Genomic DNA, 109,965 nt, shown 5'->3' with positions numbered 1-109,965 from the left:
GCAATTGGATTCTATGGCGTTGAAGTCCCTTTTCTCTCCAAACCCTGCCCTCCTCAGGTTCCGCCCCCAAAATCTCCAGGTATTTCCCAACCCGGAGCTGGCAACCTAGTTACCGGAGAAAGAGAACATTGGGCACTTATCCCTTTGTGTGCAAAGAAGCACTTTCCCGGTGCTTTTTGGAAAGGAAACCCCCTGATAATCCAGTGCTACCCATTGTCCCATGGCAAACATTGAATTTCCTTATCTAAATTTGGACAGATTTAACTGATTCTTGCTACATGACCTGTATCCAAGCCCCACAGCTGCCATAAAGAATATTAACACCTGCCTCTGTCTTGGGAAGAACAAAAAGGATCCAGTGTAGCTTATCGATTGGACTATCTTACATAAGTGAGTTTGAGTTCCATCAAGCAGAAAGGAAGCTCAGCTAAATTCTCAGCAATATATAAATTCGATGCACTTCCGCGCATGCCGAATAATGCACTTTCAATCCGGTTTCAATGCACTTTGAAGCTGGATTTTACTGTGCAGAACGGCAAAATCAACTTGCAAACTGTCATTAATAAAATAAATAAAAATAACTAGAAGAAAATGTTCTGAAACAGCAGGAAAGAAAGTATCCATGTCTTTTTCCATTTCCATTTCCCCAGAGCACTACCTGAGGATACCTGCAGTAAAATATGGAAATGGTCATTCTAGAAAGTACTTTTTAAAAATACAAAACAAATTCAACCCTTTGCATAGACATTGGCATGCAGTCTGGTGGGAAGACATTTTTATCCATGGCAATGCAAGTACTACCTCAAATATGCCAGCAAATACTTGCAAATACTTACTATTTCGAAAGATGCTGCCTTGGAGTAAGCAAGGGTTCTCCCAGCATACGTCTGCAGTGTCACTAAATCTTACTTGTGTCCCCCTATAAATATTCTGCCCTTATCAGAAATCATTAATTAGGTAAAGATTGAAATAAGGGTAGAGTTTAATAAGGGCAGATAAGCTGGAATGTCTTTTTAATTTCCGAATTTGTCAGGCAAACATCCTCAGAATGATCCTGAGCATACTGAGAGTGATTGATTTTCTACAAATGTCACTGCTATCTTTTCTCCCATGTGCAATTACCATGTTTGATAGGCATTCAATAAATATTTTTGTTTGCTTAAGTTTTATTTGCCAGGACAAACATGTGTGTGTCTTGACATTTGGAAGTTTGTTCAGAATAATGGGTATATGATAGAGGTTATAATGCAATCACTGATTGTTTTCAAATACCTTCCTTCCTCTTCTAGATTGCCTACCGCCATCTGGCCAGTTTGGCTTGACCTGAAGCAGGAGAAGTCCTAATCACCTGTACAATGTAGAGAAGAAGATGCCCTCAAACTCATCCTGGATACCCACTCCCCCCTAAAACTTACAAGATACATTTTGAAAGCCTGCCACAAGTTGTGTCTGGAACACTTGGAGAGAGAACTCACATTTTCAGAGAGAGAAAGGCAGAATCCCTTTCCCATGAGCTGGGTAGGTTGAACATTCTTGGCAAAGGACTTTCACTGATCCACACTGTATTTGTAGTAGTGGTTATATCATCCTTCCCTGATCTGGAAACAAGAGTGTACAGAAAACACCACTGCTTTGTTCCTGTGGAGTTGGATCCAGACTAAATTTTCATAGAATCATAGAGTTGGAAGGGGCCATACAGGCCATCTAGTCCAACCCCCTGCTTAATGCAGGATCAGCATGGAGCATCCCTGACAAGTGTTAGTCCAGCCTCTGCTTAAAGACTGCCAGTGAGGGGGAGCTCACCACCGCCCTAGTTAGCCGATTCCATTGTCGAACAACTCTTAACTGTAAAAAAGTTTTCCCTAATATGCAGCTGGTACCTTTCCTCCTGCAATTTAAACCCGTTATTGTGAGTTCTATCCTCTGCTATCAACAGGAACAGCTCCCTGCCCTCCTCTAAGTGGCAGCGTTTCAAATACTTCAAGAGAGCAATCATGTCCCCCCTCAACCTCCTCTTCTCCAGACTAAACATTCCCAACTCCCTCAGCCATTCCTCATAGGGCTTGGTCTCCAGGCCTCTGATCATCCTTGTCGCTCTCCTCTGCACCCCCTTGATTCTATCCACATCCTTTTTGAAGTGAGGTCTCCAGAGCTGCACACAGTACTCCAGGTGTGGCCTGATCAATGCAGTGTACAGTGGAACTATGACATCTTGCCATTTGGATGTTATATGCCTCTGTTGATGCACCCCAAGATTGCATTAGCTTTTTTTGTCGCTGCATCACACTAGCTGCTCATATTTAACTTACAGTCCACCTATACTCTAAGATCTTGTGTACACACAGTGCTACCCAGAAGTGTATCCCCCATCCAGTATGTGCACTTCTCATTTCTGTTACCCAGATGTAGAACTCGGCACTTATCCTTGTTGAATTGCATCCTGTTCACATCCGCCCACTTTTCCAGTGTGCTCATATCTCGTTGAATTCTACATCTTCTGGTGCGTTCGCTTTTCTGTCAGCAAACTGAAACTTTCTACCCCCTACCCCCAGTTCCATAGCAGCCCAGCACTGATCTCCACAAAATGTTGCTCCTGAGGCCCTTGAGAAGTGACATGAGGGGGGTCTGCAGTGGGAAGGGGGAATCAATGGAAACTGCCAGTTCAGTCTGGATCCAACCCATGATTTCCCCTTGTGTGTGGTCGTAGGAAGGTGTGCTACTTGTGTGTGTGTGTGAATCCGTGTGTTTACCTGTGAGCTGGGGGACGAGAAAGTGAAGTTTGCAAATGGGTGGCACAGTCTGAGAAACACTGCCTTAAAGCTTCGCTCACCCAAGAAACTCGACAATCTGGCCTCTATCTACACTACAAAATTAAACTCACTTCAAACTGATAATTCACAGTGGGTAGCCGTGTTAGTCTGTCTGCAGTAGTAGAAAAGGGCAAGAGTCCAGTAGCACCTTAAAGACTAACAAGAATATTTTCTGGTAGGGTATACCTACTTCTGGTAGGGTATACCACTTCTCACTTCAAACTGGTTTAACTGTCAAGGCTTCAGTGGAAAAACTCTGGGGTTTGTCATTTTGTGAGGGCACTGACCATTCTTTGTTAGAAGCCAAACTATAGTCCAGAGAGTCAGTAATGATGAAATGTAGACAGATTTGATAATTGGAGAAACCTTAGAAAGGCAAGTAATTTTCATCCTGACCAACCTCTCACTGTTCTGAAATGTTCCAACTAGTTCTGCCTCTAATCATACCGTGTTAGAATGGCAGAAGCTGTCCTGCTAGTGTTTTTTGAAGCTCTGGTTCTTATTAGCCTTTAAATGTGCACTAACTTTTAGCTCTATTATCCGAAAAGGCTCATTTTGCTTGTAATAAAAGCTGGAAATAAATCTGGGCAGAAAGCTGGAAATCAATTAATGTCTCTGGTAGTAATGAAATTAGTTGAAACTCCTGCTCACTTGGAAGTATGTTAGAAAAGACAGCTATTGAAAAACTCGTTATATTCTCCAACACATTTGCTTCAGGGATTATATCAGGGGAAAGAATATAAGGAGGGGTATTTGCAGATGAAAACCAGTGGGCAGGGAAAGGTTTAATCCCCCTCCCCCCCCGCTTCTCCACCTTAAAGTCCTCTTCTCTCAAAGCCGTTCAGTGACATGTACAGGTTAGGGAAGCCAGTCTCCAGGTGGGGCCTGGATATCCCCTGGAATTACAGCTCATCTCCAGACTACAGAGATCGGTTCCCCTGGATAAACTGTTTTGGACGGTGGACTCTATAGCTTTGTACCCCACTGAGGTCCTTGTCCTCCCCAGGTTCCACCCCCAAATCTCCAGGAGTTTCCCAACCTGGATCTGGCAAGCCTACCCCCACCCCCATAGGCAGCCAGTGGCCAGGGGGGGACCTGGCAACCCTAGTACAGGTGTTTAATATGTAGTTAGTCCATGAGCGTCTAGCATGATTTGTTTTACATGTTAACACAGAATAAAATGCAGAAGTAAAACCAAAAGGACAATGCAGCCAGTGCAGATTTTCAGACCAACTAAAACTGAAGGTGATTTAGGCCTTAGCAAAGCTAAATTGCTTGCTACAAGGCAAACATCGGGCTCCTAATATTGTATTTGTCCCCTAGTGCTAATATAGGAGCAGGGCCCATTTGCAGGAGAGAAATGATGAGCAGGTGATCATGTTGAATCCTTTCCCCTCCCACCAATTCTTCCCAGCAAATGCCCTTAAAGCCACTGTTGCCCACTTTCCCTAACCGATATTCAAAGCCTTTTCCACACAAATGGTTTACAATTTTTCATGCCACCAAAAGCTTCATTTTATTTTTTCATTTCCACACGTTTTCTTCTGTTTAGTGCTCAAGTTTCCCCACCCCACATTGTTTTCCCAAGCATTTTTACCCCAATGAATTTTTTTAATCCATTTCCAAGCCAGCTTTCCTTGAGCGTGCAAACTTCTTGAAACGGTATTTATTTCCCCACCCCATCAAACACCCTTCCCTTCTTCACGCCCACAGTTTTGCTCATCTTCCCTCTTTCCCCCTCCCTCCCCTCATTCCCTCCCCCCATTTTTTATTTTTTAAAGCCAAGATTAGCGATATAATGCTGGATCAAATGGACACATGAATGCTAAAATAATCCTCTTTTCAAGTTTGAATTAACCCCCTTTCCTCCTCGAAACACCTTTCAATGTCATTCATTTAAAAACTAAGACAGTGTGCAAGAAACAAGAGGAATGCAGGACAAAAGGAAATACAGTTATTTTTAAAAAATCAAATCATCTGCCAGATCTTTCACTACGATTGGGCAAATGTGTGTGCTTGTATGTGCCCCATTCTTGTTTGCTTCTGCGATTCTTTGCAATCTATGAGGCCTTCCTGGTAGATTACTCCCCACCAAGACCCTCAGCCTCTAAGTCTGCCTCTGTCCCCTTTACATTTCTCTGCTTGCTCTTGGAAATTGGAAAGGACCGATTTCAAAAGTGTCCATACATCTCCACAGCCTTAGAACGTGGGATTCTCGGCTAGCAATGCAATTTGAAAATAGGAAGGAGCAAAATGAATTAATGGGAGGACATTGTCAAGTGTGTGATGGCTCATTAGTTCGATAGTTTGATGGTGCCTGAGTGCAAAGCAAAGTGGATGGACACACTGGGCTTCTAGTTGGGGTTTTTTGGGGGAAGGGGGGGAAGTGCAGATGTGCTTAATGGTGGATTGTGCTTTACAGTACAAACTTTTCCAAATACACAAAATGGCAGATGAGACACATGTACCCAAGCGAAGTGACCTTCCCAGAATATTCCCAGAATTGCCTTGTTGGTACCCAGGGGCCAATCACAGTAGGTTACAATGCTCTCAGGTAATGAAAACGTGATTCTGTGGCTGGCAGCTTCAAACACAGGCTTTGCTGTCTCAAATCTGTTTTCCTATTTATTGGTGGTGTGCATCAGAGCTAGAACGCATGCACAGAAACAAACAAAACTAGGGGAAGTGGGGGGGAGCGTCCAGCACGATCATCCACAACGTCACGAATGACGTGACTCCCCCCCCCCCCGCAGAAAACATCCCTTTTGGGGGGGATAAGTGCAGACAAGATAAAACTGATTTAGAAGTGAACAGGAAAACAGAAACAACATTGTAAAGGGGGGCGTGCGGAGCTACTTTGAGGAATACGATTCCAAGCCTTGCAGATTGACCATGTGGAAAATCTGGAGTAAGCGATGCCTGTGGAAAAGGCCCAAGTCTGGAAGCAAGCTGTGCTGCAAGTGACCTCTGTATGATCCACCTCATACACCAGGGCCCACTTTCATGGAAGATTTTGATGCTCTCTTGCCGCGGATCAAAAAAAAAAGCGATTTAAATTTATTTTTCATGGGCGCGATTTAAATTCATGTTTTCATATCCCCGTCAATCCAGAAGTAGTTTTGGTTTTTCATGGGAACAAAGCAAGCAGTATTCTACAACGGTTTGGTCTCTCCCCTTCTGAAAAGCTCATGGTTGATGCCCACCCCCAACTCCGCCCCAACTCTGCCCAGTGGATTACCCAGTGCAGTTCACCTCTGTGTACACAGCCCCAGCCAAAAAAAAGCACCAGTCCCTCCAGTTTCTTTATATAACTTTTCTATTTACCATGCTCCCCATTCCCCACCCCCTTACTTGGCCATGCCCCCCCTTTCCCAGACTTTGACAGATGGCCATCATTGTGCCCACCCCCCATAGAGCTCCGGCCATCCATTGCCAGGAACTTCCATCCAGAGAGAGAAGGAAGACCCAGAGCAGACTGGCTGCCCCTCTTCAGAAGGGTGACGGGAGTTTTGGCTTGGATTTGCTGCTCTCAGGATGCCCACCCCCAACACACACACACACACACAGGATCACACCGGCAGGAGGGAGACCCAGAGCAGACTGGCTGCCCCTCTTCAGAAGGGTGACGGGAGTTTTGGCTTGGATTTGCCACTCTCAGGATGCTGTCAGGTCCCGGGCGGGGCTAGGAGGCTGGGTAGTCATGCGGTCCAAGGTTGAGTTAGTGGAGATCAAAACAGGAGTCCAAACCCGTCCAGAAGAGTAGTCAATCAAGCTGAGGGTCAGAGTGCCAGGAATGCAAGCCGGTCGGAGAGAGGGTCAGGAGCCGAAGTGGATGCGAAGCAGTCCGGAAACTGAATCGTTGCTTCCACGGAGGCACCTTTCAACAGCCTGGAATTATATGGCCCTCTGGTAACGTGCTCATTGCCCCATCAATTACCTAGCCTGGCTCCTCTCAGTATTCAGGGCTTTGTGTCCGTCTATACTCCCCGTGCCTGCTTGCGACGGGTAGCTAAGTCTTTGCTTAATCTTTCCCGAAGCCTATCTATCCGTGGGGGTGAATCTTCTATCCTTGCCGGCTGACTCTCCTCATCGTTAATCATGAGAGGAGTGGGAACTTCTGACTCCGACGGAGGCAAACTGCCAACTTCAGAGGAGACAGAGGGCTCTGCCTCTGTTACCAACTCAGCCGGGATCTGTGTCTGTTCAGTATCTACATCCCTGCTGCTCACGACAGATGCCCCCCAACACACACACACACAGGATCACACCAGCAGGAGGGAGACCCAGAGCAGACTGGCTGCCCCTCTTCAGAAGGGTGATGGGAGTTTTGGCTTGGATTTGCAGGAGGGAGGTCTGTCCTGCCTTGGAGGGAGGCTGTCCCCCGGGCTTGAAACTCTCCCAGCCAATCGCCGTTCACAGGAGAGGAGAAATTAGCCGACATGGGTGGGGACAATTGGTCCGAACCCAGGAATGTTTTTCATGGAGCGGGAAAAAAAATACGCGTAGCAACCACAGAGAACGGACCAACACAGGTTTGAGAAGACGCGGAGTTGATGCGGTTTTTCTGCTAAAACTCGAAGCATTCATGAAAAATCAAAAATTTGCAGTGGGGCAAAACAAAGGTGAAACCGTGCCAAACCTCCATGAAAAAATGACCCAGGATAGTTTATTTTCTCAAAATCATCATGGGAAAACTTCACCATTTAAATATCACAAGAGACTCCAGATTTTCTGAGGAAGGACTTAGGATGTTGGACTGCCTTCAATAACTTCAAATGCAGAAAACGTTCAGGCTGAAAAGCGGTGCTTATTTTGTACAAAGAAATGGTGCTGGTACTCATATATAAGGCTGCACTGATTTCCACCAATTCCCCCCTCAGGATTTGGGAGGGGCCTCCCAAAGGTGCCAGTACTCCATACCAGTGCGTACGACCTCAAAAAAAGAAGAAAAAAGAAAAAAGAAAAGAGGGTGGGAAGCGCTGGCTGAAAGTCTGCAACTTTTTCAAAATCTCTTTGAAGCACCCATGTGAAAAGTGCAAGGAAATTCATGATGATGGTGGATGGATGAATTAGTAGCCCCATGATGGCAGTAGAGACTAATAAAGGAGACTGAGCTTTTGACAGCTTGGAACAGCAGTTCTCAATCCATGAGGGTGGCCTTCCAAGTTGTCAGTGGAGCAGCAAGCATCTTTCTCACCTTTATTTTTTTGTTATGAGTCAACCCCACGCTACAGCATACAGGAATACAGGAAGCTGCCTTATTCTGAGTCAGCCCATTGGTCTAGGTTAGTATTGACTATTCTGATTGGCAGCTGCTCTCCAGGATCTGTAATCCAAAATACATCCCCCTAGACACTGCGCCTCGGGGAAAGGGGACCCCTGAGAACATCATGGGTGTGTGTGTCAAAGGATTGTCATTTGAGGTGGAAATGTCAAAAATTGCCCCTTTCTGTCTGCAGAAATTGTCTGTGAGATCCAAGACCAGGTTACTTTCTGTCCCACATGAAAGTGATTTCGTGTTAATGTTTGCCTATATATAAAAAAAGTCTGAGAGCTGCTTCTTATGTTGCCAGTTTCTATATGGAAGTCACAAAGGGTTTAGTACAAATTTTCCTGTAGACTGCCCACTGAATCTCTAGATTAACAAACCTAATGCTTTTCATAGGGATGGCTTCATTTAAACCAAAAAGATATGATGGACGGTCCAAGTGATATATAGCTAATCACAGCATTTGTTCAGTGGAATTTGTCTCAATCATTCCCAAGAAAAAAAGACTAACAGAGGACCACATAATAACCAACAGCTTAACTGTGGAGTACACACTTAACATGCAAAAGGCTGTGGGGTTCCATCACCACTAAAAGGGGTCACAGAAAGCAGAGATAGAAAGGTCTGAGGGCTTTAAAAAATGAAAGTTTAAAAAAGTTCTGTGAAGTTTTCTCTAAAATCAGGCAAATGGGGGCTCAGTTTGAGGAGGCAGTGAAACATACAGGGGCTGATCTGGGTACCTGTATATTTGTCCAAACAGGGCACAAAGCAGCTCTCTAGGGCCCTTTCAGGTTGGGAAAATGTTGCAGGGGGAAGGCACAGGAAAGTCTGCAGTCCCAATCCCACCTGGCATCCTGCATGCTTTATTTTTAGAGGAAAGAAACCACTGGGAGATCTGCATGGCACTCCCAATATCTCATCTGTTAGAACCTGAGAGACACTGCCAAGGTAAGTCCTAAGCTGGATGGACTAATGCTTTGAAATGGTATAAGGCATCTTCTTAAATTCGATTTAAGCATCCTTATATTCAGGATGTCTACATAACTGCTATGCAATGCAGTAATCTGTCACCTTGGTCTTATAGCCATCAACAGAAAACAAAAGTAAACCAGAACAGATTTGGAGACCCACAAGTGTTTTAAGAAAATTTCTTGCTACATCATGGAGGCATCGTTGCCTTTGGTAAAACAGGTTGCTTCCACGTGGAACTCTTGCTCTGCACTCCCCAGCTCTAATCTGGGCACTGTTCGAAATACGCATTGTAAACTAGGCCTTGCTTACAAGATATGGCAAGAAACGTGAAAGAATTCCTCTTTTCCCATTTGGAAAGCATTGGTGCGGGCTGGTGGGGGGGGGGGACATAACAAGCAAAAACGATAGCTGTGGCCACCAGTGGGCTGTCGGACTGGCAAAATAGAGGTCTGATAGGGTTGCCAACTCCAGGTTGGGAAATGCCTGGGGTTTTGGAGGTGGGGCCTGAGGAGACAGGGTTTGGGGAAGGGAGCTAGCTCAGCAGGGTTGCCAGGTCTGTCTTGGCAACCGGCAGGAGCTCTGCAGGGGCAGGGCTGAGGGCAGCGATGAGCATCCCGGGCATGATTACGTCACTTCCATATTGAAGCAGAACTGCCAGATTGTACTGGGGACACTCTAGCACTCCCTCCAACTCTATGATTTCCATAGAGTTTTTGGGGGAGAATGCCAGAGCATCCCCAATGCGATCTGGCGCTTCTGCGTCAATGCAGAAGTGATGTAATTGCACTGGGGATACTCTCTGCTGCCCCTCCCATCCGCTGGGCCTGCTTCCGCCCACCGACCAGTTGAGGGTCATCGGGCAACCCGGTGAATTGGTAGGCAATTGCCCTCCATTACCGGGAAGCTGGGAACCCAACATCTCAGCAGGATATAATGCCATAGAGTCCACCCTCTAAAGCATCTATTTTCTCCAGAGGAACTGATCTCTGTAGTCTGGAGATCAATGGTAGTTCTGGGACAGCTCCCCATGGGGACCCATAATGGCTTACCTAATTTTCCTCTCTTCCATTTTATCCTCACAACAACCCTGTAAGGTAGGTTCAGAAGACAGCATGTGACTGGCCCAAAGCCATCTAGCAGCTTCTAGCGCAGAGTACGGATTCAAACGTTTTGTGTCTTTACAACCCGGTTGCTGCATTCTCAGCTGCCTTGAGTCTGAGGAGATAAGCAGAATAGAAATGATTTAAAGGAATAAATAAATCCTGTGCCAATTACATTGGCTATAGGTGTGCCTCAGGACAAATGCAGCCCCAGAACAGCTTGGGTCCCTGATACTACGGGGACTTCCTCCCCCCCCCCCCCCATACAGACGGATTGCAGGAATAGCCTGTTGGAGAAATCCCCTCAGTGGGAATCTGCCCTAGTTTTAATGGCTGCCATGATGTGATGTGATGTCACCTGCTATGTCACAAGTGATGTCACATGCTATGATGTGATGTCACCCCATGGGTCAGTAATGACCCTGTGCTTGCACAGGGGACTACCTTTACTTTTATCGATTTTTAATTGTTGTGTATGGATTTTATTGTAAGCCACCTTGAGAATGTATTTTTAAACAGGGTTATTAATCTTCAAAAAATAAAGCAAATTCAGCACTATGAACAAAACCTGTCTTTCTCCTTTTTCTTTAAAGCACACCCAACTGGCCATTTCCTTCCTTTCTTGAATCACTCCACCTCCGTCCTTGGGCAAGAAAACATTAGAGAAAAATGCACAGGAGATTTTGCCTTGGGCTTTCTGCTCTCTAAATGCACATTTTCCCCATCCCAATTCTCAGAACTCTGCATTGGGGTTTAGTGCAGAGTTTGGAGAATTGGGGTGGGGAAAATGTGCATCTAGAGAGCGGCAAATCCAAGGCAAAACCTCCCGTGCATAATTAGCCATTGTTAGGCGTATGTTCAGCGACTGCTAGGATTACTCCTTTGGGAATACCATCGTGGGAAGGCAAATAATCTACAGTAAAGTCACATACCTACCCTACGGATAGAGCCACCCCACGCAATGAGAGTGTATTGAGGTCAGATGGTACTAGGAACTGCCTGGCTAAATCCATTCCCCATAAAAGTAAAATATCCTTTAATCGGCTTATAGAGTTGAAGGAGGATGGAAAATAATAATAATAAACCAAACTCCAGCAACACAGCAGGAGCCTGGCTTTGATTGATTCCCCCCCCCCTTAGGAGCAGATTGCTCTCATTTGGGGGGGGGGAGGTTCAGCAGCCGCACAAGAAAGAGCCCTAATTGGAATAAGGGAATTGGGGGATTTACCTTTTCAAATGTTCTTTTAGTGCAAAGGAGTGGCATTAATCTTTAGCACTTGATTTCTGGGTTAGGAGGCAAAACAACACAGGAGAATATATAGGAAGAATGCTTAGCATATGTGCCTAGTTAACAGGCAAAAAAACTTTTAAGGAAGAAGCACAACGGAAACTTTAAAAAAAAAGAGAGAGAGAATAGCAGGCTAGAAATCATCATTAGCAGTATGCAGGTTCATTCTTTACCTGCCCTCCATTCTAGATCTGAGTAGGTTTTAATTTTATACAGGACCATGTCAGAGTTTCTTAACCTCTTTTTCTTTCCAAAGGACCTTACATCAGTAAATCAGAAGCTCATCTATATCTTCCCTCTGCAGACGTTACATTGAAAACTTACTGTTACAAAAAATATTTTACAATGGGTAACTCTCCAGATGGAAAAAAAAAGTAATTTAGTATCCTAATTTTTATAAAGGGTTGCTTAGTACAACTGCATGAAAAGGAAAAGGAAATGAAAGAAACCATCTTCAGCATGGATTTGAAAGTAAGGTTTTGTTTCATGTTTGCTGAGAATGATTTCTGATTATTAACTGGAACTAGGGTTGCCAGCTCTGGGTTGGGAAATACCTGGAGATTTTGGGGGTGGAGCCTGAGGAGGGCGGGGTTTGGAGAGGGGCGGGACTTCAATGTCATAGAGTCCAGTTGCCAAAGCGGCCATTCTCTCCAGGGGAACTGATCTCTGTCGCCTGGAAATCAGTTGGAATAGCGGGAGATCTCCAGCCACCACCTGGAGGTTGGCAACCCTAACTGGAACACAAACTCTGAAATATTCCAGAGCTGATTCCAGCACCCTGACTCTACACTGATTTTGCCTCAATAGAAGAAAAATCTTCTACATGGTCAATATTTTTATGACATAAGCAAGTTACTGTGTGAATAACTTTATTGTAGAATGGTTGTTGACAGTATCCATATTTCTTCCACTATTAATATAAATAGCTCTTTCTCTAAAAGAGCAAATACTATTACATGTTTCCAGTGCTCAGTTGTGGTACTATAAGCAGATTCCTGAGCTGTGGAGATGGGGGAGGAGGAGGTGTTGCAGGCTTCTGGGGCTCTTTAAAAACTTTTTTATATATAAGGGAGGAGTACAGCATTTACCATTGTGCATGAAACCTGTAGACATCTGGGAGATACACAGTTAGTAAAAAGGTAACGGTAGTCCCCCTGTGCAAGCACCGGGTCATTCCTGACCCATGGGGTGACATCACATCTCGACGTTTACTTGGCAGACTAGGTTTATGGGGTGGTCTGCCTTCCCCAGTCATCTAAACGTTACCCCCAGCCAGGGCCGGATCAAGGGGGTGGGTGGGAACAGCTGCTCCAGGCAATGGGCAGAGAGTGGTGGCAGCAGTCAAATCAGGGGGTCTCTCACCATCTCCACAACCTGGCTGTCGAGGCCTGGAGGCCCCTTCACAGCTGAACCGAGAGCGCCACCACTGAGGCTCTGAGAGCACCCGCGTGTGGCTCTCCAAGCACCCATCAGCTTGCGTGCCATCCCCCCCTTTGAGACATCCCTTGCTCCACCTCCTTCTCTCACTCTAGCCCACCTGCTCTTTTTTTCACACTGAGAGGCTTCTGGGTATATTGTCACACTATTGGGTATATTGTCACACTGCTGTAATTTTGTGTTTTTATGTTTATTTGGCACGTTCAGCACAGATACTGTACATAGAGGCTAGAACAGGGCTACATACAAGTTGTTTACATTTATATTAATTTTGTGTATGTATTAAATTTATTATATATTATTCACAAAATTACTTGTATCAATGTTAGCCCGTGATTTCATGTTGATTCCTTGCCTTTTGGGTACCTTATTCTAGTTTTATAGCACTGGTTCCCTACCGGGGGTCCGTGGACCCCCAGGGGTCCGAGAGAACTAAATTAAGGTCCGCAAAACAAAGTTATAAAGTTCCCGGAATATAACCAGACCAAATCAAAAGATACCCAAAAGCTGATTCGCAATCCTTTTGGTATTGCTGTTGAAGAGGTTGCAGAAGAAATCCAGGAAGAGCTCATTGAATTCCAAAATGATAGGCACTGTAAGGATGCGTTTGAATCAGTTTCTCTTGAAGAGTTCTGGTGTAAAAAAGCAATTTCATATCCTACAGTTCGGGGATTCGCCTTGCGATATCTTATGCTCTTCTCCACAACTTATTTATGCGAACAAGGTTTTCTGCTTTGCTTATAATTAAGAACAAGACCAGAAATCGATTGGAAGCAAGTGATGATATTCGTGTAGCTCTGAGCAACAGTATTAGCCCCAGAATTGCCCAGCTTGTAAAAAGGATGCAAGCTCAAAAACCACATTGATTTACAATTAAAAGTTCTCTATTATAAAATATATATTCAAATATTTAATGTTTAACAGTTATGATTAAAGTTTATTTTCAAATTCTCTGAATTATTTTGAACTTTGGGATCCCTGCACCGAACAAAAAAGTCTTAGTGGTCCCTGGTCAAAAAAAGGTTGGGAACCACTGTTTTATAGGGTTAAGGTTTTTGGTTTTTGTTTCCCCCTTTTTGTCATTGCTATACAATACTAGCAGTCTTTTCCAGTCTTTTCACTGGAAAAGACAGTCATGCTAGGAAAAGTTGAGGGCAGCAGGAAAAGAGGAAGACCCAACAAGAGATGGATTGACTCAATAAAGGAAGCCACAGCCTTAAATTTGCAAGATCTGAGCAAGGCTGTCAAAGATAGGACATTTTGGAGGACTTTCATTCATAGGGTCACCATGAGTCGGAAGCGACTTGACGGCACTTAACACACACACATACAATACTAGAGGTCCCAGAAAGGGACCAGATGTTACAGGTGTTAGTTTTTGCAGTGGGATATTGACTTAAAGGAATAAAGGCTTGAGGGATTGTTGTGATGTGGATGGCAAACAGAGAATTCCAAATGGGTGGAATATACATCTGAGGAAAGAAAAAGATAGGCCATTTCTGCATGGGAGGCTTTGCCTTGGATTTGCCACTCTCTAGATGCACTCTAAGAGCCCCGTGGCGCAGAGTGGTAAGCTGCAGTACTGCAGTCCAAGCTCTGCTCACGACCCGAGTTCGATCTCGACAGAAGTTGGTTTCAGGTAGCCGGCTACAGGTTGACTCAGCCTTCCATCCTTCCGAGGTCGGTCAAATGAGTACCCAGCTTGCTGGGGGTAAAGGGAAGATGACTGGGGAAGGCACTGGCAACCACCCCATAAACAAAGTCTGCCTAGTAAACGTCGGGATGTGATGTCACCCCATGGGTCAGGAATGACCCGGTGCGTGCAAAGGGGTCCTTTACCTTTACTAGATGCACATTTCCCCCATCCAGATTCTCGAAACTCAAAAATAAGACCCCATGCAGAGTTTTGAGAATTTGGATGGGGGAAATGTGCATCTAGAGAGTGGCAAATCCAAGGCAAAACCTCCCGTGCAGAAATGGCCTAAGAAAACTTACAGAGAGTTAGGAAGAGCATAGAAAAAGAGAGAGAAGCCAGAGCTTCTGGGAATGAAGAAAGACTTTCTAACTGAAAAGTGTATGGAGTTTGGAATCCCTCATGAGGGAAAATCTGTGGAAATGCTGATTGTGTCTAATACAGCACCAGACATAGAGGTCAGTAAAGCAGGAACTTTAGCAAGTTCTGAAATATCTTCTACATCCCCAGAGTACACAGAGGTTGTAAAAGAGCAAAATAGATTAAGAGCTCTGGAATTAAAAGAGAAAATTAAAGTGGAAGCAGAGCAACTTAGACCTGAGGAAACAAGAATTAGAACCGAAGAAAATAAATTGGAGTTTGAGAGGAAGAAGCAGATCAAAATACAAGCAGAGAAACTTAGACTTGAGGCAGAGAAATTAAATTTTGAGAGGCATAAACTGAAATATGAAGATATGTGGTGAGAAAAACAGCTAGAACAAGACAGAGAGAGAGGTCATTTATTCATGGTCGCTTTAACCTCCTTTATTCCCTGTTTCAGCCAGGATCAAAGTAACCCAGGTTGGGGGAAACTATGCATTGGCTGGAATGATCAGGGACAAAACTGTGTGCTAATTGAGCCATGAATACAGAAAAGCAGTCTCCCAAGCTCAAATCAAGTCCCACCCCTTTAAATGCTGCTCTGTAATTGGCTGACTTCGCAGTGCTCCACGTGAGAGAAGATTTCCTTCCCCCCAGACCCAACTGCTGCATAAAAAAGCATTTTAAGAACAAAAAAACAAAGAACAGAGCAATCTGAAAGAAGGGGGGGGGAGAAATCCAAGCCTCGTTTTTAAAAAGCCTTTATTTTGCTCAGAAAGAGCTCTGAGGTAGCTGGAAGCTGGAAGCACTTGAATCCCTGCCTCTTTACGCAGTGCTTCGGGATTGGCTGTGAGAGAAGCCAATCTTTTGTGCTTCCCCTGGCTATCTGCATGCTGCCTTGAAGAGGGGTTTGGAAAAGGGTGGGGTGAAGCTCGATCTGAGAATGGAGTATGCTCGCTCTGTGACTCCTGCCAACCGCCAGGTACTAGCTGGAGATCTCCTGCTATTACAACTGATCTCCAGCCGATAGAGATCAGTTCAGGTGGAGAAAATGGCCACTTTGGCAATTGGAGTCTATGGCATTGAAGTCCCTCCCTTCCCCAAACCCCGCCCTCCTTAGGCTCCGCCCTAAAAACCTCCTGCCAGTGCTGAAGAGGGACCTGGCAACCCTACTCCGGAATGAGCCAGGATGAATGGTTTAATTCGGGCCAGAAGAGGAATGGGAAAATTGCGTTGAAACAGCGTTGAGCTTCCAAGGAATGAGGTAACGTGCATACTGAAAAATTTAATCCTGGCTGAAACAGAGAATAAAGGAGGGTAAAGCGACCATGCATAAACGATCAGAGTCTACCATGCCACTTGAAAATACAATAGAGGGAGAGGGTAATAATAGAGCTGAATTTCTGCAGGAGTTAAACTTTGATCCCAGCCTAGAGCCTCTCAGATAATGTAAAAGTGTAATTATTGTTATTCATTAACAATTCATAGAAGTCATAGAAGTCAATTCATAGAAGTCAACACAATTTATTCTATCATTTAAAAGAGTTGTTGATTCACTCACACACACATACACTCACACACACATACACATATATAAATGAAACGTGTGTATATAATATATGGGGGCATCATTTTGTACTTTTGCCCCCTTCAAAAAAATGTAGATCCAACTCATTTTACCGAACCTCGGAAGGATGGAAGGCTGAGTCAACCTTGAGCCGGCTAGCTGAAACCGACTTCTGTTGGGATCGAACTCAGGTCGTGAGCAGAGCTTGGGACTGCAGTACTGCAGCTTACCACTCTGCCACAGGGCTGTAAAATATCTGGATTTCCCATTTTCCTCTCATAACTAGTAGGCATAAAAAGCTGCTCACCTGGCTTAGAAGGGCCGTGGGTAAGTGGCAGAGCATCTGCTTTGCATACATAAAGTCCCAGGTTCAATCCCTGCCATCTCCAATTAAAAGGATCAGGTAGGAGGTGATGTGAAAAACCTCTATATGGAGAACCACTGCCAGTTTGAGTAGACAATACCGACCATGATGGACCAATGGTTTGGTTCAGTATAAGACAGCTTCATGTGTTCAGCAATGCTCGGCATCCTGCCAGTAATAGCCCTGTCTGAGTGAGCAGAGTTAGTCTCAGATGTGATGATGCAGACCCCAGATCTTATAGTGCTGGCGAACGTCAACATCCAAGCTGAGACCCCTTTGACTGGTCCGGCTCAGGACTTCCTTGGGACTGCCCCACATTGCACTGGTGACAACCTCATCAGAGTTGTATGGGTAGTTTCATGTTGATCTTCCTGACTGATGTTGACAGAGTACTAGGGGCTGTGACGGTCCCTTCTTGTAAATCACCTGCTGGCCCATCCTGGCTATTAAAATCATGCCAGGAGAAAGTGATACCTCCTTTGGGGTAGATCATCATCATCAAGTCTTTATTGCATTAGCAAAAGAAAAAAGAAAAAAAAGCCATAGCAACAATACAGAACAAAGTGGAAATTCCACCAAAACAAAATTAATAACATTAAAAAAAGTAACATAATTTAACATCGGTTAAAAAAATTAAACATTTCCCATAAAATATTAAAATACAAATACAAATTCATCATTAAAATACAATAGGAAGGAATGATCATACAACCCAGAGACAAGGTGGAGGTAGCTAGAGTCGGCTGTAGAATACGGCCTGACCATACGGAGCAGGAGCAACTCTGGCGTGCGGCTGGATGGCTATGCCCAGCTGGTGCAACAGACCATCCTGTGCCAACAGGTGGGCGAGTGCACCACCGGTTGGATGCCTGCCTCCTTGCCCGCGCCGGGGGGGGGTCGTCTGGGGCAGCTGCCTGCTTGGGGCTTGGTCAGCTAATTTTTAAGTTGATAATTTTGTATGGCCCTCAAATGATGTTATAAATATCCAAATTAGGGCTGTTGATTCGGTTCGGCCCGAACTGAAAACCAGCCGAATTTCCCCTGATTTGGTGGTTTTTAGTTCGGGATGAACCAAACTCAAAAATGGCGGGCAACCAGGGGGGCTGAATTCAGCGAGTTCAGGAGTTCACGAATAAATCCGGCAAATTCGGGGCGGCAGTAAGCAGCATAACCGTCAGTAAGCAGCATTCTCCTCCCCCGGCCAATCGATGGCCAAGCTGGGTCTTCTTCTGGCCAAACAGTCAGGATTGAGTACTGGAGGAATCAGCTGATGTGCGGCCAGGCCGGGGAGAGAGAGAGAGAGAGAGGGAAATCCTCGTGTGTGGGGGGGGTGCTTGTGCACATTCACTCCTTTCTGTGGCTGCAGGGGGCGTATTTTTTGGAGTAAAGACCCCAAACTTTTAGCAGAGATTCAGACAAACCTTCTTAAGAGACCACCCAAGTTTTGTAAACATTGGGTCAGGGGGTCCCGAGATATGGGCTACCCCCCTTTTTTCTTTCCATGGCTGCAGGGGGTGCATTTTTGGGGCTACAGACCCCAAACTTTCAGTGGAGCTTCAGATGAGCCTTCTTAAGATACCCCCCAAGTCTTGTAAACATTGGGTCAGGGGGTCTCGAGATATGGGCTCCACCCCTTTTACCTCCCCCCTTTTCCATTTCCGTGGCTGCAGGGGGCGCTTTTTTGGGGATACAGCCCCCAAACTTTCAGCATAGCTTCAGACAATCCTTCTTAACATACCACCCAAGCTTTGTAAAGATGGGTTCAGTGGGGGCAGAAATATCGGCTCCCCCCTTTTCTCTTTCCGTGGCTGCAGGGGGCGCATTTTTAGGGGTGCAGATCCCAAACTTTGAGCCGAGCTTCAGACAAGCCTTCTTAAGAGACCACCCAAGTTTTGTAAACATTGGGTCAGGGGGTCCCGATATATGGGCTTTCCCCTTTCCCCTTTTCCCTATTGGGATGAATGGGATCCTGTATGCATCTCCTCCAGAGCAAAACATCCCGTGCCTAAATGGAAACGTCTTGGATTACCCAGTCCTCCCCAGCCCCTCCTGATGGAACAGAAGACAGCCACAGTAAGACCCCTTTGGGGGCTTTAATCTATAATTTTTCTCCTGTGTGTGTGTGGGGAGGGAGCAGTTTCTGTGGGTGGGGGGGAAGCCAAAGGGGGCTTTTGCCGGTTCTGCCTGGGGGTGTGTTCCCCCTTGAGTCTCTCTCTCCCTGGTTTGAGGGGGGGGTTTCAGTTGTGTGTCTTCAGGTTTTCCCTAATTCATAAAAAACTTCTCAGCTGTTGGTCGGGGCTGGGAGCTTTGTGCGTGGGCCGCAAGCTCTGCTCAGAGATGCACGTTAAGGGTGGGGGGGACCCCTGTCGGGGCCCATATCTCAGCCCCCCCAACCCAATCTTTACAAAACTTGGGGGGTCTTTCAAGAAATGTCCTTTGAAGCTCTTCTGAAAGTTTGGGACCTCTACCCCCAAAAATGCCCCCCCAGAGCCGCGGAAAGGCGCGGTTGTGTTTTTAATGGCTTTATTCGGCCGAATTTTTTTCCCGAACTTTGAATTTCCGCCGAATTGCGCGGACCCGAAGCGGGGGAGTTCGGACTTCGGCATATGCCAAATCTAAACGGGCCGAATTCAGCCAAATCCGAACTATACCGAATTTTTTTTAATTCAACAGCCCTAATCCAAATGGCCCTTGGTGGAAAAAAGGTTCCCCACCCCTGAGCTAAGAGATTGGACAATGCCCAGATGGGCTACAATAAAGCTGCCAACTCATGAGGGGAAAAGTCTGGCGTGCTCTTAGGCCTTTAATGGTGGTTTGATCTGCAGAAAGTAGCAGATGGAGCTTTTCCTGGTGTGGAGATCAATGCTTGCTAATTTCCGCAGGGGACAGTTCAAGAGTTGGCAGGATGAGGCTACCACATGTTCCATTCAAAGGAGCTTTTGCATAGAATCCATATTGTATCTTCATCATCACCCTCTTCTACTAGGAAAGCATCTCCTGAGAACAGTGAATGGTGAGTTCAGACTGAGCCCACGACAGATATTAGAACGGGCACAAGGAATTTTCAGAACAAATTGTCTGTTCTGTTGGCTCAACACATTTAAGAATCTTACTTCCATCTTATGTGGTCTCCTGGATATCTATGTGTAGTTAACATAGTACAAGGACACAAGATCTGAACAGTGGAAGAACTGTTTTCACAGGCATGTACTGGGAAGAAACCCGAGTCCTGGAAGTGGTGAGGTTCAATCACCCTCTCTGACCATTATATCCTTTTTCCTATCGGTTCCAAAGCTGAAGGGCTGGGAATTTTTGAGGGGAACATGAGATACTTGCTGTGGAGAGTGTGTGCAAAAGACACTTGGTTGGCATTTGGGCTATTGGACAATGGAACAAATGAAAGAATGAAGGACAGAGAGCCTTTCCCAGAAGCACTTGTCAAATAGATGGCTGGCTCTGGGTAGAAGGCAAAAAGAGACTTGGGGTTTGTTTTTTGTTTGTTTTTTAAGGAAAAAGCAATACCCTGATCTCAGACAGCAGATCAGTGGTACTGGGAACAGCTATGCAGTGGTGAAGGGAGCTCTCTCTGAACCACTGAATTGTGACAATGAAAACCGCTACTAGCCAGTCTGTGTTTGACCTGATTCTGTTCTTGTTTCAAGTCCCTACGACCTTATCCAGTGACTGGTCACACTTACTTGACCTGTCCAGGGCTTAGTTTGACAACTCGTTCGTCTCTCTCCACACATGGCAGTCTAAAAAGACCGCTCAAGAGAGCATGTGGGGGAGGCCGAAATTATAAATGAGATAGACATCTCATCTGTCAAAGGATAAAAAGTCACCAGCACTTGAGACAATTTTAGAAAGGGATGCTTTTAACTGAAGTGACTCAACAATCTGGGGAAGATCATTTATTGAGTGAGTTCTAGTTTGCAGTCTTCCTGCCCTTTGTCTCCGTGTAATCCGCAGCAGCACAACAGAGCATCATGCACTGCTATGATTGCCTGTCCCCTTTCAGTTTATCTGAAAACGGTAAAAATCAGGGGCTTTGTGCTTGGGGAACAAGTTCGATCATACTTGACGTGTCACTATCTGACTGAAAGTCAGGTTAGGGAAACCCACATGTGAAGCCTTCAACACTGTAACATGGAGTTTGGCACTAAGTCTCTGGAAGCTGCTGTGTCTGTTGTGGGCTTGTATCTTGAAGTTTCTGTCAAGTGGCTGAGGGTGAACAGGCTAAAACTGAATCCACACAAGATAGGGATGATACTTGTTGGGAAGGCAGAAATCCTGATTGGGACTGATTTATTACCTTAGGTGAGGTTAATCTTTTCTTAGCAGATCAAGTGAAGAGTGGAGGCGTGCTGTTGGTCCCAGCCTTGCTTACGGAAAGGCAGGCAGGTATTGTTGCAAGGAGTGCCATTTTTCAAAGCTCATGTTAGCCCCCTAACTGGATTTTGCTTATTACCCAGCCATGTTGGTCCATGCTATCGTAACCCCCAGCTGCCTTGAGTCTCAGGAGAAAAGTGGGGTATAAATATTTCAAACCAGCAAATAAGTAAATAAATGTATGCTGTTGTAAGGATGGCCAACTGGTACTCCATGGATTGTATGTGGCCTAGGAAAAGATCATTTAAGCAGCCAGGAGGGGCAAGGGTCATACAAACAGGTGGCAGGTGTCAAACGTATAAGAATTCTATCCACATTCTCAGACTGGACAAGCTGAAAGGTATTCCACACAACTTGACAAACTGGCACCCTGGAACCATCCAATCCTGTCGCTGCTAATATAGAGTCCAAGTCAGGACAGATGCAAGAGATTTCTATCCACAAAGTTCTTAGCAAATGATCGCAGCAGGCTGCAGAGCAGTCTACCTCCTCCTGTAGGCCAAAGCCCAATAGGCTCCTGACCAAGCAAAAGAGTCCCTCAGGTCTACACTGTGCAAATGCAACAATGGCTGGGAAATATTTTCTTTCACTCTGCTGCCGCCTCCACCATGGAGTAGACTTTAAAAGGAGCTCTAGACCAGGGGTGTCAAACATACGGCCGGGGGCTGAATCTGGCCCCTTGAAAGCTCTTATCCGGCCCGCAAGCCAGCCAACGCAGCTCCCTCCCCCAGTCCCAAACTGGGCTGGTGAGCCTGCTGTGGGCTCACCAGCCGAGGTGGCCACCCACCACTCTCGATCTGGGATGGCAAGCTTACTGTGGGCTCGCCTGCTGAGGCAGCTATTCCTCCCCTCATTTGTTAAAAGGGCCCAATCTGGGCTGTTGAGGCATAACCCGGACCAACCAAGTGGCATTTATGACATAACCGGCCCTCTTAACAAATGAGTTCAATATCCCTGATCTAGACTGTGCCTTGTTGGATTTGTCCCTTGTCTTTCTCCACTGTTGCTGTAGCATTTTATCATCTGCAGCCCCTCATAAACCAAGCAGCTGCCTGAGCTCTTAGACCTGAGAGAGGCGCCTAGGAGTGATCATGTCAATGGCCTGGATCATTTCTTCATTCCTAGGGTTGCCAGGTGCTCGCTGGTGGCGGGCAGACCCCCGGCAATTTACCCCTCTGCCTGCTGGACCACCTGAGGGTCAGTAGGCAAACGTGCACGCATGCGTGCATACCGCGTGCGTCACTTCCGGTTTCGAACCGGACGTTCCGCCTCGCGAGGGGCCTTATACCCCTTAGTTTGAGTGGCAAAGGGCAGCTTTACCACTCAAACTAAGAGGTAAAGGCCCTTTGCGAGGCGCACTTCCGGTTCGAAACCGGAAGTGACGCGTGTGCGTCATCTCTCACACACGCACTTTCCAACAACAGCCTTCCGCCGGAGGAGAGAAGGGACCTGGCAACCCTATTCATTCCAGAGGTCAACCAAAGCATTGACAGAAGTGCTGACCATATCAGCTGGAAAATCCCTTAATGCCTTCTGAAAATCAGTCTGATCCATCAGACTATGGGGCAGATCATATTAATCTCCCACCCCTGGAAGTCCCTGTTAGGTTGCATGGCAAAATACTAGGGATGTTTCAGAAAAGTTTGTATTTATTTCAAAAGCATTTTCCTTTTTTGTTATACACATTAATACACATGTTCATTTTCAATTCTATTAGTTTCAATTGGAAACATTTTGTGCTGCCAACTATCTCGTTTTCCATCCAATTTGGACAGATTTTTCCAAAGATTATATACCTCATACAAGAAATCCTTGTTGACAAATGTCACACCAGTAGGAGAAAAGGAACACTTTTTAGGCAAATAAAGGCCAAAGAGAGAGAAAGAATGGTACAAACTGCATTCTTTCTCTTATTGTTATTCCTATTCATATTTGTTATCTTAATGAATGTAACAAGTGGGATTTTTTAAAATATTATTTTTAGCCTGTAAAATAATCTGGAGAACAGAATGGCTCCTGGGAAAAGTTATCCACATCTGATCTATAGGTTTGCAGCATAAGAATCCCATTTCTGTTGACATTCAGCTTTGCCTCACCATAAAGATGAAGATGGATAGAGATTAAACGCTTTGTAGTTAAAAGCTCGTCACTTCATTCTTTAATTAGGAAAGCTTAGAAATTGCTTTAAAACCCTTGGGGGGATGTTTGAATTTCAATCCAATGACAGCTCTCAAGCCAATGATATAATATACGAGAGTGGCAGGCTAGGATCCGGGAGACCCTGGTTCACAGCCCCACTTGGCCATGGATCCTTGCTGGGTCACGACAGGACAGTCACAGAATTGCATCCTAACCTACCTCAGAGGGGTTTTGTGAGGCTAAAATGGAGGAGAAGAGAGTAATGTCACAGCCCATTCCTGAGGCTGGGGGCCGAATCGCCTTAGGAGGCGGCGTGACCCCTATGCCGCCGTCTGTGCCACTTGCGCCGTGCACACTGGCATGGATGCCAGCATTAGGCCCATCTGGACCATGGTGGCAGCGCAGCCCTCAGACACCGGTGCAGCCCCCCCCCCCGCTAGTGTTCTCCTGGCGCAAGTCCCCGCACCAGCATCCTGGGAGACGTTACCGGTGCGCTCCGAGGAGCAGAGCTGCCTTTGGGCAGCTTCCAAACCCCTTTTGCCCTGGGAATGCCTCCCAGGATGCCGGTGGTCCTGTGACACCTTTTTTGGAGGCGCAGGCCCGCTTTCCCCTATGGGGGAAAAGCCTTTTTCACCCTCCGCGGTGGCAGGAAAGCCTCTGAGGAGGCTTCTCAGCTGTGTCGTCCTGGCCACCGCGGTTTATCCCTCCCCTCAGGAATCGGCTGTAAGTCACTTTGGGTCCCCATTGGGGGGGAAAGGTGAGGTATAAATAAAGTAAATCTTTATGAACCATTTCCTTACAGTATCGCCCTATTATCTGTGTAAACAAGCTCTCCTGAATAATTCAGTTTGGCGTAACTTGTGGAAAGGCAGGAGGAGCGGGAGCCTTCTGCTTGATGAGGTTAGGAGAGGATTCCCACTCTCCCGGCTTTCTGCAAACTATGTAAAACTGAATTATTCAGGAGGGCTTTTTTACACAGGTAAGAAGGCTGTACTGTATGGAAATGTTCAGAAAGATGCTTTGGTAAAAGGATAGGAATTGTAGACTATACTACTGTGTACTGTCTGTCACTGTAAGTATGTTCCTACTAGGTAATTTTTTCATTGCCTAACATGTCATGTTTAAATGCTTATGCTTTGTTTCAGCATTGTTTCAGGTCCATATCAGATTTCTGCTTGTTTTCAAATGTCTACAATCCAAATATTAATGCATTGTGTATTGGATGCCCCAGACACTGATCAGATTTATTTACACCGTGCAATCTGCTTTGAGTCTCAGTGAGAAAGGTGGAGTATAAAGAATGTAAATGAAACAAGCAAGATGTGTTTGGTGTTACTGTTATTGCGGGACTGTTGAATCCTAAATAGGAGAAAACTCTACTGTTTTCCTCAAAAATCATGAAATTAATTTTGGAATTATGAGATTCATCAAAAATGATGAGTGAAACAAGCATCTGATTTGGGGGCATTAATTTTCCTTAATTTTTAATCTTAATAATGAGAGCTAGAAAATTACTCTTTTTATAATATATGGAAATTTTTTACACAGGGTGTACAAAATAATCTGAGAGTTGTAAATTTTTCATCATTCATCTACCCATAGAGGATCAACACAATAGCAGTCAGCTAATATCCACGCTATTCTGCTATTCAGTTACAATATCAAATTCCATAGTGGGTTTTTTTTTCTCATCTAGCTTTCCCTTGCCCATCTGGTGATGTTTTGGCAATAAGCCAACAGACAGCTGTTCCTATTTATATTGAAATAATTTGCTTATTGGCAAGCTATAATTCAAGCGGTCATTGAACAACTGCATTCTAATTTTTTTTATATTTTGCTTTTAAACAATAATGCAGAGGAATTATCCTGTTTCCAGGGCCATTCTTGTATAAACAGATGCATGTTTCCTTTAGAAGCAGCGCTAAAGTAGTAAGTTCAGTGGTGTGTTGTGCTATGAAAACTAACCACCTGAGAATTCTGCATGACCGGATCCGTGAACTAAAAAGACAGATGACTCTTCTTGAGTTCGGGACAGGCTGATTCACCCTTTGTGGCCCGGCAGCACTGTGCTATTACAAGCTATTAACCCACTAATGTTTTGCTCACATACCTTCCTATGTTAGTCATTTGTGATACACAAAATCAGCTTACAAAGATTTCTCACCCCAATGGCAATTCTTACCTGCCACCCAATGTGCAGTGATTTACAAGCTTGCCCTACAGATAGGGTTGCCAATCTTCAGGTGGTGGCTGGAGATCTCCTGCTATTACAAGTGACCTCCAGGCGACAGAGATCAGTTCCCCTGGAGAAAATGGCCGCTTTGGCAATTGGACTTTAAGAACATAAGAACATAAGAAAAGCCCTGCTGGATCAGACCAAGGCCCATCAAGTCCATCAAGTCCAGCAGTCTGTTCACACAGTGGCCAACCAGGTGCCTCTAGGAAGCCACAAACAAGCGACTGCAGCAGCACCATCCTGCCTGTGTTCCACTGCACCCAAAAAAATAATAGGCATGCTCCTCTGATACTAGAGATAATAGGTATGCAGCATGACTAGTATCCATTCTAACTAACAGCCATGAATACCCCTCTCCTCCATGAATATGGCCAGCATAGAATTTGCCTTTTTTACAGCAGCCGCACACTGGGTTGACATCTTCATTGAGCTATCCACTACCACCCCAAGATCCCTTTCTTGGTCTGTCGCTGTCAGCACAGATCCCATCAGTGTATATGTGAAGTTGGGATTTTTTGCCCCAATATGCATAACTTTACACTTACTCACATTGAATCTCATTTGCCATTTTAATGCCCATTCTTCCAGTATGCAGAGATCCTTCTTGAGCTCTTCACAGTCCGATTTTGTTTTAACCACCCTAAATAATTTGGTGTCATCTGCAAACTTGGCTACTTCACTGTTTAACCCCAACTCCAGGTCATTGATGGAACAGGTTGAAAAGCACCAGTCCCAACACAGATCCCTGAGGCACCCCACTGCTCACATCTTGCCATTGTGAGAACTGACCCTTGATTCCTACTCTCTGCTTCCTATTTTTCAGCCAGGTCTCAATCCATAAGAGAACTTGTCCTCTTATCCCATGACTATGAAGTTTGCTTAGCAGTCTTTGGTGGGGGACTTTGTCAAAAGCTTTTTGGAAATCCAAATACACAATATCCACAGGCTCATTCCTGTCCACATGCTTATTGATGCTTTCAAAAAACTCTAATAGGTTAGTGAGACAGGACCTACCCTTACAGAAGCCATGTTGGGTTTTGCCCAGCAGACCTTGCCCTTCTATATGCTTGACAATTCTATCTTTAATAATGCTGTCCACTAATTTACCCGGAACAGACGTTAAGCTAACTTTCCTGTAATTTCCTGGGTCCCCCCGGAACCTTTTTTATAAATGGGTGTTACATTGGCCATTCTCCAGTCCTCTGGTACAGAGGCTGATCGAAGGGACATATTACATATCTTTGTTAGAAGTTCAGCAATTTCCCATTTGAGTTCTTGAAGAACTCTAGGATGAATACTGTCTGGTCCCTGTGACTTGTTAATTTGCAGTTTGTCTAGACGTTCTAGGACTTTCTGCCTTGTTACCACTATTTTCCTCATTTCCTCATTTTCCCCTCTCCAAAATCTCTGTTCAGGAGAAGGAATCTGCCCTGTATCTTCAACAGTGAAGACAGATGAGAAGAATTCGTTTAGTTTTTCAGCAATTGCTTTATCCTCCCTTAGAGTTCCTTTACTCCCATTGTCATCCAATGGTCCAACCGCTTCCCAAGCTGGTTTCCTACTCCTAATATACTTAAAGAATTTCTTATTGTTTGTTTTGATGTGTTTAGCAAAATGCCCCTCAAAATCTTTTTTTGCATCTCTGATTATCTGCTTGCATTTCCTTTGTGCAAGTTTGTGTTTGCTTCTGTTCGCCTCGTTTGGGCATACCTTCCAGTCTCTGAAGGAAGACTTTTTTTTTCTCTAATTGCTTCCTTCACCTTACCCGTTAGCCATGGTGGTGACCTCTTGGACTTATTACTACCTTTCCTGACCTGCAGTATACAAGCTAGCTGAGCCTCTAGTAATGTGGACTTGAGTAACCCCCAAGCCTTTTCAAGAGATTTAACCCTCTTAACCGTTCCTTGCAACTTCCTCTTTACCCGTTTTCTCATTTTAGAGAAGTTCCCTCTTTTAAAGTCAAAGGTAATTGTGTGAGATTTCCCAGTCACTTTCCCACTTACATATAAATTAAATTTGATGCCATTGTGATCACTATTGCCAACTGGCTCAACTACATCCACATCCCGCACTAAGTCACCGGCAGCACCACAGAGTATTAAATCCAGGATCGCCTCCCCTCTGGTTAGGTCTGTGACCAACTGTTCGAGGGCACAGTCATTTAGGATGTCTAAAATTTTTATCTCTTTGGCTTGACTGGAGCATACATTTATCCAATCAATATGAGGGAAGTTGAAGTCTCCCATTATTACTACTTTGTTACCTTTACATGCTTCCCTAATTTCATTCTGTATTGCATCCCTCCCCTCTCCTCCTCAGTCGTGACTCCCAAAATCTCCAGGTACTGTATTTCCCAATCCAGAGCTGGCAACCCTACCTGCAGGGAAAGAACATGGAACATTATAGCATCAATTATTTTATTAGCCACATTTGTATCCTACCACTACGCCAAGGGGCTCAAGGTGGCTTAGACAGAGTATTTAGAGTATTAGATGGAGCATTTTCCTTTTTAGCCTCTACAAAACCAACAACTCTGTTAGTCTAAGAGCTAGAGATTGGCCCAGGGTCAACCACTGAAATTCATGTCTGAATGATTGTAACCCAGGTCTCCCTAGGCCAGGGGCTTTCCCGCATTTTAAAACATGGGCTCTGGCCCTATACTGCTTTGGTTTATCCTCTGATTTCCACACACATTTTTGTGCCTACGTTTTCACCTTTTGGGGGGAGGTGTTTTCCCCCCAGCCCCCCCCCCCCCGTTCTTTTAAGACTATTTTTACCCCAATCTTTTTTCTGGAAGCCAATTCTGAGTCACCCTTTTCCTCATGCTAATATTTCTTTCGGTTTTCTTTGTCACACCCACTCCGCCTCCAACCCTCTTTTCAATGATTTTACTGCCCCCCTGCCATGAAGATGAGAGGCTTCATTTTCATTTTTTTTTAAATACAACCCTTATATTAATATAAGCATACACACAACAATTAGGTTTAGCAGGTTCTTTGAAGTCCCAGCTTTCATTAAAAAAAGAAGAAGTAAATCTCTACTTCTTTCCCTTGCCTTTTTCCTTATATCTCCATGAGGGAAGAAACTAGAGACTTACTTTAAAAAAAATGAAAGGTGGAAATTCAGAGAAACTGCTAAACCTATAATTACAATGGTATAGTGAAATAACAATATTTTAGTGGCAGTGGCCACTTCTCGTGCCAGAAAAAAGCGTCACAGTTTGAAAAGGTTATAGCACTTCAGATACAGGTCATAAACAGACCTTTTAGGCTTCCCCGTGCAGAGAAAAAGAGGCTTGGGGGGGACTCACATAGACCTTCCCCAATAGCCAGCTGCAAGGCCCACCCACAAGCATCCTTGTGTGTTTCAATGGAGCCCACTAGTCTTTCCCTTCATCCCTAAACATAGGTTCGCTTTAAAAAAAATGCAGCCATGATATCAATATATTGGGGGTTACCGCACTTTGTATTCCCAGCGATGTATCAAGAGTTTGGAAATGTTGTAGAAAACATCGTTTTAAAAGGGTTTTTGGATACCACGGCTTATAAATGGTTGGAAGACGTCTTCACAGCTAAAGGGGCCAAACAAAGTGTGAACAGTATTTTTTATAACTTTTTCAAACTCTTAATGCATCAGTGGGAATACATAGAAAGTACGAACAGTATTTTTTTTATAATGTTTTCAAACTCTTAATGCATCAGTGGGAATACATAGAAAGTACGAACAGTATTTTTTATAACATTTTCAAATTCTTAATACATCGCTGGGAATACAAGTGCGGTAACCCCTATTGATACAAGCACGTGCAAAAAGTTGTTTGGTTGTTTGTTTTTGCTGGTCAGTGACCGTATAAATAAATAATTGTTATTATCACGTGCAAAAAGAAACTCTAATTGAATCGAGGGAGCAAACAAATCCCACAATATTTGTCTATAAATATTTGATGTTAATAAATATGATATGCAGAATCTCAGGAATGAATGGAATAAGAAACTAGATTGTCCTGTTTTGTGTGTCCAGTCATTCGTTGTTTTTTTCTGGGAAGAAGTTATTACTCATCAATTTTGTATTAGAATGTTCATTGATTTTTGAAGATGGTTATGTACTTTTAAACTACCTACCCATCTCTTGGAGGCTAACCCAGAAAGCTCCCCAGAATGCGGAGGAGCTTCAGCATTTCTTGGGATGTGGGAATTATTACAGGCATTTCCCCCACCCACCCCAAATTTTTCTGCAGTGGCTTTTCCCCTGACCCAGCTGCTTTGGGGACAAACACCTTTCACATGAGATGCCGAAGCCCAACAGGCGTTCCAGCAGTTAAAGCTCTTGTTTACCACTGAGCCTGTTCTGGCACATCTCAGTTCCAGCCTGCCATTCATAATAGAAACAGACACCACTAATGTAACGGTGGGAGTGGTATTGTTGTAGCAATGCTCCCCTCGAGCATCGATGAGGCCCTGCCTGTCCCTCTAGGAAGCTCAGCTTTGCAGAATTATACTTCACCATCTGGGAGAAAGGGCTGCTAGCCATCAAAGCGACCTTCGAAACATGGCACCAAAACCCCATTCAAGTTTGAATGGACCACTGGAATATGGAGTACTTACAGACTGCACATAAGTTCAACCAGTGTCAGATTCGATGGTCATTGTTCTTTTCCTTTTTCAGCTTTAAGATAACATACATCCCCACCTCACAGAACTGGAGATCTCTTGGAAGCCTGAATACATAGGCTTGCCAGGCCCCGTAGCTCCACCGGCGGGAGCTTTGTGGGGACGAGGCTGAAGTGTGCGATGCACACGCACGCCTGTCGCGGCACGTGCGCACACCCCATGCAACGTGCCTATGTCACTTCCAGGTTTACCCAGAAGTGACGCGGACACTCTAGCGGTCTCAGCCGAAACTCTATGGTATCCATAGAGTTTTAGCCGAGGTTGCCAGCGCATCCGCGTCACTTCTGGGTAAACCCAAAAGTGCCGTGCGAGCTGCACTCAGCTGGTCAGCGGGCAGCCTGGTGGATCGGCGGGATATTACCCGCCACTACCAGGCACATGGCAACCCTATGAATACACCTGCCAGGCCCTGGACAAGACACGGATCACAAGTACACTAGAGAACTTTGCCGCCAATTGAGAAGGGATTGGAGTTGAGTCCATGTGCCCAACCTCCTCTAGCACTGCCACCACCACTACCCAGCAATCCAGGGCCCAGTGGCTGAGGTGGGGGATGCAGCTGTAAGGTTAGGGGTGGTGTCATGATCCCCTCCAACCAATTCATCAGACTCAGAGTCCTCTGAGGAAGAGCCCAAGGAGCCAAGGCCCCTAGCCAAGGATGACCAGGGAGAGCCTAACAGAGCTGAGGTGCCTGCTGTCAATGGTCCAGCAGCACCATAGGCTATCCAGCCTGAGCCTGCAAGGGTGGCCTCGCCACTGGACTCTGAAATAGTCCCCAGGCCTCTGCTGGGCAGGATGCAGACCCAGGCCCATAGTCCCCCAGGGGACACTCTCACTCTGCAGGAACGTCGACAGCCGAAGGCCTGGGCGGAGGTGGTCTACAGGAGGCGAAGTACTCGAACAGCTGTACGCAATCCCATCCCAGAGCCATGCGGTGAGAACAATAATTTGTCGCAGGATCCTGGCCAAAGCACAGTGCAGCCTCAGGAGCTCAAAGCCTGCCAGCAGGGTAGCTAAGCCTGATTGCTACCCTGCCTATTTAGATTTGGGAAAGCTGGATCAACCAGCCCACTAGGTGCATACCTGTGCTCCAGCTGATGGTCAGCATCTGTAGATGCTCCCAAGCCTTGCCATGTAGACCTGGGGGAACTGCCCCAGAGGAGACCTGACTGGGCCTGCTTGCAGAGTGCAGGGCATTATTTAAGGCATGTGTGGAAGAAAATAGTCTCCACAACTGTGCAAATTCAGAGGGAGGGCAGAAGTGCAAAAGAACTGTGCCCAAACCGATTCCAATGCTTGTGTGTCGACAGCCAAGAACATTAGGACTGAGGGTGTGGAAAAACCCCAGGTGTATTCCCTATGCTTTATTGGTTCCATATAAACCAGCCTTCAGTGCTCCTGTCTTTCACAAACAGACTCAGATGGGCTCCTGAGGGATTTATGATGGCAGGGCCAAACTTGATACGGTGGCAAGAAAGCCAGCATGGTATAGTGGTTAAGAGCGGCGGTTCGGAGCAGTGGACTCTGATCTGGGGAACCAGGTTTGATTCCCCGCTCCTCCACATGAGCGGCGGAGGCTAATCTGGTGAACCAGGTTGGTTTCCCCACTCCTCCACATGAAGCCAGCTGGGTGACCTTGGGCAGGTTACAGCTCTGTTAGAGCTCTTTCAGCCCCACCTACCTCACAGGGTGTCTGTTGTGGGGAGGGGAAGGGAAGGTGATTGTAAGCTGGTTTGAGTCTCCCTTAAGTGGTAGAGAAAGTCGGCATATAAAAACCAACTCTTCTTCTACTACTACTGTGTGGGGATCTCCCATGGTTTTTTTTTTTAAGGCTTAAAGGAGCTGTAGTGTGTATTCTTCACATAACTGACAAAGTATTAGAAAAGCTTAATCCTTTACTCTGCTCACCTCATTTCCCAATGCAAATCCAGTGCCACCCCAGTTATTTTCCCCTAAAGGGGACGCATGCAAGTGGGTATGTTTTCTTCTGTGAGGCAAAGAGCAAGGGATCAATTTGCATCAGGAAAATGGTGTATATGGGGGGGCAGCCTCCCTGAGTGCCATGGCTCCAATCTAGTGGGGGCCCTATGGCTGCTTTTAAGGCTAAAACAAACATGGGGGCTCAGTTCATGGATCTCCACCCATCACATCTAATATGGCCTTAAGAACTGAGTTTATCCTAACATTTATTTAGAAATTGGAAGGTTGAACGGATTTATGGGTCACCTAGGTAATGACTATCTCTCATATTCCTAGGCGTGATGGATAAAAACCAAGATTGCAGCGGCCACAGAGTTAACTATATTTAAGCCATCAATTTAAAAGGAAATTAGCATATTTATGACCTTTCATGCATGGCTGTTTCCCTCACTTCCCCTTCACTTCCCCACTTTTGATTATGCATGCTGTTTCCTACCTCAGAGGCCGCCTTCCTCTCCCCCTGTGTTTTCCATGCGTTTTCAAATTCGAGATAAAACAGGTCCCTGAAAACGTCGGCAAAACTCAGTGGGAGGGTGAGGCGACCTCTGAGGGGGGGGGACAGCAAGGGAAACAGCCATGCATCAAAGGCCTACGTCTGTTCTTGGTTGAGTCCTCTGTATTTGATGATTGCCCGTTGAGACAGCAAGACTTGCACTTTGTATCAACCAATAACACGCTGAACAATTGATATTGAATTTGGGAGAAAACAGAACAATCTTTTTGTTAAATGCATAGTACGAATGTAACACAATCAGCAAGTGGAACTTTTCCTTTCAGTTCCAGAAAATACTCCCATTGTTTCCCCTCATTCTTCAACAAATTAACCCCATACGTGTAAAAATTTTTAATGTAGGACATAATTTTGCCTCTCTGACAGCTGAATTTCACCTAAGAGCTTCTTGTGTGTTATTTACCTGAATGTCATGGTTTCGTTATGGGGCACACAGATTTCTGTTCAACTAGACATTTTAGTATGTATTTTATTTTACTTGTGTGCCTTGTCCTGACTCAAAAGACCAATGGTCAGGCTGTGTCTAGAGAAGGCAATGCTTTTACGTTGACAAAAGGCAGCTCCCAACAGGAGTTTTAAAAGAATTAGCTCACGCCTATTAGCTTTACACGTGCATCAGTTTTACTGCATAAATGTGTGTTCAGCAGACAAGCAATGGAAGTTGTTTCCAGTGTAGATTTTTTTGGGAGAACTGTAGTCATGCATGATTTAGCGTCCAGGAAAACTAGCTGATGGAAGACCATTCTTCACTGCTATGAGAAGACAGAGGACTTGGGATAGGGGACAACAGCCTATTCTACTTGTGCAGGGCGCTTTTCTTCTTCTATTGCTTCAGAATAGCTGTGGAAGGAGATCTGTATAGACCAACAAGAGTTTCAGGGTAAAAGCTTTAGAGAGTCAAAGCTGCCTTTGTTAGACACCAGTAGAAATGGAGATCTCTGAGTCCTTTAATCCTAGACGGAAGGTGGGAGGAATGTTGTAAAGAATGTTGTAAAAGATGCAAAGGTATAATGTATATTGTAATGAGCTTGCTTAGAGCAGAGGGGGAATGCTTGGGGGCAGAAAATTAGCATCGGTAAGACTCCTATGTCCCTATCAGGCCTCAGGGACATGGATCTGAACTTCTGAATTTTCAGCAATCTTGCACTGCAATTTTCCTTTGAAATTTCTTTGAGGAGGACTGCCACTCTTAGGTCAGCAATGGAATGACCTGGAAGATTAAAATGTTCTCCCACTGGTTTTTGAGTGTTGTGGTTCTTAATGTCAGATTTATGTCTGTTTGTTCTTTTACTTAGGGACTGACATGTTTGTCCAATGTAGAGAGGGGAAGAGCATTGCTGACGTTTGGCGGCATATGTAACTTCAGAAGATGAACAAGTGAATGAACCTGAGATGGAATGGCAGGTGTTGTTAGGTCTGGTTACTGTGTTGTCAGAGTGGATATGGGGACAGAGCTGTGGTCTTGGTTTGTTGCTGGCCCTGGTCCCAGAGTCCATGTCCATATTAAGAAGTGCATTATTGTGAGTGAGAAGTTGTTTAAGGTAAGGAGGCTGTCTGTGGGTAAGAAAAAGTTTGCCTCCCAATGCCTATGTGAGAGGAGGATCATTGTCCAGCATAGGTTGTGGGTCGATAACGATGTGTTGAATTGGCTTGAGCTGAGAGGAGGAAGAGGAGGAGAAGGAGAAGAAGAAGTTGGTTTTTATATGCCGACTTTCTCTACCACTTAAGGGAGACTCAAACCGGCTTACAATCACCTTCCCCACCCCGCAACAGACACCCTGTGAGGTAGGTGGGGCTGAGAGAGCGTGACTAGCCCAAGGTCACCCAGCTGGCTTCATGTGGAGGAGTGGGGAATCAGACCCAGTTCTCCAGATCAGACTCCACTGCTCCAAACCACTACTCTTAACCATTACCCCACGCTGGTTATATGTAACCAGAATTGTATTCTATTGCTGTTTCATTTGGGCCTATCTCGTAGCAGGTTATCCCTTGGTATCATTCTGGCTTTATTGATCTCTTTCCTTACTACATCAGGTGGGTATTGTAATTCCAAGAGTATGTTGTAGATGTGCAGGTGAGAATCTCCAACTGAATGATCAGAACGGATGCGACTGTAGTGTAGAGCTTGGCTGTAGACAATGGATTGTTTGGTATGTTTAGGATTGTGACTGGAAGCATGTAGATATATGTATGGCAATCAGTAGGTTTCCAGTATAAGGTGGTTTTAATACTTCCATTATGTATTTGTACAGTCTAGAAAGTTGATGGTGGGGTGGAAGTTGCTGAAAGAACACCTGTAGATTTAAGAAACAGATGCCCTCAGTGACTGTTGCTAGGCAACCAAATAGTATTGCCAGGCAGTACCAGTCTTGGTTTCTGTTAGTAAATGGCAGGGGGAGGGGACAGGGCCCTTCCCAGGGCTCTTTTGGCCTTTGAAGGAGGACTCATAGGGACTAGGTTCGGCAGCAACCACCAATGATACCACAAGACTTGCATGACTTACCCAGGCTCAGCCGTTTGCTACTGTTCAAAAACAGCCACTCCACGAAATCCAGTGTGGTGTAGTGGTTAGAGTTCCTAACTAGGATCTGGAATCGTCATTCTGCTGTGGAAACCCATGGGGTACCCTTGGGCCAGTTACACATTCTCAGCCTAATTTATCTCACAGGCAGGGCAAACTGGCCATTAAGAGCACCGGGACACCTCCCAGTGAACCAGTGGCCTCTCACCCACTGTGCAACCTAGGCCATCAGTTTCCCAAGTAGGGGCTGCCAGGAGAAGGGAAAGCTGAAGACAGGGAGAAGGTAAAAGGTTGGCTGGTGGATGTGAAGGATAGAAGGAGACAGGAAAAGGTAAGAGGTTATGGGGCTTTCAGGGAAGGCCAGAAAGAAATAGTGGGGGAGGGAAAAATGAGATGCCCCCTGCCTTGCAGGTTCCCTATATATATATGAACATAATACCCTATTCATATCATACCTAGGCTGAAGAGTTCAGGTTTTTCCAGCATAGAATTTAGGTTTCATTGTGCCTATCCTGTATACTTTAGAGCCAAGAATGGAAATGTCACAAAGCATACTTCTTCCATAGCTTTGCAATCCACTATAATCTCTCTCTCTGTACATATTTTTATATCCTGCTAAGTTTCCCTTTATATATCTAATGAAGTGGACTCTAGCCCATGAAAAAGTCAATAAATCTATTAAAGGAACAACCCTAATCTTTTTTACTGGAAAGACACACATGACTGAAACTGATATCTTCATTTAATCTTTCCTAAAAGTGGTCAACAATTTGTACATAATTTAATAATTGTACAGTTACAGATGGCGGAGGCAGTCCTTCAACTACTTTGGGCCTCAAAGTCAAAAACAGAACTTCATACTGAGCAGAAACAAATTGGGGACCAATATAATTGATATAGGATGTGCGTTGTATATTCATTTCAATGAGCCTGGGTTGCCAAATTCGGAACCAGCTGAAATTTCTGGGCCATCTTCAAAGGCAGCCCTACACACAACAAACTACAGTAGTCCAATCTAGATGTTACAAAGGCATGTGTAACTTTGGCTGGGTCCCACTACGTCTGTATGATATCATATAGAATGAAACTGCTGGTTACTCAGTAGCAATGGAAATCTTATGTTCGTGGTACTGAAGCTAGGATCGGGCACTGAATTTTGGCAAGACTTGCTTGCCTTAAAAGCCTATAGTGTTCCTAACTTTAGTTTGGTAAAGTTAATAACTTCATGCCTACTTCATTAAATATGTTTTGCAAATAATGTTTTTTTGGGGGAAATCCTTCAAGGTTATGTTCTATTGACATTGGGTGCGTTCATACAAACATTGTCTCCTATGATAACTTAGCAGCAAACAGAACAGTGACATGTCCTGATGCTTAGCGCTCAAAACATGATGACTGAAAGGCACACACATGGTTTAAACCAATTGCTTCTTTCTAAAGTGCATAGATAATAAAAGGGGGGATATAATCATAGATTCATTAAAAAAATACCCTCCCTGGTTCTTTATTATATTACACCCTTAATAGTTCTATATGGAAATTCTGAGGGAAATAAATATAAGTGGACAGAAAACTAGTGGAATGGGGAATCCGGAGAGAAATTACAATGTATTCTACTCATAGTCACTGCGTGCTTCAAATTGTGGCCCCATTTACCACTGAATGGGCTGCCTTCCAGCAATTATTAAATTGATCTGATGTAGTAATGCCATGGCACAGCTGACTAAATTGATTTTTTAAAAGGGAGCTGTTTACAGAGGACATTTTCCGCCCTCTTTAAAAAAAATGGAGATGAAACATGATTTACAGCACAATCCTAAGGAGAGTTACTCCAGTCCAAGCCCATTGAAATGAACGGGCTTAGACTGGAGTAACTTTTTTTTTAGGATTGCACCATTATTTTTAATCAGCTCTCTATGCCTGCAGTAAGGAAGAAACTGGTGGGGTGGGGTGGGGTGCTAACTGTATCCTTTCTTGGAAAACAGAGATAATAACATTTCAAGGGCCCCACAGAATCTTTACAATGGTATTAGCATCACCATATAGTATGGGAAAGGGGGAACAGAGAGACTGTGGATTTAGCCACTTTTGAATCAATTATCAACTGAGGGTGCCATAATATTGTCGAAGGCTTTCACGGTCAGAGTTCATTGGTTCTTGTAGGTTATCCGGGTTGTGTGACCGTGGTCTTGGTATTTTCTTTCCTGACGTTTCGCCAGCAGCTGTGGCAGGCATCTTCAGAGGAGTAACGCTGAAGGACAGGTGCCATCCTGGGCAAACATGCCTGGCTCTATTGAACATAGCGGGTCTTTACTTCTGAGTAAACATGGCTAGGAGTGGGGTTGTATTGTAAACGTTACACCCCTAGGCATAATTCACAGCGGGTAGCCGCGTTAGTCTGTCTCCAGTAGTAGAAAAGGGCAAGAGTCCAGTAGCACCTTAAAGACTATCAAGAATATTTTCTGGTAGGGTATCTGAAGAAGTGAGCTGTGGCTCACAAAAGCTCATACCCTACCAGGAAATATTCTTATTAGCCTTTAAGGTGCTACTGGACTCTTGCCCTTTTCTACCCCTAGGCATGATAGGGGCAGATGTCCTGTCGCAGGGGGTGGGGGGAATCACCCGGGAGCCTTTTCTGATTTATCAGTTTGCATTTGTGATGTAGAATGAATCCACACATCTTCTTCCCGCTTGATCTGCGGCCGGGAGCATAATGCTTCTCCAGCTGATTTGGCACGCCTTCCCTGCAAAGCGACCGCGGCACGCAACGCACTCTGCAGAAGCCGGTGACGTCACTCGTGACGCCACACAGCCGCCCCCACCCCAAAAGTTCAAACACATGGGGGTTTCCCCGGCGTTCTGCTGGGCGTGGCCATTGACGCCCGGGAGGTCCTGCCTGGGCTTTGCCGCTCTGCAGATGCACGTTTCCCCCAGTCTGAGTTCTCAGCACTCAACAATAAGACCCCGTGCACAGTTTTGAGAATCGGGATGGGGGGAAAACGTGCGTCTGGACAGCACCAAACCCCAGGCACAACCTCCCGTGCATAAGTGAAGCATCCGAGGATTTAGGAAAATTTAGGAAAGCCCCGCCCTACCCTCGCCGAGCCCTGCGGTTGCAAAGGCAGGCCGGGCTGTCCTCTCCCACGCTCCAGTCGGCTCATTCGAAGGAACTCGCTGGGGTGGGAGGGGAAGCGTCTTTGCCGAGTCTGCACCCCCCCCCTCATTTATCGTCTCGCCCCTCCCTCCAAATAGGGTTGCCAACCTCCAGGGACTAGCAAATACGAAACACAGCAACAATTGCAAGACGTAATAGTGTTATTAATAATATAATATAATAAATATAATAAATAATATAATAAACGTAACAGTGTTATTCCACTTTCATATACACTATTAGCGACACAAAACATATCTAATTCACTTTTCACATCGAACTATCTTAAGCAGAAGTCAAAAAGGGCAAGAGTCCAGTAGCACCTTCAAGACTATTTTCTGGTAGGGTATGAGCTTTCGTGAGCCACAGCTCACTTCTTCAGATACCTGAGCTGTGGCTCACAAAAGCTCATACCCTACCAGAAAATGTTTTTGTTAGTCTTGAAGGTGCTACTGGACTCTTGCCCTTTTTGACTACTGCAAACAGACTAACACGGCTGCCCACTGTGAATTATCTTAAGCAGAAAGTAACATAAATTCAGAGTCCATCAAGTCACAGGTTCAAAACTTGATGGACTCTGAATTTATGTTACTTTCTGCTTAAGATAGTTCGATGTGAAAAGTGAATTAGATATGTTTTGTGTTGCTAATAGTGTATATGAAAATTGAATAACACTATTACGTTTATTTAAGTCTTGCAATTGTTGCTGTGTTTCATATTTGCTAACTACTGTACAGCACGCTAACTCTTGTCTGCTAACCTCCAAGGGCTAGCAAATCAAAAACATGGGCACCCCCGTGCCTATACCAGGAGGTTTGGAAATTAGCACGGGGGAAATGGTACAAAGAAGCACATAGACGGGATACAAGGTAGCAAATATATCATAGGTGACAATGATAGAAAAGACAAAAACAAGTGTACAACATAGAACCTTAACTACTAAGTTGCTAAATATATACAAAGATACAAGGTAAGTATGAAGTAATATTTAGGTGTAAATCAGGAATCCTCTTCTGGATTTCAATGATAACCAGTTCCTTGAGGATATCCAATTGCAGGTATAAATCCAAGAAATGGGGGACGGCCGTTTCACATTCTTCAGCCCCATAACATGTCCTATATTTAGATATATTATTTTAAAATAGTACCAATATAGTTTAATTACCAACATCAGGTGATGTTAATCACTCAGCATCTTTGCCGAGTCTGCACCCCCTCATTTATCATCTCACCCCTCTCTCCAAATAGGGTTGCCAACCTCCAGGTGCTAGCTGGAGATCTCCTGCTATTAAAACTGATCTCTTGCCGATAGAGATCAGTTCACCTGGGGCATTTACGCATGGGAGGTTTTGCCTTGGATTTGCCGCTCTGCCCTGACCTGGATGGCCCAGGCTAGCCTGATCTCGTCAGATCTCAGAAGCTAAGCAGGGTCGGCCCTGGTTAGTATTTGGATGGGAGACCACCAAGGAAGTCCAGGGTTGCTGTCCAAATGAAGGCCCTGGCAAACCACCTGTTAGTCTCCTGCCATGAAAACCCCAAAAGGGGTCGCCATAAGTCGGCTGCGACTTGAAGGCACTTTACACACACACACAGATGCACATTTCCCCCACCCTAATTCCCAAAACTGTGCATGGGGACTTATTGTTGAGTTTTGAGGATCTGGATGGGGGAAATGCGCATCTAGAGAGCGGCAAACCCAAGGCAAAACTTCCCATGCATAAATGGCCCTGGAGAAGACGGCATTTGGGTTCTATGGCATTGAAGTCCCTCCCTTCCCCAAACCCCTCCCTCCTCAGACTCCGCCCCCAAAACCTCCCGCCGGTGGCGAAGAGGGACCTGGCAACCCTAATTGATTGTTGTCCAAACCCAAGTATCACAACTAATCCTGAAGCATGGCATCTGAGGTCTAATATTTATACATGCAGGCAAATGAGGCAAGAGAATGGACTGTAGCACTCAGACTTCAAGGTGGGGTTGCCAACCCCCAGGTACTAGCTGGAGATCTCCCGCTATTACAACTGATCTCCAGCCGGTAAGAGATCAGTTCACCTGGAGAAAACGGCCGCTTTGGCCATTGGGCTCTATGGCATTGAAGTCCCTCCCCTCCCCAAACCCCACCCTCCTCGGGCTCCGCCCCCAAGGAGGGACCTGGCAACCCTCCCTCCAAAACATCCCCCCCTCTCCGCAAGCCCGACACGTGGTGAGAGGTAGCCCCCGTTCAGGGCGCAGGGCGGGAGAGTAGAGAGACCCACTCGGAGTTCGCGGGTCGTCTGGGGAGCAGGGCCGGTGGGACCATTAGGCGAACCAGGCGGCTGTCTCGGGCGCAGACCTCAGAGGGGTGCAGAATTGGTCTGAGGGTAGAGATCTGTTTTAAACAGATTTGTTTCTTGAAAAAAAAATTCAACTGACGATTTATACTTTTTACATTTTAAGATAAGTACCACAACAGTGCTGTGGAACATAATTAATTATAATGTCTTATAAAAAGTTTCGTGCTTTTATTTTTCTGCAAGACATCTGTGTTTGAAAAGTGGTTTGCAATGGGGGGGGGACAAGTGGCTAGCCTTGCCTGTGTGTGTGTGTGTGTGTGTGTGTGTGTGTTATGTGCTGTCAAGTCGCTTCCGACTCATGGTGACCCTATGAATCAAAGCCCTCCAAAATGTCCTATCTTCAACAGCCTTGCTCAGATCTTGTGGCTTCCTTTATGGAGTCAATCCATCTCTTGTTGGGTCTTCCTCTTTTCCCGCTGCCCTCCACTTTTCCCAGCATGATTGTCTTTTCCAGTGACTCTTGCCTTCTCATAACGTGACCAAAGTAGGACAGCCTCCGTATAGTCATTTTCGCTTCTAGGGTCAGTTCAGGCTTGATTTGATCCGTAACCCACTGATTTGGTTTTTTGTTTTGTTTTTGGCCGTCCAGGGTATCCGTAACACTCTCCTCCAACACCCCGTTTCCAAGGAGTCTAGCCTTGCCTAGGGTGCAAAACACGACTGGCCCCGGCCCTGCTGGGAAGACATCTCCCCCCTCCCCGTCCTGAAGTGCCTTGGTTGTCTTATAGAGTCTAATGAAGACAACTAGGAGGAGGTTAAAAAGAGCAACAGTTCTTTATTTAGCCAAACACAGACCTGGGGGTGAAATAACCCACAAATAAGATGCAGAGTTACTCACCCCAGAAACAAAGGAAAGTCAGTATCATTTATGCATTCGCATGGGGCAGGCCCATGGCTGCTGACAAGCAGATTGATACACAAAAGCACCAATGCACATTAGGGATCTACTTCACTCTAATTAGCATAGCCATACATATTGGCCGAAGGCTGTCTCTAAGCAAGGTCTAGGTCTTGTGAACTTAGTAACTAGAAACCACATACCTAAAGATGAAGTAGTAGAAAAGGGCAAGAGTCCAGTAGCACCTTAAAGACTAACAAAAATATTTTCTGGCAGGGTATGAGCTTCCGTGAGCCACAGCTCACGTCTTCAGATACCAGGTATCTGAAGAAGTGAGCTGTGGCTCACGAAAGCTCATACCCTGCCAGAAAATATTTTTGTTAGTCTTTAAGGTGCTACTGGACTCTTGCCCTTTTCTACTACTGCAGACAGACTAACATGGCTACCCACTGTGAATTACCTAAAGATGAAGGTAATTCAGAGCTCTCTACTGGTGAAAGGCTGTACCAGGCACAGAGAGCATGATTTGTTGGCTCATGGCTCCCGGATGCCAACTTCCCCAAAGCTTCCATGTGTGCGCATATGAGTACACAGTATTTTATACCACCCCTTATATCTGGGCATTACCAAGCACAGAGAGCACGATTTGTTGGTTCATGGCTCCCGGATGCCAACTTCCCCAAAGCTTCCACGTGCGCGCATATGAGTACATAGTCTTTTATCCCAGCCCTTATATCTGGGCATTACCAAGCACAGAGAGCATGATTTGTTGGTTCATGGCTCCCGGATGCCAACTTCCCCAAAGCTTCCAAGTGCGCGCATATGAGTACATAGTCTTTTATCCCAGCCCTTATATCTGGGCATTACCAAGCACAGAGAGCACGATTTGTTGGTTCATGGCTCCCGGATGCCAACTTCCCCAAAGCGTGCGCGCAGATGAGTACATAGTCTTTTATACGATCCCTTACATCTGGGCATTACCAAGCACAGAGAGCACGATTTGTTGGTTCATGGCTCCCGGATGCCAACTTCCCCAAAGCTTCCACCTGCGCACATATGAGTACATAGTCTTTTATACCAGCCCTTATATCTGGGCATTACCAAGCACAGAGAGCACGATTTGTTGGTTCATGGCTCCCGGATGCCAACTTCCCCAAAGCTTCCAAGTGCGCGCATATGAGTACATAGTCTTTTATCCCAGCCCTTATATCTGGGCATTACCAAGCACAGAGAGCATGATTTGTTGGTTCATGGCTCCCGGATGCCAACTTCCCCAAAGCTTCCACGTGCGCGCATATGAGTACGGAGTCTTTTATACCAGCCCTTATATCTGGGCATTACCAAGCACAGAGAGCATGATTTGTTGGTTCATGGCTTCCATATGCCAACTTTCCTAAAGCGTGCGCGCATAGGAGTACATAGTCTTTTATACCATCCCTTATATCTGGGCATTACCAAGCACAGAGAGCACGATTTGTTGGTTCATGGCTCCTGGGTGCCAACTTCCCCAAAGCGTGCGCGCATATGATTACATAATATTTTATACCATCCCTTATATCTGGGCATTACCAAGCACAGAGAGCACGATTTGTCGGTTCATGGCTCCCGGATGCCAACTTCCCCCAAGCTTCCACGTGCGCGCATATGAGTACATAGTCTTTTATCCCAGCCCTTATATCTGGGCATTACCAAGCACAGAGAGCACGATTTGTTGGTTCATGGCTCCCGGATGCCAACTTCCCCAAAGCGTGCGCGCATATGAGTACATAGTCTTTTATACCAGCCCTTATATCTGGGCATTACCAAGCACAGAGAGCACGATTTGTTGGTTCATGGCTCCCGGATGCCAACTTCCCCAAAGCTTCCAAGTGCGCGCATATGAGTACATAGTCTTTTATCCCAGCCCTTATATCTGGGCATTACCAAGCACAGAGAGCATGATTTGTTGGTTCATGGCTCCCGGATGCCAACTTCCCCAAAGCTTCCACGTGCGCGCATATGAGTACGGAGACTTTTATACCAGCCCTTATATCTGGGCATTACCAAGCACAGAGAGCATGATTTGTTGGTTCATGGCTTCCATATGCCAACTTTCCTAAAGCGTGCGCGCATAGGAGTACATAGTCTTTTATACCATCCCTTATATCTGGGCATTACCAAGCACAGAGAGCACGATTTGTTGGTTCATGGCTCCCGGACGCCAATTTCCCCAAAGCGTCCACGTGCACGCATATGAGTACATAGTCTTTTATACCAGGCCTTATATCTGGGCACTACCAAGCACAGAGAGCATGATTTGTTGGTTCATGGCTCCCGGGTGCCAACTTCCCCAAAGCGTGCGCGCATATGAGTACACAGTATTTTATACCAGCCCTTATATCTGGGCATTACCAAGCACAGAGAGCATGATTTGTTGGTTCATGGCTCCCGGATGCCAACTTCCCTAAAGCGTGTGCGCATATGAGCACATAGTATTTTATACCAGCCCTTATATCTGGGCATTACCAAGCACAGAGAGCATGATTTGTTGGTTCATGGCTCCCGGGTGCCAACTTCCCCAAAGCGTGCGCGCATATGAGTACACAGTATTTTATACCAGCCCTTATATCTGGGCATTACCAAGCACAGAGAGCACGATTTGTCGGTTCATGGCTCCCGGATGCCAACTTCCCCAAAGCTTCCAAGTGCGCGCATATGAGTACATAGTCTTTTTTACCAGCCCTTATATCTGGGCATTACCAAGCACAGAGAGCACGATTTGTTGGTTCATGGCTCCCGGACGCCAACTTCCCCAAAGCGTCCACGTGCACGCATACGAGTACATAGTCTTTTATACCAGCCCTTATATCTGGGCATTACCAAGCACAGAGAGCACGATTTGTTGGTTCATGGCTCCCGGACGCCAACTTCCCCAAAGCGTCCATGTGCACGCATACGAGTACATAGTCTTTTATACCAGCCCTTATATCTGGGCATTACCAAGCACAGAAAGCATGATTTGTTGGTTCATGGCTCCCGGATGCCAACCTCCCCAAAGCTTCCACGTGCGCGCATATGAGTACGGAGTCTTTTATACCATCCCTTATATCTGGGCATTACCAAGCACAGAGAGCATGATTTGTTGGTTCATGGCTCCCGGATGCCAACTTCCCCAAAGCTTCCATGTGCGCGCATATGAGTACGGAGTTTTTTATACCATCCCTTACATCTGGGCATTACCAAGCACAGAGAGCACGATTTGTTGGTTCATGGCTTCCATATGCCAACTTCCCCAAAGCGTGCGCGCATAGGAGTACATAGTCTTTTATCCCAGCCCTTATATCTGGGCATTACCAAGCACAGAGAGCATGATTTGTTGGTTCATGGCTCCCGGATGCCAACTTCCCCAAAGCTTCCAAGTGCGCGCATATGAGTACATAGTCTTTTATCCCAGCCCTTATATCTGGGCATTACCAAGCACAGAGAGCATGATTTGTTGGTTCATGGCTCCCGGATGCCAACTTCCCCAAAGCTTCCATGTGCGCGCATATGAGTACGGAGTTTTTTATACCATCCCTTACATCTGGGCATTACCAAGCACAGAGAGCACGATTTGTTGGTTCATGGCTCCCGGACGCCAATTTCCCCAAAGCGTCCACGTGCACGCATATGAGTACATAGTCTTTTATACCAGCCCTTATATCTGGGCACCACCAAGCACAGAGAGCATGATTTGTTGGTTCATGGCTCCCGGGTGCCAACTTCCCCAAAGCGTGCGCGCATATGAGTACACAGTATTTTATACCAGCCCTTATATCTGGGCATTACCAAGCACAGAGAGCATGATTTGTTGGTTCATGGCTCCCGGATGCCAACTTCCCTAAAGCGTGTGCGCATATGAGCACATAGTATTTTATACCAGCCCTTATATCTGGGCATTACCAAGCACAGAGAGCATGATTTGTTGGTTCATGGCTCCCGGATGCCAACCTCCCCAAAGCTTCCACGTGCGCGCATATGAGTACGGAGTCTTTTATACCATCCCTTATATCTGGGCATTACCAAGCACAGAGAGCACGATTTGTCGGTTCATGGCTCCCGGATGCCAACTTCCCCCAAGCTTCCACGTGCGCGCGTAGGAGCCCAGAGTCTTTTATACCAACCCCTTCTCTCTGGGCGTTACAGTCCCCGCTCCAGCGCGCCGGAGCCCCAAAGCAGCCGGGACTGGGCTCCTCGCCGCGGATTGGCGCTCCGGCCCCGCCACGCGCCACGGCCGCGCCCCACCCCACCACCACCCCCCTCCTCCGGCGCGCGCCTTAAGCCGCCGGCTCCCTTCCTCCTGGCGGAGAGACCCAAAGTCCGCGCGGCCGGGCAACTTTGGCGCGCGGCGCCTGGGCGCAAAGCGGACGGCGCGCGCCAAGTGCAAGCCGCGCGCCCCGCCGCCGCCCCCTCCCTCCTCCGCCCTGGCCCCGGCATGGAGTGGGGCAGCCTGGGCCCGGCCTCCGGCTCCAGGGCGCGGTGACCCCCTGGGCTGGGCGGCGGCGAGCCCATGAAGCATGGGGGCCAACGGCACCCCCGGCGACCCCTCGCCCGCGCCGGGAGGGGCGCCGGCCCACAACTTCCCCGCCTTGGTCCTGGGCGTCTTCCTCATCCTCTTCATCGTCGGGGGCAACCTGCTGGTGTGCCTCAGCGTGTGCACGGAGAAAGCCCTGAAGACCACCACCAACTACTTCATCGTCAGCCTGGCCGTGGCCGACCTGCTCTTGGCCGTCCTGGTGTTGCCCCTCTATGTCTACTCGGAGGTAAAGAGCCCTCGCCCTCCTTTCCCTCCGACCTTGCCCTTCGGGGTTCTCCTCCTGGGCTTCCCGAGCCTTCTGGCCTCGCCAAGGGGCACCCCCTGCTCAGGTGAAGGGGGGCCACTATTTTAAGGCATTGTGCCTTCTTCCAGCAGGTGAGGTGACCAGCTCCAATGGGGGGGGGTTAGTACCTTGGGTAGACAGTGGTGTAGGGGCCGTGGCTCAGTGGCAGCGCACCCGCTTGGCATGCAGGAGGTCCCAGGTTCAATCCCGGCATCTCCAGTTAAAGGGACCAGGCAAGGAGGTGATGGGAAAGACCTCTGCCTGGGACCCTGGAGAGCTGCTGCCGGTCTGAGTCGACAATACTGACTTGGATGGACCGAGGGTCTGGTTCAGTATAAGGCAGCTTCATGTGTCCATGTGTGTAGAAGGCTGTGGGCGAAAACCCACGGTCGCTTGGCGTTCGATCCTGGCTGAATCCTGGCTGAAACGGAATAAAGGTGGCTAAAGCGACCAGGCGTTTTCGCCCTGTACTTCTGCAGTGTAGCGGGTCAGGGATTAAAAAGTGCATCAAAGAGCTGGATTATAGCAGCACTGCTTTCCGTGCATGCTGCGTTTGTTCATCTCAGTTTTTCGGAATGCCACCACCCTTGTAATTATTATTTGACGACGCCTCGTCTTTCTAGAGCCTTCTGTTTGTTTAGCTAGACTGAATGCTAACCCCTCTAGGATTGTGCAGGGCAGGATTCTGAATATGCCATACCCAGACAGGACCTGTCCTTGCTCTTCTGGCTCTTTAGCCCATGCCCTCTTGGAATGCTGCTTTTACGAGGAACTTCGATCACGTTATATCTCTCCCCTTTTAACATATAAGCCTAATGCCTCTGTCTCTGACGTAGTGCCTTTTTTATTAAATGACAGGGATCCCAAGGCTACGTTGTCAGTGGCAAGATTTGTTTCAGTCCTTATATCCCTCAAACATTAGATTTACGCTGCTCAAGATCAATGGATCAAGGAGCTTCTAAGGGATAAAGGAAAGGTAGCATGTCAGGGAGAGAAAAGCTGCGCCTGCCAAAATTCCTTCTTCTGCAGAGGTGTCTTAAAGGCAGGGCGGTGCCGGTCATTTTTGCGCCCTAGGCAAGGCTAACTACTTGTGCGCCCTCCCTCCCATTGCTAGCCAGCTTTCAAAAACAGATGTCTTGTAGAAAAAAATAAAAGCACAAAACTTTTTATAAGACGTTATAATTAATCATATTCCATAGCACTGTTGTGGTACTTAAAGTAAAAAATATAAATTCTCAGTTGCATTTTTTTTTTTTGCAAGAAACTAATCTGTTTAAAACTGTGCCCCTTGGGCCAGTTCTGCGCCCCTCTGAGGTGTGCGCCCTAGGCGACCGCTTAGTTCACCTGATGGTAGCACCGGCCCTGCTTAAAGATACAGGTGCCTTCTCTTGCAGCGAGTCTTCCTGCCAGAACACCCAAGTCCATGCCAAGATTGCTTTGCACGGGAGCTTTCCATTCAGCCTTAAGGGATCTTCTTGACTAGAAGCCCCGGTCTAGAAGCCCTGGCACTGTGAGCCCTGGCAGCCCTGTCTCAGTCTGTGCTGGGGCCTTGCTAGTTAAGAGGGCTGCTGTGGCTGTCCTGCCTCAGACTTTGAGAGGTACCCGGCGGAGAAAGGGTATCGTGGGAAGCTGCTGTATAGGTGCTGGAGGGAGGACGCAACTGTCAAAATCTTTCTGTATGCCTTTTTGCAAGAGCTTGATCCAGATAGGTAGGCAGAGGGCCAGCATAGACTGAGGTTGTGTGCCTGATGAACCACAGGATGCTCCTCCATGTCCCCCTGTTTTTCAGGCCAGCTCAGCTAAATAGATACCGTGGTATCCTTGTCCAGTTTTGTTTTAAAGTTTCTGCTAATATTTCCACCAGTGCCACTCCAGTGTATGGTCTAAAGACTTGAAAAGGGCAATATTGCAAAAGAAGAGGTAGCCAAGCCACCCTCAGTGTTGGCCTTAGACATACAAACAATCAACTTGATGGTAGCTATTGCAGTAAAGACAGAAAGAAGAACTACTGTAAACCACAGGTGTTATTCAAATAGGCAGGGAAACCACCTTTGTTTGTGAACTCAGTAGCACCTGTGTTGCATAGTGCTTCTGTGTGCCTTCACAGTTATCACTCTTATCTTACCCTTAAGTCCTCTTAGCATCAAATTGCCACCAAAAAACCCTCAGATGGTTTGTTTACTATTTGAATAGCACCTCTGATGAACGTCCTCTTTCCTTCCTTTACAGTAACATGTGCGTTGCAGTATAAATTATAGTTTTTATGGTACAGTTTTCTTCTGAGACATGGGGTAATCTGCCCCAAAGTGAGTTGGTTGCAGAAGAGAAGTGCTAGGCTGTCCTGGCTAATCATAAGTTTCTAATATTGAGCTGTTCAGCCATTATAGTGTGATCCCAAAAGCTTCAGGTCTCTGTGATCCTGAGGAACTGAACTGAATGGCTTAGAAATGAAATTAATAGCATATCAAACTTCAGCCTGAAGGAACATTATGGATATGCATGGTATAAATACTGTTCATAGAGTAACTGTTCACACCTAAACAGGTTTACTCAGAAGTAAATCCCACTGAGTTTTTAAGCAAGGAATGAAGCTTCCAATTTGCATGTGTTCCGGTGGTAGGTGGGTCACATGCAAAATGTTTGGATAGTCATAAGTTCAGATCAATGGGAATGCTGCTGATACTCATTGTACTAACTAGCAGGTCGATATGTGGAAGTAATCAAGGGTCTGGGAAAGAGAATTTCCAAATAAGCAGAAATGATTGAGAGTTCAGCTGTCTTTGGCAGACGAAACAAATATTGTATTGTCTGCTGTTGCATGTTTGGAAAACACTTTTTCCAGAGCCAACCATTAAATTTGAGGATTTCATTAACTTAATCGCAAAACATTCGAAGGGCATGTAGAACAGGCAGACTAGAAAATAAAATCTGCAAGCATGTCAAATTAGGAACCAATAGACATGTGGATGCTCTCCCTTAACGTATCTTATTTGTACAGGTCAGTGGGAATTTTGTCCAACATCTGTGAATGCTTGTAAACCAAAAAAACACTTTCAAAGCAGCAGTACCTGAGATCTAATTCAAAGTCATTTGAAGTTAATGGAAGTCTTGTGAGGCAGAGGTGTGAGAGGAGCTAAATGTGGAGTAGATTGAATGTCAGGAATATGTATTAGAATATAAATTAGAAACAGTGATGCGACACATACCTCACCCTATTATTATCCATTATCTTAGCAGGCTGTTATTAGATGAAAAAAGCACTTACGTTTCCAAGGGTACCTCTAATTTAAACAAGAAAATGAGCCCGTTGAGCTAAAACATCTTTCCCCGTCCATGTACAGGTGAATACAGCTGCCCTGTGATGTTTGCTCAGTGCTTGATCCCAAAATCAAAAAGATGCCGCAGGCTTCTCAGCAAACAGCTATATGTGTGTGCTCCAAATTACCGTACCTGGCATTTGTTTTGTTATGATCAGCTTCTTTGTTATGAGAAGGCAGGTCATTGAATTTTTGGGTGCTCTAGTTCTTTATAGCAGAAGAGGTGCTGAGACTGATTTCCAGAATTTCTCTACAGCAAGTAAAACCACCTCAGCATGATTTTTAGAATGTGTGCGTAACGGTTCATATATTCTTGTTTTTACTAGAGTGCAGATAACTTTTGTTTTAATCCGAATGGACTTATCTCTGGGCAATATACAGCATTTGTACATTTCAAATGCTGAAACAAATTGAGCCCAAAGACTATAGTGTAATGGCTAAGGGAGGGCACATAACCGACTCCTACATGCTGCTGTGCTACTGGCTGTTCACCTTAAGAAGGCAGTTCATTACTCCATCCCCTTGTTTTTCCATTTGTCAAATGAAATTAACAAGTTGTAGCTGTGAAAGTTGTAGCTGATAAAATAAGGACAAAACTAATATTTCAGAAGCTCTATAGTATCATTCAGCCAAGGTCCGAAAGACTTCAGAGTAGCAGCTGTGGGACAACTGCAAGAAAGTAGAAGTCCAACTTTGGTTGATAAATGTGATATCCAGAGAGCAAGGTTAACAACTTGTGCAGCATCAGGTAATCGCTTGAAAAGCATAGAATTCATGTAAGGTTGCTGTTTGGCTTTGTGGAGAAATGCATTTAATTTCAAGACATGGGTTCTGTCTGGAGACAATAAAATGGCCAACTCACACAGCTCCAATCTCACACCCAGAAGGTGACAGAGACTTGGGATGCAGGAGACTAGATAGGATCTTCTTTGACCCACAGAGTGGACAGAGAGAGGAGATTAAAATTCCTTGGCATGGAGGAAGAGGAGTCTATTTTGGCTGATTCCATGTGGAGGAAGGAGCTCTCTCATACCTGGGTTCCATCTTAATGACCGCCATTGTCGCATGAAGCAGACAGAAGGCTGGTTGTCCAGACAAAGACTCCAAGGTAACGGGAAACTTTTAGATTACTGTAACTTTCAAGTTTAACAAGCCGGCCTAAGATTTGCTTGGGCATGTATAGAGCTGAGGGATGGACGGTTGTGTGTTTGCACCTTTCTTTTGTATCCCTTGCTCAGTCTGTTGCTGTGCAGAGTATGTGTGCTGACGTTTCCTTTTAATGAATTGTTTACTATTTTAAATGCTGGTAGTTGTATCTGTACCACTTTTAGTTACCTTTGTACCACTTAGACCTCCACCATTTGAACTTCCTTTAAAAACTGGTGCCAGGGGAATGGAGACGGTTGGTTGCTAGATTGCTAACTGCATGGAAGTGTGTGTGTGGGGGTACCAAGAGACACAGTCACTGGGTAGCAGGAGACACAGGCACTAGATGGGGCCTTTAATCAGGAAGCTGAGAGTGCTGTCCTTCTTGGTGGATTATTCTGAAATTGACCAGCTGTGGCAGTGTACTGAAGGAGAAGCGTGAAATAACCCTTCCAAGAGTTGAGGGAGAGTGGCACATTGCCAGACAGAGAGTAGGGCAGACAGTTGGTGCTTAGATACCTCAGAGAGTTGAAATTTAGTGGAGCCTGCAAGTCATTATGGTCATTCTGCCACATTTTTGATCCCAAATTCTGAAGCCTAGATAGTCCAAAGTCACTAGGAAAGCATGTTTTTATGGAGGTAATGGATGCTTGGAATTTCTCAAATGTGTCCCAAGATAGATAGTTAAGCATCAGCTAGTTTGGGCAGAAATCCACCCAAACAGGCCATGAATGAATTTAAGGATAGTCTTATCGTACATGACTCATTTGAAAGCCAGGGCAAAGACAGACAAAGATTGGATTAAAGTTTATAAGGTTAGTGTGGGCTGGAAGTGGAGAGTCTGCACTAGAATGTGATCTGGAAAAGATAGGTGGAGTTGTGATGCTTTGATTACTTTTTATTTATTTATTTACGTCATTTATAGCCTGCCTTTTCTCACTGAACTCAAGGTGGATTACACAGACTGAGTCAAAACAGGGTTGGGTATTTAATAAACAATACAATTGGATTAGGGTTGTAGAACCAATCAGAAATCTAAAAACAGAACTGAAGCAAAGGACAAGTCTTAATACGATATGTTAAATGATGCAAAAATTATATAGTAGGACCCTAGTTTTCAGCAAGCTAAACACAGTAGACTACAGTCCTTAATAATTTATCTAAGTAACTTTGTGAGTTATTTATGGGACAGAAGAATAGCACTGCACAACATTTTGCACCAGATATTAACAATACATGTTCCACAAAGTTAAATGCAGCCTCCTGGCCATGTATTATAGCTTGCCTGGTACTTGGTGTTCTCTGTGTTTTTGAAGTATTGGTCTGAAAGGGAAAAGAATACTCTCTTTTGGTCCTCCAAGGTGCTCAATGTACATGGTTCTCCCATCCCTATTTTATCTTCACAACAACCTTGTGAGTACATTGGGCTGAGATGGAGTGACTCCCAAGGTCATCCAGTGAGCTTCATGGCAGAGTTGGGATTTGAACACAGAGTCACCCCCTCATTTGTAATCTGGGTTTATCTTGGTGGGCCAACAGTACTGAAAGAAGATACATCGTACTCTAGGTATGATCTACTACACAGCCACATATTGACTAAATTCAAAACAAAGGAATATTAGCCATAGTGGGTATTTTTTCCTTCCCAGGGTAGCTATTTTTAACTTTCGATGTTAGAAATCCCAGTGCTGGAATTGGAGGCGCGAGTTAGGAATTTGTATGCTGCCTTTCCAGAACCAGCTCAAAGTGGCTCACAACAATAAAACAAGTCAGGCCAATTAAAGCAAGTCAGTAAAAACATGCCAGGCCAATAAAAAGGTCACGAAAACACCCCACGGTATAAAGGCAGCATGAAACAAAAAGAGCAGTATAAATTGATAGTGATAAAACAGTTCTCAGGCCCTGAGGAGACCATAAAACTGTTAGAGTTACTCCCACCTGTTTATGGAGGTTTACTTAAAACAGGCACACTGAAACCAAAATTCTCTGGCTGTTTTAAAGCAACACATGAACCTTAAACCAGGCGGCTGTGTGAAGAATGATCAGTTTTTTCAATGATCATTCAGTAAAGTGTTGTGACTAGAAAAAGGTTAGAAGTTCGTTTATTGCAGGTCTCGGTAAAAATCTTGTATCCCAGGCCCCGACAACTCAAAGTTGTCTTTTAAGAACTTTATTTAAAACCATTCTAGTTATCCTTGAGCGGATTAAATAAACAAGAATCACAGTTAAATAGAAAACACGAGAATATATAGAAAACGCTAGTTCCTGTTCGCCCCATTACGCTGGCGCCTGGAACAGCGTTCCTGCGCCTGCTTTTTAGCAGCCCTGCTGCTCTCTATGGGGTGAAAGGCCCCGTTTAACAAAAAAAGCCCCCAAACGGCTTTTTTTTCCGGCATACGGGGAATGGTCTTAGGAGGTGGCTCACCTGCGCCTTCTCCCCGCCATTCCCGTACGCCAAATCTCAGGAATGCACGGTCAGGTTTTTGTTTTTAGGATTTGGCTATCATATAGACATAATTATGTGAGGCTCACAAGACTTTATTAAACCATCAAATCGATTTTCTCTAGAGGTGTGATGTTTGACACCTGAAGGCATTCCAAAGAATAATTGTTGCAAACTCTGTTCTAGGATTTATTCTAGGCAGAAAGCCATTGATTCATATGTTCTTCTCAAGGCTGAAAACTGTAAGCTAGCCAGACCAATGAAACCACCCCCCCGATGTTTGCAGATTTACATATATAACCAAACTCTCAGTACTGCTGTGTCCTAAACAATGATTTAAAGTTAAAATCTGCAACAAAGCAGCCAAAAAGGAGGGATCTTAGGTAGAAGACTACGTAAAGAAAAATGTTTTGGCCTGGCGCCTAAAGGCAAGTAAGGTAAACGGCAGGTGAGCCTGAAGGAGAGCAACACCAAAGGAAGCAGCACCACCAGCTATAATTAAGGTGACATGGCATAATTTGCAATGTGGTCTATTACCTTGTATCTCTAATGGTGTGTCTATAATAGTGCATATAATCTTTTCGTAGTGGGATTTGCAACTCTGTTTGATGCGCTACATCAATCATTACTGTTACTAATAATTGGCCATATAAACATTTTTGACATGGATTGATGCACGGTTGGCACATATCAAAGTAGCTTTGTAAATATGAAGCCCACTCTAGATTTGTATATCAAAAAGCTAATAAGGCAGGTAACTAGCGGTTATGGAAGGCTGAAATCTGGAGGGCACACAGCAGTTGTGTCTTTCTCTCAGTGTCATGCTCTGTATCTCTGTGAGCCTTTGATGGCCTCCATAAGTCTTGGAATAAGGTGTTAATTTTATTTATTTAAGGTATTGGTACCCCCTTTCCCTGTGTTCAAGGCAGTTAACAGCATTAATCAGCACATACAGGTCTAATAAAAATAAACCCCAGTAATTAAAAGCTAAGAGCCCCGTGGCGTAGAGTGGTAAGCTGCAGTACTGCAATCCAAGCTCTGCTCACGACCTGAGTTCGATCCCGATGGAAGTCGGGTTCAGGCTAGCTTGCTCAAGGTTGACTCAGCCTTCCATCCTTCCGAGGTCGGTAAAATGAGTACCCAGCTTGCTGGGGGTAAAGGGAAGATGACTGGGGAAGGCACTGGCAAACCACCCCCCAAACAAAGTCTGCCTAGTAAACGTAGGGATGGGACATCACTCCATGGGTCAGGAATGACCTGGTGCTTGCACTTTACCTTTTTAAATTAAAAACTGCCAGTACTAAAACACTTTGAAACGTTCTCATATAAGTTCCAATTCATAGCATACTTCACATTATATATTAAATCTACTTTAAAGAGAGGTTTTACAGCCTCTGTGGAAGCAAATTATTCTGCATCTTTGTGATGTGGATTTAGTCAGATAGTGATAACTACCTGTCCTAGAGTAACATTAGTCTGTCCACCTCATTTAGGACAGCCCAGGGTTGATATAGTGGTAGGGTGGCCAGCTGGAGTTGGGAAATACCTGGAGGTTTGGGGGTGGGGTTTGGACAGGGGAGGGACTTTAGTGAGGTATAATGCCATAGAGTCCGTTTTCCAAAGCAGCCATTTTCTCCAGGTGAATGGATCTCTATTGCCTGGAGATCAATTGTAATAGCAGAAGATCTCCAGCTACCACCTGGAGGTTGGCAACTGGATATAGTAGTGAATATGCTCCTTGAGGAGGCCTGTCAATTGCACAAGAATATCTGTGCATGTGAAAGATTCTCCATAGGCTAGGCTAGTCAGGCACAAACTTTGAGGCATAAGATCAGGACCCTGGATCATGGGCTCAGTGTAGGGAGACCCGCATTTTGCATTTGAAGTATGCCTCGGGTTACCCACAGCCAGGTGGTGGCAGGAGCTCTCCTGCTATTACAACTGATCTCTAGCCAATAGGGATCAGATCACCAGAAGAAAATGGCTGCTTTGGCAATTAGACTATGGCACTGAGGTCCCTCCCTTCCCTAAACCCTGCCCTCTTCAGTCTCTGCCCCAAAAACCTCCCTTGGCAACCCTAAATATGCCACCTTGGTGGGGGTGTTGAAAGACCATTAAGTCCATATTCCAACAACCCATTCCTGAGATTTAGATTCAAAAATGCATTGAAAGAGAAAATGAAACAAGGGAATAAGAGACAGAGGCCTGATTCAGATTGGAACCATGGGGCTGGGGGAGAAGTGCCATCAGAGGAAGGTTGAAGCTTCATGTTCCCCAGTGCGGCAGTCCCTGTCCTGATCAGGCCCCTGTGGCGCATGGGAAATTAATTCCCAGCAGCTGACATCTGACTGAGGAGAATGAGAGTAGGGTTTTTTGTGGGGGGAACCCAGGGACAACTTGGAAAAAGCCGTGCCTAGTTTGGTGGTCTCATGTCTATAGCCCTTTTCAGTTGTTACATTTGACTGCACGTAAGGGATGAACCCACTTTCTGGATGCACACCTTAACGTGGTGAGGGGGTTTGTGTGTGTCAGGGAAGCTGAGAGCAATACCGTAAGGGGTCTAGACTCTATCAGGAGACTAAACTCCTAGCAGAGTCACTCAAGACAGAATGGTCACAGCTGAGACACCAGACGAAGATGCATCCACCCCCTTAAGGGATCAATAGCCACATCCGCAGAAGAGAACAGGCAGTTCCAATGGGGATGGGGGCAGAGGAATCCCTGAAGGTTAGCTACTGGGAAGCAGCAGTAGTGGAAGGTGACACTGGCGGAAGATCTTTCGTAGACAACGGCAGTGCCACCACGGCTAACCCTGGTTAGTACTGCGCAGAAGAAGGCACTGGTAAACCACTTCTGACCAACCTTTACCTTGAAAACCCTATGATGAGACAATCCAAAATGAAAAAAGATATAGTGCTGGAAGATGGGACCCCCAGGTCAGATGGCACTCAATCTGCTACTGGGGTAGAGCAGAGGACAAGTACGAGTAGCGCTGTTCTTAATGATGCGATTGGACTAAAGCCGAAAGGACGTTCAGTGGTTGACATGAATAGATGCAAAAGGAAAGTCCGAAGCTGTTCGACACATATAATAGGAACATGGAATGTGAGGAGCATGAATCAAAGTAAGCTTGAAATTGTTAAACAAGAAATGGAACGTATGGACATTTCAGTCCTGGGAGTAAGTGAATTAAAGTGGACTGGATTAGGACATTTTCAATCAGAAAATTACAAAGTGTTTTATTCAGGGAATGACAAAAAGAAGAAATGGACACTGTCCTTCAATGTTACTCCTCTGAAGATGCCTGCCACAGCTGCAGGAGAAACGTCAGGAAAGAAAATACCAAGACCACGGTTACACAGCCTGGATAACCTACAAGAACCAAAGAAGAAACGGAGTTGCTTTAATAGTGAGGCAAGATGTAGCAAAGGCAGTCAGGAGCTATAATGCAAAGTCTGACCGAATAATATCAGACAGACTTCAGCAAAAGCCTATCAACATAAGCATCATTCAAGTTTATGCCCCAACTACAGATTCTGATGAGGAAGAAATGGAAAGTTTTTATGCCAGTGTTCAGGAAGAAATTGATCACACACCTAAACAAGATATGCTGATAATCATAGGTGATTGGAACGCAAAAGTAGGAAACAAAGCAGAATCAAATGTTGTTGGCAGATTTGGGCTAGGAGCACGGAATGAAGCAGGAGAACGCCTCGTAGAATTCTGTGAAGACAACAATCTGTTCATTGCAAACACATGTTTCAGGCAACCAAATAGACGATTGTATACATGGACATCACCAGACGGCCAGTTTAGAAATCAAATAGATTATATAATTGGAAGCAGAAGATGGAGAAGCTCTATTCTCTCGGCCAAAACAAGACCAGGAGCCGACTGCGGTACAGATCATGAATTGGTAATATCGAAAATCAAGATAAAGCTTAAGAAAATACCAAAACATTCATAGCACCAAAATAAAATCGAAGCAATATTCCGGAAGAGTTTAAAAACCATGTAAGGAACAGATTTGCATTACTAAGTTCGAGTGAATGTAAACCTGAAGAACTATGGGTGGAAACTAGAGATATTATCAAGGAAGAATGTGCAAAGACTATTCCTGTAGCCAAAAGAAAAGAAAAACCTCGATGGATGTCTGAGGAAACTCTTAAAATTGCCAGAGATAGACGAGAAGCAAAAGTAGAAGGTGATAGAAATAAAATCAAAAGTCTAAGTGCAACGTTCCAGCGACTCGCACGTAGAGACAAAGAGACCTATTATAATAACCAGGGTAAAGAAATAGAAGAGAGCAACAAAAAAGGAAGAACAAGAGATCTGTTCCACAAGATCCAAGAAATCAAGGGAAATTTAAAGCACGGTTAGGCATGCTGAAAGATCAGCATGGAAATACATTAACTGAACAGGACAAAATAAAGAAAAGGTGGGAACAATACACTGAAGAACTATACAAAAGAGATGAAAGGATAAAAGATTCTTTCCAAGAAGAATCTTTTGAAGAAGAACCTACAGTTTTAGAAAGTGAAGTGAAAGCTGCATTGAGAGCAATCGGGAGAACCAAATAACCAGGAGCAGATGGGATATCAATAGAGCTATTCCAAGCCACAGAAACGGAGTCCATCAAAATCTTGACAACAATATGCCAACAGATATGGAAAACAAAACAGTGGCCCACAGACTAGAAATGATCCATTTACATTCCAATTCCCAAGAAGGGAGACATCAAAGATTGCAGCAACTATCGGACCATCGCATTAATTTCTCATGCAAGTAAAGTGATTACAGCAAAGGCTGTTACCATATATGGAATGAGAAATGCCTGATGTTCAAGCTGGTTTCAGAAAAGGAAGAGGCACTAGAGATCATATTGCAAATATATGCTGGTTACTGGAGCATACGAGAGAATTTCAGAAGAAAATCAGTTTGTGTTTCATAGATTACAGCAAAGCTTTTGATTGTGTGGATCATGAAAAGCAATGGCTGGTTTTAAAAGAAATGTGTGTGCCACTACATCTGATCGTTTTAATGTGCAACCTGTACTCTGGACAAGAGGCCACAGTTAAAACAGAATATGGAGAAACGGAATGGTTTCCAATTGGCAAAGAAGTCAGACAAGGATGTATTTTATCTCCCTATCTCTTCAATCTATATGCAGAACATATAATTAGGAAAGCTGGATTAGATTTAGATGAAGGTGGAGTGAAAATTGGAGGGAGGAACATTAATAATTTGAGATATGCTGATGACACTACATTATTGGCAGAAAATAGTGAAGATTTGAAACGACTACTGCTAAAAGTTAAAAGAGGAAGTGCCAAAGCAGGACTAGAGCTGAACATCAAGAAAACAAAAGTAATGACTACAGGAGAATTACATAACTTTAAGGCTGACAATGAGGAAATTGAAATTGTTCAAGACTTTCTATTCCTTGGCTCCACCATCAACCAAAAGGGAGACTGCAGCCAAGAAATCAGAAGGAGATTGAGACTAGGAAGGACAGCCATGAAGGAGCTAGAAAAGATTTTGAAGTGTAAGGATGTGTCACTGGCCACCAAGACTAGATTAATTCATGCCATCGTATTCCTTATTACTATGTATGGGTGTGAAAGCTGGACAGTGAAGAAAGCTGATAGGAAGAAAATAGATTCCTTTGAAATGTGGTGTTGGAGGAGAGTGTTACGGATTCCGTGGACGGCCAAAAAAACAAACCAGTGGGTTATAGATCAAATCAAGCCTGAACTGACCCTAGAAACTAAAATGACTAAACTGAGGCTGTCGTATTTTGGTCACGTCATGAGACGACAAGAGTCACTTGAAAAGACAGTCATGCTAGGAAAAGTGGAGGGCAGCAGGAAAAGTGGAAGACCCAACAAGAGATGGATGGACTCAATAAAGGAAGCCATGGCCTTCAATTTGCAGAATCTGAGCAGGGCTGTCAAAGATAGGACATTTTGGAGGACTTTCATTCATAGGATCGCCATGAGTCGGAAGTGACTTGACGGCACTTAACACACACACGCAAGGGATGAAAGAGCTACATGTGGTCCTCCCAGTATGTGCAACTGCCATTATTTCTGAAAGAGGGAACGGATGGATTTTGCAGCCTCTGTACACATATAGCAGATACCAGATAATCTGTACTTTGCCCCTTTCAGAAGCAATGGCGATCACACAAACCACAAGGCTTGGGTATAGCATAGTTATTCCACACGTGCAGTCACAGTGCCAGGGAAGTGACAGTTGAAAAGGGCTTATCTTCCACAGCTTTGTCTCACATTGTTACACCGTAGTGTCCGTTTCATTGTTCCTAGCGGTACCCTGTGCCTTTCTTAATTAATTCATACAAAAGTTACTCTAGGTAAAGTCTCAATTTTAGCTCCTGTTTTTGGATTCTTCTTGCCTCCATCCCTTCCTGCAGACTTGTGCCATATCTGATGCCAAGTGGCGTCCACAAGCAGCTCTTTCCCATTCTGACTGCTTTGTATGGAAATATTTTCAGCATTTCCTAGAGTGGAATCATAGCCTTTAAATGGGCTTTTTGGAGATAATTGTTGCTTGCAAATTGCAGATTTTTCTCATAAAAATCCAAGCAAATTTGGCAACTGGGCCAAGTTGCCATAGTGCCAGCCGGGCTGGGCCCAGTTGTTCAGTGGGGAGCCTGCAAGGATTTGCAGGGAGCAGGCTACTTTCTGTAATACTCTCTTCCCCACACTGTTTTTCTCCTCTTGTCAGCACCCATATCCTCAGATTTCCCTGTTTCCTGCTTTTCTTCCCACCCAGCAACCAGCCGGGCTGTATATGTCTCCCTCATAAGTTGTGTGCAAGTATCAACCCAACAAGTTCTCCCTTGAATGTCAAAGCAGCCCTGAAAAGAGTCCTGTCCCCCCCCCCCCCGCGCCTTTTAGGAGAAGAGTTGGTTTTTATACCCTGCTTTTCTCTACCTTTAAGGAGTCTCAAAGCGGCTTACAATCACCCTCCCTTACTCTCTCCACAACAGACATCTTGCAAGGTAGGTGGGGCTGAGAGAGTTCAGAGAGAACTGTGACTAGCCCAAGGTCACCCAGCAGGCTTTGTGGGAGGAATGGGGAATGAAACCCAGCTCTCCAGATTAGAGTCTGCGGCTTTTAACCACTATACCACGCTGGCTCAGAAATCAAGGCTTCAACTGGCAATACTGTTGTGGCTGCCTAGCAACCCCACAATGGCCACTGCAGAGGGCACCTGTGTTGTATCTATTATTTTGGGGGGGGGGGTTAAATGCCCCAATGTATTTTTTTAAGAGTTCAGATTTTCTGCAGACCTGGGGCTTTCCTTAGGTTTGTAGAAAGATCATCTTGTCTGATCATAGATCCAATCTCCGGATGTAAGTATCCACAAATTTGGCCACGTTGAGAAATAAATATATATAACCTTAATTAATGTATTATTTCACTCATTCTCTGGTGACATTTTGATGCTTCAGGTGGAAAATCCTCATGATATTCTAATGAGTGTGTTTATATATATTGGGAATACACACAAAAAGATTAGTAAGCAGCCTTTTTGCCCTTGAAGCCTGCGGTCTCCAGGCATCTTAGAGGCTGTCTATAACCACTCAATTTTTGCTTTGCAGATTCACTTTGTTAGGATGCAATTCAGGTTTGGTATCTAAAAGTCTTCCTTGACAATTTATTTAGTGCGGTAATTGCATAGTTCAGCATGAGATTCTGGTGTCTTCCCTTGAGGACACATTGATTAAAGATGCTGCATATTCATTCAGGCTTTTAAACTTTTAAGGTAATGACGTGTTATTTTTCCCCAAGCTAGTATGTCCATTGTGTATGTGTATGGAAAGTGGTTGTATTATCCACACGCCGCTGTTCTAAAGCAAGATGGATTTTCATGTGTGGACACGACAATCTCATTGTGAATTATTGCTGTACCAATATCCAACAATGTGTGGCTGCAGCCCAAGTATCTTACAGTGCCATCCTAAACAGAGATACACCCTTCTAAGCCTATTGACTTAACCCTTAGAGTTGTACTGACAGGCACCTCCTGATTAGGGTTGCCACCCTCCAGGTACTGTACAAAGTCAGTATAGGTTTAAGAATCTGTCACTATTAACAAAATACACAGCAACATAAGCACCAATACAATAGCATGTAATGCACAATGTTTCCAATACTGTATTAAACTGGAATAACAAAATGTTACAGAACAGCGTTTAAGACCTTGGATTAATCTCCTTGTTTCCAGTTACTGTGGGACTTTGCCATTCATGGTTTGGTGCTTTGAGGTTTCCCACGTTGTTCTGTAACATTTTGTTATTCCAGTTTAATACAGTATTGGAAACATTGTGCATTACATGCTATTGTATTGGTAGTTACGTTGCTGTGTATTTTGTTAATAGTGACATATTCCTAAACCTATACTTACTTTGTACAGCATTATTAGGTATGGAGGTGTGATTTTTGTTTCAGCCTCCAGGTACTAGCTGGAGATCTCCTGCTATTACAACTGATCTCCAGCCGATAGAGATCAGTTCACCTGGAGAAAATGGCCGCTTTGGCAATTAGACTCTATAGCATTGAAGTCCCTCCCCTCCCCAAACCCCGCCCTCCTCAGGCTCCACCCCAAAAATCTCCCACCGGTAGCGAAGAGGGACTTGGCAACCTTACTCCTGATGCCTCCAGCAGCCGTACAGCTCCTCCCACCACTGCACTCTTCTGTGAGCCTTTGAAAAGTTTTAGTTTATTTCTTTAAAGTTCTTTAGAAGATGATCTATTCCATGAGTGCTCATCCTTTCTTTGAAAAAGGTGTCCTCCTTTTTGTCTGCATGAATATTGCACCATTTCATAAACTTTGCTCTTTAAAAATGTATTTCATCTTTTTGACGTCTGTGAGCACCTTTTATCCAGCTCTGGACTATGCATTTTCTTTGCTTTTAAACCAGCGAACATGACTTCAGCCATCTCATGTAAGGTTACCTTCCCTCTTATTTTCTAGGAACGAGGTTTTATGTTGTTCACAATGGATAGTTAAGGGGGGGGAAACCTCCATGTACATTTTTTAAATCACCTTGAAAGAGCCTAACTTCTATAGGCTCCCATGAGAACCCTAGCTAAGTTACCAAACTTTAAAAAGGATACACAAGGAACTACCACATATTTAGTTCAGATGGTGATCTGTTTTGCCAAGTATTGTGAACTCTAACTTGCAGCAGGAGTCGAACCCAGCTTTTATCTTCTTAAGTGGAGGTCCTTCTGAGCTTCCTTGACCCCATGGGTCACAGTCAGTTATCAAGTCCACTTCATAATAACAAACCTAGAACATTGAACTGTGTGATAGGCAGTTTGCAAAGTGTTTGAATGTTAACCATTGGGTGGCCCAATTTATATTCTGACAAGCTCAGGGAGATGTGAGCCTATATTTTTGAGTGTATCCCATCTCTTTTTTTGGTTTTGTAACAATAATATAAAATATTACAACTGACAAATTACGTGTGAGTGTGTGTAAAGTGCCTTCAAGTCGCAGCCGACTTATGGTGACCCCTTTTGGGGTTTTCATGGCAAGAGACTAACAGATGTGGTTTGCCAGTGCCTGCCTCTGCACAGCAACCCTGGTTTTCCTTGGTGGTCTCCCATCCAAATATCAACCAGGGCTGACCCTGCTTAGCTTCCGAGATCTGACGAGATCAGGCTAGCCTGGGCCATTCAGGTCAGGGCAAATTATACAGCTTTTAAAATAAGGAAGGACACTTATGAACATCAGTCTGTAAATTCAGTGTGAATTTTCAAAATGGTTCCCAAATACTAGCAGACATGGACCTCTGTAAATGAATGTTGACCTCTGTTATAATGGTGTTACGAGGTAATTTCCTCACATACAAAATGTTTGAGTGCTAATATTGACATACTACAGTTTCTATTTTGACAGGCACAGGAAGATGCCAGCCTTTATTTTCACTGTCTATTTTCTAATCTTACATTTCCTCCCATACTCATATGATTTAATATAATCTTAACATATGAAACATGAAGAGGAATACAGTGCAAAATATTTACTCTTGTAAATAGAAATACAGTATAAACATTAATTGATACATGATGGCCTACAACTCTGCAAAGTTTTTTTCTCTTTTCTCCCAGTAATACAGCTCTGATTAATTTTGCTGTCACTGCAGTTTTTGAGATCTTCACTATCTGTTTCCCAATTTATTAACCACCATTGTTCCCCTTGATAGCCTATGTATTTATCCTACCTTTTCTGCCACAGTGGATTGGATTCTGATTTTTGGACTGCAATAAAACCAGAATAATCCCACTTGATGCAACAATCAGATTATACTGGATTGATGACATTTCAGAATAAGATATACCCTGTGTGTGATGCATTAAGTGCTGTCAAGTCGCTTCCGACTCATGGCGACCCTATGAATCAAAGTCCTCCAAAATGTCCTATCTTTGACAGATATACCCTACTAGATTTTTATCTAGAAATGGACCCTTCAAAATGTAACTGCCCCAGATTTGGAAACAGTTGATTTTTCAAACTTCTTTATTTTAGCATTTTCAGAATATTTTACTAGAGGTGTATCATTTAGTGGAGATATACAAGAGCTCTGCAGTTGTAAAACATTATAAATCCTGAAATTAGCTACTTTCATCCTCTCCAGTTTATTTAAAAATAAATACATATTGACTTACATATGTCCAGTGCTGTGCTTGATCTTTTAACCATGGTTAAGACTGGAGGAGGACTGTATGCTCCTTCCCCATAGTTTCTTTACTCTTGTCCTCTGGTCTTAAGAGCTGGCACCAAATTTAACCATAGTTAGCACTGTTCAGGGTTTACTAACCAGCTTTAAGTCCAGGTAAACACTGTTCAGTGTTAATTGCTGTTAGCTTTAGTATCAATGTAACGATTAACGATGCTTCAAGCCATGGCGGGTGTGTAGGAGAGGGGAGGATCTGGAGAGAGGGTGATCCCATGGTTCATTCCCAGTCTTTGAATCACTGCTAATTATAGTCTTGTTTCAGATCTTTTTAAAGGATATGTTTTCCCCCTGAGTCCTGTGAAGGCTATATAGACATTACATGAAAACCTCAGCCTCGTTTTCCTTCTTGGCTTGTTGTGTCTTTCTAATTTAATGCCGAGAGCAAGGACTTTAAAGTACAGACTATCACTGGAATTCCAGTCATTTCACAAGGCATGGCAACCTTGCTGTGATCCCCACTGACTTGTATATTTCTTCATGCCAGGAGCAGACAAATTCTACTGCAAGCTGCTTGAAATAGGCAGAACAGTGTGGAATTATTTTCTCTATTAAGAGCCCAGTAGCTCTTTCTGTCATCTCCGGTGTGAATTCTATTACTATTGGATGAAAGGTGATGCCAGGAGGCAGTCAATTTAACACAGCTCTTTCCGTGGTAGCTTGCTTCCTATTCAATCATGCCTGGTTAGCTGCTTATTTTTAATACAGCTCATTAAGAAGTGGACGTGAGTGGCTGGCTGAGAGATGCTCATCTTGGTGGTTTTTATAACTTGTTTGCTAGGAGGGAGCACACTGTGATATTCAATAACAAATCAAGGTGATTTGTCATTCAGCAGGCAATGCTAGATCAACCAGGCTGAAAATTTGTTGTTTTGTTTGGTTAGGGTTTTTGTGTGTGTCATGAGTCTCCATATGTAATGTATTTTTTTGATATAAGCCTGTATGTAATACACCAGAGATTAACTCTCTTGAATGTAGCAAGCAAGATGCATATCTTCTTTGACTTGCCAGGACATAGACAGGTGTAGATCACACTTTAGGATAAGTAGCCAAAATTAGTGGGACAAGACCTTTCTTCAGGGATAATTTTTAGAAAGTATAGCTCCTCTTGGCAGGGATAATTTTTAGGAAGTACATCTTCTCGTCAGAATATTCTCGTCAGAATATTTTTTATAGCTGGGGAGATTGCCTTAAACGTCCCCTTTGTACACAAATATAAAAGGAGTATCTAAGAGTTCCACCTGATGCTGAATTTACCAATTGCACTGCTGCAGATCCATATTTAGGAAGACAGCCTAGAATTTCATAGAGTTTGCAAATGCTCCTTTTCTCAGTGCCTTCTGATGTCCCATAGAGGATCACACAAACTATATGTGGAAAAGAGTTTGGAGCTATTTCTTATGGGTTTGGTTTGCTACTGGCACCTTGTTCTGGAAGAAGTTCTGCAATAATGGGAGCCCTTACGTATTTCACAGGGGTATTCTTCACGGAGATTTGCTGCTGTTTCGATGTTGATTTGCGTCGGAGGCAAATTTTGGTTATTCACTGCAGATCCGTGTTTTCCCCCACTGAGCAAAATAAGCCGGGTTAAAAGAGAGGCAATCCAAACCACTTCTGAGCCGTACTTTCCAGTAGAAGAGCGTTTTGTTGCTTGGATGCCCATGAAAAAATGTTTGCTTCGCCCCCCGGGACGTCTCCTTTCTCCTCCCCCAAGAACGGTGATTGGCTGGGGGAGTTGCCACTCTAACAGCATTGCACCAGCAGGAGGGAGACCCAAAGCAGACTGGCTGCCCCTCTTCAGAAGGGTGATGGGGGTTTTGGCTTGGATTTGCCGCTCTCAGGACACCCCCCCCCCAACACACACACACACACATAGGATCGCACCGGTTGGAGGGAGACCCAGAGCAGACTGGCTGCCCCTCTTCAGAAGGGTGATGGGGGTTTTGGCTTGGATTTGCTGCTCTCAGGACACCCCCCCCCCAACACACACACATACATAGGATCGCACCGGCTGGAGGGAGACCCAGAGCAGACTGGCTGCCCCTCTTCAGAAGGGTGACGGGAGTTTTGGCTTGGATTTGCTGCTCTCAGGATGCCCCCCCCCCAAACGCACACACACACAGGATCATGGGAAGAGTGGGCGGGATTAGGCGGATTTGGAGCGGTGAGTCATGAGCGGCAGCAGACGTAAGCAGCGCAGAGAAGTGCGCTGTTTCTCCCGTGAAAAATTGAAAATGCCTCGGGATGGGGGGGGAGAATCTGCGCTGCCATGAAAAAGCTATTTAAATCGGTTTATTGTTTGCTCCGATTCGAAACCGAAGCAAAATCCACTGTGAAAAATACCCCACAGTGTAGTGTTTCATATGGAAAAGTTAAAAAGGGTATTCTAAGGTGAAGACACGTACAGTGTTTTTAGAGTAGTGAAGCTGGTATGGAAGTGCGCTCATGTTCAGTTCAAGCTGTCCAGGTTTCTTTTTGTGTAGGTCAGGGCTTTTTGAACACAGGCAGACTGGAGGCAAGAGAGGTAGGCAGCCAGCAAACTGAGTGGGAGTCAAGGCAGGCAATAGCAAGCAAGCGGTACCAGAGCTGTTGATCCCACAATTGGCCAAGAAGGACTGAGCCTATTTATGTAGGCAAATTTATACAGCTGTCACCAGGGCCCAAATACTGCAGGGACTTACAGCTGGGCTTAGTCCAGCATTCTGAAGAAACCGCACGGTGTCTCTTGATCATCACAACCCTTGTGGGTAGAGTTTGGTTGAGTTTCCATGTGCAGGTTGCATTGAAGCTGGCAGCAGGAGTTTTATTTTCCTAGTTTGGGGTGAGGGAAGGATTAACCAAAAGCCTTGCAGCGTCTTCTGTTAGGCACTGAGAAGACACAGGGGCGGGGGGGGGGGGGCGCTCAGCAGCTGATTCCTGCAGAAGCTTCCCCTCCCTCACATTGCTGGCAGCCAACAATAAACAAGTTGGCGATACAGCAAGACTTTTTCAGCATGGGGCAAACTGGGGGGTCCTGGCTGTGCCTGTGGTAGAGAGGCAGGGAGGAAGAGCAGCAGTGCTGAAATCAGGACTTGCCAAGACATAAGAACATAAGAAAGGCCCTGCTGGATCAGATCAAGGCCCATCAAGTCCAGCAGTCTGTTCACACAGTGGCCAACCAGCTGCCTCTAGGAAGCCACAAACAAGACGACTGCAGACAATTCTAACTTGAAGACAAGTTAGAATTCACTGATGAGTGATGAGCTCTGAATCTTGGCTTCAAAGACTAACTACAGTTAAAATAAACTAGGGTTTTGTGTTATGTCTGAACCAACCATGATTTATGTGGCCTGGCTTTTGTTTAACTCCAGGTTCCCCACTGCGGTAACTGTGGGTGCCACGGTTAAGGTTGCCAGGTCCCCGCTTACCTTGGTATTAACTGGAGATCTCCTGCTATTACAGCTGATTTCCAGCTGATAGAGATCAGTTCACCTGGAGAAAATGTCCCCTTTGGCCATTAGACTCTATTGCATTGAAGTCCCTCCCCTTCCCAAATCCCACCAAAAACCTCCCTCTGGTGGTAAAGAGGGACCTGGCAACCCTACCTCTTACCTCTAGCGGGAGGGTTTTTTTTGGTGGGACTGGGGGAAGCGACTCATGCACAACCGTTTTCAGAGGTTATGGCTAGAGCGTGCCGCACGATGCCACAACTTCCGGGTTAAACCGCTAGGTTGCTTTTTCCTTCCTGCTTCCGCCCACTGACCATCAGCTGGTCAGTGGATAGCTGCCCACTGCCACAACTGGGCAGTTGAGAATCCTGGCCATGGCGCCTGCCTGCACGTTTCCTGGCACCCACCAAGAGTGTTTAGAAAGTGAGCCAAGTGGAGCTTTTTGAGTTTTTGATGTTTATGGTGTAACATAGACAGTGGCATTATATAAAGTACTTTATGCAGCAAATCTTTTCTTCTTCTTTTGCATGTGCATTAGTCTGCAGAATGTACAGAGATACTGCCAGATGAGGGTTTCTTAGCTAGTTCATAACTATACTTATTTTGTGTGTATGCAAGAAAATGTTTTAAATAACATGTTAATTTTAAAAGGCATCTTGTTAAATAGGGCTTGTGCCTGAAGACCTACTATCAGAATGACGGATATCCTCAGTCCCTGACATTTTGTGGTTGGCTTCGCCTCCCATGGCAGTCTTCTTGCAGTTGCATCCACCACCCTTTGTCAGAATTTGAATGGTGCTGGCAGGCTAAAAAAGGTTCAGGGATCCCTGGTTTAAATGAATGGTAGTTTCAGCAGCAGTTGATGGAATTAAGAATAAAAATGAGCTCTTATTGACAGGAAGATATGTTGGTTAAACTTCCCATTTATTTATTTTTTTAAAAATGGTAATAACTTAGATGAAGAGGAAATATCTTTAACCGATTCATTCATTCACATGGTAGCCTCTAAAAAGGACCAAGAGAACCGAGGTATGTCTGAATCTTTCTCAGGGCTGTTATCTGCCATAAACAGATACCTGGGACAATTTATTTCTAAATCATTCCTCTGACTTATTGTGGGTTCCACACAGAGTCTTTCATCAGCTATTGTTACTATGGGCATAGAAGGCCATCTTTTGTGTGTGGTTTTTGCTCGTCTCCCCTCTAGCACAAGATTTCTTTCCTATAATTACCACTTTTCTTCTTTCGAAAAGACGAAGGATTAAAGGATTCTCGATAAACAAGTACTTGTTTTTCCTAACAGTGTTCCTTACCATGTATGGAGAAACATTTTGAGGAATCTCTCTCACTCTCCCCCTACAATGCTTCCAAGTTTTCTTCTCGAAATGGCAAGCTGAGGCGATCGTTTACAAAGTAAGGCTCCTTTCAGATATGTGCTCCATCCTGCCAAATGAAATAGTAAACTGGCATGTCTAACCATGGTCAGCTCCACAACGTGGGGCGCTTTCACACTTACTGAATAGTGTACTTTCAATCCATTTTCAATGCACCTCACCGATCATTTGCTAGTGGATTTTACCGTTTCACACAGTGAAATGCAGCTGCAAAGTACATTGAAAGTGCATTATTTGGCATGTGTGAAAGCGCCCCTCTGCAAGCCGGTCAATTTTGCCCTGGCCTTATCTGCATGTGGAATTGCAATGGAGCAGAAATGGTACCGTTGGAAGCTCCCAGATTTTCCTGTCCGCACAGGGTGTTTCTATACTGACTGTGAGTCTGCTTCTACCCACTTTTTAATAGTATCAGCAGAGATATGCCACAGTGACTTTAAAAAATGTGATGGTTTTTTACACAATTATGTCATGGTACCATATTTCATCCTCACATTGTTATTCAGCAGCAAACTGCTAACCTTGTATCCGGTTCTCCGGGAGCAGCTTGGACAATCCTCCCCCAAAGGCAGCACCCCAAGCTTAGCTGATTCTAGCTAGGAGCTCCATTTCTCCATCTCCAGTGTAAATTTTCCACTCAGCAAGCACATGCTGAGGAAGGGTACTAATTCTCTCCCCCCTGCATTATTCTGTTTTAATTCTTTAAAAAAAAAAACTCTTTGTGAAAATAAAGGTTTCTAAAAGAAAGTAAGCACAACTTGTGTCAGCTTTGAAAACACGGCTGTGGCAGATAGGTAGCAAAGGGCCATCTGAGGTCTCGACGCAGGACAAGATGTGGTCACGAGGGTTTGAGTCACTTCTCTTTACAGACCAAGCTTGGTCCTTCTCCAGTGCCTCCTTTTGGAGTTGTATCTGATCTTATTGCCAGTTTTCATATGGATCCATTGTGGTATGGGCTGGTTCTGTTTCTGCTTCTTAGCAAGAAAACGGCTTGATCTTGAATGTCTTGTGGGAGGGCTTGGCAAAGACTTGCCCACCAATCACCACAATGTCGCAGAGGAAGAGAGGGAAGGGTACTAATTCTTGATGTTTCAGTTAAACATGCAATTTTTAAAAAATTGCAGCTGTGACAGCTTCCACTGAACTACCTGGAGGTTGCAGGGAAGAGAAGAACTGGTCCAATGTCTTGATGGCGTTAAATGGCAGTTGGAGACAGGGTTATGGGCATTGCTATGAACACCAGAACATGTGGGGACTTGCTTGATAGTGTGTCCTCCAGCAACATTCTCCCAAGATACAGCAAGGCACCTTTTCAGTGGCCGATGTGACAGAAATTGCATTACTGTTCTACAGTCATAGCCAGCTGGTTCCTAGGAAAATTGGGAGTGCCATTGGACAAGAATAGAAGAACTGCGTGTTGTTGTCAAAGTGGTCTGGAACCAACATACACAATTCATGGCAACCGAGCCACAACCGACCGATATGGAACCACCCACAAGCCAATAGGCGCATGCAAAGGCCTTGCCCTGTTAAGTGACAGAATGGAGCCATCAACTTGTAAATAAATAAACAGTAGGGAAGGGCTTTATCCCATCACTTCACCTGGCAGGCAGCATTTCTTCCTTGTAAGTGGAAGTTGCAGCCGGCCAGCATACCAGCTTGTGAGGAAGGCCCTCCAGTGTGCCATGGAAAGTAGCTGGCTGTAGATCACTCCCTTCTGCTAGTGGTATTTGCTTGCAAGTAAGACCTTTTCAGTACATGGTATTTCCTGCGAGTCCGATCCTTTAAAACTTCGGCCTTTGCTCAGTTTTCCTTACAGGCCTTGGCTGCTTTTGCTGCAGGCTTGGATGTTTTGCGATGTTCCCCTGTTTTCTTTGGCTGCACTTTTCCCATGAAGTTTTTTTCTTAGATGTGTTTGTGTCTCTGCATTGTTAGTGGGGAATTTCTCAACTCACAGCTTTTTTGTATCACCCATTTCCAAGCAGGACCTCCATGTCACAAGTTCCATCAGCAAATTCCGACTCCTCCTTCTCCCTATGCTCTGCCCTGGTTGGTATGTTTTTGAAGGGCATGCATCATCCACTATTATGAATCTCCCTTCTTTAACTTGCATGCAGATTTAAAAATTGCTTTTCGATTTGTTGTCAGGAGTGCTATGTGTGGGAAAGGTCTAAAGCTCTTTTCTGTACTGCTTTTTGCTCAAGCGGACTGCACGTTTGTAAAGAATGGTACAGGTCATGCAAAGGTGAGAGATCTGAGTGTGGAAACAAAGAAAAAGTTATTAAAGGAGCTATGATATACTTGTTGACATGGGAGATACTTGAGCATCTTTACTGTTACCTTTTACTAACAAAACACAGCTTCGTCTTGTTTGTGGGCTTCCTAGAGGCACCTGGTTGGCCACTGTGTGAACAGACTGCTGGACTTGATGGGCCTTGGTCTGATCCAGCAGGGCTTTTCTTATTTTCTTATGAGAAAAGCCAGATATACCTTATTCAAGCCTTCTGATTATCTGTATCTTTGTACTACATTTTGTGCAGTATGTACCTTCTGACCCATAATATACTATATTTTGTGCACTATGTACCTTCCCTGACTCTTGTACTATTTATAGATTACATCCTATTGCTCATGTGGAAACAGAGGCAGTGGTTGTAACATTTGCAGTGACCGAAGAAACCACTCTATCCTCCTGTTCATGCCCATTGGGGGTTCACTGTGGGAAGCATCTTCATTTTAGCATCAGAGTGGGAGTATAGCAGAAATGATGAGACAAAGGAGACCTTTGAGTCACCAGGGATCTCCTGGATGTGCAGACTTGTATCTTCCACACTGGCCATAGGATGGCTCCCATTTGTGGTGGTGATGGCTAGGGACCACATGGGCCGAAACAATAACGTGGGCAGAAACAGTAGTATGGTACAGACATCTAGAGCTCTTCCTTCTCTCCAAAAACCATCTGTTCAGGCTTACCTATATAGTGTACTGCAAATGTATTGTGAGTTTGAGTTCTGGTTGCTTCGAATGGGTTTGTCCTGTGGGCTTGCCCTAAAGTGGCTGCCTGGAGGGAACAAGAGTCCATAACAAAAAAGGACTGGTAATGTGGCGCAGAGTGGTAAACTGCAATATTGCAGTCCAAAGCTTTGCTCACTACCTGAGTTCGATCCCAACGGAAGTCAGTTTCAGGTAGCCGGCTCAAGGTTGACTCAGCCTTCCATCCTTCCAAGGTCAGTAAAATAAGTATCCAGCTTGCTGGGGGTAAAGGGAAGATGACTGGGGAAGGCACTGCCTAGAAAACATCGGGATGTGACGTCACTCCATGGGTCAGGAATGACCCTGTGCTTGCCCAGGGGACCTTTACCTTTTACCTTTAATGTTTCTTAACCATTGTTGATATTTCCTCACTGCGCCTTAAGAAGAAGAGTTGGTTTTTATATGCCGACTTTCTCTACCACTTAAGGAAGAATCAAACCAGCTTACAATCACCTTTCCTTCCCCTCCCCACAACAGACACCCTGTGAGGTCGGTGGGGCTGACAGAGCTTTAAGAGAACTGTGCCTAGCCCAAGGTCACCCAGCTGGCTTCATGTGTAGGAGTGGGGAAACCAACCTGGTTCACCAGATTAGCGTCCACCGCTCATGTGGAGGAGTGGGGAATCAAACCCGGTTCTCCAGATTAGAGTCCACAGCTCCAAACTACCACTCTTAACCACTACACCACGTTGGCTCAGCCAAAACACTCATCAGGACTTGAAGGAGGTGATCCCCCTTCTCATCAGCTGAAGGGTGGGACTGGGTGTTTGTCTGCGTGTGAAGAAAGCACTTATTTTAAATTGTAGTAGAGACAGAGAAAAGCAGGCAGACACTGTTGTGAGTTTGCTGAAGCACCTTGAGGATACACAGAATCTCTCTCTCTTGCTCTCTTCACAAAAAGGAAGCAGCTCAGCACTACCGCAGCCCCCAGGAACCCCTTGTTGCTCAGAGTGGTGAGGAATGTGTAACAGTATTTAAGAGATGGGACAATCTGTATTTATTAGCAGTAATTGTAGACCAAAACATTAAGTGCACGAGATCTTTTGATGATTGCTTCGTTTCTTAGCCTTTTCCCTTTATTTAGTTGTTTTCTCCCTTACCGTTTTTCTAAGATGGTGTTGAGTAGAAATTTGCTGAGGGGGAAACAAAAATTTGTGATCTACAGCACAATGTACTTTGAATTCTGGGAAATGTGTTCTCCGCTGGTAGCTGGTCCCGAAGGAACTGACGGAGAATAATCTCATTCTCTAGCGTTTGGCTATTATCGTATTCCGAAGATATTTTTGGAATTGATGCGCATTCTTTCGTAACACTGAACCCCCAAAGACATCGCATGGACTCAACATTTTAAAGTAGTCGAGCATCTTTGCCAACCAGCTGCCTCTGGGAAGCCCACAAGCAGAGTATGAAAGCAATAGCCCACCTCCATGCATCCCGCATGGAGGTTTCATTTAGCTGTGATGGCTAACTGCTGCTGACAGACACGTCCTTCATGACTTGGTGTAGCCTCCTTTTAAAGCCATCTAGTCTAGTGGCTGTCACCATGCGTTGTAAAACCAAATCCGTATGAAAACCCATCAGTGTTACCCAAATTCATCTGCTTTGTTTGCTCTACCCAAAGCAGGGCAGGCTTGTCAAATTCAAGATAATTTACACGCAGCGAGTTCTGGAGAGGCGCGGGGGAGTTGGTTATGCAAGGTACGATCAGAGATAAAGGAGCATATTCTGAGAGACAGCATATGCGAATCAAGTGTAATTTAGAAGGTTCGGTCACTAGATACCAACAGATGCTGATAGGTTCAGACGCGCATGATGTTTGCAGGCTGGAGTTCAGTTTGCATAACGCCAGCTGTGTAGTGATGTGCTACTGAAAAAAAAATTGGAATATTTAGAATTTTGGGAATGGGTCCGACTATATTCCGGACTATTCATACCCCCCCCCCAATACCATTTTGAAATTTTGATTCTTTTTTTGAGGAGGGAGGTTCTGGAGTTTTTTGGGTCCATTATTTCCTATGGGGGTCTTTTTCTTGTGGGGGGGACTGGAGTTCCTGTTTTTCAACCCAATGGCACCAGAAATGCAAGGATGTTATTCCTGCCTGCCCACTAACGACCCACCTACACAGTTTCATGCAAATTGGATCAAGGGGTCCAATTCTTTGGTCCCTGGATGAGATCCCCCAAGCCACCCTACTTGTCTCCATTGTTTCCTCTGGGGGTGGGGGGAATCCATGCTTTCTTCAGGGCAAAGACACCAATAGCCAAACAGCCAAGAGGAACCACTGGGTAAAAGCCTTGAAATGAAAACAGAACCACCAAGCCCAACAGAACCAATGTCAAACAAGAGAATGCCAACAGAACCACAGGCAAATGTGGCAAGCCAAACACAACCAGTGTCAAACCATAGAGCCCAGGGCAAACCAGCCTGGCAAGACTGTACTAAGGTTCCCAGACAGACCTGGCAAGACACTGGGAGGAAACAATGGAGACAAATAGGGTAGCTTGGGGGACCTCGTCCAGGGGCCAAAGAACTGGACTCCTTGATCCAACACAATTAGGAATGTGGATTTTATATAGAGCCAAATCAAACTGCGTAATGTCCCTGCTGTCTTTCTACTTCTGAGTTTTAAGTTCGGGGAAGAGTGGTTTTCCTGACTCCCCAGCACAGACTGAGAGGATGCAGGCCGAAACGTATGGGCACTTCACTCATTCTGAGTCCAGGGCCGAAGAGCAGCAAGTTGACCTTTAAGGAGACCAATTGTTCAACCCTCCAGGGAAGCAGGCATCAGTGGTGTGAGCTGATAGTGTTGCCTGCCTGGGGAGGGGGGAACACTCTTACTTTGTAAGCTTGTGAGAGGACATGAGAGGAACCTCTGAGCCACACAAGAGAGATCTGGCCCAGACCATCTCTTTCCTGACTCAGCGGATTGGTGGCACGCATCTTGCAGGGTTCAGATAGATAGTCTCTCACCATTGTGCCTGCTGAAGCCTGGTTTGTGTGCCTCACTGATGCCCCACTGATGCTGATTAACTCCCCAGTGGCCCCCATCAACATGGACATTTTGGGAGAGGCCAGGCCCCCCCTGCTTAGCAGGGGAGGTGGTGGGGGAGCAGCAGAGCTGCTTTTCCCCTCTTCCCCCTCTCCTGGAGGCAGCATACCCCTCTTGGCCTGCAAATGTTTCACCGTCCAAGAGAGCTTGTGTCTCCAGTAAATGAACTGACAAGCATTCTTGGCAAGGCTTACCTTGACATGCAGCCACATGTGGTCACCAACACGTAGACCTTCTTAGTGAGAGGTTCCAAGCAGCACTTAATGGCCCCTTGCAGCCTCTGCATTACCCCCATGCTCTAGTGGAACCATGTCTCACAGCCGGTCTTGGGTCCAGAAAGGCAGCTATCTTCCCCTGAAGCATTTGGATCAAGGGAATGAAGAAAACCAGCTTCCTTTGTCATATGAAAGTGCCTTGATGAACTCCTCAAAGGGCTTGAGAAACTCCACTGTCTGGGAGAGGATCAGTCACTCCTCTTTGCTGAGTGGTCTTCCCCCCCACACACCATGTTGACTTCCAAGGCCATTTTGTCCAGGGCACTCTTCTGCTCCACCAGATGCTCCAGCATGACATGCTGCCCTAATATTTGCGCTGCCATCAGTCACCATGTAACCCATGGAGACATCTTCCTACCCATACCACTAACTTCTTCTTGATGGTGGCAGAGATTTTTGCCACCATATGTTCCTTGTCCAGTACCTTGGCATGAAGCAAAGCCTGGCAGCCTCTTTCATCCTGCCTAGTGTTAGTTTCACCACCCCTACCCAGAACATTTGTGGGTTGTGCATGGCCAGCAAGAGGTACCCGTGCTGTGTTGTAAGTGAAGGACTTTGCACTGTTTCTTAACCTCAGACTCCAGAGGGGGACAAGACTAGTGAGTCAGAGAGATTAGAGGGGTCAAGACACTGGGGCATCCTTTCTCTACTGCTCTGACCTATCCCTTTGATGTGTAGATTGGTACTCTTAGGGAAACTTCCTTCCTTCCTGCTTCTTCCTCACCTCCTCACACACACTGGCACTCTTCTCCATCTTGCCACCATGAGGGAAGGGCGCATATTCCTGGATCTCCCTCCATCCTAGTTAGTTAGAATAGATAGGCAACTATACTTTATCCTATCCAGAAATGGATTTCCTACAATAAATGAAGTATATTAGTTAAAAAGACAAAAGGCTCCTGGCAGCTTTGTTCCTGGCACACCCAGAGGTTTGGATGGGCTTCTCTGTGCACAACAGCCTTTGTGCACTCTGCTAATTTAACAGGGATTTGGGTATAATGAAGCCCTCACAATCCAACATGCTTCTCCCGAGGGCAGGTCCAAATGTTGGATATAAAGTGCACAGCTCTCACACAAGCATAGGACAGCTGTGCCTTGCACATGACCCTGAAACAATTCCAACTCAGTGTGGTGCAAGCAGGGATGGTGCACCGAGGCTGGACGTCTTGGAGCAGCCTGCAGAACCTGCCAGTTTCAACAATAGAAAAGGAGATGCCTGAGGGAGAAGGGGGTTGAGATGGCAGCACCTTGGGGTGCACTTCCAGCTGCAGCCTCTCTTCGGAAGGCCTGCTGGACTCTGGAGGAATCAGAGAAGGGGCACCTGGGTGAACTTGAGAGCTCAAAGACTCTCATCCCCCAAGTTCAGCCCAAAAGACAGCTCAGAATACTCCTACTGTGGTGGAGTCGTAACAGCTTGACAGATGGCGTTCCAACCACCGCCTTGCGAGGCTTCTTCACTGTACCGCCCCAGCTACGGGAGGGGGTGGTGGAAGGCTGCTGTGGGGCAGGCCTCTGCCCAGACGGGGGAAAAGCCACGGCCTTCCCTTCCCCCTACTATTCTTTTGCTTAGACTTTCCCTCCGGCTTGCTGCACTCCCCTCCTGTCGCTCGGTCTGTCCTGCTGGACTACTTCACCAAAGTAAGTTAGCTGCTACAGTAGGCTACACATGCACCAGGGAATTCAGTTCCGAGCATGATTTCCCAGAGCACATCTGGTCACCAGGTCATGTAAGGGACAAAAGGACTTCATAACATGTAGTTAAGCCCAGGATCTGATCCCTGATTAACTGGAAAATGGGTTTTGTTTTTATGGTATGCCATTGTTGCGAAGGATGTCAATTTTTGTTTCAACAACATAAACTTGATGTAGTGGTTAAGATGTCAGACTAGGACCTGGGAAAACCAGGTTTGAATCCCCACTCGTGACATGGAAGCTTGCTGGGTGGCCTTGGGCCAGTCACACACTCTCAGCCCTGACCCTTGCTAGTATTTGGATGGGAGACCTGCAAGGAATACCTGGGTGATGCTGAGGGAGGTAATGGCAAACCACCTCCGAAAACTCTCTTGCCTTGAAAACCCCACAGGATCCCCATAAGTCAGCTGTGACTTGACTGCAAAAAAAACCCCTCCAAAAAACCACCCAGGATCTGATCCCTGATTAACTGGAAAATGGGTTTTGTTTTAATGGCATGCCATTGTTGCTACGGGTGACCGTTTTTGTTTCAACAACATGGATTTGTTTGGTAAGCTAGCGTGTAGTGCCTTTTGTGCTGCTTTATGTGCTTATGCTGAAATTGAATTCTCAGAAAGGAAGGGGGGGGAACGACTGCCCCCGTGAGCTATGACTGAGCTGATGAGTTTTGTCTTATTTGCAGAAGAAGTACTTCACAGGTACGGGCCACAAGCCTTACTATGTAAGGTCATCTTGACATGGCCATAGGCAGCAGCTAGAGAGAGTCTCCTGAGACGGCACACTATGCCTGTAACATTGTGTAAAGTCTGCCTAACTGTAAATTGTCTGAGTCGAAATTAGCGATGGTTTTAACACTTCTGTCAGCAGCCCCAAACGGTTATTGCAGCTAAATGGAAGGATGTTGATACAGAATTGGTTTGATAAAATATGGCATTTATTTGTAATGGGAAAAATCCAAGATGGTTTGGACTCCTTAAATAAGGATAGCCCTTCCAGTTTTGTAGAAAGTTGGTTTCCGATAGTTCAATATTTGATTGACCTTGATAATCTTCCTTCAAATTTAATATATCATAACTGGCTGTATTTTTGAACGGGAAATGTAAGGTTGAGTGTAGTTGACCGGTTGTTGTAGTTAATAAGGGCAGTATGTATTGAATTGTATTGTATGATATGTTATATCAATAAAGTGTAAAAAAAAAAAAGTAAAAAAAAAGTCTGTCGTCTGAGAGTCTTGAACAGCCAAACTTGTCATGGAAAATGCTGGAAAATCTGTGTGCCCAAAAACGGAAGGTGGAGAAAATCCTCTGGCAGATGTATTGGCCCTGAGCACTATTTACAGGAGGCTTGAGCCGTTTAAGAGATCTCAGACATTACATAGAGCGCTTCGACAAGCTAATCTCCTGCAAGTTTAATCAGTTAATAATTTATCATGTGACTAGTGTGAAGCTAGTTTGGCCTTTATTAATGTAAAATCAGTCAGGCATCAAAGAAGACATGAAAAATACATGCGCGGGATAATGGTGAAGTGTCAGGCTCTGACAGAATCTTTTATTTTTTAATTCTGTTTTAATACAAAATATTATCATAAATACAATTAGCTTATTTTCATACTTTAATTTGTGTGAAGGTGGGGGCAGTAGCAGTGCAAAAGGGGTGAAGAGAATGATTGGGTTGGATCCAGCTCTTTACATGCAGAAGGTGCTGGCTGCCACAGATCTTCCCAATTCCTCTCCCCCCACCCCAGTTTATTCTAGGAACTGAGCACCTATGTAGGCTAGTAGGTCAGGTATCTGCAGTGGGGAGGGGGAAGAGAACAACAACACCCTTTCTGCCTCTTCTACTAGTGTAGTTCCCCTGACAGAAGAGGAAGAAGGGAGCAGTTTCACCCTCTCCTCACTGGCATCCATGAACCCACATGGCCGTTACTTGCTTGACCTCAGCCAGTCCTGGGTGCAAGGCTGCCCGGACAAGTCTCGTTCGTCCGGCAGAGTTCAAAAAAAGAATGGGGGAGAAAAAGAGGCAAAGAGGAGAAAATGGGCTAAAAAGAAGGGGGGAAGGAAAAATGGCAGAGGCAGGTCGTCTCGGGAGAGCTCGACAAGTCACCAGCTTCGTTCAGTCCCGCTGTTGAGTGCTGGAGCCTGAAACTCTTCTCCCCCAGGGCCCCTAAAAAGCATAGGTACCCCTCCAACTGGTGAATGCTGAGGGCAAGTTAGCCGAGGCTGTGTTGCCCTTCGGCCATGTCTGCCGGAGGTCATGGCCGTTACGTGCTGTACTTGCCAAAAAATAGGTTGATCTGTATCTGGAGTACCTTCTGTCAGTTGTGTTTGGTTTACCAACTCTCCGCATGGACACAGTCTTGTGTGGTTTCCCCACTTCTGGTGTGGCTGCCAATATAATGCATTGGCAACAGGGCTTCCACCTGGCAAGTTTCCCAGTATTTTCCCTGCCCCCAGTAGCGGCCATACCCCCGCCCTAGGCCACTGGGCTTTTTCAAGTTGTAAACAAATCGGCAATTGAATATCATTACTTTGATAGCCCATTATAACAATATGTGTAACGGGTTCTCTGATTTCTCAGCTTTCATTTTTTTTTAAAAGTAAGTCCCTAGCCTCTTCTGTTGTATGCCTTTCTCCTTATATCTCCACAATAGAAAGGCATAGAGATTTACTTTTAAAGAAAAGGAAGTTGGGAATTCAGACAATTTTTATACATTTTGTTATAACAGTATATCAGTATAACGATATTCAGTGGCCAATTTTTAAAAAGAACTGGTGGAGGGAAGAAATGGCCACTGTGGAGACGGGGTAAGAGAAAATGGCTGCTATGCAGGCAGTAAAATCTAGACTTTGCCCACCCACACAGCAGCCATCCAGTCTTCACTGTGATCTTTCCCGAAACATTCGCCGCAAAGTAGGTTTGAGAAAGATTTGGGAAAAGCTCGGGGAACATCAGGAGGTACACAAATGCACCATGATGCGGGAGGGGGGCAGTCAGGGGAAACAAAACACTTCCATCAGCATTGAACCCAGGGCAGATAACCCATGGGTGGTCCTGCAGATATGAGCGTCCAAAGCCGTGAAGGGCATTATCTATGATAGCCAGTACCTTGAATTGAGGCCAGTATCTGCTGGGCAGCCAGTGGAATGACTGCAGAATGGGTGTAGTGTGCATGTTCCACCTAGCTCCTGATAGTAGCCCAGCGGTGGCGTTTTGTGCCAATTAGAGTCTCCATGTTGACTTCAAGGGTAGACCTATGTAGAGAGCATTACAGTAGGCTAGTCTCAGTGCATGAACCATTAGGAGACAATGTGTTGTTGATGCTTTGAACACACACAAGTGCACAAAATCAAACAAAAAAAACCCCACAACCTGCTCCAGTTTGACTTCAGATTGACACCACTGAGTAGTGCATCATGCAGACAACATGTACAAGAAAAGCTTGTGTTTACTTGTCCCAGCTGAACTGCTGTTATTCAACTGATGCTACTTTTTAGCATTACTTTAGTGTATAATTTTCACTTGCCAGGAATGGTTCTGTAATTTGCAAAAAAATTGCCATTTAAGTCAGTATAGCAGCTCACAAAAAGTTTTGTTTGGTTTATCAGTGAATTTCAGTGGGGTGGTCTCTAGACTGAATCTATGGTAAGCTCTGGGGACAGCAGAAATATATATATTGCTAAAGTAAGTCCGGAAAGATTGCCAGATACATTGACAGGTGAGCAGTTTATCACCTTTGCTGTACATTTTTTTTTCATACATTGTTAATTGTGCCAGATATGACTGTATTGAGGGCTGAGATGCTTTCTACATGCCTAAGACCAGACTCTTTGCTAAGGCGATTGCTCTAAAAATGGGCAAACATTGCTACGTTGAGGACCCTCTTTGGGTGGAAAGGTGGCATATAAATGTTTTAAATGAATAAATAAAACATTGTACATTGGCAGAAGCATCTGAGTGTTGGAAACAAAAATTATGCAACATACCCAAGATGAACTTTAAATAGCTAAAAACCACCTCCCAGAAGGAAAGAACTGGAGACATGCTGAGCATATGTCTGAAATGTGCTGCAGGTGCAATCACAGTGCAAACCTGAATACATATTGATGGCATGCAAGTGTACAGCTAGGGCATCTTGAAAAAGAGAAGGGAAGTGCCATGAGGACTCTTTCAAACTAATTGTGCAAGAAAGCCCCTCATTTCCTGAATAGAGTCAGACTCAACACACTTTTTTTGCTGCCTCATAGAGACCCTGCCTCTGTTTGTAAGAACTCTAGGGCCACAAGAAAGGATGCAGCAGCACCATCTCCCATATCAGTCTCCAAAAACTATGGGCAAAAACGCATGGTTGCTTTAGCCTTTTTTTATTCCCTGTTTCAGCCAGGATTCAGCCAGGATCGAATGCATGCGTTTTCACCGAACGTGTGTTCGATCCTGGCTGAATCCTGGCTGAAACAGGGAATAAAGGAGGCTAAAGCGACCATGCGTTTTCGCCCAAAGAGTCTTCTTTTGCTCTAGGAGTTTCTGGCATTCTGTTTGCACTGCACTGCTGGTGAGAAGGGCAAGGACCGTGACCCTCTGAGACTTTGGCCTATATGAGGAACAGTGCAGAAAAATGGGTGCTTCATATGGTCTCGGGGCCAAGGAGCGCTTTGCCGCAAAGCCAAGCTCTCGAAGTTTGAACTTGGAAACTTTGCTGCTTGCTTCTTTGATTCTCCTCATAATAGTTCACCATCTTTTGGAAAATTCATGTCGGGCAGTAAACTAGCCTTTCTTGAAGCTCCAGTGGCTGACTACTGTTGCCGAGTTCCTCTGCTTTGTCAGTAGCAACCTGGTAACTAGAAATGAATGCAGCATTTTCACCTCTAGCGCTGCTGTAGTTTTAGAGGAATATGCGACTCCTGAGATATTCAGTGGTGTGCTTTAGGCAGAACTGCCATGTCTGAAGGATTACCTTTCTTGATATCAGCCTGTGTACCAACTTAGCTCTTCCCACCAGTTTCTCTTACCTTTTCCCGCTTGAGGAGGTGCAAGAGTGTGCATAGATGTCATTTAGTTTTATGAAAAAAATAAGAGGTGTTTTATTAACATTTGAGGAATGTCATAACAAAGTGAAATAGTATGGGAATAATTAAAGGGAAGTGCCCAAATAATCAGGATCCTGGGCTGGCCCTATTAAGATGCCATTTTATGCTATGCCGTTAATGTATTGGTAATAGCTGAAACTGCTGTAATATTCACATTAACAGTTCATTTTTCTTTGTATTGCTTCATGTGTTTGACATACTTGAAATGGAAGAGTTAAGGAAGAACAGGTCGAGTAGCCCTTAACCAGACATCCAAAAACTGGGATGACCCAAACACCGGAGGTTTTGAAGCCGACATGCAGGCATGACTCACAGGCCCTCAGCAGCGTACCAAGCCTCCCCCACCTTTGCTTTCGGATGGTTGAGTGTACACAGAATTAGTAAAATACTGTTTACAATTACATTCAGGCTATGTGTATAAAGTATACGTAAGCATATATAAAACATAAATGAATTTTGAGTTTAGACTTAGATCCCATCCCCGAGATATCTGATTACGTATATGCAGATATTCAAAAATATGGAAAGATCCGAAATAGGGGAACACTTCTGGTCCCAAGCATTCTGGATAAGTGGTACTAATGGATAAGGGATATTAATATGTGTGTGTGTGTGTGTTAAGTGCTGTCAAGTCGCTTCCGACTCATGGCGACCCTATGAATGAAAGTCCTCCAAAACGTCCTATCTTTGACAGCCTTGTCAGATCCTGCAAATTGAAGGCTGTGGCTTCCTTTATTGAGTCAATCCATCTCTTGTTGGGTCTTCCTGCTGCCCTCAACTTTTCCTAGCATGATTGTCTTTTCCAGTGACTCTTGTCGTCTCATGATGTGACCAAAATACGATAGCCTCAGTTTAGTCATTTTAGTTTTTAGGGTCAGTTCAGGCTTGATTTGATCTATAACCCACTGATTTGGGGTTTTTGGGCAGTCCACAGAATCCGTAACCCTCTCCTCCAACACCACATTTCAAAGGAATCTATTTTCTTCCTATCAGCTTTCTTCACTGTCCAGCTTTCACACCCATACATAGTAATAGGAATACGATGGCATGAATTAATCTAGTTTTGGTGGCCAGTGACACAAGGGATATTAATAGTTTGGATTAAATTAGAATTTTTAAACATGGTGGCCTAAATAGCCCAGTTTGCCAGAGTTTGGAAGCTAAGCAGGGGTGGCCCCGGTCAGTACCACAGGGGCTGCTGTATGGAGGAAGGCAATGGCAAACCACCTCTGTTGCCTGGAATGCCCTGTGGATGATGATGAATCAGTTGTGACTCAGTGGTGTGTTCTTCTTCTTGCAAACAAATCCCATTGGAAATAACTTCGTTAGCCACTGGTATGTATGCATTATATATGTGTTTGTTTTGATCTGCTGCAGTAACAAAATCTTAAAAGAAAAATCTGGCCTGCTCCACCAGAATGGTATGTACATCCTCTGCAAGAAGCAGAGAATTCTCTGTAGTTGCTTCTGTGCTTTGGAATAATCTGAGAATGTGTGAAAGCCTCTCTGATGGCATTTAGGAAGGCCCTTTCCTGACAGTTGAATGGGTGGGGTAGGTCCAGATTTTGTACCTCTGGTGCAAACTTTTGTATATGTTTATGTGTACTGTACGTACACACATTTAGCAGTGGGGTTTTTTTTAAGGATGATTGGGTGTTTCAGTGTTATAAATCACCTTGAGCAGAAATTAGGAAGGCAGCATATACAGTTGTCAAACAGTGGCCAGGACTGGATTTGCCATTAAACTGTGGTTGCTGATTTTTTTACTGGACCTATTTGTGTGCCTTTGAGAGCAATTGGGAAGAAAATAAGGTGGCACTGGTAAATAGGAGGGGGGGAAGGGGCTGTGGCTCAGTGGTAGGGCATCTGCTTGGCATGCAGAAGGTCCCAGGTTCAATCACCAACATCTCCAGTTAAAGGGACTAGGAAAGTAGATGATGTGAAAGACCCCTGCCTGAGACCCTGGAGAGCCACTGCCGGTCTGAGTAGACAGTGCTGACTCTGATGGACCAAGGGTCTGATTCAGTAGAAAGCAGCTTCATGTGTTCATGTGAAAGGAGGAACCAGGTGCAAGGAGAACAGTTTATTTGGCCAGTACATTTTCCAATGAGCTTCATCAGGGGATCTCAAGCTGAAATTTATCTTGCTCCCAGCCTGGTCAAACAGGCAAAGCTTTCCCCATCACTACCTCTGTGCCAAAAAAAGCCTCACCTGTTAAATTCTTGCTCAACAGATTGTTATTAAAATCACAAGAGTAGTGTCAGAAAACAGGGCATTACCCTACATTGAACTTGCCACGTGTTGTATATAATGAGGGTTACCAACAGCCCCTCTGGCTTTTCTTTTAACATCAGTTTGTTCTGCAGCACATACCCGATGATGTTATTTAGCTCTAAGCCATGAAAAGGATCGGCTGCAGACTTCTACATTTTAAACCTCTACTAAAGGAGCAGATTTTTTTTTCCTGGCCAATGGGTGACCTTATATATGATTGGAAGCTTTTTTACTGGCTTTCTGCTTGTGCTTACTTAAGTCTAACGTGTAGAAATGTAGTACATTAAGCTTTTTCTAGCAAGAAAGTAAAGGATGAGGAAGACTTAGGCTGCAGTTCTGACGGTGGGGGCCTGAATCTCCTTAGGAACCAGCATGACCAGCGGAGCCTGGTGTAGGTGCCATTTTAAAAAGGTAAAGGTCCCCTGTGCATGCACCAGGACATTCCTGACCCATGGGGTGACGTCACATCCCGACGTTTCCAAGTCAGACTTTTTTACGGGGTGGTTTGCCAGTGCCTTCCCCAGTCATCTTCCCTTTACCCCCAGCAAGCTGGGTACTCATTTTGCCCACCTCAGAAAGATGGAAGGCTGAGTCAACCTTGAGCCGGCTACCTGAAACCGACTTCCGTCGGGATCTAACTCAGGTCGTGAGCGGAGCTTTTGACTGCAGTACTGCAGCTAACCACTCTGCGCCACGGGGCTCCTAGGTGCCATTTTATCATGTAATAAAGTGGCACCGACACCAGTGCAGGGGCAAACACGCTGGAGCCGCACGCTGCACAATTGCCTGCCCAGCCCCCAAGGCGGCATTTCTCCAGCACATGGGCCTGCGGCGGTGTGAAACAGGGCGTCCCCTAGGGCACGACTGACATTAGTCAGCTTCCTGAAGGCTTTCAGGCCAGGAACGCCCACTTTTCCTGGCATGAAGTTATGCCAGCTAAAATTGTGGTGCAACCCATAAAAGCCCTGTGACGGATAAGGGGCTAATCTGCAGCAAGAGCTGACAGACCAAGAGTGGGCAGAGCCAGAGAGCTGACACTCTGAGCGACAGAAAAGCATTCAAAGCTTGGGACCCAGCCTGGATAGAAGGCTGTGAAAGTAGTCGAAGCTTGGGACCCAGCCTGAGAGAGGGCTGTGATAGATTGGAAGCTTGGTAGCGAGACTGAGCGGAAGCCAGACTGTACTCTGTGAACCTGAGGGGTTCTGTGAAAGCCGAAGCTACTGACACACACACAACCTGTGGTAGTGACAGGGGTGAGAATTGGGTCAGAGAGGGCCCATTCTCAGGTCACAAAGGGGAATTAGTCTCTGAGGTAGAGCTATTCCGGGTAGCAGGAAGGTGTGGAGGATTACAGCCACTGAGGTGGGGTAGTCAGAGAAAGAGCTAGGCTGGGGACAGAGATGAGAGTCTGAAGCTAAATGACAGTTTTGAAAGCTGAATCTGAATAGTCGTTCTAAGGGTTAGAACTAAAGCTGAAGCTGAATGTGTATAATAGTTCTGAGAGATAGAACTAAGCTTGAGAACTGAAGGAACTTGTGTGTGAAGGAAACATCTAAGCTATTTCTCTGAAGCAATCTTGCTTGTATCAATCTAACTCTGAGTTTTCCCTCCAAAATATTCTGCCTTTTCCTTAAAAACCAATCTCTGTAAGTTCTCTTTAACAAACTTCCCTGTTTTCTCTGTTTAAGCCTCTTGTCTCCTATTTCTCACTGAGGTAAATACGGGTGTGGGACTGGAGGAGAAGAAGGAAAATAATTCTCCTCACAAATATACTCAGGCCAACGCCTTTTCCCCTCAGCATATACGGCCGGGCTGAGTGAGTGGGATATTGAAGTGGTTGGAAGGGTGTGTGTGTCATAAGCCCCCATTATAGGAGTTTGACAGTTTGCCACCCCTTTCAGCACAGCCACGCCCCCAGGGCGTCGACCAGGTGGCCAGCCGATTAGCAGGGGGTGGAAGGGGGCCAAGCCCCCACAGCGCTGCCCAATAGCGGAGCCCTACCCCCTTCATAAGCACTGGTGTCCCCCCCCCCCCGCACATACCTTCTGGCAGGTAAAGTGTACGTGGCTCGAAATGCTGTCTCTGAGCTCCCCACCGTGGGGACTTAGAGTGAGCATTTCCCCACTAGTGGCGGTGGAAATAGCACAAGGAGAGCGCTTTGCACAACAGGGCTGGCACTTTGCAAAAAACAACGACACCCCACCCCACCTGGGAGAGCCATGTCCACACACATCTGTGGCTGAGCTCTCCCGCTCAACTTCCATTTCAGATATAACAGATCACAGACAGGACCTGATGGGGTACCTGTGCCATTACAGCAGTGGTTCCCAACCTTTTTTTGACCAGGGACCACTAGAACGTTTTTGTTCGGTGCAGGGACCCCAAGGTTCAAAATAAAAATTCAGAGAATTTGAAAATAAACTTTAATCATAACTGTGAGTTAAACATTAAACTTAGAATAATATTTGAATATATATATTTTATAATAGAGAACTTTTAATTGAAAATATTAATTTATTATGGGTTTATAACTTTGTTTCGCGGACCTTAATTTAGTTCTCGCGGACCCCTGGGGGTCCACGGACCCCTGGTTGGGAACCAGTGCATTACAGGTAAACTGGGCAATGCATTCCCAAAGCACCTCCTTTCCCCCTCCCTGGGTTAGCAGCCCTCCGGGGCCAGGCAGCTTGTGTGCTCATCAGTGCCCAGCAGCGGCTAGAGCTCTGGGGGCCACATGTTGCCCTCGCCCCCAGTCCCCGACAAGGAGGGGGTGTGATGTTCTGAGATGAGGGCACGGCGGGGGGGCAGAGACAGATCTGTAGTGGTGTTATGCAAACATACATGGTGATGGTGGTGGTGGAGGTTGTTTTTAAGTGGAGTATTACACTATTCTGGAGCAGCGCTGCGCCTACACCATTAAAAAAAATAATTTTATAACTGTTGTTTTATTTATAGTGGAAGGTGCCTTGAGTGCCGCAAGTAGAAAGGCAGCTAATAAATGTTTTAAATAATAAAATCAGTAATCATGAGGATGGCACAATAATGTGGGGGGGAGCACAAGCCACATCTTGTGTGAAAGGGAAACCACAGATTAGAAAGTGTCAGAAGTTGTATTTCAGACCAGAGGCAAAGGAGAACAGGGCTGTTATACCTTTAATAGTTGTGTGTCAAAGGGACTCTACACTGGTGCAGTTTTCCTCACATATATCAGCCAATTCTGTCATCTCCATAACGGGTACAGGTACTGGATCAACCCTGTCTTCCTTATTTTTATGTGAGTCTGCAAAAGAGAGAGAGAGCCTCTTGCTTCAAATGGAAAACAAACTCCTTCCTCCCAACCATTTTTAATGAGGAATACCGGCAAGCCTGGGAAATTACCAAGAGGCCTGGTGATAAAGCTGCAAGGAGAACCAACTGGTCCCCTTCCCTTTTGGAGCACAATTTGCCTGTCAATTGAGAAGTGGTGGAAGCAGGAGCAGATGCTGGGCATTTGGAGATCAGAGCAGATTAGCAGAGGCTGCGTGTGTACAATCCTCTGGACTGGCACATTCTGCATATCTGGCACCTGGCCATTAATCACCTGGCTTATTTTTTTTGTTTGTTTCCAGAACAACAGCAGTTTGCAGTTTCAATGTCACCTTTGTGTGCTTCTCTGCTCCCCCTTTTCTAATCTCTAACGGAAGCCATTGCCAAGCTTTTCAGTCTCAGTTCAGACGGTATCTGATCATCCCAGTGGCATTGCTTGATGAGCCTGTGGGCGCCATGGGGATTTGGCGAACAGGATGCCACCACGTAAAACGTCTGCCACGGAGAGCTGGGGCCGATCACAAAAGGACAGGAGGTTACAAGGAAAGCATCCTGCATGGGGCTTTTTAACGTGACAGAGCTTTCAGAATTGGAAGCCGCCCCTGCAATGGTGCAGTTCATTTTACCCCTTCAGGGTTCTGTCTCCTCAATTTCCGTGTAAATCAGGCTTCACTCTCTGATTTATGAGGGAACCATGGTTTGATAGTTTGTATTGGTGGCATGTAATAACACCCATGAGAAATGATCAGAAAGGAAGAGGGGGTGGGGAAATTAACCTGGGGACAGTGGAGGAAGGATCTGTTCTTAAAGCAGGATCTCAGTTTGCAATCATAGAATCATAGAGTAGGAAGGGACCACCAGGGTCATCTAGTCCAACCCCCTGCACAATGCAGGAAATTCACAACTACCTCCCCCCCACTCCCCCAGTGACCCCTACTCCATGCCCAGAAGATGGCCAAGATCTCCTCCCTCTCATCTTCTGCTGAAGGTCATAGAATCAGCATTGCTGACAGATGGCCATCTAACCTCTTCTTAAAAACCTCCATGGTATGCTGTGGGCTGCTTTATGTCTGCAGTGCCAGGGTCGGAGTTGGTCATACTATCACTCCACCCTCTTTTGAAAGTTTTGTGGTGATGTGTGTGTGTAAAGTGCCATCAAGTCACAGCCGACTTATGGCAACTCCTTTTTGGGGTTTTCATGGCGAGAGACTAACAGAGGGGGTTTGCCAGTGCCTTCCTCTGCACAGCAACCCTGGACTTCCTTGGTGGTCTCCCATCCAAATACTAACCAGGGCTGACCCTGCTTAGCTTCTGAGATCTGACGAGATCAGGCTAGCCTGGGCCATCCAGGTCAGGGATACAGGCCTATAATCAGCCCTTACAAAATGCATCCACGGTGAGCAATTTGTACCAACCCAACATTGCTCCGTGCTGTCTGCCTTTCTGTGATCATGGTGGGTTTTGTTTTCATTTCCCCTGTCCCATTCCCCTATGATGGCCATTCCCTACCACCTGCACCACCAAGGGGTAGGGTTGCCAGGTCCCTCTTTGTCACCAGCGGGAAGTTTATGGGGTGGGGCCTGAGGTGGGTGGGGTTTGGGGAGTGGAGGGACTTCAATGCCATAGAGTCCAATTGCCAAAGCGGCCATTTTCTCCTGGTGAACTGATCTCTAATGGCTGGAGATTAGTTGTAATAGCAGATCTCCAGCTGGTACCTGGAGGTTGGCAGCCCTACCAAGGGGGGAGAGGTTAAAATCATCAACAAAATTCTGTAATGATTTGTCAATTAATGATTGGAAAAAAGCAAAAGCAAAAGAGCCCCCTAAGTGGTGTGGGGAGAGGGAAATGGGTCCCACAGGGGACTGTGGCAGAGAAAATGGTGCCAATGTGGATGGGACGAGGAACGATCTGGTGTTTCCTTTCCATGTGGGTCCTACTTTGGCTTTGCTGTGATCTTTCAAAAAAAGATGGTAGTATTTATTTGTTTGTTATTCAGATTTATAGCCTGCCCTCATTCCCTGCCAAGGCTGGGCTCAGAGCGGGTAACAACCTCTAAAATACATAAAACTGTAGAACAATAATTTAAAACCTCATATTGAAACCGTAAACCAAATGGCCTTACACTAACCCTAACCCCCCACAGATGTCAAGAGTGCCGGTGGGGAAGGATGGGGAGGACAGTAATGATGGATAAACTTGCAGCTGCCCTCAGTTATAGGCCTGGTGGGATAGCTCTGTTATCCCAGGGCCCTGATATCACTAGGAAGACTATTCCACCAGGCCAGGGCCAGGCCTGACCCTTGTTGAGGACAGCCGTGCACTCTTCAGGCCGGGGACCACCAGCAGATTATTACCAGCAGAGCATAGAGCTCTGTAGGGGGCGGGGTACTAGGAGAGGCAGTCCTGAAGGTACAATGGTCCCAGACCGTGTAAGGCTTTAAAGGTCAAAAACAGCACCTTGAACCTGATCCGGTTTTGCAGGTTTTGGAAAGACCACAGGAAGGTTGGAGAAAACTCAGGTGGTGCACAAAAGCACCATGTTGCCAGGGAAAAAGTGATCTCTATTAGCATCCACGGTGGTCCAAGCACCAGATGTGGCAGTACCTGAATGTAGATCATTTGACTGCTACACAAAGTGTATTCATGCAAATCCTTGAATGCAGTTTCTCTAGTAGTCTTACTAGTGTGTGTGTGTAAAGTGCCTTCAAGTCGCAGCCGACTTATGATGACCCCTTTTTGGGGTTTTCATGGCAAGAGACTAACAGAGGTGGTTTGCCAGTGCCTTCCTCTGCACAGCAACCCTGGACTTCCTTGGTGGTCTCCCATCCAAATACTAACCAGGGCTGATCCTGCTTAGCTTCTGAGATCTGACGTGATCAGGCTAGCCTGGGCCATCCAGGTCAAGGCAGTCTTACTAGACTGCTTCCTATTTTGTTACTTCCTGTTTTACAGGTTTTGTTAATTGGAATGTTCCTGTGTTCTGCAAATCATTGTTGTGTGTGATAAGTTGCTACATGGCAGTTGTTAATGTATGTACATATTTGCAAATCGGATTTGAGCAAGCCAGCTTTATCCCGGATTCTTGGCATTCTTATGTCTATCCCCCCGGTGCAGAAATGGTACTGTAAGTGTAAACTTAATGGAGAAAGCAGCTCTAAGCGACCTAATTCTCACTAAGGTGGTAAACCATTGTCTGACCTGTTCCACCATAGACTGCAAATGTGAACTCACGTGACTGAGTGCTCCCCCATGAAAAAAGTCTTACATACAGAAACTCAGGCTAAAACTTTCTTCCTGCCGTATAGATTTGTATGTTTTATATGGAGGAACATTCAATAATGTGAGCCCCCAGCTGGTTTATGTCCACCTCAGTAGGAGCTAGTAGGGTTGCCGGGACTGCAGCCAGCAACCCCTGGGAGAAATTGGGGATGGGGGCTTGGCATTCTGGTGTGGTGCCAATGCACTGATATCACTTCTTGGAAAAACCTGAAATGATGTCATTAGATGCTCTAGAATTTACAAAAATTCTATGGTTTACCATCGAGTTGTTGTAAATTCTAGAACGTCCATTGCATCACTTCCAGTGCACATTCCGCCCCCATTTCCTGCTGCTGGCACCTGAGGTGCTGGCGGGCAACACAGCAGGATGCCAGGATGCTGGCATCCCTAGGAACTAGGGTTATGTCTTTTTTATTTTCATGTTTAAGGGGGTTGCCCTAAGGAATGCAGAGTTTATGTATGATAAAGCTGCAGTCGGAAGGGCAAGTAATAAACCCAGCTTGAGTGTTTTTTGGGACAATAATACTAGACCAAAATGACCTATTAATGTTTTCAAAGAAAGAATATATAAATCAGAAATAAAAATGAGTATGAAGGTAAGATTACAGCTACAAAATCTCTGTCAGGAGAGCCAATTGTAGAAGTTAATATGGCCCCATTGTGTTGGGGCCATATTAATCAGACATCAGCCAAATTACAGTTATTTCTGTTTTACAGGTCTTGAGAGAGAATCTAGCCTTTGCTGAGTAATTTTCCAATAATGTTCAGTATAAATAAAATTGCCGGCCGCTGTGGTGACTAGCAGCCATTTCATTATGCCAAAGGGTAGATTAATCTCTTCCCATCTGAAAAGAAAGAAACATTGGAAGGCTCAAAAAAGAGGAGGAAAGCTTTGCTGGTACAGCACATTAGTTCCCTCCCAAACCTCACTGTAGTTTTTTGTCTCCTTTTGTCCCTTTGTCTGAACGCCCCTCCAAAAAAACTTTCCCCCCTCAAATGGCTTCTTTGTTTGTAACTAGGGCTGTGATTCAGCTTTAAGTTTTCCTTCTAGAATGTAGGAAAATCATGTTATTAACAGTGCTTTCTTACCTATCCAAAATGTGCAGTGTATTGGTGGGGTTTGATTCTACAGATCACTTGCGCTTCAACTAGTGCAGACTTTCACCAGACATTATTGAATGACATTTCCTTTAATTATCTACTACTGGGCAATCAGGAAATTTTGAAATCTTGTTGACCTAGACATAGTGGATAGCTCTATGGTAACAACATTCCATTTAATTTTGATTTCTCAACAAAGTACAGGGGAGATCTCCCTTAATTTGGTAGTATGTACAAGGGAAAAAATTCTCTTTCTCTGGAAAAAATAGTTTGATTGCCATAATGGAATCAGTAACAATAATATAAGAGAAACACACATCTAAGATGCATTAAATCTATTAATTTGATAGAAATCCTTTCCTTTTATTATTAAGCTCATATGACCAAAGGTCTTGAGCATAAAACCAATACGTCACAACAGATCAAACAGACAAACCAATATAACATGACAGAGCACAAAGACAACAAGATACCAAATCAATAAAATACATAGCTCATAAAACCTATAACACATTAGAAAATAAGATATAACAATGAGCCTTTACAATTTCTCATAAAATCAACTAGTGCTCATTGTAACAAAGTTTTAGGGTGATCACTATTGTCAAATATTTTGCAACAGATCGGATTATTTGTGGATGAGGATCTGCTAATAATAATGATGATACCACACAGGGCTCGACAAGGAGCTGGTATCTAGACAAAATAGGAAAAATCTAGGGGCAGCCCATTGATCACAAAAAAAGCAAAAGATGGTCTGCAGTCTCTAATATACCACATACACAAGCATAAAAACGTTCTGAGAATGGTATTTTAACGAATCGTCCTCTTATTTCGGCAGTCCTCAGGACATTCAATCTGGGGAGCATAAAAGCACACCTATGGCTAGGCACTGTAAGGAGTTTCAAATATGGGGGAAGGGCCAAAGGAAGAGAAATCGTGAGCACATTTATCAAGTATTTGTGCATTTAGTGAATGTGGATTCTCTTGTGTTCCATGCTAATGCTTAGGAGGCTAGTGAGGCCAAGCGAGGCATTTAATGAGGTTGTGCAGAACCTGATTTTCTTATCTTGTATTCCAAGGCATGGTAACCTTCCCCTAGCCTGACCCTAAAGACAGACTGAAGGTTAAGGGATAATGAAGCTCTAGTCTAGAAGGTGTGAATAAACCACCTGTGTGGACGTCATCTCAGTGGGAGATTTGTAGCAACAGTGGGGTGGGGATTACTGGACATTAGCACAGGGTTTCGAGATTTATTTTCTTTCTAGGACAATCCCAGATTTTACAAGCATGTCTGAGATTTCCTATTAATACACATTCAGGTGACAAAGAAAGATTTGGGATGCTTTTAACCCATCAAGACTTGCCGCTTGGAAGCTAACCATTGGTTGCTTGGTTACAGGGAAGATTTTGTGAATTTACAGCTGAGTGGAAGGGGCATGAGCGTATTTCTGCTCCCGGGAATATCGATGGCCTCCTTTACTTCTCTCTGTGTGTTCTCCTCCATCATTACTCAAAGCAATAGAAGTCTGCATTGGGTCATATCATAGAGCAAGGTTGTACTGTGTAATGGCTAGCATTCCCAGACCGCAGCCTGGAAGTCGGTTCTAGTTCCTCTAACCTCTTTCTTCCACAGCCCTTTTATCCATCCATCCCCAGCTCACTTGCTGTAGATAAGCTGGGCCCTAGTTGTGGGAGACCAGGCTGGAGAGGAGGCAAGTGAAAGAACTGAGAAGAAACAAGCAGGAGAATCTGTGGCTACAGAACCTACTTTGATTAGTAGTTTTAAAGCTGCATGGCAGATGCCTGGGTTAAAGGTAAAGGTGCAAGCACCAGGTCATTATTGACCCATGGGGTAACATCACATCCCGACGTTTACTAGGCAGACTATGTTTACGGGGATGGTTTGCCATTGCCTTACCCAGCAAGCCTGAGTTGCAGTCTGGAAATCCTGGTTGTGGCCCTCTTTATAGAGGCAGCCATTGTGGAGAACCTTACCATCTGTCTGTGAGACCAGGGGTGGTGGAGAGGAAGTACTTAGTGGTTGGTCCTAAATAAGGGAATCATGGCAGCTCTTCTGTTTTTGTCTTCAGTTCCTGGGAGGCGTGTGGTCGTTGAGCACAGTCCTGTGTGATGCCTTGATGACGATGGACGTGATGCTGTGCACAGCCTCCATTTTCAATCTCTGTGCAATCAGCGTGGATCGGTAAGCACTCCCTCCCCCAGCCTTGAAAGTGCTGGGATTTCCCAGTTTCACTAGATTCTTTTTTAAATTCAGCGCTGTGACAGCGAGATAGATCCTCCCCTGTCTTCCTGACTGTCTCTCCCTCAAACCTCTGATTCAAACCCAAGTGTGTCACGTTCAGGGATGAGGCTCATGTTGCAGTGGCTTAGACAAAGACTTGTATTTATGGGCTAGTTTGTTGCAGAGGATAGGGCTTTCACAAAGGCAGAGTCACATGCACACTCCGACCATTTTTGCAGGGTCAGTTTTGACTAAACTGAGGCTATCGTGTTTTGGTCACGTCATGAGATGACAAGAGTCAATGGAAAAGACAGTCATGTTAGGAAAAGTTGTGGGCAGCAGGAAAAGAGGAAGACCCAACAGGAGATGGATTGACTCAATAAAGGAAGCCACAGCCTTCAATCTGCAAGATCTGAGCAAGGCTGTCAAGGATAGGACATTTTGGAGGACTTTCATTCATAGGGTCACCATGAGTCGGAGGCGACTTGACGGCACTTAACACACAGAGACACATTTTTGAAGCTCACTCAAAGTTCTTTTTTTAAATGCAACCTTTAAAATGACTATTCACGGTCCCGACGCAAAAGGAGAAATTCCACCACCACCCCACTCACCTGCTCCTTCGTTCCTTCTATTCTGTCGTGGTTTTTTTGTTTGTTTGTTTTTTGCATGCTTGTTTGAGGGGATTCTTTGTGGCAGCAGAGCAAACACAAAAGGTTGCTTTAAAGGGGCTCTTAAGTAGGAGCCCTGTGACGCAGAGTGGTAAGCTGCAGTACTGCAGTCAAAAGCTCTGCTCACCACCTGAGTTCGATCCCAACGGAAGTTGGTTTCAGGTAGCCGGCTCAAGGTTGACTCAGCCTTCCATCCTTCTGAGGTCGGTCAAATGAGTACCCAGCTTGCTGGGGGTAAAGGGAAGATGACTGGGGAAGGCACTGGCAAACCACCCCGTAAACAAAGTCTGCCTAGTAAACGTCGGGATGTGACGTCACCCCATGGGTCCGGAATGACCCGGTGCTTGCACAGGGGACCTTTACCTTTTTTAAGTAGTGCAAAGCAGGTATGTGCCAGCTTCGCAGTCACTTCCTGAATGATGGTTCACCGTGAAAAACTTTTTAAAAAATATGCGGGGCAATTCAGCCTGGAATGCTCTGCTAATTACCAAGCATAAATGGCCTCCGTGGAACTTACTGAGTGACCATGAACAGGTCACTGATCGTTGTTTTAAACTACTGTGGGGTATTTGAAGAATAACCAGATGAAGATCCCAAGTGCCTTGAACAGTGGCAAATGTTACGGCACAACCTAATACTAGTGTACCAGAAGGCATGCGTTAAATAGCATGAGAATACTGAAGTAGGTGCTTTGGCATGGAAGCACGCACAAAGAGGTAGCGGGGTTTGCTCTTCTGGCAAATGAGCCCAAAGGAAGTGAAACAACCAAACAACGACAGTCTGCACAGTGAGGGAATTCATGTGCTTGGCTTGTGAAGCTTTCTTCATTCATTTTGACCCTTCCATTGTTTCTTTCCTTACAGTAAAAGAAAAAAAAAAGCAAACCAGTGGCTGATGATGCTAGCCAGTGTGATGTCGTGGTTTGAGCAGTGGACTCTGATCTGGAGAACTGGGTTTGATTCCCCACTCCTCCATATGAGCGGCGGAGGCGAATCTGGTGAACTGGATTGTCCCCGCTTCTACACATGAAGCCAGCTGGGTGACCTTGGACTAGTCACACTCTCTCAGCCCCACCTGCCTCACAGGGTGTCTGTTGTGGGGAGGGGAAAGGTGATTGTAGGCCGGTTTGATTCTTCCTTAAGTGGTAGAGAAAATCGGCATTTAAAAACCAACCCTTCTTCTTCTTCTAGCCTAGAGTAATGCTGTGTAACTCACTCTCAGTGTGTGAATGGGATGTCACAAGCACGATACCAGATAAGAGTTCCATTTCTTTTCACAACACCTCAACCACCATGCTTTTTAATGTCATCAGTTCACATGGGTTGCAGGCATCAGATGCAGAGAAATCTAGTGATATCTGTGCACCTGTGATTATAGGAGATTTATATATGCAAGAGCTAGTCTTTGCATAGAAAAGGTTAAAGAATAGTTGCCTCTCAGTGCCAGAAAGTTAGAGTGCACCTTGAAGGGAAAGGCTTTCATCTTTTATTTTGCTTGCAGCTTCGTTTGGCTAAAGCATGCCCATTCCCCTGACAGTAAACTATTGATCTTTAAAAGGCTGGGGGTGGGTGTCTGAATGGAAACTGGTGAGTGGGGAAAGGGAGTAGATACCACTGTTCTGTTCTCAGACCCCACAATGGGTATCCCTGAGTCTCAAGTCGCCAAACTTATTTTAATCTTGTCTGTCTGGCTCAGCCTCAGTTTAAGGCCGCTCACAGTGATAATTCTACATGTACATACATTAACTTATGCAAAGACCTGACAGTCGATGCATCATTTGTCCTTCTAGGATAAGTGAAAATGTACGTATATTAACTTATGCAAATACCTGACAGTCAATGCATCATTAGGAGAAGTGAAAATGTTATCTGATTCCTTCCTATAAAGGTCACATAATCAAGTTAGAGGTGTAATGTATTTGATTTTTGTGATAAAATGATAAAAGGAGAGCCTGTAGCTTTAAGCAACGGATTCCCTCAGTGGCAACTGCAGCATTCCAGCCTTCGGTTTCTGTGAATAAAAGGCAGGGGGAGAGAGCAGAGTCTTTTCCAGGCCTATGACCTTTGAGGGAGGACTCATTAAGGCAAGGCCTGGCTATGGTTGCCAGTTCCAGGTTGGGAAATTCCTAGGCATTTTGTGGTTGAACCTGAGGAGGGCAGGGTTTGGAGAGGGGAGCATAATGCCATAGAGTCCACCCTCCAAAACAACCATTTTCTCTAGGGGGACAGATCTCTGTCATCTGGAGTTCAGTTGTAATTCTTGGAGATCTCCAGGTCCCACCTGGAGGTTGGCAAACCTAGGCCTGGCACCAACCTCTGGGTGACTTGATACCACCCAACTTCAATGACTTGATGAGGCCTGGTTGCTTGCTACTGCTCAACATCAACTACCCTATGAAAGCCACTGTGGTGTAGCGGTTAACGCTTCAGAGTAGGATCCAGTAGACCCAGGTTCAAATCCCCATCTTGCTGTGAAAACTCACTGGATGATTGTGGACCAGTCACATAACTTTCAGCCTAACCTATCTCACAAGGGAAAATAATGTAGCGTGCTTTGGTCCCCACTGAGGAGAAAGACCGTAGTTTTCCAAGGTGAAGGCTACAGGGAGGAAGGAAAGCTTAAGACAGAGGGGCAGATAAACATAGGTTGACTGTTGAGTGGAAAGGACATAGGGTTGCCAACTCCAGGGTGGGAAATTCCTGGAGATTTGAGTGGAGCCTGCAGAGGGTGAAGTTTGAGGAGGGGAAAAAATCAGAAAGGTATGATGCCATAGACTCCATCCTCCAAAGCAGCTATTTTCTGCGGGGGAACTAGGACTGCCAACCTCCAGGTGAGGGTTAGAGATTACAACTGATCTCCAGACAACAGAGATCTTATTACTTTAATGATACTGTTCATATGGCCAGTTTGGCCCTGAACAATGTCACACTAAGATCAAAATTTAAAAAGGTATATATAAACAGATATCTAGATAAACAATAAGAGAATTAGTATTTTTTTCTCTTGACTAACTGAGATAAAAACTTGGCAACTGCCAATGTAGTATTAAAATCCACCTCTTCTAAAAGAACCCTCAAATTTTCCAATTCACAAGCAGATTCCCAGATACAAGGCTTTATCCATCTGTCTCTCGCTTCGTCGCAGCTAAACAAGAAATGCTGAAGAGTGTCAACTTGGCCAGAACCACATTGGCATACTCTCCTATTTAGATGACCCATTAACTCCCCTGGTGGAATGACATCTAGTCTAGCCAACATAAATAATTGTCTGTATTGCGGGATTGTCAGAAAATCAAAATACATGGGGAGAGATTGCGGCAAGTTTGGACCTGGGTATAGAGGTGAACATACTCTACATGCTCTTATTGTATGTAGCACTTCTGAAATCCAGTTTTTGCAAGCAGCTCTGGACTGAAGAAAGAGCTGCTGATGACCCGCAATCCTTTAGGTCAGAAAGAGAGATTCCTAAAGACTGGATATGACATTCAACCAGTCTACTCCATGAGGTCTGGTAGGAATCAGCTTGAAGTAGGTATAAATATCCATTCGCCTCTGTGGAGAAATAAATCTTGATCCAGAATCTAAAAGCCACGGCCCAAATCCAAGCTTCGAGGGAACTAAGGCCCAGTTTGACACGCAGTGATACCCCAGCAATACACTTGGGAGCACCAGTAATTTTACACAGAAAGTAGTTCAAAAGTGTGAGGTCGTGGGGGTGACCCTGGCCCCGGGCCCTCCCTCTGTGCTTCTCTGCGCTCTGGCTGGCTGAACCTCCTCGGACCAGCCGGAGGGGGAGTCCGCATTCTCCTCCGCTGAAGCTGCCAGGGTACTTGCAGAGATAGCACCTCAGGCAACCAGGAGACCTCTTCAAGGACCTCCTTTCGCCAGCTTTATGGGGAGGGCTCCTTCTAATTCCACCCCTGACCGGCTGTAGCCTTTCCCCCACCAAGGCCATAAGAGCCCTTCATCCTTCCGGGCTGTCTTACTGCAGAGAGCCTGTTACGAGGCCATTGGGCCCCTCACTGCCCCACCCAAGCCTGGCCACCCATCAGCTGTTTGGCGTCCAGCGTGCTGCATGCATGGGCAGGGTTCCTAGGCCTTTCCGGTCGCTGTGGAAGGGGCCGTGGAGGCTTGCCGCAGTCAGGAGGCAGAACGAGAAGGTGACAGGCATCATGGAGGAGGGAGTAAGAAAAGAGTTGGCAGGAGGAAGAAAGAGTGAGAGACTGAGAGAATTAGGGGGAGAGGGGGAGAAGCTAAGGCGGGAGTATGGGATAGCTGCTCTTGCAAGTTTCTTGCAGGTCCCCACTTTTTTAACCTACTTCACACAGTGGAGGTGATTAAACTGTTCCTTGATGGTAACACTTCAGGCCAAAAGCAGGATATTGCTTGATTGAATGTTTCTCCATATGAAAACTCCCTTTATGTAGAAAAACTAGGTGTCCTCAAAAAGGGATGATCTTCTCCCTAATATAAGTTTGTATGTGTGGGAAAGTTTTTCAGTGGGGAAACCTTCAGCAATGTGATATTTGAAAGTACTCTACTGAATATTGTCGAAGGCTTTCAAGAACCAATGTACTCTACTGACTTCAGTTCTGAATTCTGTGCCTCAGGTATACAGTATAATACACGTCTGTTTCTTTTCTTTTTTTTTTAGACATGCATGAAATAAATGCCCCTAAATTTGTGGGTATGTTCATTCACAGAGAGAAAGTCAGGAAGGAAGCAGCTGTATTTCGAGCTCTTGACTGGAGCTCCCAGGGCATGTCCACACAATCAAGATTTACAAGTTGATGTCCTAGTTTTGTAGTCCTGAGGCGACAGATAATCTTTAAAGCTTCAAGAAATTTCAAGTGTTTCAGCCATTTTGCATTACTGTCTTTCGTCATTCACAACCCGGTGTGGCTTTGCTCATATCTGCATGTATACATGCCTGCTTGAGGTCTCTTCCAGGTTGTATCCTGTCTAAAATCTGACTGCTGCCTCCCCTCTCCTGCTGCAGCCAGAAATTCTTCCCAAAATGCTGCTTCTGGGGGATGAGGGAGCTGCATCTGGGGAGAGTCGAAGAGCTGCCATCAGAAGGGAAATCGGTAAAAATTTGCCTACTTGCATGCACAGATCTTTTTGATGGGGTCCAGGACAGTGTATTTGGGACTTGGCAGCAGAGTTTGTGAACTGACTCCATTAAAAAGCATTGTATTTGAGGTGTTGTGCGGAAATATGGAACTTCTGCCTGGTGTTATATCTGTGGCAACCCACTTGCCCACTGATGTTGGGTTGCAGAGCTTTTGAAAGGCTCTAGGTTAGTATCATCACTTGAACCCACAACGAGCCACACAGCTTGACCCTGTTCTTTCTCACCCAGGTTCATTGCTGTCTCCATTCCACTGAACTACAACCGGCGGCAAATTGACCTGAGGCAACTGGTCCTAATCTCCACCACCTGGATCTTTGCTTTTGCTGTGGCTTGCCCGGTTATTTTTGGTCTCAACAATGTTCCTGGTCGGGACCCTACTTTGTGTCAGTTGGAAGACAACAACTATGTTGTGTATTCCTCCATTTGTTCCTTCTTCATCCCTTGCCCTGTCATGGTGGTCCTCTACTGTGCCATGTTTCACGGACTCCGGCGCTGGGAAGAGGCCCGAAAGGCCAAGCTGAAGAGCAGCATTTACTTGAACAACAGGAAGCTGTATTATCCACCTCCTGTCATTGAGAGGAACCAGGCTGAGATCAAGTTGGAGGAACATAACCTGTATGCTCACTCAGAGTGCGCTTTTCGCAGGGATTATGTGAACAATGGCGTTCAGACTGTGTCCTACCCACACCTCAGGTTTCCGCCACCCGCAAGACTCAAAAGGAAACGAGCTAAAATCAATGGCAGGGAAAGGAAAGCCATGAAGGTGCTACCAGTTGTGGTTGGTAAGTGAGCAGCATTCGGTAGTTACCAAGATTGTGAATCACCAGGCTGGTTTCAAAAGGGCTTAGGAGTTGGAGTTGAAAGAAATGGGCTACAGGTTTGGGCTGAGGCAGGTTGGAACGCTAAGCACACTGTTATCCCTCCTCCCCATGTATTTGTTGCTGTTATTTGTCTTGTGATGCTCCTCTCATCGGACTTCTGATGGCTGGTTTATTTGAACTTGACCTGAGCAGCCATAGAAGGTTGAGTCCTCTGTATGGCTTTCTTCATATCACAGAAACTCTTCCGTATGCTTTGCTGCCAGCTTTTTCCCCCAGAGAGATTCTGTACCTCTAAGTGTTGTATGGAAATTTAGAAGAAGAAGAGGAGTTGGTTTTTATATGCCGACTTTCTCTACCACTTAATGGAGACTTAAACCAGCTTACAAGCGCCTTCCCTTCCCCTCCCCACAACAGACACCCTATGAGGTAGGTGGGGCTGAGAGAGCTCTTAATAGAGCTGTGACTTGCCCAAGGTCACCCAGCTGGCTTCGTATGCAGGAGCAGGGAAACAAATCCAGTTCACCAGATTAGCCTCCGCCGCTCATGTGGAGGAGTGGGGAATCAAACCCGGTTCTCCAGATCAGAGTCCACCGCTCCAAACCACTGCTCTTAACCACTACACCACGCTGGCTCTCTTAATTTATCAGGTGAAGCTCCCCACCACCGCTGTGTGTTGAGAAAAGTGGCAACTTTTGTATTTCTGCTTATCACAGAACTGTTAAAGTCACGGAACCAAAGTTATAAAACTTACAATGAACACCAAATAATTATTTAAAAAGGCATGGAACCTCGGAGTGGGAGGTGGCAGGGCTACTACTCTGGTTCTTAGTTGTATTGATTGGATGCTTTGGACAACTCTAGTTACTCACTTTCCTTGAGATGAATAAAGAAACTCCCCGCTTCAAAACTGTTTTCCCAGATGTTTTGTGAACCCACATGGATGTAACTGTATACAATCCGTACAAGATTCCATCACTTTTATGAGAAGCAGAGCGTTTACACAGTTTATTAATTAATATTTTCATTTAACCGAGCCAGAGTTTAGTTTTTTAAGTGCTCGAGTTTAGGGCCCAGGTGCTTTTATGAGAGTGATTTTCAGGTGTGAGTGGGAGGGGGACTGTATGTTTACATACACGAAAGCATTCTTCAATTTTGTAACAACTTCACTTGCTGAAGTTCTGACTTCCATCTGAAATGACGCTCTGAACTGCATCCTCTAACCTTGAAAGGTGCTTCCCAATCCTTGTCTCTGCCCTATAGGTTAACACATGAACCCATGAAGCTCCCTTATACTGAATCAGAGCCTTGGTCCATCAAAGTCAGTATTGTCTACTCAGACTGGCAGTGGCTCTCCAGGGTCTCAGGCAGGAGTCTTTCACATCCCCTACCTGCCTAGTCCCTTTAACTGGAGATGCCGGGGATTGAATCTGGGACCTTCTGCATGCCAAGCAGACGCTCTACCACTGAGCCACAGCCCCTCTGTATTCCCCATTTCCAAGGTGAAGAAGCTGAGACAGAGCGATTTGCCCATGCTAAACTCCCCCAGTTCCTGTACTGCTTCTTCTTTGGCTTATGCATTTTGACTCTGAAAGGAAGAATAAAGATTTGAAGTCCTTTCATAACTCTAGGAGCTAGAGCCCAAACAAAAGGGCTTTCATTCTTGTGTCTGAATCTCATGTATGAGTGCACGGGAAAAGACTGTTAAATTTTGTATGACTGGAGGCCCAGTGAAAACTTAGCCTGCCTATCCAGGTGGTATATTGTGTGTGTGTGTGTGTGTGTGTGTGTGTGTGTGAAGTGCCAACAAGTCACAGCTGACTTATGGCAACCTGCATTGTGCAGGGGGTTGGACTAGATGACCTTGGTGGCACCTTCCAACTCTATGATTCTATTATTCTAACCCAGTAGGGTTTTCAAGGCAAGAGACTAACCCAGTAGGGTTTTCAAGGCAAGAGACTAACAGAGATGGTGTGCCATTCCTCTGACCTGGATGGCCCAGGCTAGCCTGATCTTGTTAGATCTCAGAAACTAAGCAGGGCCGGCCCAGGTTAGTACTTGGATGGGAGACCACCAAGGAATACCAGGGCCGCTATGCAGAGAAAGGTGGTAAATTACCGCTTTTTTTTTTTTTTTTGCTTTGAGGATAATTTGACTAATAAGCAGCAGGAATCTTTCTGCAGGCAGCTTCTTTAGCTGTTGCTGTCGTGCCTAATTTCTGACATGACTCATCCTTGTGGGATTTCTCCAGACTCCCCCTTCAAGTTTCAGAGCACTCTTCTCTTATAAAAGAGAGGCTCTAGAGATTCTACCCTTGTATGGCAGACTGCTGCCAAAGGGATACACCAGACACAGTAACACATGAAGCTGCCTTATACTGAATCAGAACCTTGGTCCATCAAAGTCAGTATTGTCTACTCAGACTGGCAGCGGCTCTTCCAGGGTCTCAGGCAGAGGTCTTTCACATCACCTCCTTGCCTAGTCCCTTTAACTGGAGATGCCAGGGATTGAACCTGGGACCTTCTACATGCCAAGCAGAAGCTCTACCATTGAGCCACAGCCCCTTCCCAGGTGAGCTCTAAAGATCTTTCACTCTATTCACACCCATAGCATCTGAAGAAGTGGGCTCCAGTCCATGAAAGCTTATGCTGGAATACAGTTTCGTTAGTCTTTAAGCTGTCACATGACTCCTGTCTAATTCCATATCCCACAGAGATTCTCAGTTGTGTTGAGGACTGTAGGTGGGAGGGAGATTGAAGTTCTTCACTCTCTTCTGTGCCATGATGAGCTTCGCTTGGCTTGTTCTCTATCGGCTGTTGTAAAGAAAAAATACGGATGGGCTTGCATCTTTATTTTTTCGTTATAAAAGAATAGCGTAATTATAGTAATTCCCCATGTTCAAAGAGTAGAAGAGTTTTGTGGCACCTTAAAATCTATGGTATAAGCTTTAATGGACCACAGCCCACTTTGTCACATGCATGAAGTCAAAATCAGTTGTAGCTGATGAATGCTCATGCATTAAAAAAGGATTAGTTTTTAAAGTACCACAAGACTCTTTCTATTTTGGATGCCCCTGCGGAATTCTTCTACATTTACGAAGTCCAATGGGATAGCCGGGTTAGTCTGTTGTAAGAAAAACCAAAGGAAGCCACTGGACTCCTTTTTGTAATTATGATATATTGATGTGTACCTATAGTAGCTTTGTGTGTGCTGTAATATCCTATGTATGGCATATTCGAAGCTTCCGTTGTTGCAGAATAGACAGCAGCCTGCATATGACGTTCCTCGATGCAGTAGGGAGCTAGAGCCACAGTCACGAACAAACGCACTATTTGGGGGTTTGTTTTCAAATCCCAATGTGCTGGCGTGGCGTTTCCTTTAAAATGCCTACATTCCACAAACTGCTGAGGATCCCTATTTGTTAGAAAGTCAAGGCACCTAAAGAGAAGGATCCAGATCCAGTGGTATATAAGTCATGCCCTGGCCCCAAATTCCATTCCCTTCAAGGGGCCAGACTCAATCAATCAATCAAACCTTTATTGGCATACACAATACCTGCAGAGAACATAATCATACAATTTTACTCAATGGAGTAAAATGTTCCCATTTACAGTGTCTTTGTGGCCACATTCTGAGTAGACATAAGAAAGGCTACCTTGCGCTCAACTGGGTGCCCATTCCCTACCAGCGAACAACGGGTTGATGAACTTAAGGCGAAATCTCTGATAAAGGGGGCAAAGGGGCCAGACTCACTATTAATTTGACTGGCTTTACATTCCTTTTTTTGTGAGTATTGATCACCCTTTCACCAGCTTTATAAGCAAAAGTTACTCCTGCTTTATACATGGCAGAGTAAGGACTGGAACAGCATCTCCAGGTTCATATCTAAGGGCTGTTTCTGGCAATAAGGTTGCCTAACAGTGACTTTTTAAACTTTCCTCCATGTGGTATCTGTAACATACAGCGAGCCATTTCTTGGGTACTTGCTCACAATGTGTGGATTTCACCAGGACATATGGTGGAGTGGCCACCACACAAGAGGCAATCTCAGGTGGTCTCCATGTGGCAGCTATATTGTCCAAAGGGGCCCTAACCCTATCCAGTATTCTGTGCCCCCCCCACACACACACACCTTTTTAATGGAGCTATGTGCTTTTAATGGGCAAACATACCTCTTTTCAGCAGGTTCACAATTTAGGGAACAGAAAGATAAGCAAGGGTGGGGAATGACGGTTCCCATAATTGCCCCTCCTCACTGAAATTTCTGCTTGAAGCCTTTTTTTTAGTACAGGCGTGACAACCTCATGTTCTGTGACCAGCTTTATTCAGGTCAAACTAAATGCTCATATAATGGGCCCTTGAGGCCTTAAAATCTCTCTCTCTCTCTCTCTCCAGCAGTTAATGGCTTGAGGGTTCTCCCCCCCCCCCTTCTTCCTTCATCATAATTTGCTTCTTTGGAAGCTTTTCTGCTAATCGTGAGGGCTAAACTCACAGGCTTTCTAAGGCATTACAAGTGTAACCAGATGCCTTCCTGTTGAGCAGTAAAGAGTACTTGTCTGCTGAAGGGCACTTAGCCTAAAATGCAGGGGCTGGTTAAAACTGACCTGCACTCTCGTGAAGGCCGAGCACCGCATGCCACTAGGTAATCATCTTTCAGACTGGGAAGGTGCAGAGTTGAATTGCTAAATTCGGTGAACTGCTGAGCCCCCTTTCAAGCAGGTTGCAGCTTCTTCTACTACTGTAGTGTTATGACAGAAGAAACTGGTAATCTGTACACATTGGAGCTTGTGCTTCTTGAATGTCTACTGTTCAAGAGCTAGGCCCTCAAAATACAAAACAATCACAGGTGCCATTCCCGCCAAACACATGTGCAGGAACTCATAGATCTCCATTACCTGAACACTGCTTTTCTGAGACTTCTTTCAGGACCCTGTTTAAATGTAGTCCTGTGCAAATGGCTACTCTTCTGATTCTCCCCTCTGCTCCACAGAAGACTGCAGTGACGCTTCTAGACACGGCTGCTTCTTAAAGTTGTTCACCAATAAGTAACCTTTGCTCTAAAGCCCAGGCATACTCCACTTGCGGTAGACAATTGCTTTCTGAAGACAATTGACCTTTTAGCTTACATGAAGAAATTCTGTATACCCCAAATCAGCTTGTGACCAAAGACAACCTACTGTCTGAAGAAGATCCATGTTATTCTGCTGTGCATCCCAGAGGTCATTTTGAATGCCCTGGAGTACCCTCCTACCTGACCCGGATAGTCCAGGCTAGCCTAATCTCAAAAGCTAAGCAGGGTCGACCCTGGCAAGTATTTGGATGGGAGACCTCCAAGGAATACCAGGGTCATGATGCGGAGCCAGGCAATGGCAAACCACCTCTGAACGTCTCTTGCCTTGAAAAACCCACCAGGAGTCACCATAAGTCAAATGTGATTTGATGGGGTGGCGTGGGGGAGAGTACCATCCTAGTAATATTTTCCTGGGAGTGAGCCCCATTCAATAGACCTCAGTAGGATTCTGAGTAGACCACCTTAGGAGAGCTCTCCTACTAGTCTACCAAAACTACAAAGAGATCTAGAAACTTGTATTTAAAGGCATATCTGATAGAATCTACAGGAATCTTGATCCACCTTATATTTGTAGTTTTACGTTTGTGCAAACCTGAATGAGACTTCAGATTTCTCTTCATGCACTGTACACCCCATGCTTGAAATTTATTCCAGATGCCCCTGGTAGAATATACAAAAGGAATATGTTAGCGCTGGTTCAGATATGCCCAGTTTGACATTGGTGGTGCCAAAACAAAGAAAGACACCCCCTTTCCACAGAGGGTTTAATGTACAACATTAGCATGCCACCACTGCATACCCTGGGCCACAGATCCTTGATTTGCTAGTTATACATGGAGGCACACTGATCTTGTTTAAACATGCTACTGAGTACATGGAATCCAGCAGTGTTTTGTGTTGCACGCCCAGTGACACCCCCTGTCCAACTCCGTATAATAGGTCCCAGAGACAGGAAATATAAACTGGTAGGGTTGCCAGGTCCCCCTATGCCACTGGCAGGAGGTTTTGGGGCGGAGCCTGAGGAGGGAGGGGTTTGGGGAGGGGAGGGACTTCAATGCCATAGAGTCCAATTGGCAAAGTGGCCATTTTCTCCAGGGGAACTGATCTCTGTCAGCTGGAGATCAGTTGTAATAGCAGGAGATCTCCAGCTGTTATCTGGAGGTTTATAAAACCAAAAATCACCCGGTGCTGTAATGAGAGATTCAAAACAAAGAACAGCACACTCAAAATTTGAGTGTGTTTTCTGGAGGTTGGCAACCCTATATGCTGGAGAAGCCCATATTGCAGAGCTATCACTCTTGCAGGTGTAGGATGAGACCTTGCAATTTCATGTGGTGGGAAACAGTAAACCTTTCTAAAATCCTCTGGTTTATTCCTGAACAATTTTCCTTCCCAAGCACTTGAAGGCTTTCTGCATCTGTGGAGTTGAGGCACAGAGATATGAAGTAAATTATGGGTCGTTTCAGAAGGATCTGGTGGTCGAGTCAGAGATCAATTTTCTTTCCTTCTCTCTCTTTCACAGGTGCTTTTCTCTTCTGCTGGACTCCTTTCTTTGTGGTCCACATTACCAGAGCTCTTTGTGAGACTTGCTTCATCCCTGGCGAAGTCACCAGTGTTGTCACATGGCTGGGATATGTCAACAGCGCTCTCAACCCCATCATCTACACCATCTTCAACACTGAGTTTAGGAACTTCTTCCGCAAAGTTTTGCACATCTTTTGCTAACGCTGAATATAGAAATGGACTGTGAATTTAGAACAGAGTGTACTGTACAGTGCAAAGGGACAGACAAATTAATTTCTTTGTATAGTTTATTAAAGTTTTATTTCTTGCTATGTTATTGTATGTTTTAGTCTTTTGCCCTGTGTGGGTGAAGATAGATACTACAATATATGCATTTGCATTTACATGCATTTATGCATTTATATCAGTGGTTCCCAAAGTGGGCAGTACCACCCCCTGGGGGGCGGTGGGATTACCTAGGGGGGCACTAAGAGGCAAGGGGGCAGCAGAGGGGTGCTAGAGGTGGGCCCCTTCAACTGTGTTGTTGGATAGGGTAGGGGGAGCTGGGGCTGAGTTTGTGGAACCAAGGGGGCGGGCCCCCGAAAAGTTTGGGAACCACTGATTTATATCCTGCTTGTCACCTTAGAAGAAGAAGAGTTGGTTTTTATATGCCGACTTTCTCTACCACTTAAGGAAAAATCAAATCGGCTTACAATCACCTTCCCCTCCCCACAACAGACACCCTGTGTGGTAGGTGGGGCTGAGAGAGTGTGACTAGCCCAAGGTCACCCAGCTGGCTTCATGTGTAGGAGAGAGGAAACCAACCTGGTTCACCAGATTAGCCTCCGCTGCTCATGTGGAGGAGTGGGGAATCAAACCCGGTTCTCCAGATCAGAGTTTACCGCTCCAAACTACCGCACTTAACCACTACACCATTTTGTAGTGGTTTTTAGAACATCATTCTCCCCACCACCATTTTCTCACAACAGCCCTGTGAGGTGGGCCAGGCTGAGAGTTTGTGATGGTCCCAAGGTCACCCAATGAACTTCCATGGTAGAAGTGGGGATTTTAACCTGGGTCACGCAGGGTCCTAGTCCGCCACTCGATTCACTGCACACTGGCTATCTTTTGAAGGTAAAGAAGCGTAACTATTTATCTAGGACACAGATATTTTTAAAAGGCTCTTATTTAAAAAAATAATGCAGGGGCTGTGTGGTTGGTTAGACTGCCCACATGCCCTGGAATTAATATATCACTTCCCCTGTGTTGCTTATGATCGTCAACTCTGATTAAGGTTACCCTTCTTAGCGTTCCCTGTGTATGCCAAGTTCAGGGAGCATGGCTATAGAGGTGTTGCCCTACACTTTGGAGGTCTTCCTCTGGAGATTCGCCAGAGTCCCACACCTCTTCGGGTGATGCTGTAAGATCATTTTAAACTTGTGTTGCTGCATAGTGGCTTTGGCAGAGTCTAGTATATTTTTAGAATATTTGGTGTATGTTTTATTGGTTCCAGCCTGCAGCCTTGGGATGGGCTAGGAAGCAGAGTAAGAGGTGAAAGGAATCCAGTGAAACACAGGGTAATTTCCATGGAGGGATTCAAACATTCAGCCAAGCTTCTAGGATCTTACGCTTGCCACCCCTTTGAACGGACACAACAGCTAAGCAGGAACCTGCCCTGTTCCCATCCTAGTGAAGGGAATGTCTGTTTACCAAGAAGCTAAGCGAAATCCACAACACAACGCTTTTGTGTTGGAACCTCGCTGCAAGGAGGGCCTTGAGCGCATACAGCCAGGATAGAATCTCATACCCAATAAACATCCATTGCACACAAACCTGTCAGCTCATGGCATCAACATGCATTTCCCGATTTGCAAACTCTCTGGTTTAATGGAGGAGAAGGCAGACAGTAATGGCAAAAGAGTGAGGCGTTCAAAGGGAATCAGTATGCTCAGGCCTCCTATTTCAATTTAGGAATCTTTGGGCGAAAACGCATGGTCGCTTTAGCCTCCTTTATTCCCTGTTTCAGCCAGGATCGAACGCATGCGTTTTTGCCGAACGTGCGTTCGATCCTGGCTGAATCCTGGCTGAAACGGAATAAAGGAGACTAAAACGACCATGCGTTTTCGCCCTTTATTTTCTAATGCTGGTTCCACTTACTCCCCCTGGTGGCTTTAGTAATCCTTTACAGTTACTCAAGTTCTGTGATTGGATTTGAGTCCTGTAACACCTTAGAGACCAACAAGATTTTTGGGCTATGAGCATTCGAGAGTCAAAGCTCCCTTCGTCAGATACCTGTTCTGCAGCGATGCTAAGGAAGCCTTGTCTTCAGTGAAGCCAACGGAAACTGCTCGTGTTCTGCAACACTAAAATCCCCCTTCTGCAGTTGATGGGCTCATATCTGCTGCCCTACTAAGATGTGCATTTGGCATCAAAGCTAAAGCTGTGCTCATTCCTATCTGCAGGTTTCAC

At 45.3% G+C, this 109,965-nt stretch overlaps 1 protein-coding gene across 1 annotated transcript; it reads left to right on the top strand.

Annotated features, from left to right (window-relative positions):
- The first annotated feature begins 46,163 nt into the window (after positions 1 to 46,163).
- Positions 46,164 to 107,828, top strand: DRD4 (dopamine receptor D4). The gene is made up of 4 exons (XM_056851013.1): positions 46,164 to 46,409; positions 94,149 to 94,261; positions 100,333 to 100,886; positions 107,516 to 107,828. The coding sequence occupies exons 1-4, from the start codon at positions 46,164 to 46,166 to the stop codon at positions 107,716 to 107,718; spliced, it is 1,116 nt and encodes a 371-aa protein (XP_056706991.1). The 3' UTR covers positions 107,719 to 107,828.
- Positions 107,829 to 109,965: the final 2,137 nt, after the last annotated feature.

This window comes from Euleptes europaea, chromosome 6, assembly GCF_029931775.1.
Source record: "Euleptes europaea isolate rEulEur1 chromosome 6, rEulEur1.hap1, whole genome shotgun sequence".
Classification (NCBI taxonomy): domain Eukaryota; kingdom Metazoa; phylum Chordata; class Lepidosauria; order Squamata; family Sphaerodactylidae; genus Euleptes; species Euleptes europaea.
The sequence above is the reverse complement of the archived record's forward strand: the minus strand, read 5'-3'. Positions and strand labels throughout refer to the sequence as shown.

Excerpts from the sequence above, each read along its gene's own strand:
- DRD4 (XM_056851013.1), top strand. The coding sequence starts at position 46,164 with ATGGGGGCCAACGGCACCCCCGGCGACCCCTCGCCCGCGCCGGGAGGG. Across the intron at positions 46,410-94,148 it reads CCCTCTATGTCTACTCGGAG|TTCCTGGGAGGCGTGTGGTC; the intron begins GTAAAGAGCCCT and ends TTTTGTCTTCAG. Across the intron at positions 100,887-107,515 it reads GGTGCTACCAGTTGTGGTTG|GTGCTTTTCTCTTCTGCTGG; the intron begins GTAAGTGAGCAG and ends TCTCTTTCACAG.